The sequence below is a fragment of the Salmo salar genome, chromosome 12 (genome assembly GCF_965601325.2).
Source record: "Salmo salar chromosome 12, fSalSal1, whole genome shotgun sequence".
Classification (NCBI taxonomy): Eukaryota; Metazoa; Chordata; class Actinopteri; order Salmoniformes; family Salmonidae; genus Salmo; species Salmo salar.
The window spans coordinates 56,139,082-56,283,260 of NC_138302.1; the positions used below are offsets into that span (position 1 = coordinate 56,139,082).

Consider the following 144,179-nt stretch of genomic DNA (forward strand, 5'->3'; position numbering starts at 1 on the left):
TCTCCTGATTCCTGCTTACAAGACAAAACTTAAGCAGGAAGTACCAGTGACTCGCTCAATACAGAATTGGCCAGATGACACGGATGCTACACTACAGGATTGTTTTGCTAGCACAGACTGGAATATGTTCCGGGATTCATCCAATGGCATTGAGGAGTATACCACCTCAGTCACCGACTAAATCAATAAGTACCTCGATGACGTCATCCCCACAGTGACCGTACGAATATAAATCCCAACCAGAAGTCATGTGTTACAGGCAACATCCGCACCGAGCTAAAGGGTAGAGCTGCTGCTTTCAAGGGACTCTACCCAGACATTTATTTAAAAAAAAATCCTGCTTTACCCTCAGACGAACCATCAAAACAGGCAAAGCATCAATACAGGACTAAAATTGAATCCTACTACACCGGCTCTGACACTCGGATGTGGCAGGGCTGGCAAACTATTAAAGGACTAACTGGCAAGTGACTTCACTGATATTTTCAACCTCTCCCTGACCGAGTCTGTATTACCTACATTTCAAGCAGACCACCACACTCCCTGTGCCCAAGAAAGTGAAGGTAACCAGCCTAAATGACTACCGCCCCGAAGCGCTCACGTCAGTAGCCATGAAGTGTTTTGAAAGGCTGGTCATGGCTCACCATCATCCTGGAAACCCTAGACCCACTCCAATTCGCATACCACCGCAACAGATCCACAGATGACGCACTCCACACTGCCCTTTCCCACCAGGACAAAAGGAAGAACTGTGAGAATGCTATTCATTCACTACAGCTCAGCGTTCAACACCCTAGTGCTCACAAAGCTCATCATTAAGCTAAAGACCCTGGGACTAAACACCTCCCTCTGCAACTGGATCCTGAACTTCCTGACGGACCGCCCCCCAGGTGGTAAGGGTATGCAACAACACATCTTCCACACTGATCCTCAACACAGGGGCCCCTCAGGGGTGAGTGCTTAGTCCCCTCCTGTACTCCCTGTTCACCCACGACATGGCCAAGCACAACACCAACACCATCATTAAGTTTAATGATAACAATGGTGGTAGGCCTGATCACTGACAACAATGAGACAGTCTATTGGGAGGTCAGAGACCTGGCAGTGTGGTGACAGGACAACAACCTCGCCCTCAAAATAAGCAAAACAAAGGAGATGATCGTGGACTACAAGAAAAGGAGGGTATGACTAAAGAGCTTAACTCTTTAGTCATATCCCAGTTTACCCATTTGCTTATGGTATTGCCTACACCTAGCAACCTGTTTTCTAAATTATATTAGCAAAAAAATATTACATTTTATATGGAACGGCAAGCCAGACAAAATAAAACGGGCCTATTTATATAATGAATTTGGAGGGCAGAAATTAAAATAAACATCTCACTAAAGGCATCAGTGATACAAAAGTTACATTTAATTCCATACTGGTTCTCTAGCAGATTAGTAAGAATGTGTCAACCCATGTTCAAGAATGTCCTTTTTCCCTTTATGCAGATTACAACCTCACTTTCGGTTTTTCGAAAATGAAATCTCCAAAATATCTTTATTTTTAAAACAAGCCATAGAAAGTTAGTTGAAATTTCAGTTTAATCCACCAGAAAAGACAGCACAAACACAATTATTGTGGTTAAAGTCACATAATAAATTGATAAAAATATAAATCGTTGTAAATGATATAAATAGGACTGATGGAGTTGCCCAGGTAGACCCATTGTAGCAGCAATCGACTCTGACATCCAACAATTCTAAATTTGCGGATCACCACATTAAACCGATGGTTGAGAATCTCCCATCTTATGTCAAAGACACTAGTCACATGATCTCATTGATAGAGGGCTTAGGAAGGTTACCAGAGGGCACCCTGCTGGCCACTTTTGATGTGGAGAGCTTGTACACTAACATCCCACACACTGGAGGCTTGCAGGTGCTGCAACACTTCCTTCAGCAGAGAGACTCTACCCTTGCTCCATCTAATGATTGCATCTTACAACTTACTGAACTGGTATTATCCCATAACTACTTTGTCTTTGAGTCAGACTTTTTCCTTCAAATTCAGGGTGTAGCCATGGGCTCCCCTTTTTCCCCCAACTATGCAAACCTGTATGTGGGACAATTTGAAGAAGCATTCCTTTATAAAAAACAGACACACCCCTTACTTTCTAAAATACTTCTATGGAAAAGATACATAGCTGATGTCTTTGTGCTCTGGGAAGGAAGTCAGCAGGAACTAAATGAATTCCAAACTCTACTAAACGAGAGCTCTAAATACCTCAAATTCACCATGCAGACTGATAAGAGAAAAATAAACTACCTGGACTTATGGATTATCAAAGAGAATTATGCATTACACACAAAGCCCACAGACTGCAATACCTTGCTATGTGTGGATAGTATGCATCCCCTTCCCCTCAAGAATGGTCTACACATACAGCCAGTTATGCAGGGTTCAACGAATCTGTGGCCACCAGACAGATTTTGAAAGCAATGCTAAAAAAATGACAGAAATTCAGAATGAGAGGCTACAAGGAAAAAAAACTCTTGCTGCTGCAATCTTAAACCAAGAGAGGAATTACTAAAAACTCAACCAAAGAAGAAAAACAACGCAACCATCTTTTGCACTAAGTACACCAAGGGATTGGAGAAAAATGAAAGGTATCCTGAAAAAGCACTGGATATTCTGCAATCAGACAAAAAAATTGCACATCTCTTCACGAAACCCCCACTGGTGGTCTATAAGCGTGGTCGCAATATTGGAGATAGTTTGAGATCTGACATGCCCCCTGAGCCCACTCAGACACCTATCCCAAATGGGAACTACGAATGTGGCTCATGCACAGTGCAGTAGCACTATAAAAACGTATTTCTTCAGACACCCACATACAGGTTGAAAAATCCCTGTTAGGGGTATCATCTCATGCAAGACCAATAGAGTAATCTCATCACCTGTTCATGTGGAAAAGCCTACGTAGGACAAACGAAAAGACAATTAAAACGCATAGCTGAACAACGTAGCTCAATCAGGTGTAAGAACTTTGACTATCCAGTAGCAGCTCATCTCCTCCCTCAAATACACGGGCATTGAGCATGTTGCTCTACCAAGGAGATGAGGTAACATCGAGATCCTACTACTACAAAGGGAGGCTTACTGGATATCCTATCTAAAAACATTGACCCCTAGTGGTCTGAATATTGACTTTGATCCCAGGCCTTTCTTATGAACAAATTTTCCTTCATGAACAAGTCTTATAAATTGAAAAAATCTTTTTACAGCTTATTAGGTGTACGCTAATATGTTCCCCCTGTTGATGATGTTCATTATATATTAAGGTTGAACCAAAAGATTACATGGAACAAAAATGAAATACAAAATTGTGAAATTGAATGAAATAATGTATGTTGATGCTAATATGATGTACAATATTCCATTATGTTTCTATATGATAACAATAGCGTAATATATTTAATATGCCATGTAGTATTTTGTAACAGTGTCACTAGTTAATGTTAATTAACTTAATCATTATGACACCTCTCACTATTGTCATTGGTTACACTAACTGTTTGTCTACATAACCTGGTTCAAGTATTCATGACATTAGCCTGAAGAAGGCACAGTGATGCCGAAACGTTGGTAAATACCCATTAAATTGCTGGGAGATTATACATGGAGTGTGCGACTTTATTTTTTTTACACATGCAGCTACCCCAAAAAATATGGAAATGTCCACTCTACCCAAAAATACAACCAACTAAATCCAGCATTACCGCAAAAATGGAAGAGGCAAGTGGAAGTGGGAAAAAGTAAGGAACTTGTCTGTTTGCCCTGCATTAAAGACCAACATTGGTTAAAGACAATTCCGATTCAAAAAAAGGTATGTCACTTGTATTTAAGAACCAAAACAAGGGACCATATACAGTCAGAATTGTGCCATATACAGTCAAAAGTTGACATATCTACTCATTCCAGGATTTCTTTATTTTTACTATTTTCTACATTGTAGAATAGTGAAGACACCAAAACTATGAAATAATCATGTAGTAACCAAAAAAAGTTAAACAAATCAAAATGAGATTCTTCAAAGTAGCCACCCATTGCCTTGATGACAGCTTTGCGCACTCTTGACATTCTCTCAACCACCTTCACCTGGAATGCTTTTCAAACAGTCTTGAAGGAGTTCCCACATATGCTGAGCACTTGTTGGCTTCCTTTACTCAGCGGTCCAACTATTCCCAAACCATCTCTATTGGGTTGAGGTCAGGTGATTGTGGAGGCCAGGTCATCTGATGCCGCACTTCATCACTCTCCTTGGTCAAATAGTCCTTACACAGCCTGGTGGTGTGTTTTTGGTAATTGTCCTGTTGAAAAACAAAATGATATTCACATTAAGTGCAAACCAGATGGGATGGCATATCGCTATAGAATGCTGTGGTAGCCATGCTGGTTAAGTGTGCCTTCAAATCTAAATAAATCACTGACTGTCACCAGCAAAGGACCCCACACCATCACACCTCCATGCTTCACTCTCTATCGGCAGGACAGAACAGCAGCCTCTGTTAAGACACGGGGCGAGGGCCTATGCATATCTGTAAACAATAGCTGGTGCATGATATCTAAGGAAGTCTCAAGGTTTTGCTCACCTGAGGTAAAGTATCTCATGATAAACTCTAAGTGTGATCAACAGCTTATCTGTATTTTTCGTAGCTGTCTACAAACCACCACAGACCGAGGCTGGCACTAAAACTGCACTCAATGAGCTGTATTCCGCCATAAGCAAACAGGAAAACGCTCATCCTGAGGTGGTGCTCCTAGTGGCGACACCGGGATGCTGGCCTTCTAGGCAGAGTCCCTCTGTCCAGTGTCTGTTATTTTGCTCATCTTAATCTTTTCTTTTTAATTGGCCAGTCTGAGATATGGCTTTTTCTTTGCAACTCTGCCTAGAAAGCTAGCATCCCGGAGTTGCCTCTTCACTGTTGACGTTGAGACTGGTGTTTTGCGGGTACTATTTAATGAAGCTGCCAGTTGAGGACTTGTGAAGCATCTGTTTCTCAAACTAGACACTAATGTACTTGTCCTCTTGCTCAGTTGTGCACCGGGGCCTCCCACTCCTCTTTCTATTCTGGTTAGAGCCAGTTTGCGCTGTTCTGTGAAGGGAGTAGTACACAGCATTGTACGAGATCTTCAGTTTCTTGCCAATTTCTTGCATGGAATAGCCTTCATTTCTCAGAACAAGAATAGATTGATGAGTTTCAGAAGAAAATGCTTCGTTTCTGGCCATTTTGAGCCTGTAATCAAACCCACAAATGCTGACGCTCCAGATACTCAACTAGTCTAAAGAAGGCCAGTTTTATTGCTTCTTTAATGAGGACAACAGTTTTCAGCTGTGCTAACATAATTGCAAAAGGGTTGTCTAATGATCAATTAGCCTTTTAAAATGATACACTTGGATTAGCTAACACAACGTGCCATTGAAACAGAGGAGTGATGGTTGCTGATAATGGGCCTCTGTACGCCTATGTATTCCATAAAACATAATCTGCCATTTCCAGCTACAATAGTCTTTTAAAACAATAACAATGTCTACACTGTTTCTGATCAATTTTATGTTATTTTAGATGGACAATATTTTTGCTTTTCTTTCAAAAACAAGGACATTTCTAAGTGACCCCAAACTTTTTAACGGTAGTGTAGGTCCCAGAGGCTTCTAAACAGCTTCTACCCCCAAAGCCATAAGACTCCTGAATAGCTAATCAAATGGCTACCCAGACTATTTGTATTGTCCCACCCCCCCCCCCCCCCTTTTGCTGCTACTCTCTGTTATTATCTATGCATAGACACTTTAATAACTCTACCTACATGTACATAATTACCTTGACACCGGTACCCCTGTATACAGTCACGCTATTGTTATTTACTTCTGCTCTTTAATTATTTGTTATTCTTATCTTACTTTTGTTGGGGGGGGGGGGGGGGTGTTTCTTAAAACGGCATTGTTGGTTAAGGGCTTGTAAGTAAACATTTCACTGTAAGGTCTACACCTGTTGTATTCGGCACATGTGACAAATACATGCGCATGTGACAAATATTTGCCTTGATGACACCTCTGCACACTCTTGGCATTCTCTCAACCAGCTTCACCTGGAATGCTTTTCCAACTCATCCCAAACCCTCTCAATTGGGTCCTGTTGAAAAACAAAATGATAGTCCCACTAAGCACAAACCTGGATGGGATGGCATATCGCTGCAGAATGCGGTGGTAGCCATGCTGGTTAAGTGTGCCTTGAATTCTAAATAAATCAGACAGTGTCACCAGCAAAGCACCTCAACACCATCACACCTCCTCATCCATGCTTCACAGTGGGAACCACACATGCAGAGATCATCCGTTAACCTACTCTGCGTCTCACAAAGACACGGCGGTTGGAACCAAAAATCTAAAATTTGGACTCAGACCATAGGACAGATTTCCACCGGTCTAATGTTCATTGCTTGTGTTTCTTGGCTCAAGCAAGTCTCTTCTTATTGGTGTCCTTTAGTAGTGGTTTCTTTGCAGCAATTTGACCATGGAGGCCTGATTCACGCAGTCTTCTCTGAACAGTTGACGTTGAGATGTGTGTTACTTGAACTCTGTGAATCATTTATTTGGGCTGCAATTTCTGAGGCTGATAACTCTAATGAACTTATCCTCTGCAGCAGAGGCAACTCTGGGTCTTCCTTTCCTGTGGCGGTCCTCATGAGAGCCAGTTTCATCATAGCGCTTGATGGTTTTTGCAAATGCATTTGAAGAAACTTTAAAAATTCTAGAAATTTTCCGAATTGACAACACAACGGATTGGCTCAAACGCATTAAGAAGGAAAGAAATTCCACAAATTAACTTAAGACACACCTGTTAATTGAAATCCATTCCAGGTGAATACCTCATGAAGATGGTTGAGTGAATGCCAAGAGTGTGCAAAGCTGTCACAAAGGCAAAGGGTGGCTACTTTGAAGAATCTCAAATATATTTAGATTTGTTTAACACTTGTTTGGCTACTAGATTATTCCATATATGTGTTATTTTATAGTTTTGATGTATTCACCATTATACTACAATGTAAAAAATATTGAAAAACCCTGGAATGAATAGGTGTGTCCAAACGTTTGACTGGTACTGTGTGTGTGTGTGTGTACACATTTACAAAAAATATTATATTGGGGATTGGAAATGATGCAGACAATTACATTGATGGAATCTACTATCTAGCCATACTATTAAATCTGATCTACCCCCCCCAAAAAATGTAATAAAAATCCTATATACTGTGACCCTCAGCCAGCATCACAACTGTATACAACTATTTTACATAATTGTAAAAAATGTATTTGTTCCTCGTGTCACTATTTCTATTTAATTTTTATTTTTTTAACTCTGTATCGTTGAAAAAGGACCCGTAAGCATTTCACTGTTAGTCTATACCTGTTGTTTTAAGAAGCATGTGACAAATAAGATTATTTTGTCTGAAGACATTTACACTACAAGCCCCCTCACCTCTCTTTGCTTTCTCTTTCTTCTTACTCTCTTGGTACTCTGCAATTTTTTGGTGGAAGAATCCTAAAAATAAAAAAAAAACAAGACAGGGGAAAAACAAATGAATCATTGTTGGGTGGGTAAGTGAATATTCATCTATGAAAAATGTTTTTAAAAGTTACCCACACATCCATCTTTGGAAGTACAAAGTCAAATTGTATTCTATTACATTCTATTCTACTCTATCAGGTAGTGATGCGGTCAGACCTTCCTGTGTGGGCCGTCTCTCCACTTCTTGTATGAAGACGTCAAACATCTGTGTCTGGATAAAACGCTTGACAAAATGTTGGCTGGCCTTGTGCTCGGAGGCCTTGCAGAAGCTCTTCTTCTGGAACACTCCGGGCTGCCTACCGCTGCTGCCTTTGACATGGGAGGAGAAGTGACCCACCGTCTTCACAAAGAAGGAGAGGAAGGCCTCCGAGACCACCTTGTTTAACTCCTCTGAGGCTAGATACAAAACACAGAGTGAAGAGAATACAGATGTTTCAGTCAGGATGCTGAGGTGTCGTCTATAAAAACATGTTGGAAGTCCTCCGACAACACCCCTCTACTGTGTTCCGAGGCTGGTCAAAACACGGCGTGAACAGAAGATTCAGTCAGTTTTAAAGTATTGTCTGCTATGAGACATCCTATGATGTTGACACAATCATAGGTTGTAAAGCAAATGACAACTGTATGGCAACCACAAAACATGGTGGAAGTGTGTGTGGGGCTTGGGTCTGTTTGTATGAGGATGTAGGGGTTGAGGAGTAGCATCTGTCTGGATCCAACCTGGTCTCAGAGCATTTCGTTTTATTCATTTTACATTTTAGTCATTTAGCAGACGCTCTTATCCAGAGCGACTTACAGTAGTGAATGCATACATTTCATTTTAAAAAATTCTCGTAAATACCCTATACGCCATTTAGAATGATATGTTACGTTTTGTATGGCATGTATTAATTTGAGGATGTCCATCACCCATTTCGTATGACGTTATCCATTACAATTTGTATTATATGTTACGAATTTATAAAACGTATTATATGTTACGAATTCTAGCTAGGTCGCTAACGTTAGCTAGGCTAGGGTTTAGGGTTAAGTTTAGGAGTTAGTTGAAGGGTTAGCTAACATGCTAAGTAGTTCCAAAGTAGCTAAAAAGTTGTTAAAAAGTTGCTAATTAGCTAAAGTTGTCCATGATGAGATTGAACTCGCAACTTTTGGGTTGCTAGAAGTTCGCCCGACCAACCACCCTCCTTTAATTTTTGCCTTAATTAACCATCCGTCCTCTGAAACCATACTAAATGTAACATTTCATACTAAAGAGTGTCCCGGATTTACATACAGAATAACACGAAATGCTCTGAGACCAGGTTGCTGGATCAACTTAGGCATTGCAGTACCCAGAGTGGAATTTCCAGGGTTGTGCCACGGTCAAGCCCTGGGTATTCATGTTCGTACAGTATGTTGTTTCCCCAACAACACAACCCCCCCCCACCACATACTCAGACTAACAAACTTGGGGATATGCCAGGGTTCACAGTGTGGTATGCGGGAGCATGGTTGGGTAGGTTACTTTTTAAATGTAATCCGTTAGTTACTAGTTACCTGTCCAAAATTGTAATCCGTAACATAACCTTTGGATTACCCAAACTCAGTAACGTATTCTGATTACATTCATTTACTTTTAGATTACTTTCCCCTTAAGAGGCATTAGAAGTCGACAAAAACCTGTGTTACCAATTGAATGACATCTATTGCTGGATAAATCAATGGTAAAGTTGACATAGCTGGCCATATATGGATGTTACATTTTACTTTATGGGTTGGTTGTGTAGGCTTCATCTAACCCATCGCTTTCTACTACATATAATAATAATATATTTACATTAATATTTATGATTTATAAATCCAAAAATGGATATAGTAACTACAGATTGATCCTTTTAAGTCTATCAAAAGTGTTCGAGTTTGAGCATGTGTCCATTAGGCCTACGAATTTATTTTTTACCAGCATGAATTAGATTGAGCAATAAACACCCCACTTTTATTCCATAGGCTGGGATCCGCCCTATGCAGCTGTTGAAAGAGCGCACTGGCTGATTTGAATGTCATTGAGAAAACAGAAGTGTCAAAGATTTTAAAAGGAACCTAGTTTTTCCAAAGTATCTGTAATCTGATTACAATATTATTTCTGGTACCGTAACTGATTAGTTACCTTTTTTGTAATCCCTTACATGTAATCCCTTACATGTAATCCCTGCGCGAGATATGTATATTTCTATTGCAGCAATCATGAAGGTCCATTTCGTTGCACATCCATATTCTTTTTCACTCATTCTTCACAGAGGATCTCAGTTCTATTATTGGGTTTGTATGGACCGTGACGCTAACTTATATGGTCTTCATTCGATTTCAGTCTTAGCTGAAATCGAATGAAAGTCTGAGTCACTCTTTATTTAAGGGCTCGAACACACCAATAGTGTTGCCAGCCGAGAGTACTTGTGAACCAAGTGCAAACTGTTTTTACATGTAGCACGGAAATGTCGGCAGTCAGAGGTCAACAGCGCGCTGAACGATCGGGAGACGAACGGGAGATCCTTATTTGGTGTGACCTGTGAGACGCTCAACTGTTTACTGGATCCTCTTAAAAAGCCATTTCAGCACAATAAACAAGAGTGAAATCCCTGGATGTGTTGATAGTACAAATTCCCTCAGAGATTGTTTGGCCCTAGTCATCAGGTATCTACGCTGTCATAACAAAATGGAGGATGGGTCCACTCACTGGAGTTGTCTTTTCTGCAACACAAGGCCTGGAGAAGCTCCTCCTGTAGTTTCTCTGGTAGGATGGTGCTCTCGTCTCCTATCTGTGCCAGAGAGAGAGGATACACACACAGACAGGAACCTGAGAGGTTGTTGTCAGACCAGCGGTAATGTTTAGGTATTTCTGAGAACACACATTTGGCCAGAGAGAGAAAAACATTGAATAGAACTGGTCTGAACTGCACAGACACACAGACACAGAACACAAAATGAGAATCATGTGAGGAAGAGTGATGCTAGTTTACTAATATGATTGTGTTATGATTATTTCTGTATGTTTGTTTCTGAACCCGAGGGGGAAATACGGCGCATGCAATACTTACACAGGTTATGAAGGTGTTCTCTGCTCCTTCTGTCAGATCCACAATGAGCATCTGTAAGACAGAATAACACACATTAAGACAGATCTCCATGTGTGGGGAGAGAGGACACACACACACTCGCTGGTTTCCATAGACTAATCGTTTTAGTAGTTGCTTAATGAATGTCACTGGATAGCTTCCATCTGCGGCCTGTAACACAGTGTAGAGGCCAGAATGCCTTAACCCAAACACACCAGTAAACAGACAGTAAAACAACTGTTTACAGCACTCAACAACTGCCCTTAAAAGGCATACTTCAGCATCTACTTCCCCAGAGTCAGATGAACCCACGGATACCATTTTTATGTGTCTGCGTGTAGTTTAAAGGAAGTAGCTATGATTGGAAGGTTATGGTAACTGCTAGCATGATAGTAGATACCATAGACTTCCAGTCACTGTGCTAACTTTAGTTAGCATTGGCTCACAAAACAACCTCTAACTTTGTTCATATTGGATGCAGAGACATAAAAATGGTATTAATGAGTTCCTCTGACTCTGGGGAGGTAGATAAAGGGTTTCATTGCTAAAATACCAAAGCATCCCTTAAGACTTATTGGGAAAAATAAAACAATAGCAATTCTGGCTTTTTTCCCCAACAAACAACTCTTCATCACATTGTGTTTTTTTAAGCTGACATATACACAAACACATTATTCTGCTCTGCCAGACACAGAACACACACACACACACTCACATCGCTCTGGTCGATGACATCATCCAGTTTGTTCCTTTGGACACCAAGTAGGTAGGGAGTGGGTGCCATGACGACATCAATCAGCACTGAGGGAACGATGGAGATGAAGGTGTGTTGCCATGTGAATGGGTAGAGCAGCGCCACAACTGCATGCAGCACCTGGGACAGGGTACTGTGGGGGGGGGGGGGGGGGGGAAGCAGGTGCAAACTTTACACCCATTCAACATGCAGACAACAGGCCTGCCCATGTCCCAGACAACCCAGGCTCAGTGATGTCCTTTTTGGGGTTAGGATTAGGGTAGGAGTTAGGGTTGTACCTGAGTTCCTCAGCCATGAAGATGATTCGTCGTTCAAGCACGGTGGATGCAAACACCTTCAGCACCTCCTCATTTGTGAGACAGCGGAACAGTGTCCGGAAATCCACATGCTCCAACCATGAGTCCAACGGCCTCGTCAAACTGATGATCTGGAGACGCACAGGCCAGGGGCAGAGCGACAGCAGGTCTTCAGTGTGTGCATATGTTTGTGTGTCTGTATCTTAGTGCCGTAATCTAGGATAAAGGTCCTGATCCTAACACTTTACCTGAAGCTCTCCCACTCTCTGTTTGTGCCATTGTGTGTGTGCCAGTGTGTGCACATGTGCCAGGGTGTGTGTGTACATGTGCCAGGGTGTGTGTGTGTGTCAAGGTTATTATAGTAAACTAAAACAAATCATGAAAACCAAAATCAGGGGGGTAAAAATCAAATGGGGTTGTGATGGAAAATGTTCTGTTTGTGCTGTTCTAATAACACATTTCTCTGTTCATGCAAGTGACTGACTATCAGTATCTGCAATTTAACGAAAGGATATCTCATTTTCAAGGTCTCAGCTTGGAGAGAAGAAGCCTTGTGAGGTATTGGTCTGTCAAATGCATGAACCTAACTTTAATGATGACTAAGCTAAATCATGCCTTTGCAACATGCCTGTAAGCAGTATATAAGAGATCTAACAAGACTGCGATAGTACACGTCTGTCTAGAGCTCTATGGTGCATCAAGTTTGTTGGAACCTCTCCAGTTAAATTAACAGTTAAGATCTACTTCAAGTGTCCCTGTGTAGATTTTTTTTTCCTAATGGGGTTTTCAAGCTTCTACCTGGCAGGTCACATTGAGATTGATTTTAGATCATTTTAAAAATGGTAGACGGTTGCCATGAGCAACGCCACAGATATTGGGTGTGTTAGGGTGGTAAGGTTAAAGCAGCAGACTGTGTGCAAAAGTCGAGGAGTGAAATTGGGGGAGGTGCATCGGCGATCGCCAAAAGTCGGACACTAACGTGGTTTTCCAACAGCCAGGCTCAGATCAACATGGCAGTGTTGCCATTGTCTTTAGAAATGTCGAAATAAACATGTATCTAACCCCTATATCACACACGCTGTACTGAAATTATGATATAATGTGCATTGTAAAATAAATTAATGAGAGCCTTAAATATCACATTTATTTGTATGCATCCACTTTACACATAAATTGCAGCAAATTGGCTCCTGTTTCAATCATGTCTTTGATCATGTTTGGGTGGGTCAAACAAAAACATCTTAATGATTGGTTGATAATACAGTCTCCCACAATGCAGGCGATGGCTTCAGGATGACATTAGTGAAGAGCAACTGCAGAAACCTATAGTTGACTGCAGTCAAACCTTCATGACCTTCGATCACATGATTTTTGTAAAGTTCATGCAGTCGACATCCCCAGAAAGCAACACTTTGAAAGGCTTGACAAAAGTGATCCGCTCGAACGAGCCCATTGAGATGAGCACGATGCAAGACTTTGCTCTTACAAAGTATGTGCACGGGTGCACTTCACGCCGCTACAACGTGGTAGCTACGGGACCAAAACAGGGGAGGACTTTAGCCTCTCGCTTCAACACACCTGGTTGTTGCGGTATTTGACCTACTACTACTGTTTACTTCGTGCATCTACGTCATCTCGCTGAGTCTACCTTTAAACCTAACCTATGACCTGACCCGTCATTATGTATTACTGCCCCCCAGTGGCAAGAAGTGACATCCCAAAAACCACAAACTACACAACACATAAATGGCTCCCAGCCTCAGGAGGTTGGTGCACCTTAATTGGGGAGGATGGGCTCATGGTAATGGCTGGAGCAAAACCAGTGGAATGGCATCATATGGTTTTGATGCCATTCCATTTGCTCCCTTCCAGCCATTATTATGAGCCGTCCTCCCCTCAACAACATCCACTGCTCCCAGGCATTTTCTACTTTCTGTCACTAACACTAAACAATAGACAAGTTTTTATAAAACTTTAAAATGTATTAAATCTAGTTAAGTGGATCTGAAAATTATCTGAAACTAAACTGAATTTCAAAAGAAAAAGCTTAACTAATAGAAATAAAAACATTTTAACAACCTTGATGTGTGTATCGATACTCCATACCTCTGTTCCAGACTCTGGAATGAAGCTCTTGATCGTGACAGTGTTTCCAGGAGCAGGGAACGGCGCCTCCCTCAGGCTCTGCATGAATGGATAGATCATCGCCATAGAGATCTGCCGGCGCTTCTCCACCTCATCAAAGATCTGAGGTACACATAGATATAGAATTATAGAACTATAAATCACCATTAAAACCGTAGTAGCGCTCTGTTGCGGGAAGACCGGCCTTCATATTAAGCATACCGTTTAGAATGTGTCGTCAGGCCTAAGTGTATTGCAAATCAGACTTTTGATCGATGTTTTATATTACTCATCTAGCTAGATAAGGTTGTCATCTAAGTTTGTGTGTGTGTGTGTGTGTGTGTGTGTAGGAAGATGAGTGGCTCTCAGGTTGTAAACAGTTATAAGTAGTTTATCATAAACAAATTATCAGGTACCTTTGGGGCTTAATAAAGTAGGAAAATCATATCTCCCTGTGTCTGAGCAAAAGGTTTAGAGTGCAAAACTAAAAAACAGCCGGGTTCTCTCACACACACACACACACACACACACACACAGCTGACAACAAATAGAATCCTTACCTGCCTCAGCAAAGACAATTTACTGTAAGGATTAGAAGACACCCTTGCGGAATGAGGACATCAGTTCAACACACTCAGTGTCTATGTGCATGCGTCTGCAAATGCATGCACGTGTGTGTGTGTTACATTGCCCTCCATGCTCACCTTAGAGAAGAGTCCAAAGCAGGCCACCTGGCTGATGATGCAATAGGCCTCCGGAGCCCGTGCCCCTTTGCCATGGGGCTGCAAGAAAACAGTCAGCGACATCATGTCATGAGAAACAAGAAAACCCAATAGCAGAGATGCTTCTCATGTCCTATCATGAGAATCACACCATGGATGATCTATTTACCAGTAACCTCCTGCAGTAGCCATTCCTCCTACTGCCGTCGACCTCCGTCAGAACAAAGGAGAAGGTCTCACTGCAGAAAGAGAGATTAAGAGAGAGTAGAGAGAGAGGAAGGGAGAAACAGATTAGCAAAAGTGAACCTGCATCTACTCTATCAACAGGTGTTATGTCCATCTTCAACCAAAACTGATTTGCAAAAGAAAATGTAGGATAAGGAAAACGAGACCACACAGAACAAAGGTCTCATTTCCCCCCAATCATAGTGGACTGTTCCTGCTTCCCTATCGAACATCCTGCTAGTCAGTGGAAACAGACAGGAGAGCAAGGAAATGGAGAGAGAAGAGAGGTAACAGACTGTGGAGTTAATGACAGTAGGTAACCTGGAGACTGATTTGCATTGGCGTCCAGGTGGAGGAACAGAATCATAGAGGAAGCACTGACTGGCTTAAAGAAGGGATCCATTGTAATGAAAATAATAAGGCCATTTCTTCTGGAAGTACAAAACAGTCTCTCCTCTCTATTCAAACCTGTTCTCTGGCAGAGGAGTATAACAGACAGACAGAGATGCCTCTGCTCTCTGGGTCAAAGTGAAGTTGTTTGCAAGAGATGATGCTTTGCAGTGTGCAAACTTCACACACGAACAACACAGATATATTTCCAGCCAAGTGTGACACTGAACTGAAAAAAATGGGTTGCGTGAGAGAGAAAACAATCAGTGAGGGGGACAAAGAAACGAGCACAGAGAGAGATTAGGACAGTAACAGGTGGAGAGAATGAGAGGTGGCACGTACCTGGGGTATTCAGTGAGGGGGGCCCAGTTGACCCCCTCTGGGAAACAGAAGAGGAGGATGGCTTTCAGGGACTTCTCTTCTTCCTCGCTCTGTGAGCGCCCCATATTAGCAAGCTACAACACACACACACATTTTAGAGAGGTGCTCACTATGTGTGTGTGTGTGTCTATTATGTCAGTGTCGGTCTGACCTTGGGAAACTGATATGTGATCTGGGGTTCATACGTCCCTTGACCCCTCTTCTTCCCTAGGCTGACCACCACCAGGTACTCAAAGAAAGAGGTCGCCGCGAGGGCTGGGGCAGTAGGCTGAGGCAGGGTCAAATCCCTATCACTCCCTAAAACACAGACAGAGAGGGACAGTCAAATAACTGTGGTTTGGAATGGTGGTTCTCATAAATGGTCTAGGAGGACCATGAAATAGTTTTTGTTCCAAACTCCACATGGCTTGGAACTGAATAATTTTATTTTGGTATTCTACCAGTCCAGTAGGCCAAAGTAATTTGATATATATATATATATATATCATGCATTGATGTCCATGGAAGATGTGAGTGAAAATTTAAGTTAGGATTCAGCGCTAGTGGGGGGAAAAAGTATTTAGTCAGCCACCAATTGTGCAAGTTCTCCCACTTAAAAAGATGAGAGAGGCCTGTAATTTTCATCGTAGGTACACTTCAACGATGACAGACAAAATGAGAAAAAAAATCCAGAAAAATGAAATTGTAGGATTTTTAATGAATTCATTTGCAAAATATGGTGGAAAATAAGTATTTGGTCAATAACAAGAGTCTATCTCAATACTTTGTTATATACCCTTTGTTGGCAATGACACTGGTCAAACGTTTTCTGTAAGTCTTCACAAGGTTTTCACACACTGTTGCTGGTATTTTGGCCCATTCCGCCATGCAGATCTCCTCTAGAGCAGTGATGTTTTGGGGCTGTCGCTGGGCAACACTGACTTTCAACTCCCTCCAAAGATTTTCTATGGGGTTGAGATCTGGAGACTGGCTAGGCCACTCCAGGACCTTGAAATGCTTCTTACGAAGCCACTCCTTTGTTGCCCGGGCGGTGTGTTTGGGATCATTGTCATGCTGAAAGACCCAGCCATGTTTCATCTTCAATGCCCTTGCTGATGGAAGGAGGTTTTCACTCAAAATCTCACGATACATGGCCCCATTCATTCTTTCCTTTACACGGATCAGTCGTCCTGGTCCCTTTGCAGGAAAACAGCCACAAAGCATGATGTTTCCACCAGCCATGCTTCACAATAGGTATGGTGTTCTTTGGATGCAACTCAGCATTCTTTGTCCTCCAAACACGACGAGTTGAGTTTTTACCAAAAAGTTATATTTTTGTTTCATCTGACCATATGACATTCTCCCAATCCTCTTCTGGATCATCCAAATGCTCTCTAGCAAACTTCAGATGGGCCTGGACATGTACTGGCTTAAGCAGGGGGACACGTCTGGCACTGCAGGATTTGAGTCCCTGGCGGCGTAGTGTGTTATTGATGGTAGGCTTTGTTACTTTGGTCCCAGCTCTCTGCAGGTCATTCACTAGGTCCCCCCGTGTGGTTCTGGGATTTTTGCTCACCGTTCTTGTGATCATTTTGACCCCACGGGGAGGGATCTTGCGTGGAGCCCCAGATCGAGGGAGATTATCAGTGGTCTTGTATGTCTTCCATTTCATAATAATTGCTCCCACAGTTGATTTCTTCAAACCAACCTGCTTACCTATTGCAGATTCAGTCTTCCCAGCCTGGTGCAGGTCTACAATTTTGTTTCTGGTGTCCTTTGACAGCTCTTTGGTCTTGGCCATAGTAGAGTTTGGAGTGTGACTGTTTGAGGTTGTGGACAGGTGTCTTTTATACTGATAACAAGTTCAAACAGGTGCCATTAATACAGGTAACGAGTGGAGGACAGAGGAGCCTCTTAAAGAAGAAGTTACAGGTCTGGGAGAGCCAGAAATCTTGCTTGTTTGTAGGTGACCAAATACTTATTTTCCACCATAATTTGCAAATAAATTCATAAAAAATCCTACAATGTGATTTTCTGGATTTTTTTCTCTCATTTTGTCTGTCATAGCTGACGTGTACCTATGATGAAAATTACAGGCCTCTCATCTTTTTAAGTGGGAGAACTTGCACAATTGGTGGCTGACTAAATACTTTTTTCCCCCACTGTATACTAGTTTAGGAGGATGCCTATACAATGCTCTATAGATTAAAACAAAATACTCATGGCCTCCCGAGTGGCACAGCAGCCTAAGGCACTGCATAGCAGCATCACTACAGACCCGGATTCAATCCCAGGTTCTGTCATTACCGGCCGTGACCGGGAGTCACATAGGGTGGCGCACAATTGGCCCAGCAACGTCCGGGTTAGGGGAGGCTTTGGCCGGAGGGACTTTACTTGGCTCTTCGCACTCTAGTGACTCCTTGTGGTGGGCCGGGTGCCTGCAGGCTGACTTCGGTCGTCAGCTGAACGGTGTTTCCTTCGACACATTGGTGCAGCTGGCTTCCGGGATTAAACGAGCAGGTGTTAACCTGTTAGGGCTAGATGGGCAGTATTGACACGGCCGGATAAAAAAACGTACCCGATTTAATCTGGTTACTACTCCTGCCCAGTAACTAGAATATGCATATAATTATTGGCTTTGGATAGAAAACACCCTAAAGTTTCTAAAACTGTTTGAATGGTGTCTGTGAGTATAACAGAACTCAAATGGCAGGCCAAAACCTGAGAAGATTCCATGCAGGAAGTGGCCTGTCTGACAAGTTGTGTTCCATCTTGGCTCTTTTTATTGAAGACTGAGGATCTTTGCTCTAACGTGACACTTCCTACGGCTCCCATAGGCTCTCAGCCCGGGAAAAAGCTGAACGATATCGAGGCAGCCTCTGGCTGAAACACATTATCGCTTTTGGCAAGTGGCCAATCAGAGTACTATGGGCTTAGGCGCGTGCCCGAGTCGACCCCATGCTTTATTTTCTTTCGTCTGTTTACCTAAACGCAGATTCCCGGTCGGAATATTATCGCTTTTTTAATGAGAAAAATGGCATAAAAATTGATTTTAAACAGCGGTTGACATGCTTCGAAGTACGGTAATGGAATATTTAGACATTTTTTGTCACAAATTGCGCCATGCTCGTCACCCTTATTTACCCTTTCGGATAGTGTCTTGAACGCACGAACAAAACGCCGCTGTTTGGATATAACTATGGATTATTTTGAACCAAACCAACATTTGTTATTGAAGTAGAAGTCCTGGGAGTGCATGCTGACGAAGAACACCAAAGGTAATAAAAATGTTCTTATAGTAAATCTGACTTTGGCGAGTGCTAAACTTGCTGGGTGTCTAAATAGCTAGCCCTGTGATGCCGGGCTATCTACTGAGAATATTGCAAAATGTGCTTTCACCGAAAAGCTATTTTAAAATCGGACATATCGAGTGCATAGAGGAGTTGTGTATCTATAATTCTTAAAATAATTGTTATGCTTTTTGTGAACGTTTATCGTGAGTAATTTAGTAAATTCACCGGCAGTGTTCGGTGGGAATGCTAGTCACATGCTAATGTAAAAAGCTGGTTTTTGATATAAATATTAACTTGATTGAACAAAACATGCATGTATTGTATAACATAATGTCCTAGGGTTGTCATCTGATGAAGATCATCAAAGGTTAGTGCTGCATTTAGCTGTGGTTTGGGTTTATGTGACATTATATGCTAGCTTGAAAAATGGGTGTCTGATTATTTCTGGCTGGGTACTCTGCTGACATAATCTAATGTTTTGCTTTCGTTGTAAAGCCTTTTTGAAATCGGACAGTGTGGTTAGATTAACGAGAGTCTTGTCTTTAAAATGGTGTAAAATAGTCATATGTTTGCATTTTTTTGGTTTTTGAATAACGCGCCACGGGATTACACTGGCTGTTACGTAGGTGGGACGATTTGGTGCCACCTACCCTAGAGGTTAAGAAACGGAGTTTGGCGGGTCATGTTTCGGAGGATGCATGACTCGATCTTCACCTCTCCCGAGCCCGTTGGGGAGTTGCAGCGATGAAACAAGATCGTATTCACAAAATTGGGAGAAAAAAAAAGGGGGAAAACAGTTTTATATATAATTAATTTAAAAAAATTACAAAATTTTAAAAACACTCCAAAGGAAGCTAAAGAGCTAAGAGGAACAGTGTGTAAACCAACAGAAACCACAAGAGGAGAAACAAACACAGAGAAATGGTAGCAGGAAGTGCCACTGACAACGGCATCGGTCTTACATAAAGGTGGTTTTGGCCTGTGGGGTAGGAGGTGCCAGTGAAAGCCTGAGAATGAGGATTTGTTCAAAAGAAAAATGTGACAATTCCCCTTGTTACTTGTTACCCACCAGTGACAGTTGTGTGACAGTTCAGGTGTGACTGTGCTGCTTTCTGCAAAACAAGCATATACTTCCGCTAGTCTACCATGTGATCACCATGGTAACACCAGTTAAGCCCCAATACAACCAGTAAGCTAGATGGTCACTGACATAACGATCACCCTGATGACTTGCCACAACAGATGATATGCACTGTCAAATACCAGGAGCTGTGTTTAAAAAAAATACTAAACAATGTCTAAAAGTACATGATAGAAAACATCCAGCATGGTCCAGCTTTATCCTGGCTATCTCTCTTAAAAGACAATCTGAATTCCTCCCATATCTCCAGGATTAGTCTAAGTGAATTTCTGGAGGGAGAAAAATTTGTGTTTATAAGGAGGTGTCGTTTTGTGTTTTAGGAATCCAATGTGTTTGCCGGAGTGAGAGCAAACAAAGCAGTCGAGGCTAAATCTTTGGGTCTGCTTGACAGGCGTGTTTAGCTCATGATCACGATGATCCATGCTTGCCTCTTACTGTATGTTTGCATAGAGATCTGTGATGAACCTTTTCCAATGACATCTAATTTATGTTCTATACACCCTTTGGCTCAGTTCCATTTCACCAAAGGCCTAAAACGGAACGGGCCCACTTCTAAAGAAAAACACTCACGGTCTCTGTGGAACTTATCCTGGAGGGTTGAAAACAAGGTACTGAGCCGTTTCATTGGCCCATAGTCCCCCGCATCAACCTCATTTGACATCTTGGCACCTGTTGAGGAAGGAAGAGAGGCGAGTAATAAAGTGAGATAGGAGAGGATATAAAGTAGCATGTTAGTGGAAATCCCCAGGATCTCGCACAAAGCTTCTTACACTTATCCAGATGTTTACTATTAGAAATTGCCTTAATAAAGAAAGTAATAAAATAATTATTCAGAAATAGAAATTAGGTCTTCATGAGTAATTGGGGCGGCAGGGTAGCCTAGCCTAGTGGTTCGAGCGTTGGACTAGCAATCGAAAGGTTGCAAGTTCAAATCCCCGAGCTGACAAGGTACAAATCTGTCGTTCTGCCCCTGAACATGGCAGTTAACCCACTGTTCCTAGGCAGTCGTTGAAAATAAGAATTTGTTCTTAATTAACATGCCTTGTAAAATAAAAATAAATAGTATGAAAAATGACCCTCACTTTCAGTTTTACTTCCCCCCTTGAGCTCAGACAATAGTTGTAGGTTAAGAGGTTGACATGAGGAAAAGTGACCAATCGGTCATTAAGAATGTGTCATCTCCTGTTGATGCCCTCTAGACTGGAGGTTTCACTCCTTGTGAAAGACAAAGGGTGAGAAAGACTGAAGTACTGTACAGTACAAAAAATACGTTGAGATTGAGTAAGAGAGTGAGAGGGGAAAAAAAGGAACTTGAAAACAAGGTAAGAAACACTGGTTGAACTACTGCTTAGACAAGTGTTGAATGATGGTGCACAGCACAACACACTTGCCACTTGTTCAGACTCTAAATGACCTCTAATCAATTAATCCAACACAAATTTATTTCAGAGACTTAAAGGTCCAGTACAGTCATAAACTTGATTTTCCTGTGATACACACACTACCAGTCAAAAGGTTTGGACACACCTACACATTCAAGTTTTTTAAATATTTTAATAGTGAAGACCTCAAGACTATGAAATAACACATATGGAATCATGTAATAACCAAAGGTGTTAAATCAAAATATATTTTATATTTGAGATTCTTCAAAGTAGTCACCCTTTGCCTTGACAGCTTTGCACACTCTTGGCATCCTCTCAACCAGATTCATGAGGTAGTCACCTGAAATGCTTTTCAATTAACAGGTGTGCCTTGTTAAAAGTCAATTTGTGGAATTTCTTTCCTTCTTAATGTGTTTGAGGCAATCAATTGTGTTGTGACAAGGTAGTGTGGTATACAGAAGAAAGCACTATTTGGTAAAAGACCAAGTCCATATTATGGCAAGACCAGCTCAAATAAGCAAAGAGAAACAATCCGTCATTACTTTAAGACACGGTCAGTCAATGGGGAAAATTTCAAGAACTTTGAAAGTTTCTTTAAGTGGAGTCGCAAAAACCATCAAGTGCTATGATAAAACTAGCTCTCATGAGGACCGCCACAGGAAAGGAAGACAAAGTTACCTCTGCTGCAGCGGATAAACACACTAGAGTTCACTGCACCTCAGATTGCAGCCCAAATAAATGCATCAGAGTTCAAGTCACAGACAGATCTCAACATCAACTGTTCAGAGGAGACTGCATGAAATCAGGCCTTCATGGTCGAAGTGCTGCAAAGAAACCACTACTAAAAGGACACCAATAAGAAGACTTGCTTGGGCCAAGAAACACAAGCAATGGAAATCTGTCCTTTGGTCTGATGAGTTCAAATTTTTGATTCCAACCACCGTGTCTTTGTGAGACGTAAAGTAGGTGATCAGAATCTCTGCATGTGTGGTTCCCACCGTGAAGCATGGAGGAAGAGGTGTGGAGGTGCTTTGCTGGTGACACCGTCAGTGATTTATTTAGAATTCAAAAGGCACAGTTAACCAGCATGGCTACCACAGCATTCTGCAGAAATACGCCATCCCCTCCAGGTTTGCGCTTAGCAGGACTATCATTTTGTTTTTCAACAGGACCCAATTGAGAGGGTTTGGGAATAGTTGGACCGCAGAGTGAAGGAAAAGCAGCCAACAAGTGCTCAGCATATGTGGGAACTCCTTCAAGACTGTTGGAAAAGCATCCCTCATGAAGCTGGTTGAGAGATTGACAGCTTTGCACACTCGGCAAAGGGTGGCTACTTTGAAGAATCTAAAATGTATTTTGATTTGTTTAACACTTTATTGGTTACTACATGCTTCCATTTGTTATTTCATAGTTTTAACATCATTATTATTCTGCAATGTAGAAAATAGAAAAGAGAAAAAAAAGAAGTTTGGCGGGTCATGTTTCGGGGGACGCATAACACGACCTTCACCTTGGGGAGATGCAGCGATGAAACAAGATCGTAATCACAAAATTGGGAGAAAACGCTGTGAAACCTACTGTTATTCTTACATTTTTTTATTGACGTGGTCAAATAACACAAGCATAGACAGGCCAAGAGTGTGCAAAGGGTGGCTACTTTGAAGAATCTCAAATATAAAATATATTTTGATTTGTTTAACACTTTTTTGGTTACTACATGTGTTATTTCATAGGTTTGATGTCTTCACTATTATTCTACAATGTAAAAAATAGTCAAAATAAAAACCCTTGAATGAGTAAGTGTCTCCAAACGTTTCAAATCAAATCAAAGTTTGTCACGTGCGCCGACTACAACAGGTGTAGTGGACCTTACAGTGAAATGCTTACTTACAGGCTCTAACCAATAATGCAAAAAAGGTATTAGGTGAACAATAGGTAAGTAAAGAAATAAAAACAACAGTAAAAGACAGTGAAAAATAACAGGAGCGAGGCTATATAAAGACTCCGGTTAGTCGGGCTGATTGAGGTAGTATGTACATGTAGATATGGTTAAAGTGACTATGCATATATGATGAACAGAGAGTAGCAGTAGCGTAAAAGAGGGGTTGGCGGGTGGCGGTACACAATTCAGATAAACCGGTTAGCCAATGTGCGGGAGCACTGGTTGGTCGGGCCAATTGAGGTAGTATGTACATGAATGTATAGGTAAAGTGACTATGCATATATGATAAACAGAGAGCAGCAGCAGCGTAATAGAGGGGTTGGAGGCACACAGTGCAAATAGTCCGGGTAGCCATTTGATTACCTGTTTAGGAGTCTTATGGCTTGGGGGTAAAAACTGTTGAGAAGCCTTTTTGTCCTAGACTTGGCACTCTGGTACCGCTTGCCATGCGGGAGTAGAGAGCACAAAGTTTCCGGCCACTAGGAGCACCGCCTCTGGGTGAGTGGTTTCCTGTTCGCTTATTTCCTTATACAGCTGACTGAGTGCGGTCTTAGTGCCAGCATCTGTCTGTGGTAAATAAACAGGCACAAAAAGTATAGCTGAAAACTCTAGGTAAGTAGTGTGGTCTGCAATTTATCACAATATACTCTACTTCAGGCGAGAAAAATCTAGAGACTTCCTCAGATTTCGTGCACCAGCTGTTTACAAATATGCACTTACTGCCCCCCAACGTGCTGTTCTATCTTGCCGGTGCAGCGTATATCCCTCTAGCTGAATATCCATGTCGTCATTCAGCCACAATTCCGTGAAACATAGGATATTAGTTTTTGATGTCCCGCTGGTAGGATATTCGTGATCGTACCTCGCCTAATTATTGTCCAATGATTGCACGTTGGCGAGTAATATTGACGGTAATGGCAGCTTTCCCACTCGCCGTTGGCGGATCCTAACGAGGTATCCCGCTCGGTGTCCTCTGTGCCAGCGTCTCTTCCTCTTGACAATAACTGGGATGTTGGCCTTGTTGGGTGTTTGGAGAATGTCCTGTGCGTCCTGCTTATTGAAGAAAAAAAATCTTTGTCTAATCCGAGGTGAGTGATCTCTGTCCTGATATCCAGAAGCTCTTTTTTGCCATAAGATACAGTTGCATAAACATTATGTACAAAATAAGTTACAAATAACGCGAAAAACCCCCACAAAAGCACAATTGGTTGGGCGCCCGTAAAGCTGCTGCCATTTCTTCCGGCGCCATTTTAACTGGTACCGTATGTAATGGGGAATTGATATATACTAATGTTAGCAATTTGTTATTCTTCAATACTTTTAGTCTAGGCCTCAGCAATGGATTAGTTCACTGAGATGGGCACAAATATATAGATTCAATTGATTGGACATGATTTGGGAAGGCACACACCTGTCTATATACAGTCCCACAGTTGACAGTGCATGTCAGAGCAAAAACCAAGCCATGAGGTTCAAGGAATTGTCCGTAGAGCTCCGAGACAGGATTGTGTCGAGGCACATATCTGGGGAAGGGTACCAAAACATTTCTGCAGCATTGAAGGTCATCAAGAACACAGTGGCCTCCATCATTCTTAAATGGAAGAAGTTTGGAACCACCGAGACTCTTCCTAGAGCTGGCCGCCCGACCAAACTGAGCAATCGGGTGAGAAGGGCCTTGATCAGGGAAGTGACCAAGAACCCAGAGCTCCTCTGTGGAGATGGGAGAACCTTCCAGAAGGACAACAGTCTCTGCAGCACTCCATCAATCAGAAGAATGGGACAAACTCCCCAAATACAGGTGTACCAAGCTTGTAGCGTCATACCAAAGACTCAAGGTTGTAATCGCTGCCAAAGGTGCTTCAACAAAGTACTGAGTAAAGGGTCTGAATACTTATGTAAAATGTGATTTAAAAAAATAAAATGTGCAAAAATTTCTAAAAACCTGTTTTAGCTTTGTCATTATTGGCTATTGTGTGTAGATTGAAGAGGGAAAAAACTGTTAGAATAAGGCTGTAACGTAACAACATTTGGAAAAAGTCAAGCTGTCTGAGAACTTTCTGAAGGCACTGTATGTTTCCGTTTCCATCTACTTCAGTGTAGTTCAATAACTAAAAGGAGATGTTTTCAAACTCAAGATGTCATAGCTGATACCCCATTCTTTCGGCATACATCTTTGAATCTTAATTCAGAGCAGATATTTAAACAGACTTCTTGGGAAAACATAGTTGCTTCAAAAATGGAGGGAGATTTTACCAAAACTCTGTTACCAAACATGCATCTGCACAGTTCTTCCAGTAAATGTGTTTTTGTAAATGTCTGTGTCAATTGTTAAAAGTAGTCCTTCTGCATGGAGTTACTTGTATGTTAAACTTTGAAATCAATGTTCTTTGGCAAACTTTTTTGTATGCTAGCTAGTGGGCAAAACACAATTAAAATGTTTGTCCATATTTTCTTCCATTTTCTGCAATTTTGAAAACTAGCTAGCATACAGAACAACGTCCTACAAAATGTGTCCTACCTGGTCCGAAAACAGTGACTAACAGAACCACGTACCATCCCCTTCAACAGGCGTGTGGGGGGAGGGTGTTTGAAATGTACCATCCAATCAAATCTTTTAAACTGTTTTTGCAATACAACATTCTCCAGACCTCCAGGCATGACAACGAAGGGATTTTGGCAGTATGGCAACACAAGAGTAGCCCATACGCAATTGCCAACAGTTGGACTATTGTTGAGTACAGAAAATATAGGCCTATATGTAACCGATGTGAAATGGCTAGTTAGTTAGCGGTGGTGCGTGCTAATAGCATTTCAATCAGTGACGTCACTCGCTCTGAGACTTGAAGTTGAGTTTCCCCTTGCGTTGCAAGAACCGCGGCTTTTGTGGCGCGATGGGTAACGATGCTTCGTGGGGTGTCAGTTGTTGATGTGTGCAAGGGTCCCTGGTTCGAGCCCAGGTTGGGGCGAAGAGAGGGACGGAACCTACACTGTTACATATAGAGTACCACAGTATGAGTCATAATACCCATAAAAACTAGCGGTCTTTTCGAATTGAAGCATAAATAGAGCTGAATATATTGATGTCCCCTTTACAAGACAGATTTAAATGGTTGTCAAACGTCACGCCAGGTCAAGCCTACACAGAACAAATCCCCTATGGGAAAATAGATGGTGGAAAAACGATTGGAACCATTTCCCGTTGTATGGCTATTGTGACACATCAACTGTGTAGCCCATTATAACTAATAAGTTGTACTGAAATGGAAAATCCATATAAACTGATGTGAAAAAGTGTAGCCTATCTGTGTTTAAGAATGCTCTTAGCCTTCTGGAATTCATCAGGAAATCAAAAGAAGAAGAAACTTTAAGTATACAACAATTACAGCAAGAAAAACGTAAACAACAGTATATCAATAGCAAATACTCACTTTCGCAGAATCTTTCAATAAGTAACCTAAACTCCCCTAAACGTTTTAGTCGCTCTTCAATTTAGGTCTTCTTCCAAACCAAGCTCACAAGCAATCTCGCAGCCCGTCGTTCAGTTGCCAAGAGAAAGAGCAGTGGCACAAGTAATCGATTTCCTGGAACCGTTTCTATTTCACCTCAGTGGAAGATGTGCCGCACTCTGTGTATGAACCGGAGGGACACTGGTGGAAGACAGCTAGACTCTACTCTCTTTATCTTCCAGAAACTAACTTAGTTACTTTGGTTGCCGGAGTTGCCTGTTAGGTATATTTATTGAAAAAGCAGAACCAAGTGCAGGTTATCTAGGCGACAATAAAATGAATTTAACAGACACCATCACTTACGTCAGGTGTGTGGCCAAAGAGGAGGGGACTAACACGCTCTTTTCCTTTGCTCCTGGAAGCCTATTGGACAGCGTGTTGTCTAATTAATTAAGGGAGAAACAGATTCGTCTGCTTCAGAGAATATGGAAATAATGTATAGTTGTATTTAGCCTATCCATGTTTTCTAGGCTCTCATGTGATGATGCGTTAGGCTGACTACTGTATATTCTCATTCTGCACTAGAGACTGGCAATAATATTTGCCATCCCCTCTTGCAGTCTTTGAATATGATGAGAAGGTATGGGCCTAATATTGATCTTGGTGCCATGACTGATTTCTCATGTATGCTCTCATATTACCTGAAATGCATACAGTCAACAAGTAGCCTAGGCTATGTTTCTCATGTTCCTGGTTGACATTTTTGGGGTTCAGATTCTCCCTCCAACCATCATTTTTCTAGTCATGCTAATGGGTCAAAGACTGTAAATTAATATCATAGCAGCAAGGGCCAATAGGGTCATCTTGAGACTTTTTAGAGCAATTGTTCCCCCTGGTGGAAAATATGAGGATATATGATAGGAATGCAGGTTACTGTGAGCCTGTCCAATTAAACAAATCAGTGGTGTAAAGTACTTTACTTTACCATTTATATTTCTGACAACTTTTACTTGTACTTCACTACATTCTAAATAAAATATTGTACTTTTTACTCCATACATTTTCCCTGACAACCAAAGGTACTTGTTACTCTTTAATGTATCTTCCACTACCATCTGTACTATTGACCAATGTGCAATCACTGGAAAATAAAATGGAAGATCTACAATTATGAATATCCTACCAACGGGACATTAAAAACTGTAATATCTTATGTTTCACTGAATTGTGGCTGAACGACGCCACCTTTACTCCACACACAGAGATGCATACAAAGCTCTTCCTCGCCATCCATTTGGCAAATCTGACCATAATTCTATCCTCCTGATTCCTGCTTACAAGCAAATACTAAAGCAGGGAGTACCAGTGACTCGCTCAATACGGAGGTAGTCAGATGACGCAGGTGCGACGCTATAGGACTGTTTTGCTAGCACAGACGGGAATATGTTCCGGGATTCATCCAATGGCATTGAGGAGTGTACCACCGCAGTTACCGGCTTCATCAATAAGTGCATCGACGACGTCATCCCCACAGTGACCGTACATACATATCCCAACCAGAAGCCATGTATTACAGGGAACATCCGCACCGAGCTAAAGGCTAGAGCTGCCGCTTTCAAGGAGTGGGACACTAATCTGGACGTATTTAAGAAATCCCGCTACGCCCTCAGACGAACCATCAAACAGGCAAAGCGTCAACACAGGACTAAGATTGAATCCTACGACACCGGCTCTGACGCTCGTCGGATGTGGCAGGGCTCGAAAACTATTACAGACTACAAAGGGAAACCCAGGCTCGAGCTGCCCCGTGACGTGAGCCTACCAGACGAGCTAAATGCCTTTTATGCTCGCCTCGAGGCAAGCAACACTGAAGCATGCATGAGAGCACCAGCCATTCTAGATTACTGTGTGATCACGCTCTCGGTAGCCGATGTGAGCAAGACCTTTTAACAGGTCAACATTCACAAAGCCGCAGGGCCATATAGATTACCAGGACGTGTACTCAAAGCATGCGCGGAACAACTGGAAAGTGTCTTCACTGACATTTTTAACCGCTGACTGAGTCTAATACCTACATGTTTCAAGCAGACCACCGTAGCACATCTGCCACACTGATCCTCAACACTCGGGCCCCTCAGGGGTGTGTGCCTAGTCCCCTCATGTACTGCATGTTCACCCACGACTGCGTGGCCAAACATGACTACAACACCATCATGACGACACAACAGTGGTAGGCCTGATCATCGACAACGACGAGACAGCCTATAGGGAAGAGGTCAGAGATCTGGCAGTGTGGTGCCAGGACAACAACCTCTCCCTCAATGTGAGCAAGACAAAGGAGCTGATCATGGACTACAGGAAAAGGCGGGCCGAACAGGTCCCCATTAATTAACATCAACAGGGCTGTAGTGGAGCGGGTCAAGAGTTTCAAGTTCCTTGGTGTCCACATCACCAACAAACTATCATGGTCCAAACACACAAAGACAGTCATGAAGAGGGCATGACAACACCTTTTCCCCCTCAGAAGACTGAAAAGATTTGGGATGGGTCCCCAGATCCTCAAAAAGTTCTACAACTGCACCATCGAGAGCTTCCTGACCGGTTGCATCACCACCTGCTATGGCAAGTGCTCGGCATCTGACCATAAGGCCGTATGGCCCAGTACATCACTGGGGCCAAGCTTCCTATCATCCAGGACCTGTATACTAGGCGGTGTCAGACGAAGGCCCCAAAAAGACTCCAGCCAGTCAAGTCATAGACTGTTCTCTCTGCTACCACACAGCAAGTGAAACCAGAGCGCCAAGTCTAGGACCAAAATACTCCTTAACAGCTTCTACCCCCATAAGACAGCTGAACAATTAATCAAATGGCCACCCGGACTATTTACAATGACACGCCACCCCTCCCTACAAAATAACTTGACTAACCTGTACCATCGCACATTGACTCGGTACTGGTACCCCCTGTATATAGCCTCGTTATTTTTATTGTGTTAATTTTTATTTTACCATTTTTACTTTAGTTTATTTAGTAAATATTTTCTTAACTCTTTCTTGAACTGCATTGTTGGTTAAGGGCTTCTATGTAAGCATTTCACGGTAAGGTCTACACCTGTTGTAATCAGAGCATGTGGCAAATACATTTGATTTGATTTGATATGTGCACCACCATGTCAGAACAGTAAGCTAAGTTATCAGGGGGAAAGGGACCAAATAATTAGGGTGAGGCTCATGGCCTACTAACAGCTTACTACACAACATGCATTTAGGATTACTTTCTTATCTAAAGTATACATATCTCCCTGGCATATTACATCTTTTATGCAGAAGCATACAATACATCTTTGGACTGACCGTTGTGATGTGCTCACTTGAACAGGAAGGTGGCACGGCGGTCCTTCTTGTGGTCAAATCTTGTCATGAAACTTTGTCATCAAAGTCTGGCATTCTCTGGATTTATTGTGCTTTCAAGACAACTGGGAACTGAAATAAACATGGTCAAATCATGATGTCAGTGATCTTCAGGTTCGAGCTCTAGTAAAAGGCCCAAGTTCCCACCTTCGATTTCCGAGTTGGATGACCGTTCAAAACTTATTTTCCCAGTGAGTTCCCAGTTATATTGAACTCACTGAAGTATAAGATTTCCCAGTGCTGAGTTTCCAGTTGTATTGAACACGGCAGAAGTCATACTGGATTGACAGCATGGCCAATGTCTTCAACCTTTTCTGGCCCAATGGTTTTGCATGTGAATGTTTATTCTTTTAAGCTTGGAAAAAATACCCTTAAACCCAGACCTGGACCACACACCCTCTCCACCGAATAGCAGGTAGGGGAAGCAAAATAGTGATTGATTTGCAGCGCTTGCAGCGCTTCCAAACCACTCATTTTTTAATTTGCGATTTCCAATTTGTTGTGTAATGTTTATGTCCAATGTTCATGAGCACCGAAACGTTTTATCTATTATTTCTCTTTATGACAAGGATTTTCTAGTAGATTGTCGACGTGATTCATGATGATGACTGCTTGTCTAGCTTGCTAGCTAAGAATGTGAAGGTATGATGTTGACATGATCAGTCCAATCAAAGCTACGGTAGATATAACGTGATTTGACATCATTTTAACTTTGGCCAATGACCTTGAGCCTTCTTGGATGGGCACTTCTAATGTAAATCTATGGCAGCACCCAAAGGGGTTCCAAAGTTTCAGCTCACCCTGTAGATTTTACATTGACATAGTGTCCCTGTGAGTGACAGAGCACTGAGCCAATCACAGCGCAACTATAGAAGATTGCCAACACCTATGCTCTGTATTTTCCGCTGGCTGCCCCTCCACCACAGAAAGCACTGAGCTAGGCTGAAACACTTGCATTTTGGAGCTGCCTGACTCAAGAAAGCAAAAAAGAGACCCCAGGGCTTTATTAACTCAATATATATATATTTTTTGAATGTTGTTTGCAAACTGATGTGACACATATTAATGCCAAAATAACATGCAAAACAGGCACATACACAATAAATAGGTAAACAATGCATTCGGAAAGTATTCAGACCTGTTGACTTTTTCCACATTTTGGCAGCTTCATTAAATAGTACCCGCAAAATACTAGTCTCAACATCAACAGTGAAGAGGCGACTCCGGGATGCTGGCCTTCTAGGCAGAGTTCCTCTGTCCATTCTCTGTGTTCTTTTGCCCATCTTAATCTTTTATTTTTATTGGCCAGACTGAGATATGGCATATTCTTTGCATCCCGGAGTCGCCTCTTCACTGTTGACGTTGAGACTGGTGTTTTGCTGGTACTATTTAATGAAGCTGCCAGTTGAGGACTTGTGAGGCGTCTGTTTCTCAAACTAGACACTCTAATGTACTTGTCCTCTTGCTCAGTTGTGCACCGGGGCCTCCCACTCCTCTTTCTATTCTGGTTAGTGCCAGTTTGCGCTGTTCTGTGAAGGGAGTAGTACACGAGATCTTCAGTTTCTTGGCAATTTCTCGCATGGAATAACCTTTATTTCTCAGAACAAGAATAGACTGACAAGTTTCAGAAGAAAGTTCTTTGTTTCTGGACATTTTGAGCCTGTAATCAAACCCACAAATGCTGATCAAATCAATCAATCAAATTTATTTTTATATAGCCCTTCGTACATCAGCTGATATCTCAAAGTGCTGTACAGAAACCCAGCCTAAAACCCCAAACAGCAAGCAAAGCATGTGAAAGAAGCACGGTGGCTAGGAAAAACTCCCTAGGAAAAACTCCCTAGAAAGGCCAAAAACCTAGGAAGAAACCTAGAGAGGCACCAGGCTATGAGGGGTGGCCAGTCCTCTTCTGGCTGTGCAGGGTGGATATTATAACAGAACATGGTCAAGATGTTAAAATGTTCATAAATGACCAGCATGGTCAAATAATAATAATCATAGTAGTTGTCGAGGGTGCAACAAGCATGTCCGGTGAACAGGTCAGGGTTCCATAGCCGCAGGCAGAACAGTTGAAACTGGAGCAGCAGCACGGCCAGGTGGACTGGGGACAGCAAGGAGTCATCATACCAGGTAGTCCTGAGGCATGGTCCTAGGGCTCAGGTCCTCCGAGAGAAAGACAGAAAGAGAGAAAGAGAGAATTAGAGAGAGCATATTTAAATTCACACAGGACACCGGATAAGACAAGAGAAATACTCCAGATGTAACAGACTGACCCTAGCCCCCCGACACATAAACTACTGCAGCATAAATACTGGAGGCTGAGACAGGAGGGATCAGAAGACACTGTGGCCCCATCCGATGATACCCCCGGACAGGGCCAAACAGGCAGGATATAACCCCACCCACTTTGCCAAAGCACAGCCCCCACACCACTAGAGGGATGTCTCCAACCACCAACTTACCGTCCTAAGACAAGGCCGAGTATAGCCCACAACGATCTCCGCCATGGCACGACCCAAGGGGGGGCGCCAACCCAGACAGGAAGACCACGTCAGTGACTCAACCCACTCAAGTGACGCACCCCTCCCATGGACGGCATGGAAGAACACCAGTAAGCCAGTGACTCAGCCCCTGTAAAAGGGTTAGAGGCAGAGAATCCCAGTGGAAAGAGGGGAACCGGCAAGGCAGAGACAGCAAGGGCAGGGCCAGACTATACACTCCTGGGCCAGACTATACTTAATCATAGGACCTACTGAAGAGATAAGTCTTCAGTAAAGACTTAAAGGTTGAGACTGAGTCTGCGTCTCTCACATTGGTAGGCAGACCATTCCATAAAAATGGAGCTCTATAGGAGAAAGCCCTACCTCCAGCCGTTTGCTTAGAAATTCTAGGGACAATTAGGAGGCGTGCGTCTTGTGACCGTAGCGTACGTGTAGGTATGTACGGCAGGACCAAATCGGGAAGATAGGTAGGAGCAAGCCCATGTAATGCTTTGTAGGTTAGCAGTAAAACCTTGAAATCAGCCCTTGCCTTAACAGGAAGCCAGTGTAGGGAGGCTAGCACTGGAGTAATATGATCAAATTTTTGGGTTCTAGTCAGGATTCTAGCAGCCGTATTTAGCACTAACTGAAGTTTGTTTAGTGCTTTATCCGGGTAGCCGGAAAGTAGAGCATTGCAGTAGTCCAGCCTAGAAGTAACAAAAGCATGGATTAATTTTTCTGCGTCATTTTTGGACAGAAAATTTCAGATTTTTGCAATGTTACGTAGATGGAAAAAAGCTGTCCTTGAAACAGTCTTGATATGTTCTTCAAAAGAGAGATCAGGGTCCAGAGTAACGCCGAGGTCCTTCACAGTTTTATTTGAGACGACTGTGCAACCATCCAGATTAATTGTCAGATTCAACAGAAGATCTCTTTGTTTCTTGGGACCTAGAACAAGCATCTCTGTTTTGTCCGAGTTTAAAAGTAGAAAGTTTGCAGCCATCCACTTCTTTATGTCTGAAACACAGGCTTCTAGCGAGGGCAATTTTGGGACTTCACCATGTTTCATTGAAATGTACAGCTGTGTGTCGTCCACATAGCAGTGAAATTTAACATTATGTTTTCGAATGACATCCCCAAGAGGTAAAATATATAGTGAAAACAATAGTGGTCCTAAAACGGAACCTTGATGCTCCAGATACTCAACTAGTCTAAAGAAGGCCAGTTTTATTGCTTCTTTAATCAGGACAACAGTTTTCAGCTGTGCTAACATAATTGCAAAAGGGTTTTCTAATGATAAATTAGCCTTTTAAAATGATAAACCTGGATTAGCTAACACAACGTGCCATTGTAACACAGGAGTGATGGTTGCTGATAATGGGCCTCTGTACGCCTATGTAGATATTCCATAAAGAATCAGTCGTTTCCAGCAACAATAGTCATTTACAACATTAACAATGTCTACACTGTATTTCTGATCAATTTGATGTTATTTTAATGGACAAAAAATGTGCTTTTCTTTCAAAAACAAGGACATTTCTAAGTGACTCCAAACTTTTGAACTGTAGTGTATATATAATTTGTATATATTTTTTTACAAATGTTAGAATTTTTCTTCCACTTTGACATTACAGAGTATTTTGTGTAGGTGGTTGACAAAAATACATTTTAATCCCACTTTGTAACACAACAAAATGTGGAAAAGGTAAAGGCGTGTGAATACTTTCTGAAATTGTCCACTTTCTGGAGCACTAGTCATTGTCAAGTCCCATCTCTTTGACCTGCCAAAAATGTTCCCTTTATTCTTTTATAATAATACAGCATTTTTTCTTTGCCACTCTAACCTCTAAAGTCTGTTGGTCTCCTACCTTTTTGGGGGCATTTCCTTATCTATTCTGATAAACATGGCTTTTTATTTAACTTGAAAATAAAGTGCTAGTATTGAACTCTTTTCCTCTACCTCCTCTCCTACAGATATCAATCAAGAGCTTGATTGTCGCTGAGCCTACACACACTGTTGTGTGTTTGCATAAGAAGCCAACCAGATCCAACCAGCTAACACCATGAGCCAACACTGAATCATCCACCTGTTCCAGAAAGGCCTGCGTCTCCATGACAACATGTCCCTGGTGGGGGCCCTGGAGTCATCAGCGTGTGTGTACCCCGTGTTCATCCTGGACATGCGCACTGGGGCCGTGCGCTGGAGATTCCCCCTGCAGATCAGTGGGCTAACTTGGGTATCCTGATACAGGGTTTATAGTAGCACATACAGTTACCTAGCCTGGGTACCAGTCTGTTTTGCTAACATTCCACTCCTTGTACTCTGTGTCATATGCCAAAGATGTTTAGCATGACAGGAGCTGCAAGGAGTGGAATGATGGCAAAACAGACTGGTACCCAGGCTAAATATTGTCAGATATTTTAGAAATTATATGGTTACATGGTAATTACACTGTAATAACCTATGAGTTGATTGTTTGGAATTGTCCTTTGCCTGTACTTGTCTTTTTCTGTAAGAAACTCAATATGTTATGAAAGGGACTAGTTGGTCTCTAGAAACGTTAATAGCAACAAGATGCACCAACAGAACTGGAAAATGAGTGGTCGGTCCTCACAGATTGGTTTGAAATCATATTGATGTGTTCTTCTACCTTCCACCGTAGCCTCCAGGCCCAGGGGCCCTACCAGGGGACAGTGATGCGTCTGGTGGCCCACTGGGGCATCACCCAGCTCAGCATGGACACTGAGATAGAGCCCCACTACACCCAGCTGGACCAGCAGCACCGCATCATGGCCAGGGAGCAGGGACTCAACATACATGCCACCGTGGCACACACACTCTATGATGTCAAGAGGTGGGTCACAGTGGGGAGTGTTTGAAAGCAAAGTACTTCAATGCCTGCTTTCCTTCTTGGTTGAGTTTGTGTGCGTGTTTGTGTGTCATCTGTGTGTGTGTGTCTTTGTGTCTCCAACTGTAAACCCTCCTTGCTTGTCTTCTGACCTCTCTCCCTCCCCCCTCTCCATACCTCCCCCTCTCTATCCCTCTCTCCCACCCTCTCCCCCCACTGTAGGATATTGAAGTCCAACGGAAGGGAAACCACCTCTGACATATAAGAAGTAGAGGTCAACTGATTATAATTTTTCGATGCCGATACCGATACCGATTATTGGAGGGCCAAAAACCCCGCTACCGATTAATCGGTCGTTTTTTTAATTTTATTTATTTATTTGTAATAATGACAATTACAACAATACTGAATGAACACTTTTATTTTAACTTAATATAATACATCAATAAAATCAATTTAGCCTCAAATAAATAATGAAACATGTTCAATCTGGTTTAAATAATGCAAAAACAAAGTGTTGGAGAAGAAAGTAAAAGTGCAATATGTGCCATGTAAAAAAGCTAACGTTTAAGTTCAGAACATGAGAACATATGAAAGCTGGTGGTTCCTTTTAACTTGAATCTTCAATATTCCCAGGTAAGAAGTTTTAGGTTGTAGTTATTATAGGAATTATAGGACTATTTCTCTCCATACCATTTGTATTTCATATACCTTTGACTATTGGATGTTCTTATAGGCACTTTAGCATTGCCAGTGTAACAGTATAGCTTCCGTCCCTCTCCTCGCCCCTACCTGGGCTCGAACCAGGAACACATCGACAACAGCAACCCTTGAAGCATCGTTACCCATCGCTCCACAAAAGCCGCGGTCCTTGCAGAGCAAGGGGAACAACTACTTCAAGGTCTCAGAGCGAGTGACGTCACCCATTGAAACGCTATTAGCGCGCACCCCGCTAACTAGCAAGCCATTTCACATAGGTTACACCAGCCTAATCTCAGGAGTTGATAGGCTTGAAGTCATAAACAGCTCAATGCTTGAAGCACAGCAAAGAGCTGCTGGCAAATGCACGAAAGTGCTGTTTGAATGAATGCTTATGAGCCTGCTGCTGCCTACCACCGCTCAGTCAGACTGCTCTATCAAATATCAAATCATAGACTTAATTATAACATAATAACACACAGAAATACGAGCCTTCGTAATATGGTCAAATCCGGAAACTATCATTTCGAAAACAAAACGTTTATTCTTTCAGTGAAATACGTAACCGTTCCGTATTTTATCTAACGGGTGGCATCCATAAGTCTAAATATTCCTGTTACAATGCACAACCTTCAATGTTATGTCATAATTACGTAAAATGCTGGCAAATTAGTTCGCAACGAGCCAGGCGGCCCAAATTGTTGCATATAACCTGACTCTGCGTGTAATGAACGCAAGAGAAGTGACACAATTTCCCTAGTTTAATATTGCCTGCTAACATGGATTTCTTATAACTAAATATGCAGGTTTAAAAAAATATACTTCTATGTATTGATTTTAAGAAAGGCATTGATGTTTATGGTTAGGTACATTCGTGCAACGATTGTGTTTTTTTCGCAAATGCGCTTTTGTTAAAATCATCCCCCGTTCGGTGGAGTTGGCTGTCTTTGTTAGGAAGAAATGGTCTTCACACAGTTCGCAACGAGCCAGGCGGCCCAAACTGCTGCATATACCCTGACTCTGTTGCACAGAACACAAGAGAAGTGACACAATTTCCCTAGTTAAAAGAAATTAATGTTAGCAGGCAATATTAGCTAAATATGCAGGTTTAAAAATATATACTTGTGTATTGATTTTAAGAAAGGCGTTGATGTTTAGGGTTAGGTACACATTGGTGCAACGACAGTGCAGCGCGCCCCCTGGCTCCGAGCCTCATGAGTGCTGGGCCATTTAGTGACCAGCCTAAGCCACATTAGGCCCACGAGTTCATTGCGTTTATTTAAATGTTTCCAAGAAGTGAAACGAATAGTCTAATAATTTACACATCAAAGAAAAGTGTCACAGCTCAACGAAATCGTCTTTGGATAGGCTCAATTGCATATACATCTTGACAGCTTTACAAATATAAATATTACTTTATAAATATTAAAGCCACACAATACAGGCTTTCAATCCACACCAAAGCCCATAACTATATTGACAATGTCATGTCCTGACCCTAGTAATATGTAATTTTCTATAGTAGAGTAGGTTAGGGCGTGACAGGGGGTGTTTTGTGTTTTTCTATGTTTTCTATTTCTATGTTTGTGTTCTAGGTTTTCTATTTCTATGTTTTTTGGTAGGGGGGGGGGTTGATCTCCAATTTGAGGCAGCTGGTCCTCGTTGCCTCTGATTGGAGGTCATATTTAAGTAGGGGTTTTTCTTCCTGGGTTTTTGTGGGTAGTTGGTTTCCGTTTTGGCAAGTGTCCTGACGGCACTGTTGTCGGTCGTTTTGGTGTTTTGTTGAAGTGTATTCATTAAAAAGTAAATATGAGCACTATACACGCTGTGCCTTGGTCTCCTTTAGACGACCCTCGTTACAGACAAATTATGCATAGTCTAACTATAAAACCTGGGAAAGCATCCACACTGGAGGAAAGTTTATCATACTACATTAGGCCTACATCTGTCAATCAACTGATGGCCCAAATCAGCTCATCAACTCAGCCAGGGAAACATAAACAGTAGGCTAGCCTACTATCGTTTTTCACACCTTTCGTTATGTAATAATGGATAGGCTAACGATGGCCTACAGAATGTAGCCTACTGGAAAATAATCAAATAACAAGGGGCCTATTGAAATCATCAATGGCACAAGATTATCTACAACTGATCGTTAAACTGTGCGTGCTAAATTCACCCGCACAACAATTGCAACCATTATTGTTCACCTCATTACCTCTTCCTAAAAGATGTCAGTGTTACCTTAACGTTAGTCCTGCTTGCAACCAAAGTCTTTCAAGATATGTTCATCTTCTGGTTAGTATTGTAATCGGAACAACTTAGTCCCTTTTGAACAGAATAAGGGCGATTTATCTATATGGCAAGTATTCTGTACAATATAAATTAAGTGTTTCCTCGTTTACCACGTCAAATGTACGGTGGCAATTTATCCGACACTGTATGAATAGAAGCTGTTGGTGTAGCTTATTGTTATTAATTTATTTTGTTTCCTATTTATGTTATACAAAAGTTTCTGGTATGGTCCTTTCTTATCAAGTCCGGGGGTTAAATCCATAAATGTGTAAATGAATCAAGTCAATCAGAGGGGACTGAGTTAATTGTGCCAAAAGGGCGTGGGCCGGAATCAAACCCACGCTGACTCTAACCACTAGACCAACCTAGGCCACGATTGAATTTTGATACACTTGACACTTGTATGTCGTAGACTAGATCTGGCTGCATTTCAGATCCATTTGAGCGAGCGTTTGAGTGAGCGAGAGAGACAATTATTTTGATAGCAAGCCCTGATCCCAATGACTCGACTGCCACTGCATGGAGAGAAAGAGAACTGCTCTTTCAGGGACTCGAGACTCGAGGCTCATTTGAATTTCCTGAAGCAGCAGAAAAATTATCCGCGACAAAGAGCAGTCAAGTTAAGATCAAGTTCTGACCTGATTCTTTTGAGAAATATTGTTGTTAGTTTAGTTTAAAAAACAGACAGATTTTTTTCCGTTTAATTGGTATTATAATGAGAATGTACGTCTTTTTAGGCCTTATCAATAGTCTAGTGAATTTAATCTTGTTTATTGAGTACGTTTTGCATATCCATGTCCAGACTACTATTTACAGAAGGCCTATATCAAGTTGAATACTATAGCCTATGTTTAACAATGTATTTCCATATTGAAGCCATGCAATTAGAACAATGTAGACTGCAAACATGTTCAAAAATATTTAGCGAATATGGGTCAGGCTAGTTAACGAACTAGGCTATAACAGACTAACATTCGAATTGGAGTTGATGACAACACAATACATAAAAGAAACACAACTTGAAGCAACTACATATTTAGCCATGGAGCACGTTTTTAAGGATCGGTGTCCCGCTAGCGGGACAACTTCTGGTGAAACTGGAGGGCGCGCAATTCAAATAAATAATAATAAATATTATGGATTTTAAACATTTATGTACATATAAGTGTCTTACATCGGCTGAAAGCTTAAATTCTTGTTAATCTAACTGCACTGTCTGATTTACAGTAGCTATTACAGCGAAAACATGCCATGCGATTGTTTGAGGACAGCGCCCCACATCAAAATATTTTTCCACCGGCACAGGTTTCATACATTCACAAATAACGATTAAATATTCACTTACTTTTTGAAAATTTTCCTCTGATTTGTCATCCCAAGGGTCCCGGCTATAACATGTAGTGTCGTTGTTATATAAAATCCTTCTTTATATTCCAAAAAGTCCATTTAGTTGGCGCCATCGATTTGAGTAATCTACTCATTCAACATGCAGAGAAAGGAATCCGAAAATCTACCCCTAAACTTTGTTTCAACAAGTCAAAATATGTTTCTATTTACTCCTCGGATACCCTAAAATGTAATCAAACTATAATATGTCTTTCGGAAAGAAGTATGTTCAATAGGAAACTGATTTTAGCAGGTGCATAATGTCTTCATGGCGCACGCAAACACAAATTTACAAGACTGTGTCCCACAACTAAAACTGATATTTCTTATTCGTTTTTGAAGTTACAAGCCTGAAACCTTGAACATAGACTGCTGACACCCTGTGGAATGAGGGAGCAATGACCTTACTCTTGCATTTCTAAGCAGATGGTCTCTCAACAAAAAAAATAATTCAGGTTGTTTTTCTTTGGATTTCTCCTACTATATCTATTGTGTTATATTCCCCTTCATTATTTTAACATTTCTACAAACTTCGAAGTGTTTTCTTTCCAATGGTGCCAATTATATGCATATCCTGGTGTCAGGGCCTGAGCTACAGGCAGTTTACTTTAGGCACGTCATTCAGACAGGAAGTGGAGAAAAAAGGGGCCTAGCCCTAAGATGTTTTAATGAAGGGGCTTAGCCTTGACACACCCACAACTAGTTTATTCATCAAAACCCAGCCCTTTCGTGCCATCACCAGCTACTGCGCCCATAATTCCTGTTGTGAAAATAGCTCAAATATTTCTGACACCCCCGCGAACCTATAACGCTACCGCCAGTGCTAAGATTTACGATTGTGTTAGGTTTGTTAAAGTAGAGCACTTAGTGTCATAAATTACACGCTTATGGAGTATATACCTAGATCAAGCCAGATATGTGGGCTCTACAGGTTACCATACATCTCAGGTAGTCAACATGTAAGCACTTGAGATTTTCTGAGCAGGTACTAAGACAGTAGTCTTAGTAAGTGCAGTTTTCAGTTGTCACCATAAAACCTTCTATATGCCCCACTCAGCACCACCAGGAATGGGATAAAGAAGGATAGGGTACACAGACAGTTTGATGCTATTTTCTATTGGTTAGATGCTGCAGAAGGATTCCTTCTGTTCTGATTGTGGTACAAGACCTTCTGGTCCCTTTGGGAGCTTCAGTCAGCAGCACACAGAGAGCCTGCCTAATTTCTCTCCACTGTCCTCTCCTGTGAACGCAATGTGTGCCAGTTAATTAGTCAGCCTCTACTATAATCAACCAATATTTTGATCTAAGTAGGACAATTTAATCCAAAAGACTATTTGCCATAATAGAGAATTAAAACCTCTCTCCCTGTGCTAATTGTATGCTAATTATGGCATTATAAGATAGTGTTGATTGGGCACAGCTTCTGTTGTTATTTCCGTGTGTGTGCGTGTGTGTGTCATTGAGTCACTGAGGGAACAGAGGCCTCTCTCTGCTGCCAGATTGCTTGTGTTGGGTAAACTCGTCCGCCAAGGAAGGAATGGGTGTGTCCATATATTCTAAAGAGATAGTTGACTGAGAAATAACCTGAGATTGACCCTGCCAGTGCCTTTTGTGCGTGTGCTTCAGTGGGAGCACTCTGTTTGTTCCGTTGGTGCTCTAATCTACAATAAATGCCAGCTGTTCAAACTTCAAAGCAGTGATCTCTGTGTTTTGTTTTGTGTGTGCATGTGTGCTATATATTTGAGGCACTGTGACCCAGTCAAACGCAGATTAACTCTGTGTGAGCCAGCCAGGCCATCAAAAGCACAGCAAAACCCTACTCCCTGCTGTTCTGCTGCTGTTTGATGTGATCTGGGACCAGTGTTCTGGGGAGACATACAGGCTTTTCTCCTGTGATGTGAACAGGTGCCACTGTTCTCTGTACAGTATGAAAGTGAATTGGGATTAGAGCTTTGAGACTGGCTCGAAGCCCACTTCAGACCTACTGGCTGTTGTTAGTGGCTGGAAATGAAGCTTTGGAACATGGAGAGGGCTTGAACATGAACATGAAAGGGTTTGTCGTCCAGGGAGAGGGGGAATACACTAGACATTCGTGATAGGCTGGAGGAAAACAAAAATAAATATTGTGACACTGCAGTCGTGTCCTCCAGGCTGTTCTAAAGACAGATGTTTGAAAAAAGGAAAAGGGAGCAGAATAGAAACAGATCCAATAACACTCACGGCTGGCCAACATTATTTGTACTGGGGCAACATTGTATGGATGTTTCCCTTGTATTGTAGGAAGTGTCCTTCCCTGTTGTATTGTGGTAACGTTATAATTATGTTTCCCTTGCAGGACATGCCCTTCCCCGGTAGCTGAGGAGTACAGTGAAGGGGGGTACAGGGTTCGCTCTGTTGAGGATCTGGGCATTGAAGGGCAGTCAGATGTGTTGTGGCCTGGAGGAGAGAGCCATGCCTTGATGAGGCTACAGAGCACAGGAGGTTAGTGGCACCTTAACTGGGGAGAACAGGCTCATGGTAATGGCTGGAGCGGATTTGTTGGAATGGTATCAAATGCATCAAACACATGGTTAGATGCCATTCCATCCTCTCCGTTCCAGTCATTATTATGAGCTGTCCTCCCCTCAGCAGCCTCCACTGCTACAGAGACACATTGAGAGCCAGGTACTTTATAACAGCTACCAATCTATAGTTAAAGGGACAGTGCAACATTTTGGCAATATTGCCATGCATGCTAGCTGTTCCTATAGACTTCCAGTCATTGTGCTAACACTAGTTAGCAATGGCGCCAGAGACTACCTTCAACTTTCTTCAAACTACACACGGAGACATACAAATGGTATCCACTAGTTAATTTGACTCTGGGTAGTAAATGTTGTACTATCCCTTTAATCATGTAAGTCCACTCCGAAGTAGCCTGACACCAGTGGATGCATTATCAATAGATTCATTGGTTTTAGATGTTGATTTTGAAGACCTGAATTAATTTTTTCCATGCAGAAATGTTCTGTCTCTTCTTATTAGTTGTTTTACCAGAGAATCTCTGGCATTTTATTGCGTTCTACACTCTAACTGTCTCATGTTGTCCCTCCCTACAGGGTTTGGTGGCTAACTTCTCCAAGCCACGCACCATCCCCAACTCCCTGCTACCCAGTACCACGGGTCTCAGTCCCTACCTCAGTTTGGGTTGTCTGTCTGTACGGGCATTCTACCACAGGCTCTCTAAGGTCTATGCACAGGTAAGTTGTGTTCACCAGAAGACCCTGATGTTGAAATTATAGTTAGTTGCAAGGAAGTGCAACCATCATATTGTTGATGTTGGGTTTATTGTTCAGTATAACCTTGCTCTCTCTCCTCATCACTCTCCCTCTTTCTCCCTTACCTCCTCCTCTCCTTCTTTCCCTCTCCACCCCTTTCTCTCCCACTCCGTACCTTGCCTACCTCCCTCCTTCCCTCTCTCCCCCCTCCAGTCAAAGAACCACTCCCTGCCTCTCGTCTCTCTGCAGGGCCAAGGTGCTGTGGAGGGAGTTCTTCTACACCGTCATTTCGGCAATGGCCAAATTTACCAAGATGGAGGGCAACTCTATATGCCTGCAGATTGGCTGGTACGACTAGGAAGAGGAGCTACATAAGTGGAGGACGGTATGACCCAATTTTGAAAAATATATTTGTCCCAAAGTGTCAATGTAATTTGAGCACTAGCACCTGTCCTAAGAGCTGACTAAATCGCACTAAACAAAGCACTAACTCAGAGAAATGAACATTCAGACAACATGTGTGACTGTCAATGACGCCTCTGTCCTTGTCCCCGTCTCCCTCCCTCAGGAACAGACAGGCTTAACCTGGATCGACGCCATCATGACTCAGCTGAGGCAGGAGGGCTGGATCCACCAGTTGGCCAGACACGCCGTGGCCTGCTTTCTGACCAGAGGAGACCTGTGGATCAGTGTGGAGGAGGGCATGAAGCTAGGGAGGGAGGCATGAACGTAGGGAGGGAGGGGTGGGAGACGTGGATCAGCTGGGAGGAGGACATCAAGGTATAGATGGGGGAGGGGAAGGATGGGTAGGGAGGAGTGGGGAGACCTGTGGATCAACAGGGAGGAGGGCATCAAGGTACCAAAAACGAGGAAAAGTGGGGCAGCGTGGCTGCTGGCTCTAAAATCGGTCACTTTGCAAGGTGTCTCCAGTTGTTGGTGTGCTCCTCCAGTAGCTGACTGTGCTTCTCCCTGTGCCCTCTGTGTGTCAAGTGTTTGAGGGGCACCTGTTGGATGCAGACTACAGTTTAAATGCAGGGAACTGGATGTGGCTGTCTGCCAGTGCTTTCTTACACCAGTCCACACGTATCTTCTGCCCTGTACTCTTCGGGTGACGCACAGACGGAGAATATCTCAGGTAGGGCTCCTAAACACACACACACACTTTCTCAAACCCCAGATTTATATTTCAGCCTTGTGATTCATGTCTCTCTCTTTGTGTGTCTTCAGGAAGTATTTCCCCTGTAAGTCTATGAGCCCTAGATGGCCCTAGAGGAAGTGTTGCTGCAGGCTTGCTGCATCATTAGTATGATGCTGCTTCTGTACTTTTTTACCATAACTACTGTTAAAGCTACTAGTCCCCTTTTTCAGACTGCTGCTTGTACTGGGAATTTCCATCTTAAAGGACCCATGAGCACCAAGGTGAAATTCATAGGAACATGTCAAATTGGGTTTCAAATGAAAGCTACAGGTCCACATTTTTGAGAAATTAATGAATACATACATTTTTCAACCATTTTCCATCCTAAAAATGAGTTCGTACTGTGATGTCCAATCTTGTGAAACATAGACTTCTATGATTGGTTCAGATTTTGTCTGGTCCGGACCAACAAAACATGCTCTTGTTTGGGGACGGAGCTATGGATATTGCATATTTCTACATTTTTATACCTGTTTGTGATACATTACAATAATGATATTTTGGTATTTGGTATTTTATTAGGATCCCCATTAGCTGTTGCAAAAGAAGCAGCTACTCTTCCCGGGGTCCACACAGAACATGAAACATAATACAGAATGACATAATACAGAACATCAATAGACAAGAACAGTTCAAGGACAGAACTACATAAAAAAATAAAGGCATACGTAGCCTACGTATCAATGCATACAAACAATATGAGATTGAACGAAGTTCCATACAATAACGGCTCCAAATAATACTGTACGCTTTCTTGAATTTGTTCTGGATTTGGGGACTGTGAAAAGACCCCTGGTGGCATGTCTGGTGGGATAAGTGTGTGTGTCAGAGCTGTGTGTAGGTTGACTATGCAAACAATTTGGGATTTTCAACACATTAATGTTTCTTATAAAAAGAAGAAGTGATGCAGTCAGTCTCTCCTCAACCCTTAGCCAAGAGAGACAATTAAGAGTAAATTAAGAGCAAAATGTTCTGGGCCAGTTGCAGCTTAACTAGGTCTTTCCTTGCAGCACTGGACCACATGACTGGACAATAATCAAGATTAGACAAAACTAGAGCCAGCAGAACTTGCTTTTTGGAGTGTGGTGTCAAAAAAGCAGAGCATCTCTTTATTACGGCTAGACCTCTCCCCATCTTTACAACCACTGAATCAATATGTTTTGACCATGACAGTTTACAATCAAAGGTAATGACAAGTAATTTTGTCTCCTCAACTTGTTCAACAGCCACACCATTCATTACCAGATTCAGCTGAGGTCTAGAACTTAAGGAATGATTTGTACCAAATACAATGCTCTTTGTTTCAGAGATGTTCAGGATCAGTTTATTACTGGCCACCCATTTCAAACCAGACTGCAACTATTTGTTAAGGGTTTCCGTGACTTCATTAGCTGTGGTTGCTGATGTGTATATGGTTGAATAATCAGCATACATGGACACACATGCTTTGTTTAATGCCAGTGGCAGCTCATTGGTAAAAATAAAAAAAGAATAGAGGGCCTAGAGAGCTGCCCTGCGGTAGACCACACTTTACATGTTTGACATTAGGGAAGCTTCCATTAAAGAAAACCCTCTGAGTTATATTAGATAGATAGCTCTGAATCCACGATATGGCAGAGGTTGAAAAGCCATAGCACATATGTTTTTTCAACATCAGGTTATGGTCAATAATATCAAACGCAGCACTGAAATCTAACAGTACAGCTCCCACAATCTTCTTCTTCTTAATTTCTTTCAACCAATCATCAGTCATTTGTGTCAGTACAGTACATGTTGAGTGCCCTTCTCTATAATCATGCTGAAAGTCTGTTGTTAATTTGTTTACAGAGAAATATCATTGTATTTGGTCAAACACCATTTTTTCCAACAGTTTGCTAAGAGCTGGCAGCAAGCTTATAGGTCTGCTGTTAGAACCAGTAAAGGCCGCTTTACCAGTCTTGGGTAACGGAATTCCTTTGGCTCCCCTCCAGCCCTAAGGACAAAGACTTTCTTCTAGGCTCGGATTAAAAACATGACAGATAGGAGTGGCTATAGAGTAAGCTACCATCCTCAGTAGCTTTCCATCTAAGTTAAATTATTGACAGATTACACTTATTTTACCACCTCTTCCACACTAACTTTACAAAGTACAAACTTGCACTGATTTTCTTTCACTATTAGTTTTTTTATGCATGTATACAATTGCTCACTGTTCGTTGTTGGCATTTCCTGCCTAAGTTTGCCTACTTTGCCAATAAAATAATAAGTAAAATAATTGCCAACATCAAATGGTTTTGTGATGAATAACCTATCTGATTAAATGAAAGATGTAGTTGAATTTGTCTTTCTGCCCATAATTTCATTTAAAGTACTCCAAAGTTTTTTTTACATCATTCTTTCTGCCATTGATCTTGGCTTCATAATAAAGTGTCTTCTTTTTGTTGAGTTTAGTGACATAATTTCTCAATTTGCAGTAAGTAAGCCAGTCAGATGTGCAGCCAGACTTATTAGCCACTCCTTTTACCCCATCTCTTTCAACCACACAGTTTTTCAATTCATCATCAATCCATGGAGCCTTAACAGTTCTAACAGTCCGTTTCTTAACAGGTGCATGTTGATCAACAACTGGAAGAAGCAATTTCATAAATTCATCAAGTGCAGTGTCTGGATGCTCCTCATCAATCACATCAGACTTGTTGGTCTGATATTTTTAACATCATCCACATAAGGGTCACAGCAAAATCTTTTGTATGATCTCTTATACACAATTTTAGGCCCAGCTGTTGTAACTTTGGCTTTCCTGGATATAGCCACTATATTGTGATCACTCCATCCAATGGGTACGGATACAGCTTTAGAACAAAGTTCTACAGTATTAGTAAAAATGTGATCGATACATGTGGATGATCTTGTTCCTGTAGTGTTTGTAAACACTCTGGTAGGTTGATTAATAACCTGAACCAGATTACAGGCACTGGTTACAGTGAAAAGCTTCCTCTTGAGTGGACAGCTTGATGAAAATCAGTCAATATACAGGTCCCCAAGAAAGTAGACCTCTCTGTTTATATCACATACACTATCAAGCATTTCACACATATTATTTAGATACTGACTGTTAGCACTTGCTGGCCTATAGCAACACCCCAAAAGTGAAGGCTTTAGATGTGCCAAGTGAACCTGCAACCACAACACTTCAATAACACTTGACATAAGATCTTCTCTAAGCATTACAGGGATATGGCTCTGAATATATACAGAAACACATCCCCCCATAAGTCTCTTTTATAGATGTTATACCCTTGTATTGCTACTGATGTATCATCAAAAGTGAGTCTCAGAAATGGCTAATATATGAATGTTATCTGATGTTAGCAAGTTATTGATTTCATTAACCTTATTTCTGAGGCTACATATATTCATACGGGCTATTTTCTGCCCTTTCCTGGGTAGCTTATGAGAGATAGACATAATACTGAAAAGAGCAAACAAAGCAAGAGAAAAAAATATACATTCTGCAGTCCATTAATCAATTTGTGTGTGTGTGTGTGTGTGTGTGTGTGTGTGTGTGTGTGTGTGTGTGTGTGTGTGTGTGTGTGTGTGTGTGTGTGTGTGTGTGTGTGTGTGTGTGTGTGTGTGCGTGTGCGCTGTGGGGTTGAGGCAATGCGGGGTTGAGGCAATGAACACATAGGCTTGGCTCTCTCATCCCTTCTAGGCTTCTGGGAGGGAGGGTGGACAATGAGTCTGTTGTAGCAGATGTACGCAATGTCCCCACGTGCTCTGGCAGCTTTCATGGCTGGGATCAGTTCTTTCCTCTTCTGGCGCACAGCTTCAGGATAGTCATCGTTGTGGAAGATTAATGTTCCTCTCAAGTTCTTGGCTCTTTCCAGAACAGCTACCTTGTCTTTAAACCTCCAGAACTTGACCACTATCAGCCTGGGGCTATCACCTGGGCCGGTGGTGGGTTTTCCCAGTCCTTTGCGCTCCACCTCAATCTTCATGTGGTCCATCAGGTTACGCTGTTACTCCTCGCAGTTTCAGACAGGGCAGGTCACGGGGAAAATAGAAAACAACAAACAGCAGGGACCTAGACAGCCACAAACCCGGGACAATCCACGGTACCAGCCACAATGGCAAACCGCGTCACGGGCTGCGTTCAAGAAAACCTTGCTAGCTTGATATGTAGCTAGCTAGAAGCTAGGCTAGCTATGACGCCATATAGCTCCTCAGACCTGTCCTTGGTCAGCAGGATCACTGGAAAGAGACAAGCAGTCCCAGCAACTGATGCCAACTACGTTGCGGGATCCAAACTATGAAGCTAGATAGCTACCAAGAACTTTTAAACAACAAACTTTTCAAACAAACAAAACCGAGCTCTTTCTCATTCCGTGTTCAACAGGAAGTGGGACAAAGACACACAGAGCAGAGAGGCACAGTTAAAAACTTCTCAGGACTAGGCCCCTTTTTTCTCAATTTCCGCCTGAATGATGTGCCTAAAGTAAACTGCATGTTTCTCAGGCCCTGAAGCCAGGATATGCATATAATTGGTACCATTGGAAAGAAAACACTTTGAAGTTTGTAGAAATGTTAAAATAATGTAGGAGAATATAACACAATTGATATGGTAGGAGAAAATCCAAAGAAAAACCAACCAGAATGATTTTTTTGTTTTTACTTTCTCTTACAATGGAAAGTATAGGGGCATACTGAATTCTAGCTCCCAGGATGCAATTTATATGGCTTCCACAGGGTGTCAGCAGTCTATATTCAAGGTTTCAGGCTTGTAACTTCCAAAATGAACAAGAAATATCAGTTTTAGTACAGGGACACAGTCTTGGAAATGTGTGTATGTGTGCGCGATGAAGACATTACGCACCTGCTAAAATCGGTTTCCTATTGAACATACTTCTTTCCGTAAGAAATATTATAGTTTGATTACATTTTAGGGTATCTGAGGAGTAATTAGAAATGTATTTTGATTTGTTGAAACAAAGTTTAGGGGTAGATTTTCAGATTCCTTTCTCTGCAAAAATATTTTGATGTGGGGTGCCGTCCTAAACAATCGCATGGCATGCTTTCACTATAATGGCTACTGTAAATTGGACAGTGCAGTTAGATTAACAAGAATTTAAGCTTTCAACCGATATAAGACACTTGTATGTACCGAAATGTTTAATATCCATAATTTTAATGATTATTTATTTGAATTGCGTGTCCTCCAGTTTCACCAGAAGTTGTCCTGCTAGCGGGACGCTTGGCCCTAAGTCCCAGGGCCTTGCCTTACCCGACCGCCCGCCCGCCCGCCTGCCTGCCATATCCATAATGATGCATTTCTGTGTAGTTCAGATCAGGGACACCAGGATGTCATTCTGTTACCCTAATTCCGTTACCGGGTGTAAATCCACTTCACCTACTGTAGTTCAATAAGCAAAATAGTTTTTTTCTAACTCAATGTGCCATGTCATAGCTGACAGCCCTTTCTTTCTGCAGACATTTGGAATCTTAATTTGGAGCAGATATTTAACAGAGTTTTTGGAAAACGTGGTCGCGTAAAAAACTGAGGGCGATTTTACCTTCATTCTGTTATCAAACGTTGCATCGGCACAGTTCTTCCAGTAAATGTGTTTTTGTGAAATTTTCAGTGTAAATTGTTCAAAGTAGTCATTGTGCATAGAGTTGTATGATTTGTTTAACTTTGAAAACAATGTTTTTTTGTTTAGGATATATCTTAAAGTGAAAAATCGGAGTCAGTTTTATTCCGTTAGTGTGGAATTCCCCTACTACATCCTGACCATCTGATGTGTCTAGATAACGACTACCCCCTGCTCATGGTGAGCCACCAAGAGGCCAGCCAGAGGAACCTGGACCTGATGAGACAAATCTGCAATGAACAAGAGAACACAAGTACACACACACACACACACACACACACACACACACACACACACACACACACACACACACACACACACACACACACACTAAACAAGACAACGCAGCCCAACTCAAAAGAGGGAACTCACACTGACTCACTCTCTCTCTGTGCCAGACGTAGCCGATGACCCCATGGAGATACGTCTGAAGAGGGATGGTGTGGTGGCAGACGAGGAACGTGGAGCCAAGAGGTTTAGCTCTGACACCAATGCAATAGGAGGCTATGTGACCGACACACCCCTAACACCCCCCCCCCCCCCCCCCTAAAAACAATGGCAATAACCGTAAAAACACGGACCAAGTTGGTAACAAACGAGACCCTTACCCCCAACAATCTGGACCAGGCTTCTGTCATAGTCTCCCGCCCCCTCTCGAATAATTTATCAATGGCCTCCTCTTCCACCTTCAACATCTGATCTGATCTGAAAGCAGTGGCCATCTTTTCCATGCAGAGTAGTCTTTTTCCCATCAGTGTTTTTGAATCATTGATGAAGGATTTTGAGGCTGATTCCCTGACCTGTCAATGTTTTTAATTTGCTGTTTTATGATTTTGTTATACTCTTGTGAATTCAATGTTTATTTTTTTACTAGATTGCCTGTAGTTTTTCATGTTGTCTGTCTGTAATTGGGTAATGACATGGTTCCGCCTATCTTGGCCAGGACGCTCTTGAAAAAGAGATTTCAAATCTCAATGAGCCCTTCCTGGTTAAATAAAGGTTAAATAAAAAATAAAAAAGTATTTAGGACAATCTCTGGTAGGAAGCATCAACAAAGCATCAACTGTGACTGCTTTCTTCCAAGACCTGTTCTACTGTCGCTGTAAGCCTGGTGAAGAGAGGCAACATGCAGAGGAACCATGTTGGGTACAGAGGCTGGGAACTGACGACCTGTGATCAGGGGAGATAAGAAGAGTCTTAAGAAGAGTCTCCTGTTGGAGTGGCTGTATGTATTCCCAAGCCTTTGCACGGAGACTCCGTCCTTACAATCACAGAGTTGTCAGACAGTCCATTTCACTGTCAGTGTCCACACACACAGTGTCTCTGACACTCAAGACCAGGAGTGAAATATTAGCTACATCACGGAAAAAGCTAGCAAAAGAGCAATGATCATGATGGTGCATACACCGCCATTTCTTTGCACTTCATTGGTCGCCTTGTAGTCTTAGGTAAAGAGACTGGGACACAGACTGTTGCATTGAATTTCACATGCACCTGTTTTGTGGCAGCTTGTTGTGGAAGGCTGGCTCTGTAGCCGAGGCGCAAACATTGCAGAACTGAAAACTCTTAAGACGACGACAGCAGACATGTTCATTCAACCGTCACACTTGATCTGCTCCACAGGCCACGGTAAGGCAGGATGTCAAGGGGCTTGAATCTAGGACGTAACATGGAGAAGTAGGCTGCAGGTGTGACAGGCAGTCCTCACATCTATTATTGGAAGAGCCACAGTTTTCTTCAATACAGCCTATATGGCATGTGACTCACTTCCGTCACAGACCATTCAGCAGTGGAGAGATGTTTTTCTCTGGGCTGGCAGTAGTGCAGCTGTCTGTCTATTCAGAACAACCTTATCGCCATTGGCATGGCAACCAACACTCACTCTTATGATGTTGGTATGGTGTAACATGTTTTTGGTATATCTTTAACATGGACAAATACTTCATAAATAAACCTTATAAATAACTAATCTTTTGTGTTATTTGGGTGAATGAATGTGTTACCAAAAGATAAAAGATGTACTGATCCTTGTGAATTAATCCTACGTCACGATCTTTTTGACCGCTATAGTCCAAAGGGCCACTCAAAATTCGGCAGCATTACATAACATGTTCTCTTTAAGTGAATCCTGAAAAAAGATGTAGTCCGTCTGCCCTGTAGAACACATAAGACATGTAGCACTCATGAATAAAATAGAGAGAGCTGGAGCCTGTTTGAGGTGACGCAAGATCCGGAGAAAACGAGTGCAGTAGTTGAGGCGCCACGTCGGCAGAACCAACAAGATACATCCTATATTTTCTTAAGGAAAGTTTGAAACCGCGAAAGTACGATTTTTACGTGGGTTAAAATACAGGACAACACGCTATCAAAGTATCGCTTTGAATACAGGAGTTTGAACAAAAGTCAAAAAGGCACAGGCTGAAAATTGCAATAATATTTTCAGGAAACAAACGAGCGCACCAATTATTCGTCTCAGGTGCGTAGCAGTCCCTTCTACAAGCGGACATCAGAAATTACTGGAAACATGGTGAAGGTGAGGATATGTCTGGCCTTTTTGTATCGATTTATGTATGTGCTTACGATAACTAAAGTGATGGGCTACTGCATATCATTTGGGGTATGATAAAACAATTGCGCACGAACGAAATAAACGGAATTGATTTGATCCGGACTGAGTGATGCATTGTGCTTCCTTTCAAGCAAACCGTAGGTTAAGGAACATGTAAAATATTGAACTTAATCTATAGCTCAAATGTTTGACCTTGTGTGTTAAATTTCGCTCGCGTTATCATTTCATGAGTGTTTTTCCCTGTGCAGCCTATGTAACCAGCTAATTGGAGCTTTCACAACAGGGTGACTTTTTAAGACTCCTTTAAAAGCCAGTCACCATAGCTTTGTCATCTTTTTGTGATTTTTGGTTGATTTAACAAAAGGCCGTTTTAAATCAACACGAAACAATGATTGTCGTATGGTTTTTGCAACAAGAGTAAGAACTTTGAACATTCAAAACCAGTGGTTGTTGGATTTTGTTTGTGCTTGACGGACTCCGTCAAATTGAACGTTTTGTGCAAGAAATCCCAGAGTATAACCTTACTAATAATATGCCGTTATTTAACCAACTTATGCCGTTGAGCACTGTTTTCATGGCTGCTCAGAATTTGCACCGATCTTTCTATTTAGAAATACATTTCTAAATGTGTTAGATTATACTGTTTTGACTTTTCCAACAGGCTTATAGTGTTGGTGGCTTAACAATTTGCAAGATATGCTACTTGTATGAACTTGATTATGAAATTGAATGTATTCTAGCCTAATCTATATTGTTTTTGCTCTGTAAGAACGTGAACGCCACCCCAGAGCCCCAGCCTGAAGGTTGTCTCGTGGAAGAAGAACCTGAGCTTACTGAAAGCCAGCCCACAGCAGGTAAATAACACATCATTAGTGCCCACTGCGTTGAACAATATCTCTCTGCGCTGTAGCCATCTCTCTTGGTGGGCATATTTTAAAGGCCAGTTTGTCAAGGGACACTTGAACAATCTGGGGATAAGGTGCAATTCAGGGTAAAGGGTTGTGTTGCTATTTTAAGAAACTGTAGCGAGGTATTAAGGGAATATGTTTGTTTGTGATCGGGTAAGGTTGTAGCTCTCAAACTCAAGGTGGCGTTCTACCTTCTCCCAACAGTTTTCAGTCATTAGCTTCGTTCCCGAAGACCTCACGTACTACAATCCCGAAGCTGTTTGTTTAACGTTTAGAAATGCCAATCATCGCTTGCGATATGGTTTTCTATTTGGCCCTTTTATTTTTCATCAGAGAGTAAGAATCCTTCAACAACAACGATATGCACACTAGCAGTTTTTCACATTGATTTCAAGGTTTCATGTACCTAATAAAAAATGGAATGTTTCCATCGCCTGGCCAACTCTACCAACAGTTCGTCACAACTGTTGCGTTAAATAGCAAATGTGCTTACTCTGGATGATCATTCTCGTACCATACCATTTAAACTGCATGGTTTCCCCGCGTTGTAGTGGGACGACCACACGCCATGTCATCTTGTGACTGTTTACGTCGAGATGATGGTTATTATGTCGTACCAAAATGTCCTGTTCCATCACAGATGTTGTGACTTCTCTAAGGTATGCCTTTACTCACATAACTGGATGGAAATGTGGTTACTAAGTAGAATATGTCAATGTATTGACATGCCTCACTATTGTTTAATGATAGGATTCATTGTGTGTAGGTCTATATCCAAGCACAAGCTGTTTTCTCTCTCTGCTGATGGTCTGTTTCACAAACATGATGTGTGGTCCTCTCTCTCTGGTCTTTCGCTATCTGTTATGTCTTTCTAAAATTGTTTTGCGTCTGTTCTAAAACCCATCTCTCTCCCTCTCTCTCTCTCATAGATGAGGGGAAGGATGCAGGTAAGGAGCACCCCGTGGCCCAGCCGGGCATGATCTGGCGGGTTGGGGGTGGCCTGTTCCGTGCCAGTAAAACTGTGGTGGGCGCCACGGTAGGAGGAGTTGCCTGGCTCGGCGGGAAGAGTCTGGAGTACACTAAATCAGCAGTAACTTCAGTCCCCTCAATGAGCGTCGGCCTGGTGAAAGGGGTCGCCGGGGGCGTGTCATCGGTCGCCGGGGGTGTGTCATCAGTGGGTTCCACGGTAGCTGGCAAAGTTCCGTTCAGAGCCAAGACAAAGGACAAGGCAGAGTGAGGACGAGACGATGATGGACACGCAACACGATGCATCGCCCCCACCGACTGAGCCATAAGAGGAAGTGATGAGTTGAAGCTAGTCGCCATGTTTTCAAAGTGGATTTATTTTGTTCGGGTTTTTCTTCGTTTGTACATCATTCACTAAGTTGTACCTGGGGAAACATGTTCAGTAGTGCCTTCTGTAGCCTCCCCCTTCTTTCCCTGTTTTTCTTTTATTTACATTTTTTTTTTTTGTCATTCTTTTCCTATGTTTTTGTTAGTGTTGAAGAGGGAGATTACTATTTATTCAGGCCAGCGGTCACAAATGTCCCTCTCTGCTCCCCCTTACCCTCTATTTCCCCCCCCCCAACACCATTTCACTGAGCAGTGTGTACAGGGGGTCTTCATCCAAACCTACACGGTCCCCCGAAGCCTTAAGACAATGTAAAGCAGTTATATAAGGAGGGAGAGAGATAAACAGGCATGCTAGGTTGGGTTCTTCTCTTCCACCATTTAAAGCCTGGTTTGTGGTTTATAATGTGCTGGAATTTTTGTATGAGCTTTTTTTTGTGACCGCAAACCCAAACTAATGTTCTGTTTCGAAATGCTACAGTGAACCATGTGAAGATAGCTTTTTGGGTCTTCTGAAAAGCGTTTGATAGCATTTCCAAAACCAGAGTTGGAGGTGTTGTTGTTCTGCGAGCCAATGGCTCTGTTTAGGTTGATGTTGTGGCAAAACGATATGATCACTTTAATCATGGTTATTCAGTAGATGCATATATGAAATGGAGACGTCATACATTTTACAGAAAATAAAGTCTATTTATTGATGGACTAGTTTCTCTACTGTCTGTCTTTGGTCCTTTTTTTATAACATTTCTATGGAAACTCAACATTTCAATGCAACAGTTTGGGTTTGTTTCTGTGTTCTGCCGTGACTTGGGCTGTTGCTGGTAGAGAATGCTGATATGACTGTCTGGCATGCTTGTACTTTCCAACATAATAATAAAGTCTCGTGGGAAGTTTGACATTGTGCCTCTGTCTCATTCACAATTTGGGCTGTACCTTGTAGACTCAAGTCAATGCTACCAGGGGTGTACTCACTAGTGAGCAAATGCATTGAAATGGTGAGGGACCTACTTGAATTTGCCCAACACTTTTTGTTAAACGTTTTCCATTTTGGAGTAAATGTTTTTCGTTGCGAAAGGTTTTTAAACTGTTAGTCTAAATGAGGCCTGGGGTGCACCCAGGCATTAAGTGATGAAACCAAAGGAATAGTTGGCAACGGTACTAAATTGGAAGTCCATTGGGACAGCATTTCTTCGATGGCGACACTGTTTGTGTAATGTCTATGTTGCCATGTTGAAGGGCTCTTGAGTGTTGCTGATCCTCAAGTGTCTGAGTGTTTGGATCAATATGGAGCCCTCTATTATTAGCCTCTGTACCAAACTGTTACTGCATTACATATCACTATGGACAACACAACAGGTGGACTATTCTACTGCTAAACCTAAGTGCTAGAGTCAATCCGATCACCTGTTTACTGTTAAGCACCTTCGAGGTTTCCGTGTTAAACGCTGCATGTCGTATCAATCGGAAATTACCGTTTGAATGCCAGTCGTGCTGTAATCTTCTGTATTGAATCTAGGCCTTACTGGCAACCAGCCAGACAAGATATTGAATCCTCTCTTGACGTTCTTTTGTCTGCTCTGCAATGGCGTACTTTGAAACTTCTCCATGTACCAAAAAGATAAAGTACTTGTAAGTGTTAACTTTTGTCAAGTGTATTTAAATAAACTGCTGATAAACCAGTCAAATGTTGTAGATTTCCTGCTCACATCCTTGGAGTCAGTCTGGAACCAACATGGTCTTGCTAAAAGGCAACCTATTCCAAACAGGTTCAACACAGAGGCAGAAGAGGGCCCCAGCTAACTTATTGTACTAACGTTCACGAATTATTACCAAATATCTCTGATGAAATAATTAGCCTAATGAAATGTAACAAATTCATGAACAGAAATGAAATTGGACAAGGAATCACACATTAAAATGTCAGTGTTTCAACTATTTAATTTCAGTTGAAATATAATTGTTTACGTAGCCAAGAACAGAAAGAGGTACATATACTATATCAATTAAGTTATTTAAAAATGTATATATGAAATTTAAAGCTAATAAAAACATGTATTTTTTTTAAACCAGTAATGTACAGCCCCAGAGGGAAAACAAAAAACAATCTGTATAAAAAGCGGCAGATTTATGAAAACATAACCTACATGATACCAGCCAACATAAAATAGATTTGACTTCCTGCTAGTTTTTGAAACTGAAGATTGACTTTCTACTTGCTGGCCACTGATGATGATATGACATTTGAGAAAGTTGACATTACATTTACATTTGACATTTTGGTCATTTAGCAGACGCTCTTATCCAGAGTGACTTACAGTTAGTGCATTACACTATGGAAGACAGTATTAAAGCAATGTCATGGTAATGCATCTTTCATAAGCTAGTGAATCTGGGAAGAACTCCCAATGGCAGTGTCCCCAGCAGAGGCAATGGTAGATGGAACATTACTACTGTGTGTCTAATACAATAGGCCACTTGTTCACCACCAGCAGTAACACTGATCTTCCGTCCAGGCAGTTCACATCCTCTACCCAGAATAACATTCTTCACCCTCCATTTTAGAAAAAATAAGAACCATGGTGGAAGAACAACACAGGATGAACTGCTGAGGCTATTACATATACTTTCCCTACACAGAGCAGGTGATTTGATTTGACCAATCAGCTTGCTGTGATCCTCAGGGTTAGAGGTCAAAGGTAAACCCTAAAGGTCATGGGTAGTCCAGAATATCAGGTCTCCAGTGAAATGGTTTGTCTTCAGGATATATGGCTATGTGTCACACACATACAGTAAGGCACAGTATGGGAAAATGTACAGTCCACAGTCTAACTGACATATTTACATAAATGACATCCTAACATATTATAGACTGTATCTCATATTCAACCCAGGTGGGGTATTTAGGGTCATAATAAGCTCTCAAGATCAGATTACGATAAACCCAAACTGAATTGACCCTTTTGCCTAATTGAAATAGTTCATCTTTGAGATTGCACCTCTTAAAACTAAGACGTCTCAGGGACTTTCGTGTGACATCGCATACGGGAACAAAGAGAGTTTTCTCTTTTTATACAAAAAATAAAAATCTGTCTTTAAACATCTATGTACAGTATATATGATAAATAAGATCTATCTATGACGGCAGCAGCTTATGAAGACACAGCCATCCTCTCATCCTGTCGACCCGTACTCTTCTGAAACACAAACACAGAACAAAGAAAACGTTGTAAAATATTATGACGTCGATTTACCATGTTTATACAGTCATATGTAAATACCAGAGGGGTTTATAGTATCACAAAGCAAGAGCTCTGATGAACTGATCATGTGGAGTCTATTTTACTATGCTCCTAAAAGTCTATATTTATGAACTCAGAAATATGAATATTTCAGACTATTTAATAACTTATCGATCATGCTTTGTGACATCCCCCCCCAGGTACATAACATAGACTTTAGAAAACAGAATGTAAACACACATATTGACCCCTGACTTACATGTTGGTGGTGTCGCTGCACCTTGAAGGCAGGGGCCGGAAAGTCGCTGCCCACTTCCTGTTCCGACTCCCGCCCCCTCTTCCCAGCCCCGCCCCGTGCCAGATGACCTGGATAGTGAGGCACAGCGAACTCATGGGCACATCCTGTCCGACAGAGTTGCTGATTGGACGATCCTGCCTGCTCTGTGTGCGCCATTCCACAGCCTGCAGTGACCAAGAGGCAAACAGAAATAGACCCATAAGAATGTCCTCCTCTACATAACACTGCAAGTGACTGTTGTGACCAGTCTGTGTCCAGACAGATATGAAATACTGTGTCTAGACTTACTCTGAGTGTATGTTGGTCCAGGTCGTGGCCTCACTCCACTGAGTCCCGGCAGCTCCTCACCGTTCACATTTACTCTACTACGGCCTGGAGAGAGGAGAAGAGAGGGAGAGGGGAGGGTAGAGGACAGGTGAAGTGCGGGTTGGAGTGTGCTCACTTTGCAGTCGTAGGGTGATATTATTTGGGATAATGTATGAATGGTATCTAAGGAGGTTTCGGCAAACGAGCCTTGCTCACCATGATGGCCATTGAGCCCACTGTGTTTTCTACCAGTAGAGGGCGATGCCACCACATTCAGATCCTCAATGGGACTGGTTGGCACAGCTGCTAGTAAGCCTATTGGGAGAGAGACACAAGTTATAATGAATTATCAAGTGTGAGAAAGACAGCGATAGAGACAGACAGACAGAAAGAGAAGAGAGAGAGCGAGAGAAAAAGAGAGCGGGCAGGTGATAGGAAGAGAGTGAAAAAGAAAAGCGAGAGAGAGTTCAATACAAAGCGAGGGAGGGAGAAAAATACTTACTGAGTCCTCTGTATTTGGACAGCTGCTGGTACATTTGTCTCATCCTCTCTATGTTGAGTCGGCTGGCCTCTGCATGGTTCACCATGGGTTTGGGGTAGTCCACCCCGACCACACATTTGGCCGCCCGCTGCACCTCTATGGGGGCGTTCCAAGGGTCGTAGATGTACTTGTCTGGCATGTCTTTCAGGACAGGTAAGTAGCGTCTGCAAGCAGAGGGAGAAATTAAATCTCAGCACTTCGTCACAACTGCCAGAGGAGTTGATTCAGCATAACATACAGACGTAGTCAGACAGAACAGCCTTGCTAATGCATGACTTGATAAAGAAGATACTTGTGTGTGTGCGTCATGTGTGTGTGGGTGTTTGTGTGTACGTGCATGTAGCTATACTAACCTAATGAAGTCTCCTTTAGGATCTATTTTTCGTCCGAAGCCCACGGGGCAGTAGCAGTGGAAGAACTGCTGGAAGAAGGAACTGCAGGAGTGACACAACCAGCTGCCTGCGTTCACACTCCAGTCTGCATCCAGCAGCAGCTCCTCAAACACCTGACAGACACATACAGAACAACAACACAGTCATTCACACATAATATGCATCTCTTCTGATTCTTCCCCCCTCCCTCCCCTCTTCCCAGCCCTCTTCTCCTCCACCCCTCCCTCCCTCCACACCACCCTCCATCTTTGTCTACCTTCATGCCCTCCTCCCAGCTGATCCACAGGTCTCCTCTGGTCAGAAAGCAGGCCACGGCGTGTCTGGCCAAGTGGTGGATCCAGCCCTCCTGCCTCAGCTGAGTCATGATGGCGTCGATCCAGGGGAAGCCCGTCTTGGCTTCGGCCCACTTGGCCAGCGCCTCGGCGTTGCGGTCCCAGGGGATGCGGATACAGATGGGGTTCCCATCCATTTTGTCGAAGCGGGGGTTGTTAGTGGCGGCCGTGTAGAAGAACTCACGCCACAGCAGCTTGTCGTAGAGAGATATGGGGGGACTGCCGTTCGTCTTCACCTAAAGGGAGAAGAGAGAGGAGAATGTAATCGTGAGGAAAATAGGGGCAATCTTATGTGATAGTTAGGTAGGGATGGATGTGTGTTGGTGTTAGGTAGGGATGGATGTGTGTTGGTGTTAGGTAGGGATGGATGTGTGTTGGTGTTAGGTAGGGATGGATGTGTGTTGGTGTTAGGTAGGGATGGATGTGTGTTGGTGTTAGGTAGGGATGGATGTGTGTTGGTGTTAGGTAGGGATGGATGTGTGTTGGTGTTAGGTAGGGATGGATGTGTGTTGGTGTTAGGTAGGGATGGATGTGTGTTGGTGTTAGGTAGGGATGGATGTGTGTTGGTGTTAGGTTGGGATGGATGTGTGTTGGTGTTAGGTAGGGATACGTGTGTGTTGGTGTTAGGTAGGGATGGATGTGTGTTGGTGTTAGGTTGGGATGGATGTGTGTTGGTGTTAGGTAGGGATACGTGTGTGTTGGTGTTAGGTAGGGATACGTGTGTGTTGGTGTTAGGTAGGGATGGATGTGTGTTGGTGTTAGGTAGGGATGGATGTGTGTTGGTGTTAGGTAGGGATGGATGTGTGTTGGTGTTAGGTAGGGATGGATGTGTGTTGGTGTTAGGTAGGGATGGATGTGTGTTGGTGTTCGGTAGGGACGGATGTGTGTTGGTGTTCGGTAGGGACGGATGTGTGTTGGTGTTTGGTAGGGACGGATGGATGTGTGTTGGTGTTTGGTAGGGACGGATGGATGGATGGATGTGTGTTGGTGTTTGGTAGGGATGGATGTGTGTGTGTTGGTGTTTGGTAGGGACGGATGGATGTGTGTTGGTGTACGGTAGGGATACGTGTGTGTTGGTGTTAGGTAGGGATACGTGTGTGTTGGTGTTAGGTAGGGATGGATGTGTGTTGGTGTTAGGTAGGGATGGATGTGTGTTGGTGTTAGGTAGGGATGGATGTGTGTTGGTGTTAGGTAGGGATACGTGTGTGTTGGTGTTAGGTAGGGATACGATGTGTGTTGGTGTTAGGTAGGGATGGATGTGTGTTGGTGTTAGGTAGGGATGCGATGTGTGTTGGTGTTAGGTAGGGATACGTGTGTGTTGGTGTTAGGTAGGGATGCGATGTGTGTTGGTGTTAGGTAGGGATACGTGTGTGTTGGTGTTAGGTAGGGATGGATGTGTGTTGGTGTTAGGTAGGGATGCGATGTGTGTTGGTGTTAGGTAGGGATACGTGTGTGTTGGTGTTCGGTAGGGATACGTGTGTGTTGGTGTTAGGTAGGGATGGATGTGTGTTGGTGTTAGGTAGGGATACGTGTGTGTTGGTGTTAGGTAGGGATGCGATGTGTGTTGGTGTTAGGTAGGGATACGTGTGTGTTGGTGTTAGGTAGGGATGGATGTGTGTTGGTGTTAGGTAGGGATACGTGTGTGTTGGTGTTAGGTAGGGATGCGATGTGTGTTGGTGTTAGGTAGGGATACGTGTGTGTTGGTGTTAGGTAGGGATACGTGTGTGTTGGTGTTAGGTAGGGATGCGATGTGTGTTGGTGTTAGGTAGGGATGCGATGTGTGTTGGTGTTAGGTAGGGATACGTGTGTGTTGGTGTTAGGTAGGGATGCGATGTGTGTTGGTGTTAGGTAGGGATACGTGTGTGTTGGTGTTAGGTAGGGATACGTGTGTGTTGGTGTTAGGTAGGGATACGTGTGTGTTGGTGTTAGGTAGGGATGCGATGTGTGTTGGTGTTAGGTAGGGATACGTGTGTGTTGGTGTTAGGTAGGGATACGTGTGTGTTGGTGTTAGGTAGGGATACGTGTGTGTTGGTGTTAGGTAGGGATGGATGTGTGTGTGATAGTATTTAGTAGGTGTAGTTATGTGTGTGAGGTACTGTACCTTCTTGTAGAGCTCTGCCAGTTTGCTGTAGAAAAGTCGACAGGATAGACATCCAAAGCGGAGGTAGGGGCTGAGACCTAGAGGACTGGGCAGCAGGGGGCTGGCGGTCTTCCTGGTACTCTCAAAATTCACCTGCCACGCCTGGAGAGAGAGAAAGGTGGAGGTTTAATATATGATACATCTATGATATAATTGGACAGGAAAATCTGCAACACTCTCTCACCGTTAAAAAAAATTCACATCTATGATATAAAACATAATTACTAATGAGTCGTGTGTGTGTGTGTGTGTGTGTGTGTGTGTGTGTGTGTGTGTGTGTGTGTGTGTGTGTGTGTGTGTGTGTGTGTGTGTGTGTGTGTGGTTACGTACAGTGGAGAGGTCAGGTCCCAGTTGTCTCTCTATCCTGGTGAGAGCTTCACTCTCTCCTCCGGGCCACACGGCTGGAGCTAAGCCCTCTGTATCAAAGCCTGGGGAGAGAAACACAGAGCATATTTAGACACTTCAGGTAAATTATCTCCAAAACTAGTTTTTTCCGCTCCTAAGAATCATTATGGACAGACTTGAAAGAATTGCTAAAACAATTTAATGTTCAACTCCATGAAGCAAGTATGGACACCCATTCCAATCGAAAAGGTGTCTTACCCAGCTCCTCCAATAGGGGTACTCCGTACTTGTCCCTGTGGTTGTCTGAGACAGGGGTGACACATCGACCCATGCTGGCCCGGGACAGAGCCTCTACTGGGGCATCGGGGGGCGGCATGGAGTCCACCAATGTCTGGAAATGCTTGAAGGTGAGAGGAGGATGACCCCCGTTCAGCTCTATGATCCTACAGAGATGAGAGGGTTTTCAGTTAGGGCTCTGTCCAAACCTCTAAGTGATGTCATCCGGGTGTCCCACTCACTTGTCCAGGTCGTAGAGAGTGTGTGAGATCCTGCTCACGACCTCCACTCCAGCCTCTGTGGCCAGTTTCTTAATGGCTGCATCCCGCTCCTTACCGAACGGCTCAGAGTCACACTCAAACGTCAGCTGGGAGATGTTCCAGTCCTGAGAGGACAGGACACAGCAGACACACAGTGGGGTTAAAACAATATGTACTGATCGGCTTTGAAATGGTCAGCAAACAGTGATACGGTGTGGTCAATATTTGCTGTCCCTGGGGGTGAGGGAGGCTGGGGAGAGGGGGAGGGGAAACGTTGTCTCACCTTAAAGAGTCGGGGGAAGATGTTGGCCGGCTGACCTCGGATCACAAACAGACGGGAGTTGAGCTTCCGAAGGCTTGAGTCTAGATCTTCCAGACACTGCAGCAGGAACCTGAAACACAGGAGAGGGGCGACGACCGTCACTACATGGCCATGCTGGAGAGGACACTGCTTCCGGGGCATTCTCAGAGCGTGAAGAGACTCATGTTTACTACTTAGACCTGACACCATGTTTGATTGAATAAAACCCTCATAAGTCCCACTAAATAATACATTATAAGTAAATGAATAAGAACATGTTTGTTGGATCAGGATATAAATACATCAACTCTGAATCGCTTTCCAAGAAGCAGACCGACGCCCTTTGACCACATGTCCATCATTTACTATTATTTGACCCTGCTGGTCATCTATGAACATTTGAACATCTTGGCCATGCTCTGTTATAATCTCCACCCGGCACAGTCAGAAGAGGACTGGCCACCCCTCATAGCCTGGTTCCTCTCTACGTTTCTTCCTAGGTTCTGGCCTTTCTAGGGAGTTTTTCCTAGCCACCGTGCTTCTATACCTGCATTGCTTGCTGTTTGGGGTTTTAGGCTGGGTTTCTGTACAGCACTTTGAGATATCAGCTGATGTAAGAAGGGCTATAGAAATCAAGTTGATTTGATTTGATCATTTATGTTATGATGGTGACGCAATGATCATGTTATAATTGTTACATCACCGCATGTATAACGATGCAGGTTTCAACAACTAGTATTTCACACAAACTTTCTGAAGCTCACATTTGCCTTTTCGCATTTATGACACCCTTTACGGCGTTTATGCAGTGAATCATGTCATTGGGGCACAGACTCCGTCCTCACTGTTGCATATGTAATATCTGGCATGAAACTGTGCCATGGTTGAGTTAGCGGCATCACAGCATAGTATCCCAGGTGACTGAATGGCTGACTGAACGTAGTCATCAGAAAATGCTGTGATCCTTCTGCGAAGCGTAAGAACAGGCCCCTGAGAGAAGAGCAGCAGGAGATAGATGGTGTGTTTGTCTGGTGTTTGAGTCAACACCTGAACACCTTTTGAAGACAACGATAAACACACACACTGCCTGTGGAGCGAGACCAGATAAGCTGATAGGCCTGCTATCTGTCTGTTGCTTCACACTAGCAATTCTCCAGATCAAATAACAAAGAAAGTATAGGTGTTACAGTTGAAAAAGGTGGCTAATCCAGCTGCGGATCTGAGGGCCACTACCACCTCCTGCTGCTTGAGCAGTTAAGAGATCAAGCTAGGCCGCTCTGCCACGGCTGCCACCTGCTGGAAAGTAGGTCATCCCAATAGCAACCACTGACTCGGGAAATGTAACTCTCTTTAGGCACACTAAACCGGCTCCCTGCCTGAACGACGCCATTTTACAGGCCTTGGCTCTACGCTCTCTAGTTTTTGAAAGATGCCAGAAAGAATGCCCCAGAGAGGATTTATTAAATTGTACAGAAAGTGAAAAGAACATTTGTCTGGCCGAGGCAACGGTACGTACTTGGAGGGAAATATTTATATTACACTATTAATGCTCTCTTAACTGTCACTAGAAAAGAGAAGCTGTTGCCTTTGCCTGCTATTCATTCCATTAGTATTCCTGGTCTAAGTTAAAAGGACCACGGAATAAGCGCCACTGCACTATTTCACATGCTCGCCATCAACCAATGTTTAAAAGGGAATGGCCTAGTAGATACCCAAAAGAAGACTCAAACATAGGATCCACAAACTTTCAGAACGTACCATAATAGCTACATACAGAAGTCACTATTTGTATCTTGAAAGCAGACATAATTACAATATAGGCCTACTGCTGCAATCCTTACTCTGCTGGGCCCAAACAACAACATGATGATGTCAGGATCCAGGCTTTCCGCTGGCACATCTGATCACTCCATACTACCGTCCTCTTTAGCAAGGCCAGATATTGGCAACTGTGTGACGGGTGCTGTTCTGAGAAGCACCACAAAACTATAACCACTAGAACAGCTGGGTCTGGGCCAATTCAGTGTCATTGATTTTCAATAAAGATTTGTACAAAATCTTGAATCGGACTTTCAATTCACTTCTTGAATTCAAATGGAACAGAGTCCAACCCAACCTACCTCACCCACTCTGTAATAACACTGTAACAACACTGTAATAACCATTGAGTTGTATTATGGTAATAACACATAAGCATTCCGAGAATGGACAATTCATTTAAATCTACTGGGACAATAGAATGGTATTGACTGGTTGGTTGATGGGTGAATAGATATGGTTGTTGTTCCTCACCTCCACCGGTTGACCCCCAGGTTGGAGGAGCCAGCGAACCAGGGGTCTAGGAAGTAGACACAGCGCACCGTGTCTGAATCACGCACAGCCTCCAGCAGGGCCGGGTTGTCGTGGAGACGCAGTCCCTTACGGAACCAGTGGATGGAGTTCTTGGTCATGTTCAAAAACAGGGCCTGGAAAAAAAGACAGGAAATAATGTTTAGAAGCACAGTATGTACTTTAGGGAATGGGTCACTTTTTTTTAAATGGAAAGAGTTAAAGACTCTAAAAGGATTTAGCAGAGAACTGATTATTAAATACACTGGAAGTTAGAAGCATAATATTAATATTACACAATTTTTGTTAGAAACAATGTACAAAAAAAGTATAAAATTGATTATGTATTTCTGTTACAGACTATATGATGTATAGAGCTGAGAGTCAAATGGGACTAACACAGTTCAACTAGCCTAAACCAAGCAAAGCACTGCTTCAAATCTCTCGTCTTCCAATTAGTTTGATTTATTAAAACTCATTATTTGCGTTTTTCTAACAAGAAAATAATGATCTCATCTAAAGCAATTTGCGGACAAATCAGAAAAATATAATAATGCACGAAAGCAATAGAAATAAATATTGCCATTATATTTTTTTATCAACTTGCAAAAAAAGACAATACCCTTAGTTTCTCAACTTTTGAATAAAGTTATGTCACACTCAGATAGTACAGCTTGTGGCAGGCACATTTATGACACAATGTAGGTGATTTGGTCACCGTAACATCAGAAATGTTAGACCACAAGCATCATCAACATAATATACATTGCATAACTGCACACAAATTGTTCAGAAAGCTCTGACAGACACACCTACATACAAATGTTATACCGTACCAATGGTCAGACAACTTTGTTTTTGATAACATGGAATTATTATGTTCTATACGCATCTTTTCCAATTTTAGTTACTGACAGCCTTGTCCTGTACAATGGTCTCTACCTACATAGTAGTATACTCTAAACACCCCAATTCATAAAATATATATATATATATATATATATGCTCACACCATTCAAACCAATGAGGGTTGTGAATTGTAAATCCAATTATCTCAGAATAAGGTCACGATTTGCCAATGCACAGCCTCAGAATCAGGTCAGTTTATGTACCTTATGTAAGTATAATACATGTGCATGGAAGAAGAAAGACCTACATTCTGATAAGTAATAATCTCCATCGCTTACCTGTAATGTGTTGTCAAGGATGTGTCTCTTATGTCACTACCGTTGACAGGATCGTTTAATTCCACCGGTGGTCTCTCAAAATGTGAATCAAACAGTCGAAGTTTTCTTGTTGGGTACGGTTCGTTCTCCCGGTGCAAGAACAAGACAGTTGCATAACTGTTCTAGCTACTGCGCAAGGCCAATGTTCCAGCACAACACGTGATATAGAAATATAAATGAATAAATATGATGTCTGTTTCAAAGCACAGTGACTTTACTGTCTAGTTATAAAGTTCTATGCTCCCAGCAACACGCCCCAACAAGCAATAAAGAAGCGACCTAGAAATCCAATTGGTTGACGCAGTAGGCATTTACTCAAGTTTTTGCTGCATGGAACGATCGGGAGTACTTTTTTGAGATGCATCCAGCTGCAGCCTCGCAGAATAGCCTGTGACTAAAACTAGCCCGTCACTAAAACCAATACTATCTACTGGCAGTGGTTAATCTCTACCACATACACGTGAATTTATTTTCTTTCCTAGATTCCTTTCCTCCTTTCCTTGCCCCCTTTCCTTTCCTAGTTTCCTTTCCTAGCTTCCTTTCCTTTCCTCTCTACTGTCCGTGTTAATCCCTACCACATACATGTGAACTCCTTTTCTTTCCTTGATTCCTTTCCTCCTTTCCTCGCTCCCTTTCTTTTCCTGTTTTCCTAGCTCCATTTATTTTCCTCCTTTCCTTGCCTTCTTTCTTTTCGTCCTTTTCTAACTTCCTTTGCTAGCTTCCTTGTCTTTCCTCCTCTTCTTTCATAGATTCCCATTCTCATTTCCTAGCTCCCATTCCTCTCCTCCTTCCCTTTCCTAGCTCCTTTCTTCCTTTCCTAACTCCTTTTCCTAACTTAATTTCCTTCTTCCTTTCCTTTCCTACTTTTCTTTCCTAGATGCAGAATGTCGGCCCAGTTTCACCTAGTTTCATCCTCTCCACTACTCGCGACATGACTTCCTCTCACTACCATATTTGGTGGTGAGAAAATGTGTAAATGGCTGCTTCAAATTTATAGCCCCCTGTGACATCTCTGGGGTTCCCCTTCTGTCTGTGAGGGTAATTTTAGTGACTGGCAGCTGCCGGGGTATTGACTTTCTAGTATTTAGAGGTGGACTTTTGGTGGACTAGATATGATTTCTTATGTAGTTTTCGTGCCATTTATGTTTTCATTGTAGGTTGAAAATATGTATTTTATATGGAATAACTTAATTTCTATAACCTGAAACCCCGCCCTGTTTTTCCGTGTATTTTGTGATTGGTTACATTGGGAAAGACCCGGATGTTCACGGGTGGTAGGATTTTAGAGTCCTGTGCGTAGTGCAGTTGCCTGCTAAAACATTGACACAAGCGCAACTGTGTCGGCCTGGATGGAGGACGTTATGAATTAAATAACGTACACGTTCATATATTCTGATTTTGAATAAGTATCTGAAATCATACAAACATCAAAAACATAATTGCAAATTGTTTACTTTGAACATACGATAAAATGAATGAAATCCGTATAGATTTTTATTTGGGCAGTTTCAGCGTCACTTTGTTTGGGGTCCTTCGATAGCTAGGCGCCAGTCACTCTCTTGTTAGCAACAGAGCTACCTAGCTAAACGTCTGTGTTTTGGATAAATCGACTTGAATACTGTTTATTTAGATATTCGTGGTCTCAGAATTGGTCAGCGATGAATTTAGAGTTGCTCGGTAAGGATCATTTAGAATTATTCGATAATTCTTTGGGTGCAGGACTTCACGTAAAGGAGGATATCGTATCTTGGCAGCACTAGCATGCTAATTAACGAACGCTAAACGCTATACAAAGCAGTCTGAGTATATGTAACGTTAGTGATAAATACAATCTATATATTTCCAGAGTGTTAATCTTACCTTTTAACTACAAGGTGAAATCACACCGCAAAATAGCAGGCAACTACTACTATTAGACGTTAGCCATTACATTAGCCAATGAACGATCTTCGTATGTATGGCACTGTCGTTTGGCCACAGAGGATGTAAACAGTCAGTAACGTTAGCTAGTCTGGATTGTGTGCTCTTCCAGCTGTTATATGACCTAAGTCAGTCTATATGTACTAGAGACCTAACCACATGATTTGTTATTTTTCTATAGAGTCGTTCGGGCAGAACTATCCAGAGGTAAGCCATTCCAATCTTGTTCTACATGTTACTTGTCATTTACATTTTGTTAATTTAGCAGACGCTCTTATCTAGAGCGACTTCCTGTAGTGAGTGCATACGTTTTCGTACTTTTTTCATACTTTCATACTTGTCAACACATCTCTCTCACACACCCCTCTCCCACGCAGACAGTGGATGGTTATGCCTAAATGCTCACCGAAGTCCTTAGAATAGAACATTGATTAATACATCCGTGTCTATGTGAGTGTCTTCACATATAGTTGTGATCTCATTGACAGGAAGCCGATGGCACTCTGGACTGTATCAGTATGGCTCTCACATGCACCTTTAACCGCTGGGGCACGCTTCTGGCGGTGGGCTGCAACGACGGACGCATCGTCATCTGGGACTTCCTGACACGGGGCATTGCCAAGATCATCAGCGCTCACATTCATCCAGTCTGCTCACTGTGGTGAGAAAGCAAACCACGGTCACGAGAAAGGGAAACCACCAGGGTTGGTGTCAATTCCATTTCAATTGCAGTCAATTCGGGAAGTACACTGAAATTCCATTTATCTTCAATACTTTTCATTTAGGAAGAATTGGAATTGCAATTTGGTTTACCTTATGAATTGATTGCAAATGGAATGAACCCCAACACTGGAGCACAAACACTTTTCAGAATCAGCAAACTATGCTTACATTTATAGATGCTAGATTGTTCTTGATTTATTTACTCATAAACCCATAATTTGGTCCTGGAGACCTTGTCAAAAGGTGTTTTGACTGCGGTTCTGAATTGTTTTTAAGTGTGGTTCTGAATCTTAACTGTCCTTAACCTTGTGCCTCTGCAGTTGGAGTCGAGACGGTCACAAGCTGGTGAGTGCCTCTACAGATAACATAGTGTCGCTATGGGACGTCCTTACGGGAGACTGTGACCAGAGGTTCCGCTTTCCCTCGCCCATCCTCAAACTGCAGTACCACCCCAGAGATCTGTGAGTTTATAGATATATATATATATATCTAACTCATCTTATACCTCAGCCTAGTCTTGTCCTTTCTAACTCATAACTCCTAACCCCATCCATTAAACTACAGTTAGTACCACCGACTCCACCCAGCTGGGAATATATATCTATACTTTGACCTTAGCTCAGCCTACACCTCAGGCCTCTTATGATTCCTCATTTTTTGTTACTCCTAACCTCAACCCTTACACACCCAAAGGTCTGTGAAGTGGTAGTTTATCTAATACTGGATAAGGGAATAACGGTATGGAACAATATGTAAATCCCAACCTGTCCTGTGTTTCAGTGACAAAGTCCTAGTGTGTCCTATGAAGTCAGCTCCGGTGCTGCTGACCCTGTCCGACTCTAAACACGTGGTTCTGCCCGTGGACGACGACTCTGACCTGAATGTGGTGGCGGCCTTCGACCGGCGGGGGGAGTACATCTACACTGGCAATGCCAAGGGAAAGGTCAGAGGTCACTGGGGCCTGGGTTTATTTATTTGTGGATCAGACATTTTGCCATATTCTTTTTCAATTTAGCACTTTATAGGTTGTGTGTGTGAGCTTATTGTTCTCACTGATGTGATCCTGCAGATTCTGGTGCTGAACACGGACACACAGGATCTGGTGGCATCGTTTCGGGTGACGACAGGGACCAGTAACACCACAGCCATCAAGTCCATAGAGTTTGCGCGCAAGGGCAGGTGAGAGGACTGAGACGAAACCAATTAGTGTGTGTTGGTGAATGCTGAAAGGCAATGGGACTGTGTTTGTGTGGGAAATCATTCTGGTACTTAGAAGGTAGTTGTGTGCCTCTTACGAGAATATTTCATAGTTCCGTCAAAGGACTGATCGTGATCCGCTCTCTTCCTCTCCAGTTGTTTCCTCATCAACACAGCAGACAGAATCATCAGGGTGTATGATGGGAGGGAGATTCTCACCTGTGGGAGAGACGGGGAGCCAGAGCCCATGCAGAAACTACAGGACCTGGTCAACAGGTGAACACACACACACGCCTTCGCGGTGCATACAAACCACACACATGCTCACTTTGATACATCTCTTTCCTTCTCTCCCTCCCCGCTTGTCACTCCTTCCCTTCTCTCTGTAGGACTCCCTGGAAGCGGTGTTGTTTCTCTGGGGATGGGGAGTACATTGTGGCTGGTTCAGCCCGGCAGCATGCTCTGTACATCTGGGAGAAGAGCATTGGCAACTTGGTGAAGATCCTCCATGGAACCAGAGGAGAACTACTGCTGGACGTGGCTGTAAGGAACCACCCAAAACCTTTATTTTTCTAGTCCTCTTCTTCTCACTAGATAATTTTCTTGAGTTATTCTCTCTTTTTTTGCCTCGTTTCTGGAGGATGTGCTGCCTCTGTTTTGAATTGTCTGTACTGGAGATACACAGAATTGACAGTAACTCATGGTGCTGATGGACTTTGTCCTGACCTATGAACCCTGACCTCTCTGCAGTGGCACCCTGTGCGGCCAATCATCGCCTCCATATCCAGCGGCGTGGTGTCCATCTGGGCTCAGAACCAAGTGGTGAGTGACACACAATACAGGTTGGACCTGAGTTCTACACCCCGGAACTGGTCTGGGTGCTGGACTGGTCTCTTTCTGCGACTTGGCTACCTAGGTTTTGATTTCAGAGAGTGATTCCTCTGCCTTTGCAAGTGAATCTGATGGAGTGGGTTAGTTAACTCAACGCTATGTGTTTTTGTGTTCAGGAAAACTGGAGTGCGTTCGCCCCAGACTTCAAGGAGCTGGATGAGAACGTGGAATACGAGGAGAGAGAGTCTGAGTTTGACATAGAGGATGAGGATAAGAGTGAACCTGAACAGACAGGTAGATGTGCGCGCGCACACACACAGGCACACACACGCACACCCTTGCATTGCGACTAGTCAGGGCCTGATTTGTGTGTGTGTGTGTCAGGTGCTGACGCTGCGGAGGATGAGGAGGTGGATGTGACCTCTGTTGACCCCATCGTAGCATTCTGCAGCAGGTAAGTGTGTTCGATGAAGGTAGACAGGTGTTTCAATGGTGACAGCCTTACAGCTTTAAATAGGCATTGCAATTGAATAGAAGTCTAATAGTAATACAATGATGAATATGGATTGTGGTCTCTGATCTCCCCCCTGTGTTAGTGATGAGGAGCTGGAGGACTTCAAGGCCCTGCTCTACCTGCCCATCGCTCCAGAGGTAGAAGACCCTGAGGAGAATCCATTTGGTCCCCCTCCGGATGCAGCCGGCCAAACCACCCCTGTAGAAGATGGTTCAGCCCACACAGGGAGCGGGGACAAGAAGCGCCAGCCGTCCTCAGAGGGAGTTCCGCCCAAAAAGAAGGCTCGTACCACCACCATCGAACTACAGGGGGTGCCTAGTGATGGTGAGAGTAACACACACACACACAATATGAATACTTTTGCTTTTTAATCATGAACTAGTACCCTGACCTGTGTATTCTCCCACTATCGTAGAGGTGCACCCCTTACTGGGGGTAAAGGGAGACAGCAAGTCCAAGAAGAAGACGGCAGGGCGGCCAAAAGGCTCCAAAGGTAAAGAGAAAGACTTTCCCTTCAGGCCCAAACCCTACAGGGGGGACAGGGTCTACCCTGACGGAGCGGTAGCGGGAGGAGGAGCAGGAGGAGGAGGAGGAGGAGGGATGAAGGGCAGAGCGGAGGGGGGCCTGACTGCAGCAGGTAAGGATGCAATATGATATGAAGCCACCATGAGGAGCCATGCTAATCCTGCTAGCTACGACGCTTCACCAGCCCTCTGCTCCCCCCCCTCCCAACTGATCCCCAAACCGCCCCCCAGACCGTCAACCCCTGCACACCACAGCCTCACAACCCGCCTCTAACTACTGATTGGGAACTGATTCTGGGCCAGATTAATAACCACAAAATCCCATCAAGAGAGATTCTCCCCTTTTGTGAGGCGAGGGGGTTAGTTTCGATTCTGGTTATTGGGTTTGTTTGGTTTCCAACATGACCGCCGGCCGGCTAGCTGGCTCTCTCCTGATCTGCGGCTGGTTTGTCTACTTGCTGCTTGCCCTTTGACCCTCCTGCTCCGCTCCTGCCTCGCTCTCACCAGGGCTTGTGTGTCTATGTTGGTTGTGTGTCTCTGTGTTTGTTGTGTATATTTGTGGAATCAAGTTGTCTGCTCAAAGATTGGTGATGTTTGCTGTGCTTTGTTTTTAACAACTGTCAAATCATCCAGCCGGACCACAATGCAAGACACTGAGAGAGGAGCAAAACTGAGCCGCCATAGGCTGTGCTCGAAGGTCTACTCGTTTTTTATTGGTTAAACACCTAATGCATTGCTGTCCATCATGACCTTGACACCAGGGCTGTTCCACCATTTTGAAGCACACCATCTGATTGCCTTGAAATAATTGGTCATGTTAGAAACAGATTTGATTAGTGTTTTTGCAACATTATTTTGAAATATAATATCGAAATCTGAGAAATTAAGCTAATTGATTGCATCCAAATTGGCCACAGTTTATAGGATTCATATAATATTCAATAACTATATTACGTAACATCTGATTTGGACCAAAAGTTTTACTAACAATGAGTCAGACATGAGAAATCCAAAGGGTTGGTCAAAAGCCACCCAAACCCCCCCCCCCCCACCCCCCACTCCAATCCCACCACAACGACGAGTATATAGTATCAGTTTTCTGTGTCTGACAAGTAGTATGGAGCTGCGGCTCAGAGTATTGTTTCTTCATCTTATGCAATGTATTCCCAGTAAATTTGGTCATAGTTTTTTTTTCCCCCCTCTGTTCATAGAAATTACTAATTGAAGTTGTTAGGTTTATGTCCCCTCCTACATCCAGATATTATCAGATTCTGACCACTATATGGTGCTGTTCCTACGATTTCCCCCCCCCCCCCCCAATGTTTAATGAATAGTTCACCCAAATTACAAAGTGACATGGGCTTCCTTAGCCTGTAAGCAGTCTTTTTACAAGGTATGAAAGCAACCCATGTATTGCTTTTGTTGGCCAGTTTTTCAAACGCTAACTGTTTAGTCAACGGAATATATATTAGCATTTTTACGCTTCATGTTTAAATCATTCTGAAGTATCTAAAAATGGATTTTGTAACTCAAAACTGTTACTTATATATTTGGGAATGAAATGCTAATATAGGTACCATTGACTTACATTGGATTTGTACCACAAATGCTAAAACTTTAGCATTTGAAACAGTGGCCAGATAAACAGAACCAAAGTATGTGTTCTTTGGTTGCTGCCATACCTTGTCCATAAACTGCCGACTCTTCAGCTCCACTATACACGTTGCGTTTCTTTGCCTTGGTGATGTATGTAATGCTAGAGCGCATTGGCCGAGACCAGAGTTGGCACATTTGCTATTTAACCCAACAGTTTTTGTGACAAAACTATTGGTAGAGTTGAAAATGCGATGGAGAAACGGTGAACTTTATATTTTTATTCGGTACATGAAAGCTTAAGCGGAAAAGTACATTTTTGTGTGCACTACATCATCGCGCACTGCTTTTTCTGCAACAAGTCTGTTTAGTGGAAACGCATCACTGGTGGGAAAATGCGCATATTTTCTATATTCTAGAATATTTGCATGAAAATATGTCGTCAATTGGATAGAAACCTAGCTATTGTTAGAAAAAAGTTTGGTCCAAATCAGATGTAAGGTACTATATTTTATGAATGCTATAAATAAAAATGGCCAATTTGGGTGCAATCAATTAGCTTAATTTCTCAGATCAAACTATATTTCAACAAAATAAGGTTGCAGGAATTCTAATCTTATCTGTTTCTAACTACAGAAGCAATTTTCATAACAATCTGAGATGGTGGGTGTCATGATTTTCTGAAATGACATGGAACGACCCACCAGGCTATGCATCTGCGGTTTAAAAAGCGAAATTGACTTTTTAAATTTGATTTAACCTTTTATTTATCTAGGCAAGTCAGTTAAGAACAAATTCTTATTTACAATGACGGCCTATAGGGAAACAGTGGGTTAACTGCCTTGTTCATGGGCAGAATTACATATTTTTACCTTGTCAGCTCTGGGATTCGATCCAGCAACCTTTCGGTTCCTGGCCCAAAGCCCTAACCACTAGGCTACCTGCCGCCCCTGTTGGAGAGTGAGGGAATTTCTTCTTTTGAATCACATTTTATTTTCCAATACACATCTAAAAAGCATCTCTTTTTCAAGTTGCTTTATTGTTTCAATGCTAACTTTTGCTGTTGCAAAGTGAAGGAATTTCTTATTTTGAATCCCATTTTACTTTCTAATGCACTGCCCACCACTCCAAGTTGCATTGTTGAGAAACTCATTATGCTAAGAGCCATGATATACCTGAAATGCCTCTGTATTGAATTCAGTGTTTAGTTCACGTTGACCGACCATACTGTCTGCTCTGGGAAACGTTTGAAATTCATCTTGACGCACTATAATTTCTGGACCTGGGAAGAAGGTCAAATGGGCAACATTTTAATCTGTTCAAGGACATCATCTCTGACTGTTTCTCAGACAAGAAGGTATGTTGTGAGCTATAATATATTTATTTTATATAGCGCTTTTCATTACAAAGACAATCTCAATGAACAAAACAAATGCAGAGATCTGGATGGTCTTGGGCAACGGTCTTCCACAGCTTCAGGTGTTCTGATGTTGTTCAGAACGGCTGTGCAGTAGCCGAGGGAGCATCGACGGCACAGAGAGGGCATCGTCGGTCAGTTACTTAGACAGCTCTTCATCAGACACCTCGTTCCTTTTTTTCTTCCCCCCCCCCCTCGTCTGTAGGTAGGCTGGACAGTCCGCTACTGAAGTACTGGGTGATGCTTCGGCAGCTATTAGCACCGGGAAAGAGCACTGCACCTCGGCAGTAGTCAGGAAACAGTCCCCTATCAGGCGGGCCTCTCTCAACCCCTCGCGCCGCTGTCCACATCAGTCATGCAACCAGGGCGGGTGGAAAAAGCTGGTGCTGATGCGTCCTTCAAATGCCTAGCCAAGCCAAACAAACTGACTCGCCATTAGTCGAGCAACTCCATGGGTCAAAACCACCAGATATTACAGCTTAGAAACACTCAAAGAAGTCATAGGAAACAGAAAGTTGGTATAAAAAAAAAAATACTTGAAACAACATATTTTAGAAATGTGTAGAAGCTCTCTACCTATGCTTCCTCGTGGTGCCATGGCAACCATGTGAGTATTCTATTCATGGGGTTCTCTATTCTGTGTGATATTCTTGGTGTCTTTCCTACAGGGAGCCTGGTTTCACAGTCCTACAAGCAGCATGATATCGGGGGACTGGACTGAGCCAGCACCATAATCATCATCGCCCCCAGTGGTTCTGGAGGGGGAAGGACAGGCACCTAAATTTCGGGCCTGTTTTTACACTCTCCTAAAATCAAGACTCTTTGTGATATCACTCAAGACTGTCATTATGGTATCACCCCACCACAACCCCAAAAGACTCATTATGACATCACAGCCTTCTATTGCTCAGGCTGTGACTTTCCCCACCGGCTGTCTCTCTGTCCTCTCTCTGTGCTGGCTGCTATGGTTACCTGGATTATCTCCCTCCTGTCAAAGACTGATGTATGTGACCTGATGATGTCACAAGTTTTAGATGAGAGTTCTGACTAGGAACTGCTGCAGCATAGCAGATTCACACGTTCTCATTTTCACCATTTTTATTTTTTTTATTTTTTGGATGAGTAACAGAAACAAACCAAGAGAAGAGGGAAGCAACAGTCTGCAATAGTATAGGGTCAACTCTCTTCTCCCCTCTTGTCTGTCTTTTTTTTCTTCTGTAGGATGACTGATGTACAGATACAATACAGGAGTTATTACATGGAATGTGTCCCAACTGGTCTGCTTTTTGTGTGTTTGTTTCTTTTTATACATGTTATTAAACCATTTAGATTGTTTTTGACTCGACCACTGTGTTATTGAGTCATCCCGACTAGAGCTTCTTGTCTGTGGAAGAACAATCTCTCACTCTGCTTACCCCCCCGCAAACCAAACGCAACGTCTCACTACAGTTACAACGCATACAGTAGTATCCTCTCCACCAATCATAGCGAAAGCAAGCCATGCACCATTTTGTAACCGTCAGAATGTTATGACAGGTTTGTGGCACAAGATGGCGCTGCTACAACACCAATCTCCCCCCCCCCCCCCCCCCCCCCCCCCCCAGCAGGACGGAGCCTGGTGAGACACAGCCTCACTCACTGCCTGGCAGAGCTAGGTAGTGATAATGAAGAGCTTTTCCCTGTCATTTGGATTCCATTTTGTGCTTCTGCACAGTTGGGTTCCATTTTGCCTTTATTTTGTAAGACCCGATTAGGAACGAGAGGATTCACACAGGTGAATAAAACAGAGTATGGAGCTGATTGCTGCCATCCAGTAGATTAATATATGGTCCTATACCCACTGCAAAAGTAGTTTATTTATTTTTTAAATTTGAAGAAGGAAAAAAACAGAAATTGAGAGAAAAGAAAAGACACAACAGCCAATGGGCTAGTTAAAACTTCCCGGTCCCTGTGTGTCCATTGCTTATCTGGTCGAGTGGACCAGTGTTGCAGATGGAAATGTCATAGGCCTATAGGAAAAGATTACAGTTGGGTCTGACTGTCTATGTGTGGACAGCTGTTCACCCTCTTAGGCTGTCAGGGTAATAAAGGAATGTGTGTATGGGCAGAAGGTGCATCTCCTCAGCATGGCTGACTGGCTCATCATTCACGCTGGTTATATAAGACCGAGCTCATTAGATAATTGGCCAGGCGTGGTGTCGCATATTGCCGTTGTGATGGGTGGGTGGGTGGTGCTGACTACATGAGTTTGGAGTCGGACCAGACAGGATAGAAGTATTTGAACCAGGAAGAAGTCACATTCCGATCGATGTCGGAGTCTTGAATGACGACAGATGCTGCCGTGGCCCATAGAATGTCGATTTTGAGCGGAGTGTGTTTAGTGTTCTGTAGTGCACTGTATGTGAAATAGGGTGTTATTTGAGGTTTGTTTAAAGAATCTGTTTGCCAAGGGTGTCAAGTATTTACTGTAAATCCTTCCACATATCAGATCATCATGGTCAGTCCTCACTAAGTTAGAATAATCAAAACTGGTTCATTAGCCTGTTGTCAACATGACATGAACTTTGGAGGATCAACAATGACCCTATTGATGTGGTGGAATGGGTCAGTTTAGAGGAGTGGCTTGTCCCTCTACTTGTGTCCTTTTAGTTATGCACACACTGATGGGAAAGAAGTTGACAGGTGGAACCAAATTCCTGGGAGGCCATATTGCGTTGTGGTCTGTTCAGATCAGTTAGGTCCAGGTAGGACAGCTCAGAGTGGAGGACCGCATGTAAATGGACGGGGGAAACGTCTTCATAATAAAACAGGTTTACAAAATGGCTGGAGGAAAATCTGAAGGAACGGAATAGGTAAGGAGGCTCTATGGAAGGCAAGGTGGAGCTAAATGTACTCATCTGATCCCATTGTAGAATCAACATTCAAACACATGGACGGCTTTTAGTAGCTAATTAAAATCTCTTTATTACAACCACATGTACATCATCATCCTACCCCAAAAAGAGTCTTCTGAAAAGTGAAAACAAGCAGAACCGGAGAGTTGCACAGACGTTAAGGTGTGGGAGACGTTTGGAGCCCTGTCCGTGGGGAAACGGTACAGTGGGAGTAGGGAGAGGAACCAGAGGTGTGCAGAGCTTTAAGTCAAAAGTCCGTCCGCCCACCCCACCACCCCAAGCGTCTCTCCTGTGTGATTTCACTTCTCACAGGAAAAGAAGGCTATTTTCAGCCTTAATAATCCTCACCATACAGTATATATATAGAGAGAAATAGAAGACGGGATGGAGGGAATAAATCCTGTCGTTTTCCATCCATTATTCCGAGCATTTGAGTCATGCCGAGTGTGACGTGGAACACCTCGAGGAGAGAGCGACGAATCCATCACGCTCTCTTTCTCCCTCTCTCCATCCATCCCTCCCTCCCATTCTCTCTCTTCTCAGTATTTATTTCCCTCTGTCTCTCCCAGTCTCTGTCTTCCATTTCTCTCTGCCTCTCTCAGCTCACGCATCAGGCAGGTGTGAGTCTTTCTTGCTGTGTGTGTGTGTGTGTGTGTGTGTGTGTGTGTGTGTGTGTGTGTGTGTGTAAGAACCACACGCGGTGTGAGAGTGTGAGAAACACACTCAGTGCATTAAGGTGTGTGATCCTGTAGCGCCATGTGCCACTAATGACGAGTGCCGACAACACTAATCACAAAGCAAATCACACCTATTATCATTATTACTACATGAAGTTATCAATGACAGTGTGAGTAGTACCTACCACAGTGAACCTTGAGTTAACAGGGCTGCATAGCTCTGACATAATCCTGCATAGCCCTGACATAAGTCTGCATAACCCTGACATAAGCCTTTAAAAAAAAAAAATTATACATCTGACCCCCATCTGTCTGATCAATCAAGGGAGAAATACAATTTTTTTACAGACATTGTGGCCCTCGGCAACTAGAGCGTAACACTCCGTTGTCGACCCTGTGCCCTAGCCTTGTACGGTACGTCCCATAATGAATATGTACAGAAGAAAATAACACAGAAGGAACAAGGCTATACATAGCCAGCTAAGACCAATATACAGATTCCTGGTCCGCTCCTTTCAAACCATAAATAAAGCCAGACACAGCTCTCTTTACAAATGATTTTTTAAAAACACTGTTTTTTTTGTTTGTTGTTGTTTACATGGATTGTGAGTGTTATATCTGGAAAGGCTCTACACCACTACGACAAACAAATTTATTCGTAACCTTCCATAAAAGCTTTGTGAGCTAACAACAACACCAATAGATCATTCTACAGTCATTCCACTTGCCAGAGTCCCTTCCCTGTACAGTCAATGTTCTGTGGGTTAATTGTAAAAACACCAGCCTCTTTCCTGGGCCTAATTGACTCCTAACCTGCAGAGGCCTCCAGTACCACAACTATTTACCATTAACCTCTGGCCAGCCTCAGGGTCAGCCTACTCCATCTATCTACTCAACAGTATCTACCCCTGGAAACAGGTCATGTAAACGTCAAGCCAACGATAGGGTGGAGAGGGTTGGGTTGGTTGTTGCGGCATCAAGGGTACCAGGCGGGTCGAGCACAATCACATCAGGCACCGTACAAACATCTCCCACTGCAACACCCTCCCCCTATAAGACTGTAAACTGGATCTCGGTGATTGAGCGGGGTGGTTATCAATGAACACACAGTGCTACGCTTGCTGTGCTGTGGCATCGGTGTAAGACTACGATCTTATCTCATGTCCAGCGAGCTGTGTTCTGGCAGATTCTCTTACAGTGCTGTATTGCTTTTAGAAATCTCAGTCACGTTTTTAGTTGAGGCGTAAAAGTCAATGTTTCATCAATGTCAGTGTTTTTTTTTTTTTACATAAAAAAAAATTACCCAAAGATAAGAGCAACAAAATGACATGATACTGTATAGAGCTCGCCAGCTTGTAGTCTTAAAACCCAGAAATAAGTTACCATCCATCCCTATGGGAAAAGTGAATGGGGAAAGAGTTTTTGGAACAAATACCGAAAATAAGGTCTGAGGTTGACACGTGCTTATGACAGCTTCTACATTTTGTTCTATGAGATAATAGCAGTCAGTTAACATGACCCTTACGGATAATGAAGCTTTTATGTGATTTATGTGTTTTTTATAACAACATAAATTCTTCAAAATTCACAAAAAGTGGCGTTAGCTGATGAAGATTCTCATAGAACAAAATGTATAAGATCTCCTAAGCCAGTGTTTCCACACAGACCTTATTTTCGGCATTTATCCAAAACCCCTACAAAAACGCCATTCATTTTCCTCATCGGCTTTGTCCAACGAACCATGGTGGAGTTAGTGCCTACAAAAAGACGCCATTACTATTTCTCTCTATTGTGTTTTAGAAAACTGTTTTTCAAACCCCATGAGCATGAGGCAGCCAGACATGGTGCAGACACACACACACACACACACACACACATACCGCTCCTCTCTCACACAGACTCACAGATTGTAACAGACACACACTTGCAGTGTGTTACAGTATTCAGTTAGTAAGAAGGTCATGCACTGACACACACACACACACACACACACACACACACACACACACACACACACACACACACACACACACACACACACACACACACACACACACACACACAAAGCTATTGTCCGTGGTGCTTTATAGTGGAAAACACGCATGTACACACACACACACACAGACCCTATACAGTAGTGACAGTCAGTAGTGAGCTGGGACAGAGGGACATCTCGTCTCGGGTACCCAGCCTCGTCCCGTGAGTCAGCAGCTCCTCCACCGTCGTCCAATCATCTAACAGCTTCCTGTTCTGCAGACGACTCAACTTCCTTTGGCTGAGCTCCAGCACCGTGTTGCACCGGCCATCTCCCAAAGACCCTCCCCCTCCAGACATAGCCTCTTCCTCTTGAATAACTCCTCTCCCTCCTCCTCCCATAGCTCCTCCTCTTGTGTTGACGCCTGCCTCTCTCAGAGAACCTGACCCTCCATTGGTTCCTGGCCTTGTGTAAGCCTGTTGCCCGCGGGCCTGCTGTTGCTGCTGTTTCTGCTCGCGGGCCAGTAGGAGGTGCTCCCGTCTCTCTGTGCGGCTCCAGTACCTCCCTCTCATCACCTCCTGACTCTCCTCATCCGTACTCATCCCACTACGCTCGTCCGCTAGCTGCGACGCCCGGTCGCGAAGAATCTGGTTCCTCACAGCTCTCGGGTTAGGATGGTTGGAGTTAGTGTTGGGGTTAGGATTGGGGCACTTCCTAGACCCTCCACCGACCCCAGCCCCGACCCCAGTGTGGCCCTCCAGGGTGCTGTAGAGGCCCCCACCACCCCCTGACCCCTGGTGGGACAGCCGATTGGCCGGTTTAGGCCATGTCTCATGGATGTCCATGGATGTCTGGGGAGGGTGGGTGAGGGTGCTGAAGCGGTGCACCTCTCTTCCTCTTTCTCTTTGTCTTTCCCGCTCTCTTTCTTTCTCTCGTTCTCTTTCTCGCTCCCTTTCTCTTTCTCGCTCTCTTTCTCTTTCTCGCTCTCTTTCACGCTCCCTTTCACGCTCCCTTTCTCTCTCTCTCTCTTGCTCCCTCTCCCGCACTGGTATCTCTGACATAAAGCTCCTCTCCTGCTGCTGCCTCCTGTCGTTAACCAGCTGATCATGACCTCCACTATTGTCCCAGTAATGTCCCCTTGGTAAGGGCACAGCTCCTCTGTGTTCCCCCAGCGAGGTTGCATGTTGCTGGGGTGAGAGGGCCAATCCCGCTGGGTGTGTGAGGACCAGTTCTGATTCTCCCTCTTCAGGCAGGCCCAGCTCCAGGCCTCTAGGTGGCGCTACCCCACAATGCTGCAGGGTGGCATAGGAGGGGGATGACGGGTGACTGGCCCGTCTGACACGCTCCTGGGGTGGGCCACGGTGGTGCAGGGTTCTGCTTCTCCGCAGCTGCCCCATTGAGCTGGAGCCCTGGTGCTGCAGTGGAGGTGGCGGCCTGCGGTGGCCGGAGGGGGTACTGCAGGTGGAGAGGACAGGCGCATGGGCAGAGAGGGGCGCAGGGGCGTGGTGAGGGTTGAATAGGGACCCGCTGCTTGAGCTGTGTCTGCTCAGACAGGGACGATCCGCCTTCCGGAACTGGACGGACGACACCCTGAAGATACAGAGGGCAACAGGAGTTCTAAATGCGATGAAACAGTGGTGAACAACATGCATTATCATCGTTCAACACTGGACTGAGGATACTCTGAAGATGGATGGATATGGATCACGTTATAATGGAGAACTATGACAATCATAATGATCATTGTCTGGTGATAAACCCCTACCTGAAGAGTCCGTGGGGTGGAGGGCCCATGGATGGAGCGGCCAGGCCAGGCATGGAGCACGAGGGCTGGGGCTGCATGGTCAGTGCCTCAGGGATGGCTTCAAGCAGCTCTCTGTGGTTCTTCTGGCAGCTGTCGCGGCGCTCCCGCTCGCACACCTCCCTCTGGTGGTGGAGACGAGCTTTGTACAGGCACATGCGCTTCTCTAACAGCCTCTGGAAGCGGCGGAACTCTCCCGTACTCACGCTGTAGAACCCTGAGTCACTCAGCTCAGACGAGATGAAGGACTCAGAGGATGGAGACCCTCCTCCTCCACCCCCTCCTCCACTGACCGCCAGGCCCCCTCCCCTGGGGTGACATTCCTCCAGACCCCCCTCCTCTGTCTCCAGGCCAGAAAGGTCTCCCTGGTGCAGGCTACCGTCGGTCCAGCCCAGGCCGCTGTCCAGCTCATGGTGGAGTGGCAGGTAGCCCAGAGGTTTCTCCAACATATAGTCCTCATCCTCAGTCTGAAGGAGGGCGAGAGAGAGAAAGGTTAGCAATAACCCACAGTCACACACACAGTATGCAGCTATACAGCACATACACACAGACATGAACACCCACCCACACACACCACACACACACACACACACACACACACACACACGCACACACACACACACGCACACACACACACACACACACACACACACACACACATACACACACACATACACATACACATACACACACACACACCTGGCTGTGGTAACTGCTGGGCTCTTCTAGGTTGTTGCAGCAGCCAATCAGACAGCTCTGATCCCTCGGAACACGACTGGCCAGCTCCAGGTCCTTAGAGAGAGAGAGGTCCCCAGAGAGGGAGAGAGGGAATGAGAGAGTGAGAGAGCGAGCGGTTAATCAATGTTGAACTAACTATGAATAATGTGTGCTTACGTGAATAAACAAGCATCTGATTTTTGGAAAATGCTAATTAGAGAACTTTGGTTATGTAATTTCCATTTTCAAATATAATTGTATTGGAGCGAACAACCCTCTCAAAAATATCCCCCTAAATATCCCTTTGTTATCAAAAGTCCTGATTATTAAGTATGGGCGTTAATGCAAGTCAGTTACATGCTGTAGGTTTGCAATACAGATTTACTGCACTGAACTGCAGGTTGTGTCTGGCAGCAGTATCTGCATCAGTGTGTGCTGTAGACAGTAAACGAGTATGTTTGTAGATGGGAGAGAGGAGTGTGTTTTTCCCCTCTGTATCCTAAGCTGAGCATCCTTCCATTCTCCAACGGGATTTCATTAGGCGCAGCTCACATTCCGCCCTCTGAACACGTGAGCGCTGTTTATGATTGTGTGAGCGTGTGCACATGGGTGTGTGTGTGTGTGTGTGTGTGTGTGTGTGTGTGTGTGTGTTTCGCTGAGTGTGTTTGGGTATATACTGTAAGTGGTGTGTTTGTATGTGCTTGACGACAAACGTGTCGATGATTCAGATGTAAATAGGATCAGGCTTTTTGATTTGGTTATTCTTCTATTTATGCAGCGGCAAAGCACACTGACTGTTTGTGCCTGAGCAATCCTGCTTGTGTGTGTGTGTGTGTGCGTGCACGTGTGTCTATAGTTCCATCTCAGGTCCCTAATGCTTGTCGGCAGCATGAATAATTCCAGACTGGGTTGGCTGAGGGAAGCTGCTCCATTTTGAAAAGAATGCAGCGTTGTACAGCCCTGCTCTACACTACAGTACACAGTCAGCCACTCTGGAAAATAAAAGGGCCTTTATTAAAAAAAAACTCTAAGGGTACGTTTCCTTCAAGAGGGATGCGATACGGACTAGACGGCTGGAATTGCTCTTTTGCACGTTGGCCCTGATTCAGACGCAACTCATTGGAAGAGCTGGGGCCCTATTCAAACAAAAAGGCTATCCCGATTTACGGTTTCATCCCCCCCCCCCCACACACACACCCTGGAGAAGTAAGCTCTGAACCTCCTCCTCTCGTTCAGTATCTGTTTTTCCCTATATGTATCCCCAAGTGCGGTCCCCTGTTCAAAGAGCGCTGTGTACACTCTCACCTCCAGATCCATACAACCCACTACTATACCCACGAGCTTCCCACTAGTCCCGGGGTCGTTTGCTTCAATAGATAGTATCCTCTCAATGGACTTGCAGAACAACACAGACACAGACAGTATTCTGTAGGTCTAGCTCATTTCATCACATGTACCGCACCATACAGTACAATGGGCTAATTATCTTGGCTAATTATCATCGCCTGTCTACAACACAGGAAGTTATACCAGTCACAATAATGAGTGGGGGTGCAGGATTTAACACCGTTGATTGATTGCCTCTGCTACAGGTACTGAGTGATGAATGGTGGTCCAATCACAGACAGAGTACCCACGTGCCGTAGACTTAATTACAGGGTATGGCATTGGCTGACAACATCAAGGGATTATTGTTCATACAAAACCAAAGGAAAAGCTTTATGACGTTACGCGTGGCATCCTACTACTAGGTGACAGTTTGTCAAAGTGCCTGTGTGAGTGTGTGTGAACATGTGTCTTTGTTTTGTCTCACCTGGTAACCCAGTGGCTCCAACTCCTCTATGTCTTGTGGAGCGGTAGGTAGGTACTCATATCTCCCGTTGTCACGGTGATCACGAGGCAGACTCATGTGGCTGCAGTAGTGTCTGAGAGAGAAAGAAAGAAAGAAAGAAAGAAAGAAAGAGAAGAGAAAGAAAGAAAGAAAGAAAGAAAGAAAGAAAGAAAGAAAGAAAGAAAGAAAGAAAGAAAGAAAGAAAGAAAGAAAGAAAGAAAGAAAGAAGAGAGAGAATAAGAGAAGAGAGGAAAAGAGATATGGAGTCATCAAATCTAACAATTAGTGGAGCAAGATATTAGTGAATTTTTATAGACATTTGAAGTGTGTGTCTCTCTCTCTATCTGTGACTCTACCTGTCCTGGTAGGCAGGGTTGACCCTGGGCATGGTTCCGGCTGCGGTGACACCCAGACTGCGCAGGGCCAGGTGGGGGGGCAGGGTGAGAGGCTCCCAGTGTCTCTCAGTCTGCGTGCTGCAGTCCTGTAGGCCGTAACCCCTCCCACGCTGGCTCTTGATCTGCAATGTGATTGGCTGCTCATAGGCAGCCAGGATTCTAAGAGCATCCTGTTTGCTCAGGTGGGAAAGATCCTGTTTGGTCAGGTGACTCAGATCCCGCCCACTGACCTGTGAGGAAACACAGAGACACATGACCCCCTATTCCCCATATAGTGCACTAGGCTACATATTGTGGGGGTTCAGATTTCACTCATCTACTCTGTAGAGCACTTCATCACTACTTGTATTTCTGAGAGGTATTGACACGTTGAATGCACCGAGCTGTCTGTTTGAACTCCTGGCACACAGCTCGGACACCCATGAATACCCCACAAGACATGCCACCAGAGGTCTCTTCACAGACCCCAAGTCCAGAACAGACTATGGGAGGCGCACAGTACTACATAGAGCCATGACTACATGGAACTGTATTCCACATAAAGTAACTCATGCAAGCAGTCAAAAAAAAAAAAAAGATAAAAATACGCCTTATGGAACAGCAGGGACTGTGAAGCAACACAAACACAGGCACAGACACATGCTTACAAACACACGATAACATATGCACTATACACACGTGTACACGTTGATTTTGTGTTTTAGATATGTGGTAAGGGAGTAGGGGCCTGAGGGCACACACTTAGTGTGTAGTGAAATCTGTTGTGAATGTATTGTAAGGTTTAAAAAAAAATGTATAACTGCCTTAATTTTGCCGGACCCCAGGAAGTGTAGTTGCTGCCTTGGCAGGAAGTAATGGGGAACCATAATAAATACAAACACAAATACAAATCAAGGGAGGGGAGGCAAGGATGAGGACTAAGAGCATATCAGTGTTCCAACCCAAGAGGACAAACAAAACCTTTGGAATTCAATATCTGGCTTCTGCAATGAAGCACTTCTGATGCCAAGCATAGCACCAGAGCCATGACACTAGAGTCGCGAGCCAACAACACCCTAACCCACCCAGAGTAACACAGTTGTACACAGCATCTCTTAACTACAGTACATCACTAGCACGACTCACCACCTACTACAGTACACACAGCTACAGAGACAGAGAGAGAGAGAGAGTAAAGAGAGGGAGAAAAGAGAAATAGAATGAGAGAGAGTGCAATAAATTGATTTACTGTGAAGGCTGCAGAGAAAGCACTGTGTGTGAGCGTGTCGTCTATCTCTGTGAGTGTAACGGCAAAATGTGTTGCATTTACAATTGAAGCGTGTGTGTTTGTGATTGTGTATATGAGTTAGAGCTTGTTTTTGCGTCTGTGTGTCGACATGATCTGGAGAGATTTTCCTGACATGCTAACCCCATGAGGAGACACCCAGCCAAGCACACATCCAGCCTTATCTGAGGCATGCTGTAACACACACACACACGCATACACACGAACACACACAAACACACACAAACATACACATTTCACAAAGCTAGAGAGATATAATTTAATGGTTTTATCCATGCAGTCCACTGTCCACACACACTCTCACACACAATGGCAGGATTATGGTGGCCTTTTACTGCGGGCCATGTGCACTGATACAAAATGCCATCTGTACAGAGAAGCTCTGTGGGTGAAGAGTCAGGAGACTGCACTGCAAAACAATCTTGTTGTTTTTACAGTACTATACAATACCATATTCATTATTTACAGTAAATTGCTGTAAATGGCAATGCACTCTGGGTGATGTTAGGCGTAAACAGTTAATGATCATGTAAATTCCGAAGAAACTTTGGTTTATCAGTAGATTACTGTAACCACACAGCATTGTGGTATTAGCAATTGGTAACTCTGAGTGATCGGATTGAGCGACATCAAGGTCTGAAGTGAATCGACCAAACAACATTTATATGATTTACAAAATGAATTATACTGAATATTACACTTTAATGGAAAACTGTGATTTAGACGGTAAAGTTGTACATTTATTAACAATAAAATACTATCAAGCGTTATACAGCAGCATGTTGTAAATTATGGTGCATTGTGGGAAAATGTTGTGGGCAGATAAAGAATTGCTTTATTTCGAATTCCACCCCACAGAATACATTAGCGTACTGTATTTTTGGAGCGCCAAAGGCCTTTTGATCACTAGTTGTTGCATGGTATTGTTTTTTATGTCTCATTCACATATTTTGAGGCGTGCCTTGTAAGAGCCTACGTTTGTGCTACCCGTTAGTGAGAGTGCTGTACCAATTTGAACTTGTAATATGTAACTTTTTGAGTGACTTGACCAAATTCACATACAGTTGTGAGTTATAGATCTGTCATTCCCATTGATAGCAAGTCTAAGAAGCAGTAGATCTATTCTATATGTGCTATTTCCATGCGCCCCATTCTTAAGTTTTGAGTCTTTTACTTTGGTTTTGTACACTAGCTAAAAAAGTTAAAAATACAATATTTTGGGTTATGGAAAATATATTTCACAGCTGTTTAAATGGTACAATGATTCTCTATACTATACTTGTCTGTTTTGTCACATAAACTGAAATTAGGCGACCTATTAGAATTTTAGCAAACAGGAAATGGTGGAGCGATTTCTGCATAGTGCACCTTTAACTGCTATGTGGTACAGTAGTAGTGCCCCAACAATTAAATGTGTATAGGGGACAGACTGGAGTGGCAGCAAGTCTCTAACATTTAATGGTTGAGTATTTTACATGTCCTTTCGTCTATTTTGCCCTCTAGCCCCAATTTATTGAAAACATTACCTAGCAACCAATCTGCTTGCACCAATCCCAAACATTACGGTAAAATACTGTAAAATACAAACCCCTTCTCCCCTCAATTAATGAATTCATCCATTAATTCATTACAATTATTGCAAAAATGTTACAGGGACGCACTGTACTGTTGTTTTACAGTAACGTACAGGCAGCCAGTTGTCTGTAAATTACAGTAAAAACAACAGTACAAAATATTACAGTAGCAGTATTGGATACTGTAAAATACAGTACGGTAACATAGTACCTTTTTTACGGTAACTTACAGGCAACTGACTGCCTGTATGTTACTGTAAAAGCAACAGGAAATGTTGTAGAATGTAGGCATCACCCCACAGCAGAGAGAGGGGGTGGAGAGGAGAGGAGAGGAGAGGAGAGGAGAGGAGAGGAGAGGAGAGGGATAAATGTAAGTTAAATAGGATAAGTGAAGAGAGAGAACGTATGAGACAGGAGGGGAGAGAGGGGAGAGGATTGAGAAAAAGAGGAGGGGAAGAGTGAAAGAGAGGAAGGAGGAGAGGGGCGAGAGAAAGCGAGAGAGATAGAGAGAGAGACTATAATACATAGAGCCTCACTATAATACACAGAGCCTCACTATAATACACAGAGCCTCACTATAATACACAGAGCCTCACTATAATACACAGAGCCTCACTATAATACATAGAACCTCACTATAATACATAGAGCCTCACTATAATACACAGAGCCTCACTATAATACACAGAGCCTCACTATAATACATAGAACCTCACTATAATACATAGAGCCTCACTATAATACACAGAGCCTCACTATAATACACAGAGCCTCACTATAATACACAGAGCCTCACTATAATACACAGAGCCTCACTATAATACATAGAGCCTCACTATAATACACAGAGCCTCACTATAATACACAGAGCCTCACTATAATACATAGAGCCTCACTGTAATACACAGAGCCTCACTATAATACACAGAGCCTCACTATAATACATAGAGCCTCACTATAATACACAGAGCCTCACTATAATACATAGAGCCTCACTATAATACATAGAGCCTCACTATAATACATAGAGCCTCACTATAATACACAGAGCCTCACTATAATACACAGAGCCTCACTATAATACATAGAGCCTCACTATAATACACAGAGCCTCACTATAATACATAGAGCTGAATGTTGCTAGAACAGAGACAGCAGAACAGACACAATAGACACAATCTTTCTAGAATATAGAATAACTCTTTCACACATATGGCATTTCTCTTATAATAAAATACATGCCCATCTAACTCTTATTCTGTATTCTCACACACCCACATGCTCACATACGCACGCACGCACGCACGCACGCACGCACGCACGCACGCACGCACACACACACACACACACACACACACACACACACACACACACACACACACACACACACACACACACACACACACAGCAGGCAGCAGGCATCATGTCATGGTGTGTATTCTGTGTATTCTGTATTCTGTTCCGTTATTCCCCATCTCCTTGATCATGTACATGACACCCACACATCACCACAACCCACAACCCACAACCCATAAATCCCATCTACACAGATGCGCCACACACCCACATAGATACACATACAGTACGCACGCACGAAAGCATGCACACACACTCACACACAGATTTAGAAGGGTGCACACTAACCCCCAATCCATCGCCGAACAACGGCCCTGAGAGCCGACAGCCCATTGCCACGGCAACGGATGAGCGCCGAGTCTGAGGTTTCCCTCTGTTCTAAAGACGAGTCCGGCGAACGAGAGGAAGAGGAGGAGAAAGAGTGACGAAGTATCCAGCATAGATCCTTGTGCTTCAGCAGAGATCGAGAGAAAGATCTCCACGCTCTCGCTCCCGCTCTATTGCTCTCTCCCTCCTTCCTTCACACCCTCTGTTTCTTCCTTGTTCTCTCTTTCTACTTCTCTCTCCCTCTCCCTACCAGATGCAGCCTCTGCTAAAATCCAGAGAGACAGAAGCAGCTTCCACTGACACACAGAGGATCTCAGCACTCTCTTCTTCTCAGCTCTCTTTCCGCTCTCTCTCTCTCTTTCTCACGCCCGCACACACACACACAATCTCGCATCCCTCTCTCAGCTGTCATTCTACCCCCCCTCCCTCTATCTATTACACTCTCTCTCCTTCCTTCTCTCTCCCTCCCTCTCGCTCTCCCTCCCTCCTTCTGTGCCAGCCTTGTGTTGAGGCTCCACCCCCTCTTGCATAGTAACCCGGCTGGACTGTGAATGTATGCACGCACTCTCTCTCTCGCACGCACGCACGCACCCCCCACGCGCACACACACACACACACACACACACACACACACACACACACACACACACACACACACACACACACACACACACACACACACACACACACTGTGATTGGTCACCTCTCACATGGTGAGACTAGGGGGTAGAGGACAGGAGAGGAGGGGTACCCTGCCCCATCCCCCTGCAAAGTTTTCCTCGGTTGGAGGGAGATTCTTCTCTGTCTAATAGAGGTTCTCATATCCTCCCTCCCTCCCTCCCTCTCCATCTCTCTCCTGTTCTTATGCTCTTATTTTGTCTCTCTCTCCATCTCCCTCCTTTCCTGCATAATTCTCTCCTTCATCTCCCCCCATCTCTTTCTCTCTGCTGTATCTCCCACCCTCTCTTTCTCTCTCTCCTGTATCTCCCACCCTCTCTCTTTCTCTCTCTCCTGTATCTCCCACCCTCTCTTTCTCGCTCTCCTGTATCTCCCCCTCTCTCTTTCTCTCTCCTGTATCTCCCCCTCTCTCTTTCTCTCTCTCCTGTATCTCCCCCTCTCTCTTTCTCTCTCCTGTATCTCCCACCCTCTCTCTTTCTCTCTCTCCTGTATCTCTCACCCTCTCTCTTTTTCTCTCTCCTGTATCTCCCCCTCTCTTTCTCTCTCTCCTGTATCTCCCCCTTCTCGCTTTCTCTCTCTCCTGTATCTCCCACCTCTCTTTCTCTCTCTCCTGTATCTCCCCCCTCTCTCTTTCTCTCTCTCCTGTATCTCCCCCCTCTCTCTTTCTCTCTCTCCTGAATCTCCCACCCTCTCTCTTTCTCTCTCTCCTGAATCTCCCCACCTCTCTCTTTCTTCTCTCTCCTGTATCTCCCACTCTCTCTCATTCTCTCTCCCTCTGCTTCTAAAATACAGTTATCCTCCTCGTTATCCCTCCCTCACCACGCTCCCTCCCTCCTGCTCTCCCTCCCTCTTTCCCTCAGGTGCAGGGGTATGGCTGCAGAAGCAGTTTATTCTGTACAAGCAACATGAGCTGCAGGGGGGGGGGGGACCCTTTTCTCCCCAATTGAACATAGGAAGCAGCTCACATATGAACAACAATATTGTATGCAGTACCAGGACAGATATTGTATACATTATGTTGCTCCCGGACGTGTGCACGCCCCCCCCCCCCCCCCCCCCCCCACACACCACACACACACACACACACACACACCACACACACACACACACACACACACACACACCACACACACACACACACACACACCACACCACACACACACACACACACACCACACACACACACACACACACACACACACACACCCACACACACACACACACACACACCACACACACACACACACACACACACACACACACACACCACACACACACCCACACACACACACACACACACACACACACACACACACACACACACACACACACACACACACACACACACACACACACACACACACACACACACACACACACACACACACACACACACACACACACACACACACACACACACACACACACACACACACACACCACACACACACACACACACACACACACACACACACACACACACCACACACACACACACACACACACACACACACACACACACACACACACACACACACACACACACACACACACACACACACACACACACACACACACACACACACACACACACACACACACACACACACACACACACACACACACACACACACACACACACACACACACACACACACACACACACACACACACACACACACACACACACACACACACACACACACACACACACACACACACACACACACACACACACACACACACACACACACACACACACACACACACACACACACACTCTGAATAACCAGTTCACTGTAGCAGTGCTGTATGCTAATATGAACAGGCAGGCATGGAGATGACGGATGGATGAGAGAAGGAGAGATGATATAAATATGGAGAGATTGATAGATGAGAGATGGATGTAGGCTTGACTACATCTGACTCATCCTTTGTGGCCCCTCACTGACTGTGCGTTGCCCTGGATACCAATGTCTGCTCGATGACTAAATGTAAACCTTAACTGTAAGGAAAGCGTGTGCTTATATGCACGTGAGTCTATGAATAGGTGGGTGTCCAAACATGTATTTTGAATTTGAGTGTGTATGTCCTCCAGAAATGTCAGTGTTTAAGGTGCTGGCATTCTTGTTAATGAGTGTTTTTGTGTGTGTGTTTGTGTGTAGGTGTGTGTGTGCGTGGTGAAGATTCATGCAATTGATGCATGTCTTGTAAATTCTGCCATTTATATGTTGATTTGCGGGGGTGTTAGGATGAGGAAAACAGAGAGAGAGATAGCACCCCCACACACATTGTAAAACCTAACAGGTTCTGCTAACTCAAATTGTTTGTGGAAATCATTGCCTGGAACCATTCGAGTAACCCAAATCAAAGCATTCCAGTGTTCAATACTTAAAGTAATAAAGTGAGTTCACCACCCATACGGTTATCTTTTTTAAGTTGTAAATACTTAACTGTTTTGTTTTTTTTATGAACTTTTTGACACTCATTCGTATTATGTATTCTGAGTTATAGCGACTGAAGTTACTTAAACATGAATAATTGTTGTAGTAAAGGGTCCCTTTCACTTAAATTAAATCATTTTGGTGTAAGTAGTAGTTCTGATTAGTAATTTTCTGTGGTCATGTCTTAATGTTTAATACTGTTTTATGTGTTCAACGATTTGTCGTTATAACCCACCTAAGCAGTCATTGCAGGATTCTGCATTAGTCTCTGTCGTTAAGAGTGGTGCACACGACCTTGTTCTTCTTCTTCTTTAAATTTGTAATGGCATATCACAACCAACTGAAAGGTTCATACACCGTCACTTACTGTTCTGGAGTGTGAGGCTGGTCACGGCCTCCCTATTCATCTGTTTCTCTAATCCAGCCCTGTGTTTCCACCTGCTGTTCTGGAGTGGGAATTCATTACACTTTGTGACACAAAAAGGGAAGGGAAAAAGGGAAGAAATATTGCCCTGCCTAATAACCCCACATCCATTAAAATCTTACTGAAGCACATGTTATTCCTATCACTCTCTATTGGCCTCGGCCTATTCACAGGGAGCCTCTTAGGATCCCTCGCCCTGGACCCATCTTCCTCTACTACTCTCTTCACTGCCTCAGTATATGACACCTTCTATACTACTCTGATCCGGGCAACCTCAACCTGCCTTTCTCTTACCGAACACTTCTGATCTCCAGCACCATGGGTATCCCTACAGTTAACACACACAACTTTTTCCTCCGATACTACACATTCCTTTGTCTCATATCCTCCTGCACACTTCACACATCTAGGAATCTCCCTCCTACACACTGCTGCAATAGCTTAGCACCTAAAACACTGTAATGATTTCGGGACAAAAGCTCTCACGGGATAACTGACAAATCCTGACTTGACTTTGTCGGGTAAAGACTCTGCATCAAAACTCAGCTGGACATACAGTGTCTTCTCTGTCTCACCCCACTGGGCACCCACTGGTTGAATCAGTGTTGTTTCCATGTCATTTAAACAAAATTAATTTGAACTAGACATTGAATTGACATCTATGCCCAGTGGGACCACGCTCTCCACCGGGTCTGCATGGCACCAAATGGCAGGCGTCACAGATGCACGACCTTGTTGATGGTGGGAATTGGTTGTCTCATTATTGTCAATTTGCTCCATGTATTTATATGCGTTCATCATGATCCATTTGACCTCATGGCACAGCAAACTGCTTAATACTATTTTAGAAATATACTTTTTGTTTCTTCAAACATGTATAAAAGTATCATAAAGTAAAAACAAATTGAATTACCCACAATCCTTTAAAAACAGTGGCAAGTTGTTGAGAAATTGAGAAGTTGAGAGAAATTGCAACAATGTAATTGTTCTATATCAGCACAAATCATATATATATATATATATATATATATATATATATATATATACACTGCTCAAAAAAATAAAGGGAACACTTAAACAACACAATGTAACTCCAAGTCAATCACACTTCTGTGAAATCAAACTGTCCACTTAGAAAGCAACACTGATTGACAATACATTTCACATGCTGTTGTGCAAATGGAATAGACAACAGGTGGAAATTATAGGCAATTAGCAAGACACCCCCAATAAAGGAGTGGTTCTGCAGGTGGTAACCACAGACCACTTCTCAGTTCCTATGCTTCCTGGCTGATGTTTTGGTCACTTTTGAATGCTGGCGGTGCTTTCACTCTAGTGGTAGCATGAGACGGAGTCTACAACCCACACAAGTGGCTCAGGTAGTGCAGCTCATCCAGGATGGCACATCAATGCGAGCTGTGGCAAGAAGGTTTGCTGTGTCTGTCAGCGTAGTGTCCAGAGCATGGAGGCGCTACCAGGAGACAGGCCAGTACATCAGGAGACGTGGAGGAGGCCGTAGGAGGGCAACAACCCAGCAGCAGGACCGCTACCTCCGCCTTTGTGCAAGGAGGAGCAGGAGGAGCACTGCCAGAGCCCTGCAAAATGACCTCCAGCAGGCCACAAATGTGCATGTGTCTGCTCAAACAGTCTGAAACAGACTCCATGAGGGTGGTATGAGGGCCTGACGTCCACAGGTGGGGGTTGTGCTTACAGCCCAACACCGTGCAGGACGTTTGGCATTTGCCAGAGAACACCAAGATTGGCAAATTCGCCACTGGCGCCCTGTGCTCTTCACAGATGAAAGCAGGTTCACACTGAGCACGTAACAGACGTGACAGAGTCTGGAGATGCCGTGGAGAACGTTCTGCTGCCTGCAACATCCTCCAGCATGACCGGTTTGGCGGTGGGTCAGTCATGGTGTGGGGTGGCATTTCTTTGGGGGGCCACACAGCCCTCCATGTGCTCGCCAGAGGTAGCCTGACTGCCATTAGGTACCGAGATGAGATCCCCAGACCCCTTGTGAGACCATATACTGGTGCGGTTGTCCCTGGGTTCCTCCTAATGCAAGACAATGCTAGACCTCATGTGGCTGGAGTATGTCAGCAGTTCCTGCAAGAGGAAGGCATTGATGCTATGGACTGGCCCGCCCGTTCCCCAGACCTAAATCCAATTGAGCACATCTGGGACATCATGTCTCGCTCCATCCACCAACGCCACGTTGCACCACAGACTGTCCAGGAGTTGGCGGATGCTTTAGTCCAGGTCTGGGAGGAGGTCCCTCAGGAGACCATCCGCCACCTCATCAGGAGCATGCCCAGGCGTTGTAGGGAGGTCATACAGGCACGTAGAGGCCACACACTGCTGAGCCTAATTTTGACTTGTTTTAAGGACATTACATCAAAGTTGGATCAGCCTGTAGTGTGGTTTTCCACTTTAATTTTGAGTGTGACTCCAAATCCAGACCTCCATGGGTTGATAAATTGGATTTCCATTGATTATTTTTGTGTGATTTTGTTGTCAGCACATTCAACTATGTAAAGAAAAAAGTATTTAATAAGATTATTTCTTTCATTCAGATCTAGGATGTGTTGTTTAAGTGTTCCCTTTATTTTTTTGAGCAGATTCCCTTTATTTTTTTGTCAGCACATTCAACTATGTAAAGAAAAAAGTATTTAATAAGATTATTTCTTTCATTCAGATCTAGGATGTGTTGTTTAAGTGTTCCCTTTATTATTTTAAGTAGATGCAAAATATAATAAAATCTACTAAGAATTACTAAATCATTTTTACTTGTAAAAACTCAATAATTTGATATTAGCCAAACACAAATAAATAAAGTTGTGTTTACTCAACAACCTTATATTTGTTAACATTACTCAAAAACATTTAAGTGATAAGAAATACTATTGACTGAGTAGCACATATTATTTGAGTTCTACTGACCGTCGGGGATGCTTGAGTAGCCACTAATCAATTTCTTTAATGAGTTAGGCAGTTAGGCATGTTTTACAGTGCCACACACACACACACACACACACACACACACACACACACACACACACACACACACACACACACACACACACACATCACACATCACACATCACACTCATTACACTCATTCGTGTCTGATCACTAAGTATAGTCTACCACGATATGAGTCAAAATACCCATAAAACCTAGCGGTCAAACATGGAAATGGTTCCAATTATTTTTCCTCTATTCATATAATCCATTGTGGATTTTAGAAACACTACAAATCCAGGCTGTGTTTCGTGTAGGCTTACCCTGCCTTGATGTTTTGATAACAGAGTAAATGTCTCTCGGACAAGTTGACTTTTATCAATATACTTGCCTGTATTTACCCCCCCAAAATGAAATGCTAATTAGCTGCTAATGTGGCTATCATAAAGAACTACAAATGCCAGGATGATCTGGACGAAACTGCCGAATTGAGGCAAAGGTAAGGATCTCTGGATTAACTATCTAATGTTTGCTAAATGTAGTAATTAATAAATTAGCTAAAAGTTTCCTAAATTGACACATTTTTTAACTGTCTTAGGCAAGTTTAAACTTGAATGCATGCTAGATAGCTAGCTCATGGTTAGCTAGTTAGCAACATTAGCCTGGCTAGATGGCTTCATTAGATGTCTATATTTCTAGCCATTTAAACGCATGAGAAATTCATAAAAACAAGTGCATCTTTCTTTGGATTTTATAAACCAAGAGTCTAGTTTAGATGCTGAAGCTATGGCTAGGATTCTTGATAATGTTTGTTTGTGTCTGTGGTTGAGGGGTGGGTAGCCTACTTCAAGTACTTCATGATACGTAGCTACCCTAGGTAGCTTATTATTTTAGTCTGGCTTTTTGAGAGGTTTTAGAGATGGACTGATTAGCATCCTCTAAAAATCTAATTTTATTGGTCACATACACATGTTTAGCATATTTTATTGCGGGTGTAGCGAAATGCTTGTGTTTCTAGCTCAAACAGTGCAATAATATCTAACAAGTAATATCTAACAATTGCACAACAATACACACACATTTTAAGTAAAGGAATGGAATTAAGAATATATCAATATTTGTACGAGCAATGTTGGAGCGGCATTGACTAAAATACAGTAGAATAGAATACATAATATACATATGAGATGAAAAATGCAAAATATGTAAACATTATTAAAGTGACTAGTGTTCCAATTATTCAAGTGGCCAGTGATTTCAAGTCTATGTACAGTTGAAGTCAAAAGTTCACATACACTTTGGTTGGAGTCATTAAAACTTGTTTTCAACCACTCCACAAATTTCTTGTTAACAAACTATAGTTTTGGCAAGTCGGTTAGGACATCTACTTTGTGCATGACACAAGTCATTTTTCCAACAATTGTTTACAGACAGATAATTTCACTTATAATTCACTGTATCACAATTCCAGTGGGTCAAAAGTTTACATACACTAAGTTGACTGTGCCTTTAAAAACTTGGAAAATTCCAGAAAATTATGTCATGGCTTTAGAAGCTTCTAATAGGCTAATTGACATAATTTGAGTCAATTGGAGATGTACCTGTAGATGTATTTCAAGGCCTACATTCAAACTCAGTGCCTCTTTGCTTGACCTCATGGGAAAATCAAACGAAATCAGCCAAGACCTCAGAAAAATAATTGTAGACCTCCACAAGTCTGGTTCGTCCTTGGGAGCAATTTCCAAATGACTGAAGGTACCACGTTCATCTGTACAAACAATAGTACGCAAGTATAAACACCATGGGACCACGCAGCCGTCATACCGCTCAGGAAGGAAACGCGTTCTGTCTTCTTGAGATGAATGTACTTTGGTGCGAAAAGTGAAAATCAATCCCAGAACAACAGCAAAGGACCCTGTGAAGATGCTGGAGGAAACAGGTACAAAAATATCTATATCCACAGTAAAACGAGTCCTATATCGACACAACCTGAAAGTCCGCTCCGCAAGGAAGAAGCCACTGCTCCAAAACCATAAAAAAAGCCAGACTATGGTTTGCAACGGCACATGGGGACAAAGATCGTACTTTTTTGAGAAATGTCCTCTGGTCTGATGAAACAAAAATAGAACTGTTTGGCCATAATGACCGTCGTTATGTTTTGAGGAAAAAGGGGGAGGCTTGCAAGCCGAAGAATACCATCCCAACCGTGAAGCACGGGGGTGGCAGCATCATATTGTGGGGGTGCTTTGCTGCAGGAGGGACTGGTGCATTTCACAAAATAGATGGCATCATGAGGATGGAAAATTATGTGGATATATTGAAGCAACATCTCAAGACATCAGTCATTTTGTGGCAAAATGGCAACAAAGTCAAGGTATTGGAGTGGCCATCACAAAGCCCTGACCTCAATCCTATAGAACATTTGTGGGCAGAACTGAAAAAGTGTGTGCGAGCAAGGAGGCCTACAAACCTGACTCAGTTACACCAGCTCTGTCAGGAGGAATGGGCTGAAATTCCCCCAACATATTGTGGGAAGCTTGTGGAAGGCTACCCAAAATGTTTGACCAAAGTTAAACAATTTAAAGGCAATGCTACCAAATACTATTTGAGTGTATGTAAACTTCTGACCCACTGGGAATGTGATGAAAGAAATAAAAGCTGAAATAAATCATTCTCTCTAGTATTATTCTGACATTTCACATTCTTAAAATAAAGTGGTGATCCTAACTGACCTAAGACATGGAATTTTTACTAGGATTAAATGTCAGGTATTGTGAAAAACTGAGTTTAAACGTATTTGGCTAAGGTGTATGTAAACTTCCAACTTCAACTGTATATAGGGCAGCAGCCTCTAAGGTGCTAGTGACGTCTATTTAACATTCTGATGGCTTTGAGGTAGAAGATGTTTTTCAGTCTTGTCAATGTGGATGGGGGGGTGCTCCCTCTTCTGTTTCCTTAAGTCCATGATCAGCTCCTTTGTTTTGTTGATGTTGAGTGAGAGGTTATTTTCCTGGCACCACACTCCCAGGGTCTTCACCTCCTCCCTCCATCTCATCATTGTTGGTAATCAGGCCTACTACTGTTGTGTCGTCTGCAAACTTGATGATTGAGTTGGAGGCTTGCATGGCCATGCAGTCATGGGTGAACAGGGTGTACAGGAGGGGGCTGAGCACGCACCCTTGTGGGGCCCCTGTGTTGAGGTTCAGCGAAGTGGAGGTGTTGGGCGGCCCGTCAGGAAGTCCAGGACCCAGTTGCACAGGGTGGGGTTCAGGTCCAGGGCCCCAAACTTAATGATGAGCTTGGAGGGTACTATGGTGTTGAATGCTGAGCTATAGTCAATGAACAGCATTCTTACATAGGTATTCAAATGGGATAGGGCAGTGTGCAGTGCGATCGCGATTGCATCGTCTGTGGATCTATTGGGGAGGTAAGCAAATTGAAGTGGCTCTAGGGTGTCAGGTGAGGTAGAGGTGATATGATCCTTGACTAGTTTCCCAAAGCACTTCATCATGACAGAAGTGAGTGCTACGGGGCGATAGTTATTTAGTTCTGTTACCTTTGCTTTCTTGGGTACAGTAACAATGGTGGTCATCTTGAAGCATGTGGGGACAGCAGACTGGGATAGGGAGAGATTGAATATGTCTGTAAACACTCCAGCCTGCTGGTCTGCGCATGCTCTGAGGACACGGCTAGGGATGCCATCTGGGCCGGCAGCCTTGCGAGGGTTAACACGCTTAAATGTCTTACACACGTCGGCCACAGAGACCAAGAGCCCACAGTCCTTGGTAGCTGGCCCTGTGTTATCCTCAAAGCGGGGGAACAAGGTGTTTAGCTTATCCGGAAGCAAGACGCCGGAGTCCGCGTCGTGGTTGGTTTTCCTTTTGTAGTCCGTGATTGTCTGTAGACCCTGCCACATACGTCTAGTCTCTGAGCCGTTGAATTGCGACTCCACTTTTTCTCTGTACTGATGTTTTGCCTGTTTGTTTGCCTTACGGAGGGAATAACTACACTGTTTGTATTCGGCCATATTCCCAGTCACCTTGCCATGGTTAAATGCGATGCTTCGCGCTTTCAGTTTTGCGTCAACAGTGTGTTACTTTACTGGGGGAAAACATTGATATGTTTGCTGTTACCCTCTGAACAGCAGATCATTAGTATAACTAGTAGGCCTACATGCTATGGTGGGGTTCCAATTAATTGATATTCATACGTTTGTTTTTGAGGTAGAATTACTGTCATGTTACTGATGCCAAATTGCTAACCTCATTTGCACCTCCTCTGTTCCAGAACCAATGGGTGTGCCTGTGTCTTATCACCTGTCAACTAGGTCAGCTGTTTCAACCTGGAATGCTGTTCTCCTGCTTTGCTATGTTTCAGTCAGCGCAGGGTCCTGAAGAGCAGGAGGGTGTGCAGGGTTTTGTCCCAGCCCAGCTCTAACACCTGACTTAAATAATCAACATACTGAATCATGGTGATAGGCTACGATTTGTAATCAGGATATAGGCTGGAAACAAAGCTTATGCAGGTATTGATATATAATGCATGCTCCACTCTCAAGTTGAAGTTGAACTTGTTGACTGATGCCATGGTGGTGGCTATTAAGAAGAAGGAAGCAGCTGTGAACCAGAAGACTGCAGCCAAAGCAGCACTGGTCCACACCTGCCCTGTCTGTCGGGTGAGTAGTATTGGTTGGTACTCTATGTGCCTTTAGGTACCTCTCCATGTGTAGGCTATTGTACTGGCCTGTGTGGTACAGTCTTTCAAATGTGTAGTAGTTTGTTGCATCGTATTGCTTAGTTGATCATTTGTGCCAACTTTGAATTCAACCTATGCCACAGATTGTTAACTTCCTCCATTTTGTACTGGACTTTTATAGATGCAGACCCGAAGACATTCAAGCAGCATTTTGAGAGAAAGTATCCCAAGTCTCCGATGGTCCCAGTAACGGTTAACGTGCAGGTCTAAGCGACCACACACTCAAATGGAGCTACAGCTGGTGTTAAGATTCTTCCATCATTTACAAACAGTAGACATAGTGTAAACTACCATGTTCACCAAATGCTGTCCTCAATGCTTAAGTTGTGTTGTCTATGGCTCAATTTGTGGAAATGCTGTGATCGCTCGTCGTCTTTAATGTTGTGATTCCCAGACACGCGATGACCACGATTTGAATGCTGCAACTGAGATGGAATGACGTCGAGGGACCCACGCTGAGACCCCGAGTACGACTGGACATGGGACGGATATTTGTGACATCGACCTAAAAGGGGTGCATGAGCACACCAGCACACCATTTTATGGTTATTCCATGGCAAACTCTCCAGCTACCCTTTACTCCACACTATGCCTTTTATGCCCCATGGTCCCTCAACTTCGGACACTTTGGAACTCTCTATCTTGTTTTTATTTGTATTCTTTTTTTTAAATTTCACCTTTGTTTAACCAGGTAGGCTAGTTGAGAACAAGTTCTCATTTACAACTGCGACCTGGCCAAGATAAAGCAAAGCAGTGCGACACAAACAGCAACACAGAGTTACGCATGGAATAAACAAATAATAAGATGCTCTCTATAAGATGCTCTCTATAATGCTCTCTATAATCTCACCCTACCTTCACCTATTTTCCCTATGCTGCTTCCTTCACTTGTTCTTCTCCTGATTTGATAACAGCTAGACTCAGTCACACGTTTAAAAGTGTACTGTTTTTGCTACCTTTCTTTCACTTGTGTAATGCTGTCCTCCTTTTTTTTATTCTGGGGTTCAAACTGAATGCAGTGGTAAATGTGCTGCTCACAATTGACATCAGCAACATGGACATTGACAAGAAGGGTGATAATATACCTTAGCTGCGTTTAGGCATGGCTTCCTTGTTTTATGTGTGTTTCTCATTCTACTGGAGTTGACATAGTATTGACATAGTATTATATATAGGAATAATCGTTTATATGGTGCTCTAAGATGTCCCAGGTTTGTGGCATTGATGAATAAATAATTTAATATTTGCTTAAATTCAGCTGCTTATATGCTATGTGTAAAATGCATTAGTATGCATTACTATTTTGATTTGTACAAAATAAAAAATGTTAGTTCAGGTGTTTGATGTAATTGATGGGAGACTAGGTGCATTCTTGTCAAAGAAATATACTTATTCATTCATGATTATGGATACATTCTGCACTGCGTTAATCTGTCAACAAGTTAGTTCTGAATAGCTTTAATACAGCAGTGCGTTCTGACACCATGAATTGAAATAGATTTCACTTTGTTCATATAGTTGGCAGAAATAAAGACCTCCACCAGCTGAAGGAGAACAAGATCTGATAAAATAAGGGTGTTGCTAATATCATCAAGGTAGGTAGCTCGCTAGCTATATAGCTTCTTTGAAAAAAAAAAAACGATCCTTATATTCATGGCACATTATAAATATCTGACTGCTTTTAGGATAGTATTCTGTACAAGACACAAGACCAAATGCATAAATAAGAAGAAATATTAGTTACATAAAATGTTCAATCTTTTTTTTTTTCGATCAAGGTAGTTAGTAACTAGCTAGCTGACAGCAAAGGTGACGTGCAGGAGCTTGCAGGGATTTGTAGTCTTGCATGATGTCCACTTTAAAGCGAATTAGCATTTTTTTATTTGAGAGTAAACAGAGCCGAATATATTTATAAAAATCACCTTGTCCGAGAGAGATTTACATGGATATCAAAACATCATGCCAGGGTAAGCCTACACAAAACACATCCCTTATTTGAAGTGTTTCTAAAATCCGCAATTTAGTTAATGAATTGTGAAAAAACGATTGGAACCATTTCCGTGTTTGACCGCCAGGTTTTATGGGTATTGTGATGTGTCCACTGTGGGGCTCAAGTAGTATGTGTAACGGCTGTCTGTAAGAGGGAACCAAGGTGCAGCAGAGGATGTGTTCATCATTAGAATTTTAATACAAAAAAACAAGAGAACACTACAAAATGAACAAAAACGACAGCAAACAGTCCTGTTAGGAAAATACTCTAAACAGAAACAATTACCCACAAAACCCAAAGGAAAAACATGCTCCTTATGTGTGACTCCCAATCAGCAGCAACGAGCTTCAGCTGTGCCTGATTGGGAGCCACACACATGGCCCAAAACAAAGAAATACCAAAACATAGAAAAAGGAACATAGAACGCCCACCCAATGTAACACCCTGGCCTAACCAAAATAAAGAACAAAAAACCCCTCTCTATGGCCAGGGCGTTACAGTATGCAATTGAACTTCTTGCCTCTTCCTGCTGGAATTCATTTAGTTAAGTATAGGACTCCAAATGTTACTACAGAGAAAAAGCATACAGATCTGTTATGTTAGTTCATGTTATAGCATGCAATCTTTTAAAATAATTATTCCCCTAAAATAAATTGTATCGTAAATATTGACCAAAGCTGTCCCAAAGTGAAATAATGAAATTATAACCAAGCAAGCCGACATTATAAACAAGCAAGCCCTGCTAAGGCTAAGAGGACTGGACGCTTGCTGAATCCCTTCAGCATGACCTCCTAAATCTGTTTTCTGCTTTGCTTTGCCGCTGGTTAGGCTGAAACAACACTGCCTGGTCTGGCCTCTCCTCTATCTGCACAGGGACGCCACACTGAGCAACTCCTAATGAGGTTGGTGTGTATAATCAGGGTCAGCACCCAGCCTCATCCCTCTCTTTTCGACTAGGGAGGTAGAGGGAGGATGAGGGGGGCCGGGGAGGATGAGAGAGGGCAGGGGACGGATGAAGAAGGATATGAAGGATGAGGGAGGAAGAGGATGAGGAGGAATGAGGAAGGAGGTAGAGGGAGGAAGGACAGGGAGGATGAGGAAGAGAGAGTCTGAGGGAGGGAGAGGATGATGAAGATGGACAAGGGCCTGGGTTCACCCTGAGGCTGAGGAAAGGAGTCACACAGAGACGAGGCGGCACAATAAAAAACAAGCCACGCCAAGCAAAGATAGCGCGACTGAAGATGAGAGATGAGAGGCATTCCCTTAAATATCACTTGCATAGCCATATCATCTCTCACTCTGTTTCCGTCCAAGGAATTTGAATAGTTTTTTCTGAAGAGATAATTATCAGCAAATGACAAACAAAAGGTCTTCCATCATACATGGAATACACTGATTGTTTCATTTTCTTTACTTTTCTACATGTCTTGTCATGTGTCCCTGTTGTAACTGCATAATGTGTGCAGTAAACATTTCAGTACTCAGCTCTGAACAGGTATAGCCTAGCGTTTAAGAGCATTGGGCCAGTAACTGAAAGATCGCTGGTTCAAATCCCTGTGGTGGAAAAAGTTGCCCTTCTGCCCTTCAGCAAGGTAGTTAACCCCCAACAACAACTGCTACTTGGGTGCTGATGATGTTAATTAAGGCAGCCCCCTGCACCTCTCTGACTTCGAGGGGTTGGGTCAAATGCGGAAGACACGTTTCAGTTGAAGACATTCAGTTTTGCAACTGACTATGTATCCCCTTTCATGTCTACCAACTCCCCCTTGTCGCTACAATATGCTATTCACATTACTGTACCCACAATCTCTTGGGCATTATCACTCTATTGTGCTGAACATAACCACCCTCAGCAACCTCAATGCACCCCTGGTTTCACTGTCTGTTTGATTAAGTGAGAGTTTAGCGGTGATATTATTATGCTAATAAGAATCACCTTCACCTGCAACCAATGACGTGAGAATCAGCCGTTGACGCAGTGAAACTTCCTCCAATCAACAGCCACCTCTCATCTGAAGCATCGTCAATGGTCACTAACGATCATTCCAGTTTTCTGCCAGGCTACAATTAATCAAGTCAAATAGGCATTAGGATTCAGCATGACAATTGATTAAATGTCTCTCCATGAAGAAGGGGCTTTGCGTATGCAAATCTGAGACAACTGGGTCTGTGTAAGCAGCATCTCAACAGTTTCGGCCATATTGCTTTCACATATCCAGTCTCATGTGTAGGGGACAACTGTTCTGACTGAAATGGTCATTTAGGCAACGTCTTGACCAGAGCAGAATACGTTTGTTTATCTACGCTTCACATCGACACAGGGAACCTGCCTGCTCATCTCTCAACCTTAAGGTTTCATGGCCCCATTCCCTGGTCTAGAAGAATTCTTACCATTAGTAAGGAGCCATGAGGAAGGAGAGGAGAGCATTGTAAACACGCCACCTCAGAAAAGGCTCATGTCATTTATTTATTCACTCCCTTTTCCCAGAACTCTCCACTCACTAACGAGAGCAACACAGATCTGCACTTTCCTGGAGCTTGTCTGAAATATTCTTACTAGACACACACACACACACACACACACACACACACACACACACACACACACACACACACACACACACACACACACACACACACACACACACACACACACACACACACACACACACTGTTTGAAAAGCTCTCTTGCATTTATTTTCCTCATCACTGTCAATTGGTGTTACATGCACATTGTCCTCCACTTCACCCACAGTTACAGAGAGCCCAGTCTGTGGTTTGAATCACTGTACTGGTGGCACAATACCTGGAAACACGCTGCCATCTTCTCCTGTTCCGCCCTTTAGTTTTTTTTTATCACTTTGGTACTATTTTCACAAGGATGTGGTAAAATTTCACAACTCTTAGTACAAAAACTCAAAACAGATCATCAAAAAGGCTGTTTTTTTTAAAACTCTAAGCATATTTTCAATTGACTAAGTACAACACACAAAATCACACAGTAACCTTTTCACAAAACCTAATCAGTGTTTCATCTAGAAATACCTTTCATATAAAGTAATTGCCTTTCACAATGCAATGCTCACAATAGTTTTCCTATGATTCTCTTCTCATTTGTTTAAATACATTTGACCATCACTTAATCCAACTGCGCTTAATTGTATTTGTCACATTCGCTGAATACGACAGGTGTAGACCTTACAGTGAAATGCTTACTTACAAGCCCATAACAAACAATGCTTTAAGAAGTTAAGAAGAAAAACGTTTTAAGTAAAAAATGGATAAGTAAAAAAAATTGAAGATAAGAGTAACAAATAATTAAACAGCAGCAGTAAAATAACAATAGCGAGGCTATATACAGGGGGTACCGGTACATAGTCAATGTGCGGGGGCACCGTTTAGTCGAGGTAATTGAGGTAATATGTACATGTAGGTGGAGTTAAAGTGACTATGCATAGATAGTAAACAGAGTAACAGCAGCATAAAATAGGGGTCTGGGTAGCACTCTGATTAGCTGTTCAGGAGTCTTATGGCTTGTGGGTAGAAGCTGTTAAGAAACCTTTTGGACCTAGACTTGGCACTCTGGTACCGCTTGCCGTACGGTAGCAGAGAGAACAGTCTATGACTAGGGTGGCTGGGGTCTTTGACAATTTTTAGGGCCTTCCTCTGACACCACCTGGTATAGAGGTCCTGGAATGGCGGAAAGCTTGGCCCCAGTGATGTACTGGGCCGTACGCGTTACCCTCTGTAGTGCCTTGCGGTCGGAGGCCGAACAGTTGCCATACCAGGCAGTGATGTAACCAGTCAGGATGCTCTTGATGGTGCATCTGTAGAACCTTTTGAGGATCTGAGGACCCATGCCAAATCCTTTCAGTCTTCTGAGGGGGAATAGGCTTTGTCATGCCCTCTTCAAGACTGTCTTAGTGTGTTTGGACCATGATAGTTTGTTGGTGATGTGGACACCAAGGAACTTGAAGTTCTCAACCTGCTCTACTGCAACCCCATTGATGAGAATGGGTGCATGCTCGGTCCTCCTTTTCCTGTAGTCCACAATCATCTCCTTTGTCTTGATCACGTTGAGGGAGAGGTTGTTGTCCTGGCACCACACAGACAGGTCTCTGACCTTCCTATAGGCTGTCTCATTGTTGTTGGTGATCAAGCCTACCCCTGTTATGTCATCGGCAAACTTGATGATGGTGTTGGAGTCGTGCCTGGCCATGGAGTCATGAGTGAACAGAGAGTACAGGAGGCAACTGAGCACGCACCCCTGAGGGGCCCCTGTGTTGAGGATCAGCGTGGCGGGTGTGTTGTTACCTACCCTTACCATCTGGGGGAGGCTTGTCAAGAAGTTCAGGATCCAGTTGCAGAGGGAGGTGTTTAGTCCAAGAGTTGCAGAGGGAGGTGTAACTGTTTGGTAGACCTATAGATTTTAAACTGGTTTGTGTACTATATATGGATTTTGAGAACTACAGAAAAAAATGTGTGTTTGTAAAGTAGAAACATCTCAATTACATGTATGGTACATGATAACCATACATAATGACTACTCATCATTGCTAATTGATTTCACATGGTGGTAACTACAATTGGTCACCATATAAAAGGGTGTGTGCTGGATAAACAGCAAGGGAGACGAAGAAATCAAAGAGCCTGTGGCAAATGGGCCCGTCAGAGAGGTGAGCATGGGCCCCATCAAAGAGGTGAAAGAGATGGACATCAGACTGAGGGAGGCAGATGGCAGGGAACTGTTGTGTTTTATGAAGTCTGGGCCATCATTGTTGACCATGTGGTAAACAGAGGACTTACCATGGCAGCGGCTGCCAGATTAGTTCACCTAAATCTGAAAAGATCAACTGTCAATTTGATCATGAGAACATTTCGTCAAGAAAACCGGTAAGTCTGCAAGATATGTACTATGCTTTACCATTACATTTACAGTAAATTACATTATAATGCATGTAAATTCACAAAACATGTTACAGTATTCTTACAGTATGATCTATTGACAGTATACTCTGTTCCACCCTCAGAATTGACAGACGACCCCATGGTGGTGACCGTGGCCATGTGCTGACCGTGGCCTGACCGTGGCCGTGTACTTGTGAACCATCACAAGTACATCTTTGTTGATGAAGTGGGCTTCAACCTGGCCAAAACTGGACACTGTGAGCGGAACATCATCGGCCCATACTCTCCTTTCCTCAACCCTATTGAGGAATGTTTTTCAGCATAGAGTTGAGTATGATCGCCATCCCAATGAGCGTGCCACCCTTCATCTGGCCATGGATGAGGCATGCGACGACTTCAATGCAGACCAATGTCAAGCTTGGATTCGCTATGCCAAAAGTTTTTTCCCGCAGTGCATGAACAATGAGGCCAAATACTCAAGACAGGCTTGATGCAAATTAACGCGTGCTAAACGTTGTTTTATTTTCATTCATTAAATTTGTTACATCTGATTACAGACAGTACACCTATGTTGCAATTATATCTGAAAATGTAATGTTTTTTGTTTTGCATGAGGATGTCTTCATTGATCAGACCTTTGATTACACATTGGATAGATATTATGGAAATTATAGGTTTTCTGTCAATTTTATTGGGTAATGTAAGTCTATTGCCTAATGTGAAAACTGTGTAATCGACTGTAATTTACAGTACTGTAGCATATTACTTTCAGCACTTCTAAGGGCGATTTGAAACACCTATCTTGCATTGTTTGCTATTGGATTAACTGGTAGTTAAAACGACTAAATTTAAAATATATCATTATGTTGTGTTTTGGTGATTAAACCAATGTTCTCATTACATTTCACAATAAACTTAGATTTTGAATCAATGGTTGTGTGGTGAGAGATGTTTACAATCCAAATTAATGCACAATGACAGGTTTTGAATGAAAGACTGGCTGCATTACAAGTGTGACCAGTTTGGCGTTTTGTACTAACATTTGTGAAAATGTATCACTGCGAAAATAGTAGCAAAGCAATACATTTTTTTTATAATAATCATTTCAAATCAGACTGCATCCTACTGTACAGTATAGTACACAATTGCGCACTTCCTGACGACACTCAACTTGATACTCAACTACATTAAACACATGCATATGAGCTTTTTTTTGTAGTGGTCATGGTAATAAAAAACAATGCAACACACATTTGGAGCTAAGGTACTCCTTGGTTAGAGAAAGCAAAACATGATCTAAACCAGGGATGGGCAACTTTGATGGGGGTTGGGCCACAAAAAATCTGAACTCATCATGGAGGTCTGCAGTGGCTCACGGGTCTGTGTACGCACATCCATACCTACACATGCAGTCAGAGCCAGCTGTAGCCTTTTGTGGGCCTTCAGTGAAATTCTACGTTTTAGAGCAAATTTCCTGCAATGGTGTATAGAGAAAAATTTGCCATTTTAAAGCAAGTTTGCTGCAAATCTACACATTTTGCTCAATATGCAGAACATTTAAAAAACAATAAAAATTAAATATGCAATTCTACTCGTTTTGCCATGGGGCGAAGAGAAAATGTGGCAGTTTTACATCAAATTTCCTGCAATTCTACAAATGTTGCCATAGGGTGGAGAGAAATGTTTGCAGTTTCTAATATGATATCTGATATCTGTCGGTAATTCAACCATGATTACTACAAGTTAGATAGCTGGCTGCATTGAACCTGTAGAGCAAGTTTTCTGCAATTCTACACATTTTGCCATGGGGCAGAGAGACAACTTTGCAATTTTAAAACAAATTTCATGCAATTCTACTAATTTTGCCATGGGGTGGAGAGAAAAAAATGCATATACAGGTCATTTCCTGCAATTCTACCCATTTCGCCTTGGGGTGGAGAGGAATGTTTACTGTTTTAAAGCTAATTTCCTGCAATTCTACACATTTAGCCGACATGGATAATTGAGTGACTGTCAGTGACTGACATCACAAGAGAAAAACTGCTGATGCAGAACCACATTTCGAAATTGCACCTTGTATATTGTTCCATTCTGGCTCTCAACAAATAGTAAGTAATTTTTATTTTTAAATGTCTTTGGAAATTGATCCACAGGTCTACAAAAGGGGGGGCTACCAGTTGCCCATCCGTGATCTAAACTCACAGGATCAGAAATGTAAATATTAAGCCTGTGGGGTTGAACTCTTCAATTTGCAATGGACCAGAAACCAGCCATGTGCTTATCCTGCGAGAAGACCAATAGAATTTTGATTGAAAACCTGAGCTTCTCTCACATGGCTGAGCTTCTCTCACATGGCTGAGCTTCTCTCTCATGGCTGAGTGCAACACATATTTTTTTGAGAAATACACACATAGAGGTGGGAGGGAGGGGGATAGTGTGTGTGTGTGTGAGAGAGAGAAGTAGAGAGAGTGGCAGAGAAAGAGTGAAGAGAGGGAGAGAGAAAAAGAAGCTGAGAGGGAAGAAGAGCGGGAGAGAGAGGAGAGAAAAAGAGGCAGAGAGAATGAGAAAGAGAGATATGTCGTGGGTGGCAAACACGACGGGGCTTGAGGGAGATGTCAGCTCTCATCAGATGAGCTAGGAGAAATGCTAAGGGGTGTGTGAGTATGCTTTCATGTGTGGGTGTGTATGTGAATGCTTACGTCCATGCATTTGTGCATGTGTGTATGTGAGTGCTTATATGTTGTTATAGTGCGTGGCCGTGGCTCTGTGAATGTATGTGTGAGTAAGTGTATATGTGTGTGCATTTGTGAGTGCGTGTCAATGTGCATGTGTGTATATGTGTGGGTAGAGCCCATGACCATGCCATAATGTGTGAGAACAGACATCACCTGAGGCTCCAGAGTACGGAGTCAGCCTCCGCCTGTAGGTGGCTCCATGCTGCCCACACAGCGCAGGTATCAAAGGTCACTCAATCAGAACAGGAAGTGGCCCTGAGGCAGCAGGAACTCATGCATAGTACACAACACCTGGGTAGCATGAGTTCCTGAATTATAGGCAATACAAGCACAAACACACCTGATTCAACTAATCAGACAGGGATGATCCTAAATCTGTAGCTACAGGCTACTTCTACCTGCAGCTGTGTTCCACTTCCAATAGACCAACATGCAAGGCAAGAGAAAAGTCCCATTAGCATGGTTGGTTCCATTAGTTCATTTTGCATCAAACAGGACACGTTTTTGTCTCTCTCTGTGGAGTTCAGAACTGAGTCTGGGTGGGGAGAGTGGGGTCCTGAGGGCCAGATGGCTTGCTAGGAGTCAGTCCGATGTGATGACTCTGACTCTATCCATCTGTCCATCACACTCCAACACAGCCTCTCTCTCCTCAGGCATCTATCACTACAGGCCTACATGTACTGTACAATATGAACAGTATTTTTTCCTTTTCCTTTCCATTTTCATTCGTAAAGTGTGTGGAGATCCTTTCAATACTTTTTGAATACGGTAGGATTTGATTTCAAATGCCATTGGTGATTGGAATGCACTGTTTTCACAAGCCATCCAGCCAACGTCCGAGTCTGTCAGATTTATTTAATATTATCTCTGCTCTTGGCTTGTTGAGTGCAGCAGCTGCAGTCGAAGACCATCACCTGTCTGTCCTGCACCGGAGAGCAGATCCTCAGCTCCAGGAACATTCCCAGGCAGCCCATTTATTAGAGACTGATTAATACAGTAATAAGATGGTTAGGACGTGTGTGACTAGCTCGAGGCAGGAGAGACTTTTCACAGCTTTCATACACTTGACAAGTGATACAGTACCTTTCATGCATAAAGTAATCAAATCAAAAATCAAAGCAAAACTGCTTAAACTTAGGAGATACAGACTGGAGTCATACAAGATATGTGGCATGGACTTATTATAACATGCTGGAGTTATCATATACTGCTCTGAATAAAAGAAATAGAAGGATATTCAGATTTCCTATTTCACACAAAAAAAGGCAATCATACAGGCAGCCGTTTGCATTCACACACCCAGCTACAAACACACACAAAATGAGAGGAATAAACTACACATATGGAGTGAAAAGTTGCAAGAAAACCAACAGCAGATCACATCAAAAAGGGAAAAAAAGAAAAAAAACTTTTGGCTGAAAATCATTCTGGTGTTGCCATGGTGAGGGGGTTCTGTGCTTGAAGCCTTCCATTACTGCGACAGTGACATCATCCCATCCAAATATAGCATAACATTTAGGAAGGGTGTCATAATACCCTCAGGAAACATCATGGGCTTCTGCTGAAACACTAACTGACGATCCCTTCTAGATGGACCATAGAGAGTGGCTGGAGTCTAGCCAGGCCAGGGGTCACTCTGTTATGGTATCTATGGTCATTGTCTTGTCGAGACAGGCGACAACATCAGAGGTGTCATAACCATTGAAACTGAGCAACCAATTACCTCCCTCACTTTCATACAAGTTTTAAGACAAATTGCACCTTGTATACTCTTCTATTCTGGCTCTCAACAAACAATAAGTACATTGATCCGTGGGTCTACAAAAGGGGGGCTACCAGTTGCCCATCCCTGATCTAAACTCACAGGATCAGAAATGTAAATATTAAGCCTGTGGGGTTGAACTCTTCAATTTGCAATGGACCAGAAACCAGCCATGTGCTTATCCTGCGAGAAGACCAATCACATACACACAACCTCAGGAGCTGCTGTGGCCTTTGCTGTGTGAGCATAAATGCTAAAGTTCATTTGCTATTCAGACAAGCAGGTCAAGCATGTGGTTGTGGCATTTAAGCAACAGGCAGTCGGCCACAAGAGAAAATAAATCTCAGTGGCTCTGGAGAACTAGATATGGATCTTATCCCCCCAACCCCCCACCCCACCAAAAAAAATCTAACCTGAACACCATGATACTAATGGCCAGGTCAAAAGGCCTAGGAGGACAAAGAGCAAACCAGATGGCAAATAACAGAAAGTGTTTGATCTGAGGCCTACTGCTCCTGTTGAGAATGGATTTCTTATATAGCCAACATGTTCACATTGTGATGTGTTTTCTAAAATCGGTCTACACTGACTACAGTTCACTGATGGGCAAAACTGCACAGTTCTATTTTAATTTCTAACCACCAGATGTCACTGAAGTAGCACCAGCGGAACGGAATCCACAACGCCACACACTTGAACGCTGTGATTTAACAGTTTGTCCCCCGCAGCCGAGAAAGTATTTCACCACATAAAATTGTGTTGGCATTGATTAAATTAAATATGTTGTGTTTAATACTTGGATGCATACTCGGGATTAATGTTTTTGTCAATAACAGTGTGTTCATTTCACTTGGCTGAAGGTGATCGAATAATTTCTCTCGCAGCTTTTCTTCCTGGTGTAGCGTGTTTACTGTATCTGCAAAGTTTAAACAATAACTATTTAGTCATCAAACCTATTTTGAGTTGATGTCAATGGTTGTTAAAGACGGTAGTTAGTGTAGTGGAAAATCCATAGACGAGAAAAACATAAATGTTCTCGTTTGAAATTTACGGTAAGGGATGTTTTTTTATCGTACTGTCGTCACAAATACTTTTCGAGCAGGGTTTGACGTCAGTTTCTATATTTGGTGTTGGACGGAACCCTATTTGCATGTTAATCCCACCACGCTCTCGGATTGTTTTCCACGGTGTGAACCAATCACATCGCACAGTGTGTGCGCTTTTTCTGTGAATTCCATTGGTTAAAATGCCAATCACTCAAAAATGACACTTAAGTGACGTCATCCATTCTCGTCCCTTGATAAAAAGAGGCCACAAACCGTGATGTAGGCACAAAGAGAACTTGGAAGTGCAATTTCAGAGGCCACAACATCAAGCGAACCATTATTTTGGCTGAAGAATGCTGATTGTTACGTTGGCCAGAGCCAACTTGTTGCGTTGATATTACTGCTTCTGACTAGAAAATTCCATTTACTGAAGGATTCGCCCTGGACTGGAGTGAAGCCCGCATAGCTTTTTCAGCTAGCTAGCCAACGTTAGTTTACTGTACCTCAGCTTCACACTGCATTCCTGTCGGGAAAAAACGTCTTATTTTCCACGAGCTGAAATAACTATTTTGCGGGCAAAATGAACCAAGTATACTCATCTAGAAGTGAAATAGGCCCTGAAGTAACGGCCGCAGCGACCTTTGTTTCCAGGCTATTGAGAACAAGAGGCTTCCTGAGCGAACATCAACTCCACGATTTCAGAGATTGTCTCCAACAGTCATTATCAGGTAATTTGGTTAGCCATTTCCTATTAAACTAATTTGCCCGGTAATGAAGTTCATGTCGAAATGGCTTCCTATACAAACTGGTTGCTTGTTTACTAGCGTCAACCTAGCTAACGTTAGCTAGCCTTTGTCTGTTCAACTGACGTTAGCTAGCGAACATTCGCTTTCTATCTTGTTTTATCGACTGACTTGATACTTAATGTCAGCCAAGTTCTCTACCTATATTAGATAATGTTTAAATACAAAGCGAACCTGTTTAAGTGTCGTTTTTTACGATGTTTTGTCGAATGGCTTTGCTGTTTTTGCAAGGCAGCAAATTCTCGTTAGCCTAGGTAAGCTTGTCTCGAGACTATACTAGTAACTAGGCCCAATCGAAGGATCGACCAACTGTCTATTCTCGAGCATAGCTATATTTGGGTCTGCGAGCGATGTCGGCAAAAGTTGGTAGGTAGTAGTATCCCATTTCAGTAATTCAAACTCTTATGAGGTTCACTTGTCTATTGCTAGCATCAACTGTCAAGTTTTGTTGTCTGGGGCTTTGTTTTCAAAGCCGCACGTTGACTTCTAATTTCGTGACCCTGTCTGAACATTTTCTCTTCAGAGCACTACCAAAACCACTGGTTCCCAGACAGACCACAGAAGGGCTCCGGCTACCGCTGCATCAGAATGAATCATGAAATGGACCCAATCATTGGCAGGGCTGCTGGTCGGATTGGACTTACTAGCGATCAGCTCTTTGCCCTCCTTCCCCGGGAGCTGACACTCTGGGTGGACCCTTTTGAAGTCTCTTACCGCATTGGGGAGGATGGCTCCATCTGTGTCCTCTATGAGGCAGAGTCCCTAGCGCCCGCAGCAGCCCCTAGCCCAGACCCCACACACAACTGCAAGAATCAGTTTCTGATCGGTGGCCGCACTAGCCCGCCGAAGAACTACCTGATGACTGTCTCGAGCTAGTGGGGTTCAGGCACTACCGTGACGCCGAACAGCGTCGGTGTGAAGGCCATTGACCACCCACAGTGATCCTTTTTGTATCTTCATTTCATAGTGTTTCCCCCCCTATTAAATTAACTTGATTGCTTATTTAATTGAATTTGCGTATTCTAAAAGCACCTGGTATTTGTTAGAGCGTTGGGTAGCACTTTTGAATGTTTGACTACCAGCCCTATAGGCTCTAATTGCACTGCTGGGACTCTCAGTATGTAGTGTGCTTATATCCTGTGGTATTAGCACACTACATGCAAGCATGGGCTTTATTAAGTGTAAACACAACATCTCTGGGATTCTGACGCTAGTTTCTCATGGTGTAATAATACTTCACGCCACTTCCCACAAATGTAAACTAAAGCAATTGTATAACTGGAGTTAAGTATTTGTTCAGTAACCTATACATTTACAAAAATGTTGTTTTATAATTCAGTTCACTGCTGGTTTGTAATCATACGGGACCACGTCACCTATCTGTGCCCTGAAATCAGACTCATGACAAAATGGCTGACTTCCCAGTTGCAAAAAGAGCTGCCTCTAAGGTTTTACTGCCTTAATGTGACGTCTTCTGCCCAAACACCTTTGAGGAATACTGCCTAACTTTCATAGATCCTTTTTTCGCAATAGTCGGTGTTCAGAGAAAGTGGAGTATGTCAATCTCTCAACAAACGGCATACTAATTTCACACCTCTTGCATCCCAGTAGACTTAACATTAAAAATCTAAAATGGCTTATACTGTCAACATGTTCAAAAAGGGGTTAGGATTTTAATATTTCACTATTGTGAATTTTTTTGTTGGGGGAAGTCTTCTGTTATTCCCCCCCAGGTAGACTAAGCTGTGAGGTGGTTGTTGGCGTCATTTTAACGTCTCGCACCGCCAGGTAGTGTGGTGCTCTCAGCCCTCTGTAGCATCCTCTTCTTCCTACCGAGCTGTTGAGCAGCTCACCATTGCTTACTGTTCTAGACAGGGGAAGGATATAGTTTGTAAGCTATTTGAAGCACAGTAAGCGTTTAAAGTAACTATTTTAAATGACTTTTGTGCATCTATAAATATTTGTACAGTTTGTCACAATTTTATTACAATAAACCTTTATGAATTCAGATTGTCTCTTGCTGTGGTCGGTTCAATTTACATTTGAGTGTTCCTAATCAACACAGCTTTGCACCTGTAGCACATTGTAAGTGATCTATTACTTTTGTGACCCAAGGGAACCTGTCAACACTACACTTTTAATTTAACCAGTTAAGAACAGTCTTTACAATGAAGGCAAAACCTGAATCACGCTGGGCCAATTGTGTGCCGCAATATGGGGCTCCCAACCACGGCTGGCTGTGATACAGCCTGGATTTGAACCAGAGACTGTAGTGAGACCTTTTGCACTGAGATGCTGTGCCACTCAGGATGCACCCCGCCTCTACAAGTCCGTGTGTTGATCTGAAAGGCTTGGATAGTATTTGGCAAAAAACAGCGCCTAACCATAGGGCAGGACCATTACACCCTTTTGATCCTTTCAGGTCTAGTTGGCATAAGTGGCCTAGGGGTTTGTATGAGTGGCGCGTTTATCACTTTCTGTTGTGTTCACTCTCAGGACCAGGCTTGTCTGTGCCTCCAGCATTGGCTTGGCTTAAGGGCACACCTCTGTCTGGACATGCTCTACACCAGCCACAGAGGGATCTATCAGCACTTTCCTGGATGTAATCATTATGTGGAATGTCTTTTTAATACGCATTTATATTGGACAAATTTGGGTATGTCCCTCTGTTTTAAGAAACCTGCAACTGAATCTGCATATTGACTACACCTCTGTGTCCTGGGAGAATGTGTCAAGTTACATTACGAACCCAGCCTCCCTGCATGTGTTTGTGCAGCCTTAATTTCTGTCAAACCCTTCAGAGGGTGTTTGTGTGAACATGCACATTTGTTAGGGGAAAGCGGCAGTCTTGAATCAACAATCCTACCTTCTAGGAATGGAGAGGCCTGTTTGACCCTAAACACCAGGCTAAACAGTGTTGGAAATCACAACACAGCCAATAGATCTACAGACTGAAGTAATGTTTTCTAAACCTGTATTGGCAAAGGTGCCCTCAGGTTGGTTGTGTGGGGGTAAGTACTATAAAATAAAGGACTATGAGGGTATGTCCTGGTTCTCTATGGCTTATTTTTGGTCACGCTGGCACTCCCTTGTCTGAAATGCTTTTACCTTTTGATTTCAAACTTTTTAGCAAAAAAAATCATTTTTAGTTGACCTGCCCAGACAACAAAAAACTTCATTTATGTATTCTGCCACTTGTTTATGTAACAATGTGAGTCATACAACACAATGAAGGCCAACACTCAGGGACATTTTACCTCAAGTAATTATGAACAGAATACACACACAGATGGAACAGGAAGGGGCTGGTATCAGAGGGGCAGGGCTCTGTTGTGATCTCCAGTACCATGTCTATCACACACAGAGAGAAAGAAGCCCTGCAGTGGTTCCATTTCCATAAGAAATAAGAAACCCCTGAACCTTCCTCTCTGAGGGGCAGTCAGTGTCACCTGGCCCTCCTCGCTCTCCTCCTCTGTGCCCCTAAAACCCAGCAGCCGAGAGGGGGAGAAAATACCAGAATGCAGCTCTCTTAAGCCTTGCTCACATTGGCAGTTGGAAGTGACTCAAATCCCAATTGTTTGCATATCTGATTCGAATCTATTCTTTTTCCTGTATTCTGAACAGCCAAAAAGCACATGGAATAGGATATTTCAAACCACCGTCATAGATGGTTTGAAGTCAGATACAAATCTGATTCCTGGCCAAGTGACTTGTGTCTGAATGGTCATATATGATTTATTTGCCCTCGAGTGGTTTTTAGACTTATTTGGCATAGCTTGTTGCTCGCTAGCTACTCTGTTGATAGTTTGACAAGAACATGTGGTAGATAACTAGCTTGTTAATTGTTTACAAACAAATGAGTGAATGCGCTAGAAAGCTAACTAGCTAGCTAGTTGACAGCTGTGGCTAGCCCAAAAAATACTTGTTTTGAAAGTTGGATTATCTTATCCTGTGAGGCTTTAAAAGTGTTCTTACACTATCATTTTGAACATTTAAAAGTAATTGGGAAATGTCCATTGCAGGCATTGTTGTCACCTTAGCTTGCTACAACTTCTGAGTGATAGGAATCACAAGCACCACCACCAATCAGTCTACACAACTGCGCATACACCTATGACAACTAGCGTAGCCATGTCAGCAAATGACTGCTGTCTGAACACACACAAATCTGATTTGGTCACTTGTAACTTGCTGTTTGGACAGTGAGTATTCCAAAACGGATTTGAAAAACAAAACTGATTTGAGAATTAAGGCCTGCAGTGTGAACAAGGCTTAAAAGACTGGAAAGGAGGTTGGTCTACCCCCTTCCTCATCCATCCCTGTTACCGCTTTCTTCTCCCTCTGCTGAACCAGGAGGGGTGAGGGATGGACCCCTTGCAGCACGCTAGCAAGACAATTTGAGACCTTAGAACCATCTGCGCATGGCATTGTTCTGAGATATTGAGCATTCATTTTCACATCCCAGATCTCAGAACTGTTATGTAGTGAATTCTTCTTTCATAACCTTAACCTAAAGTGTAGAGTATCAAAAGTTATTTGAAAAAAGAAAAAAAAAATGGAGGGGTGCAATAGCAGAAATCTGGGCTCAGTCAAAAGTTTCTATCTGGCATAGAATGTTACAATTATTTCAATTTCAATGGAATAGTACAGACATTTAATGATTAAATAAAGAGAATAACCTTCCTTCTTTCTAATCACATCATCAAATATATTAATTCATGTTCATCACAGATTTGTTAAAGTGATAGTTCCCTAAAATTACAAATGGACTATATCCTATGGATAACTAACAAAATTGCTGAAGCCTAGTTCTGGATGAGTAAAGGCTAGCTTTGGATGAGTAAACTGATATATTTGTCTGGTCTCTGACACCCAAAGTCAATAAAGTACTTGCTAGTTATCAACAAAATGTGGTAAGTTTGTAATTTTAGTGACATACCCCTTCCATGGAGGTTTTTGTAGGCAAAAACAGCAATGCTTCTCCTAAGGGCCTCAAATATGCACTAAGGTACCTGTATTTATTTGTTTTTACCATAAAGAGCTTATGTTATTCCCTTTCTTCTGAGCAGAACCTATGATATGAATAATCAAGGATTTGGGACAGCAAGGTTCTCTCAGCGAAATGTATAGTTTTGAGATAATGAGTATTTTTTAAGTCCCAGATCTCAGAACTGTCTTGTGATCTCTTCCTCGTCAGGACTCAGTAAGACCTTATATAGTATTATTTGGGATTGGATTGCATGTAGAACCTTATAGCACCAAGTTAAAAGGTGTTTACACAGATATAACTTTCAGATTTGTCATTTATTTTCATCATATATTTTATTTTTCAAAACTCTGACATATCGCACATGTAAAGGACCACCTAAATAGCAACTCTATCATTTTTGACTAACATGTCAGATAGAACCTTACAGGTCCAAAATTGGCATCGCATCGCTGGGCCTTTCAGGAGAGGGTGTTTATGAAACCTGGGGTAGATGGGGGGGGGGGGGGGGGGGACGACGACAATAAAAGAGGCATGCCTCGCTCCCCAGCTCTATCCCTGGCTCCCCCCTCTCACAGTAGCCATAGCACCATCTGTCCACAACCCCCCCCCCCCACCCCCACCCCACCCTCCTCACCCCTCCAGCACTAAACAGACAGCAAAAGGCCTCTTTCAGCTCAGCAGACCCCCTCAGCCCTCCTGTCTTCCTCTCACTGTTACAGAGGCCCGTGAGGTCGACAGAACTTTTCATGCAGCGACATGTACCTGTGGTGGATTACTCTGCTTTGACTGAGGGGGAGAGAGAGAGAAAGAGGGTGAGGAAGGGGAGTAGTTGAGCAGAGAAACAGAGGAGTGGAATCGGTGCAATTTATGCCTTTGAAGGAATCCTACTGATGTGTAGATGTCTGAGAGCAGACGTTTCGAGAAGTTTGCCCGCTGCTTTTATGTTGGTCTGAGCCTCTGCAGCTACAAAGTAAATCGCTAACTGTCAAAGTGCTTCAGTTTTCTTTTATTGAGTTAACTCTTAAGCTGTCAATCAGTACAACAGTCACATTTGTAACTATGTCAATCTCTAATTTCAGCTACAAAAGACATACTACAACATACGCATCATAACTCTCAGAAAATATGGACAATCAGATACTTTCTAAGAGTTGATCTCTACCTTATTATTTACAGCGTATTGGTTGTGTGTGGGGGAAGGGAGCATTTATGTACGTGTGGGAGAGAGAGAGGGGATATGTGTGGGTGCATACAAAACAGTGAGTGAAATGGTGTGAAGAGGGATATAACTGGAAGTGGGTAAACAAGATGTAGGTGTTAGGGTGGAGCACAGAGGGGGTAGTTTATTACCCAGAGTTTGTCTGTTTCTGTCGCTCTGTCTGTCTTTTGGTGTCTGACTAGTACCTGTGTGCTTGCTTCAGGATTGTGTCACTGTAGACCAATGTGTGTATGTTGTTATTTACCGAGTTGTGTCTTTGTGTCTGTTTAGAGGACACCACTGAGTGTCTGTGTTTGTGTCTGCTCCCGGTTGTGTGTGTGTGATCCAGTTAGAGTCTCATCATAAAGTAGGGTGTGAAGGAGGATATAATGGGAGGTGAGGTGATGTGTGTAAACACGGTGTGGGTGCGAGGCTCAACATGGGGCCACTTTATTGACATCACAGTGTGATTGGCGGGGCATAGATAAAGCAGAGGGATATGTCAGAGACATAAATGGAGGGATTCTCTGTCTGTTGAAACAGTATGGATTCCACCTCAATTCAGACCTATCACATGCACGCACGTACGCACGCACACACACACACGATTCACATTTCTCCCTTGATCTAGATTGTAGAGGAAAGGAGACCCTCCAATCCTACGTACATGTAGATCATTGTGCTTCGTCTTAGGTCACGTCTCGCAAACCACACTCCTCACTGTTGTCTCTTCTCTTCGTCACCCAATCAAGACTGTGTAAAGCTGCCACTCCGTGTCTTAGGAGCACACAGGCAAAGCACACTCTAAATGAGACCCAGTTAAGATAGCAGTATGCAAAGCTAACTATGGTAACTATCCAGGGAAATTCTGCTTCCCTGACGCAGGATCCTCTTTGGCCCTTGGGAGGTAGACAGGTGGTTAAGAGTGACACAGTGACCCAAAAATGTACTTCATATAACACTTGCCATAATGGACATTTTGCTCCTATAATAGTGCTTATGCCAGCCTAACAACATGTTCCCTGTCTAAAGTAGCCTGAGGATTTGGCCTGCTGTGTTGTAAAACTGGCCCATAAACTGAACAAACACCGTCGCAGTCTCTCTTTTGCCAGGTGCTGAGTTTGCAGATTGAGGTTCACCATGGTTCCCTTTGTCTGCATTCGCCCTGAAGTACAAGGTAAAGGTTAAAGATAGGCGGAATAGTTTGTGACGTTGTACTCCTGGTTGCTACAGAGAGACAGACAGAGTAGACGTCAGTGGGGGCCCTCTGTCTGCAACACACCGGACAGAGTCAAAAGGGCACTGCGTGTGCGTGTGTGGATGTGTGTGGATGCTTGAGTGTGTGTGAAAGAGACAGAGAGAGAATAGTCTGCCTGTCACATTTGGGCCAGAGTGATACTGTGTCCTCATGGGAATAAGTGTGTGTGTTTGTGTGTGTGTGTGGCGTTGACAGAGTCTCTCAGGGCAGACTGATAAGTACAGTCTCCCGGAACACACACCAGAAAGGAGAGACCATAAAAAGATAAATGTGGAGCATCAATGTTCAAACTGACAGCCAGTCTAATATCTATTCATATGACAACTGAACTCTCACATTTTGAAAAGTAAACACAAATTGGAATCGTGTACTAGTGCAGTATGTGTGTGCTCATTTGATAATTCTAGTCAGTTTGTTGTTTGTGTTAGGCCATAGTTGGGACAAGATGGGTGGAGTCACATCTCTCTCTCTCTTCTCTCCCACCCTCTCTTTCTTCCACCCTCTTATCTAACTTTGTTAGGACATTCTATTGAGGAAACTGCATCTCAAGTTACCCGCGAACCACACGCGAACCACACGTAAAAAATAAATAAATAAAGGTTTCGGGGGTGAACGGCCAAGAATATGACACTGTTTCCTATTGTATGTTGGCCAGAATGATTCAGATTCACATTCAGAGTGTTTAACCGTCACATGTACAGGGTTGCAGGTGTGATTGCAGGGTACAGTAGAAATCTTAGCGTTCGCGTTCCACCACGCAGGACTAGTGAAATAAAATAATGAAAATGGTAATTAAACAATAGAATTAGCAGTATATACATAATATACATGATAACATGATTATGAGTGTGTACATTTGAGGTTATTCCCTAAACAAAACCCCCAGTCTCCCCTGTCATGTGTATAATGGATCCGTGCCCTCCTTTCCCCTCTCGTTCCCCCAGCCTGTGTCTCACTCTCTCAGGGCCCAATGACAAAGAATGGATGATCTCTGACCTGTAGGGGCTGCTGGGGCCAGTCAAACGCAGAACTCTATTCAATCTGATTCCTCGATAGAAACTTTCTGATCGAGCGTTTGAGCCTTTACGTGAGTGCAGTCTCTGCTAAAGCGGGAACATTGCCTTTACATTTCAATCACACTGTAAAGCTGAACATTCACAATGCGGACTGAATAGAGCCCTAAGTTTATAGACCTGTCTGCTTTCTCATTGGTCGATGGTGGTATCCTGGCAGGTTTCTTGCGTCTTTCTCTAATTGCTTCTCTATCTGTCTCTGTCTCTATTTCTATCTCCCTGTCTATGTCTTTGTCTCTATTTCTATCTCCCTGTCTCTGTCTCTGTTTCTCTGTGAGACTCACTTCATTCCCACAACAAAGTGAAACTGCTTCTTCATGCTACAGTGCTGCTGAAAGTCACTTATAGAAGTAGAGAGATGGTAAACAGTAATGCTAGTGTGTCTCTTCTTACCCCAGTGAAATAGAGATTCAATAGGTTCTTTGACAGAGGAGTCCCCACATGTAGTTAGGTTCCCCCATGAAAAAAATATTCATTTAGAATCCCTAAGCTATAGGATCTCAAAGCTTTTTTCTCTCTCTCTCTCTTTCTCATTCATCTCCCCCATTCACCTCCATGCTACCCTTCCCTGTCCTGAGGCTGCCAGTGTCTCAGCTCAGGCTTCATTCCCCATTCTGCACACAAAACACACACACCCACATCCCATTGCCTTGGCCTTGCCCCCCCCCCCCCCCCAGACCATCACAACAGAAACTGTAAGGAGGCCATTGGCTGAAGTGGAAGATAGAGCATGAGAGATTATGAGAGTCGTATGACCACGGTTGACTGTAATGACAACCAAAGATCCTTCCTCGGTGACCCATCTCCTCAGAGACCATTTGATGTCAGTGTGAAAGATGATTCTCGAACACAGTGTAAATTTACTGGTTTACCTCCCGGCCCAATACGTTACAATAGACCATGTCTATTCTGCTACGTGTGAGAGAAACATACTAGAGGTGCCGCTCAATAACCTTCTCATTTTCATTCACTATTCTCCTATCCTCTCCCACTCACTCATTACATCTTATGTGAAACCATACTGCCTCTGTTTGTGTGTTCTTTCTTTCGCCCACCTGTCTCATTTCTCCTGCAGTGCTGGAAAAAGTACCCAATTGTCATACTTGAGTAAAAGTTAAAGATAGCTTTATAGAAAAATTACTCAAATAAAAGTGAGTCACCCTGTAAAATAATATTTGAGAAAAAGTCTAAAAGTATTTGGTTTTTAAATATACTTAAGTGTCAAAAGTAAAAGTAAGTGCTATAAATCATTTCAAATTCTTTATATTAAGCAAACCAGACAGCACGATTTTACATGTATTTTTATTTACGCATAGCCATGGGGCACACTCCAACTCTCAGACAGAATTTACAAACAAAGCATTTTTGTTTAATGAGTCCGCCAGATCAGAGGCAGTAGGGATGACCGACCAGGGATGTTGTCTTGACAAGTGCGTGAATTGGATCATTTTCCTGTCCTACTAAGCATTCAAAATGTAAAGAGTACTTTTGGGTGTCAGGGAAAATGTATGGAGTAAAACGTACATTCTTTTCTTTAAGATTGTGGTGGAGTAAAAGTAAAAGTTGTCAAAAACATAAATAGTAAAGTACAGATACCCTGAAAAACTACTTAAATAATACTTCAAAAAGTTTTTACTTTACACCACTGTTGTCATGTAGCCCATTATCAAAATGGGGAAGGGAACAGAGACGTAGCTGTGCTGCTAACTGGGGGAAGTCCCTATGGAGGGAAGCTGGGGGTTGTTAACTGTAAAAAATGCCGGTTTGAACTTTTATGGAAGTTTTTTATTGTTTCTACTGGAGTTTTACTGTAAAGAACCAAACACTTGTAGGACACAAAGCCACAGTATCTCCACAACTCTCTCCTATCTGTCTAGTGATGACCCATGTTTTTTTTTATCTTTGTGCTGTAATTTTACCTCAGACTAAAGAACAAAAGTGTAGGAGCATAACTCGATTGTTTGTTGTTTTCTCTAAACCTCTATATGTTTCTTCTCTATCAGAGAATTGATGTTATATCACTCATCTCACAAAACCCAACCCAGACTACAAACATACAAACAACTGCAGATTAGATCAGACATTTGCTTCGTCTTTGATTCTCTAAGTGATGATAATGAGTAACGATTTAGTGAGTTGGTTTGAATATGAATCAAAATACATTACCGTTAGCTCTGTCCCTGTTAGTTCTGATTGTTGATTCTCTATGAGTCTCAGTGGTAAACATGTTGGACTGTTCCTCTCATATTGCAGAACGTTCATATAGAAATGTATTGTGTAGAAGAGATATGAACAGAACGTTTCACCTCACTGAACACACCCGTGGTCTCTTGTTAGTTTCATGGTCCTGAGTCACCCTAGCAGCTACCCGTGGCTTTAAAGTCAATCCCACTAGAACAGGGAAACACTAGTCAAACAGCAGTAAACTCCAGTAAATAGGTCACAGTAAAGCTGCAAAGGTGAGAATTTAAAAGGACAGGGTGAGTTTTATGGGTACCGTGAGTCTTTTAGCAGCTGTTTACCAACTCTCCCTCTGACCGTGTCCCCCTCTTCTTTCTCAACCCCTGAATTCCCCACCATCCACTCCCCCCAGCCCCCTCACCTCACAAAGCCTAAATTGTTCCCTGTGGATGCCGTGAACTCGACCCAATCCAGGGGCAGCTGTCTGAATAAATCCGCACGCACGCCCGCATGCACGCACACACACACAGGGGCTTGTGGCCCACCCCCTCCCAGACCGCAGCCATATCCTCTCCAGCCCCTCCCCCGGTCTTCCCCCATAACAACCTCCCAGGTCCCCCCTGATCTCCCCATCCCAAAACAACCCCCACTTGATACACATGGGAAACTGTTGAGCGTGAAAAACCCAACAGTGTTGCTGTTCTAGACACACTCAAATCCCTGCACCTGGCACCTACTAGCATACCCCATTCAAAGGTACTTCAATATTTTGTCTTGTCCATTCACCCTCTGAATGGCACACATACACAATCCATGTCTCAATTGTCTCAAGGCTTAAAAATCCTTCTTGAACCTGTTTCCTCTCCTTCATCTACACTGATTGAAGTGGATTCAACAAGTGACACCAATAAGGGATCATAGATTTCACCTGGATTCACCGGGTCAGTCTATGTCATGGAAAGAGCAGGTGTTCCTAATGTTTTGTACACTTAGTGTACACAGTGCATTCTGAAAAATATTCAGACACCTTCACTTGTATTTTTCAGATGCCAAAAATACATATTTTCCGGACATTGAAAATATGTCCTTTACCGACATTGAAAATACATATTTTTTTGTTATTGATTCTATGGCTAAATTTCAATTGCACATACATTTTCATTATATCACATTCATCATTTTTCAAGGAAAGAGGAGCCAATTTAAGATTGCAACAGAATATATTATTGCTCCCATCTTGCACATGCACTTATGTTAGCTTTTTCAAAAGCTTTAAACCTGTCAGCAAAGTAGTCAAACCTATAGAATAAACCAACAGATCACTTCAAATACAATAATATTCTCAGTCAAGGTTACAGATTTTTATTTTCTTGCTATGACTGTGATATGTTGTTGTTTATCGACCTTAGTTGAACGCATAAGTCGCTCTGGACAAGAGTGTCTGCTGAATGATCAAAATGGAAATGTTAAAACAAACACTTGCAAAGCATGCTGGGTACCTTGACCATTCAATGATGGGTCAGACCACTGCTGATGTGTGTCTGTGTGTTTTGAGTCTGTGCGTGTATGCATGTGGCCGCACTTGTGTGTGGTGGACAGATTGTCTCAGTGTTGATAGGGAGGACAGGGGGATGGGGAACCTAAAACATTTATAGGAACCTTATGGAAAACAGGCATGTTGAGTGTTTGAAAAACAAACACTACTCCACTTAAAAGTGGGCCTTACCACTGGCCCTGCCACCACACCCACGCCCTCCTCTCCTCACTGGCCCTGATAAGCCTGATAACAGCCCCAGCGTTGGGAGCAACCGCCTAGGTTTAGACCCACCGCTAAACTATAATAAGCCAGCAGAATGGAGACAAGATGTGTGCCAACACACAGTACTTGGCAGGGCCTTGGATTTAGATTTAAAGTGAATAGAATGGTCTACGGATAAATTCCCCCAGGTTGTGTTGATTTTCTCCCTCCTCTCTGACGACTAAAACTGAAGAATTACGCTGCTCTATGTTCGCTACATACTTCAGTCTGAGACTGCCATCGTTGAAGTCGTTTGTGGAGACGTGTTGTACAAATCAAAGTCATCAGCAATGGGAACATCTGTAACCCATCAGAGTATCAAAGTATTACGCATTTTCAAAATGGCACTTTACCCACGTGTGTTCTGGCTCTGGCCCTACCCATCGGTTTCTGGGACCAGTCAGAACAGTCAGAATGTGTTTGCGTTCTAGAAATCTTCGGGGAGGTACTCGGATCCAGACACTAACGTCTGCGGGCGAGATGTAGCGTTTGGGTAGCCAGGCAAACCCCCCCCCCCCCCGAGCTGTTCTCAGCTAAACGGGTCTGGGTGATAGGATCAAAACCAGACCTCTGGGATGACCCAAAACAACAGTAAAACTACTCTTAAGAGTATGTGTGTGTTAACATCCTGAGGACAAGGCACCGTTCACAGACAATAGAGGTCATGATGTGGGGTAAATGAGGTAGCATGATGAACCATCAGCTTGACCAACAGTAGTTTATTAGGACCCATGTTTTGCATTGATTTGTCTTGACTAGTCAGTCATAAAGAAGTAGCCCCTAAGGACTAGGTTGTCCTTTCCATACTATCACAAAAATGCATGGGTGTGTGAATAAGCCTACAGGACTAGGGGATAGGTGTAAGGGTTGTGAAACTGGTGGCAGTGAAGTCAAACGCAGGAGAGCAGAAATAGGTAATAGCCGGAGCAGTTTAATACAAAACCCACGGCAATACAAAAATAACCTATATGGGTACAAAACCCGACTCGCACCAGTAACATAGAGTACAAGCACTTACAAACAAACAATTCCACACAAGGACATGGGGGGAGCAGAGGGTTGAATACACAACAATTCATGAGGGAAATGGAAACCAGGTGTGTAAGAAAACAAGACAAAACAAATGGAAAATGAAAAGTGTATCGACGATGGCTAGAAGACCGGTGACGCCGACCGCCGAACACCGCCCGAACAAGGAGAGGAAACGACTTCGGTGGAAGTCGTGACGATAGGCCTTTTCTAAAATGAATTGTGTGTGTGTGTGTGTGTGTTTGTGTGTGTCAGCATGCGTGTGCGTGAGTAAATGAGAGATCTTGCACGTGTTAGTGTGTGTCATTCCAACACACAGATTCCTATCCAGGGCTGGATTAAAAAATCATAGCCCCTGGAGATTAGTTTTTTTCAGGCTGTTGGTTGTGGGCTGTGGTATTGTGTGCAGATCCTTGCAACATGGGGCCGTGCCTGATCATGTTGAAACATGAGGTGATGGCGGCGGATGAATTGCACGACAATGGGCTTCAGGATCTCACCACGGTATCTCTGTGCATTCAAATTGCCATTGATAAAATGCAACTGTGTACGTTGTCAGTGGCTTATGCCTGTCCATACCATAACTCCACCGCCACCATGGGGCACTCTGTTCACAACCTACAGTTGAAACCGGGATTCGCCCGTGAAGAGCACACTTCTCCAGCATGCCGGTGGCCATCAAAGGTGAGCATTTGCCCAATGAAGTCCGGTTACAACACCAAACTGCAGTCATGTCAAGGCCATGGTGAGGACGACGAGCATGCAGATGAGCTTCCCTGTGATGGTTTCTGACAGTTTGTGCAGAAATTCTTCGGTTGTCCGAGTGGCTGGTCTCAGATGATCCCGCGGGTAAAGAAGACGGATGTGGAGGTCCTGGGCTGGCGTGGTTACACGTGGTCTGCGGTTGTGAGGACGGTTGGACGTACTGCCAAATTCTCTAAAGCACATTGGAAGCGGCTTATAGTAGAAAAATTAACATGCAAGTCTCTGGCAATTCCTGCAGTCAGCATGCCAATTGCACTCTCCCTCAAAACAGAGACATCTGTGGCATTGTGTTGTGTGACAAAACTGAAGATTTTAGAGTGGCCTTTTATTGTCCTTGGCACAAGGTCACTTGTGTAATGATCATGCTGTTTAATTAAATTCTTGATGTACCACACCTGTCAGGTGGATGGATTATCTTGGCAAATGAGAAATGCTCAATAACAGGGATGTAAACAAATTATATATTTTTTAAATTGACAAATACTCTTTTTGTGCATTTGGAACATTTCTGTGATCTTTTATTTCAGCTCATGAAACATCGGACCAATACCTTACATGTTGTTTTTATATTTTTGCTCAGTATATGTCTACGGCCACAACGCCACAAGCTGTATGTTTGCCACGCATGATGCCCAAATTGCAGCCTTCCAGACTGTAAGCAACCGGTTACTGCCAAAATAAAGGAAACACTTGAGTAAATGAGGGACACAAAGTTTATTTTATTGTGTGTGGGTGTATTTTCCTGGCATGGTTTAGGTCCGCTTGTAGAATCTATGCCAAGGCACACTAAAGCTGTTCTGGCAGCTTTGGCCCAACACCCTTTTAAGACACTTTATGTTGGTGTTTCCTTTATTTTGGCAGTTACCTGTTAGCGCTTGTGACATTTTTTTATCCAGTTAATTTAAACTGTTGGTCCTCCATGGCTAAATTATGCTCTCTGGTGTATTTTGAACATTGAGAGTATGTATTTTCTCTAAATGTTTTGCCTCTTGGGCCCCTGACTCACAATTGACCTGTCACATGTATTTATTTTGCAGTTTATTTACTTTATTTTGATTTATCAGTTACCCAATCACAGTTACCTATGTGGGCTCCTTACCTCCTCTCCTCCCCCATCTGACGATTAGCAGAGCGGTGGCAGGAAGCTATCTGCACTCATTGAGAGCAGGCTCCTGAATCCTCCTGTGGTTTGCTATTGCAGTAAAAAAAATAAAAAATATATACTTCATATCTAATACAGTATATACTGTATTTTTGTATTACTTTTCTTGCTGCCTCTTGGGCCCCCCACAGGCCTGGGCCCAGGGGCTTCAGCCTCGCTAAGCTCCTGCATTAAACCGGCCCTGTTCATATTATTCAGATCAACATCAGAGGGCCACTCCTGTGTTACAGGTTGTAACTTGACCTCCTTCCCAGGGTGCATTGCATTGTGATTACCTGTGGCAGGAAGCCAGTTCCTGAGAATGTCTCTGTTCATCAGATTAGTAAACCAAGATAACGGCTGATTATACCACAGGAGAGATCTGTTGTTTTAAGTTATGGCTAGAGCCAGCCACCCTATCGGCCCCCAGCAAGACAGATAAGAGGTCTTCTAACTCCACCCAGCTCAATGGAGAGCACATTGTTCTGTGCTGAGACCCATCTAAAGCTTTTGGGACACCAAGTCAACAAAACCAATGTTTAGTCAGGTCTAAAAGTAGTCTGAAATTGTAACCCAAAGGGAATCCTCCCCAACCCACCAGTGAGTCTTTAGGAAACAGTGGTCTGGCATCATTTAGCTGAAGAGGATATGATTACAGGCTATGAGGGGGGTTTGCTGAGTGCTAGGTTTCAGGGAGTTTGTGTGTGGGAAAGTGTGTGACTGAGACTTGAGTATGTGTTGGTGCTAGGCTTCAGGGTTAGTATGTGTGTGTTGGTGCTAGGCGTAGGCTCTAGTCTCCTCTCTCCGAGACAGGATGTAGCCAAGGCCGCTCTAACACGTGTCTCAGTAAACACAATAAACACGGAAATCGAGGGAGCACGGAGAGCTGGGTGGACCACAATAGAGAGGAAACGCAGGTTGTCCAAAGCTCTCATCTCTCTGGCCTCGCTCTATATTTCTCCTATCCTCCTCTTACGTCTTTCTTTGTTCCTCTCCTGTTGTTCTTTCTCAAATCTCTATAGTTACTCTGTTTCTCACTCCTCTTTCACTCTCGCTTCACTTCCACTCCTTCTCCACTGCTCTCTCGACCTCCTCCGTCTCTTCCTTGCTGCAGCTGTTGGTCTCGATGAGGCGTGATGTCACAGCCGACCAGCCAATCAGGTGCTGTTGCCGAGGGAGAACAGAGCGACTAAGCAGAGGAAAGAAAGAAGGGGTGGAGGAAGGGTTTCCTGTGAAGTGTTCTGCCTGGTGGGAGCTGGTGTAGATAAAGGCCCTCCTTGTGAACAGCGATGAGAGCCAGATCACCATACCTCTGTGTTTAGTTCTTCTCTTTAATGGCCTGGACAATCAACTCTTCAAGGAGCCCAGCCTCCAGCCCCAGTGTTTATTATCATATTCCCCTGGACTTCTTTCATTAGATGTAAACACAGGTCCTTGACTGTGAGTCTTATCTGGAATAGGTGAAGCCACACCCACCGTACGCCACAACTACTACCACCAGTGATAAAGAGGGGACTGGTTGGTACGTGGCTGGGCTGGAATGCACTGATCCTGGGGAGGGGAGAGAGGGCTGGGGTGTTGCTTGGCCATCCCCCTTTGTGTGAGGCAGGCAGGATGCAGGGTGGGTGTGGCTACAACATTGGCAACCCATAACAAATGAAAGGTGGAGACAGCTGGCGGTGGAATGCAAAGATTCAATGGAGACCTCATGTTTTGTCTTCTCTCTTTATCTATTTTGATCCCAAAGTAGATTTTTCCAGCCACTTTTTTTTTTGTCGTGATTGGAGTTGTTTCATTACAACATGAATGATCATTGAATAGAGTCACAGACTCTATTCAAAGACTCATGTCTCTGGTTTCCTTTACCCATACCCCTTAACAGTAGGATCAGTAGAAGGCTAGATTTACATACATTTAAGATGCAGTTTGTACTGTGACGTTTTACGTTGCATTACTGCTTTTGTCTTGTGTTTAACATGTACACGATGCCGCAAACAAAACTTCACATTAGGGGAGACTCAAATCAGTCAAGATAATCAAAGACAAGAATCTTATCTTTCTGAAAGGACAGCTCCATAACAATCTATTCCCCAAAGGAAAGTGTAACATTTAGGAAAGAATTAGCAGCAATTAGCCCTTTTCCTGTACTTTTTTCCTACAGTTTATGAAGTCAAGAAACTTTTCGATTCAGCAATTGTCTGAATCAAGGACTTCCTCCAAAACATGGTAATTGTTCAGGGTATTCTAGGTGCGAGTCTGACCCCTGGTGGTGAAAAGACAATGCCCAGATAAATTGTCTGGTAGAACCACAAACACACGCACACACAAAAAAATACTATTTATTAACAAATTTACACCTCAGCACAGGTCCAGATATACAGCACAGCATGACATCATATTGGACTCTGTGATTTTGTTCATTTCTTCAACGATTTAGACCGACATCATCACTCACAGCAGATTCATCAGTGAAAGAATACATTTGTTTAAGAGTGTTCTCCAAAGCAAAACTTCCAAGTTTTAGAGCTTGATGAGTAGACACAGAAGTACACAGTACTGGTCCTGGAAAAATCATTGCAGTCAGTGTTGCAAAACCACACCAAAAGTTATTGTATAATGATTATTGTATTGTGATTACAAAGATTGGCGGTGAAATCTAAACTCCAGCTAGCTTCAGTGGAGCTGCAGCTTCTCAGAAGCATGAGTATACTACTGTATTGTGGTTAAACAAACAAAGATTGATCTGCTCATGCTCACATCTGAACATTCTAACCCAGTCTCCATGACAACGGGCCCTCGGATTCTCTCTCTCTGATTAGTTCTGAGATCCGCACACTGTGTTTGTGGCAGGAGGCTGGGCTCCAGGAGTGCTCTGGAGCTGGTTGGAGCGGGCTCCGTGTCGTACCCAGGGAAAGGTGCTGTTTGGGGGTAGGTGTGTCTCAGCAGCCCCCCTCTGAGGTGTCCTCGTCCTGAACCAGCCCTCCCTGCTGGATGGCAGCTGTCGCCATGCTGACGGCCTCCTCCGATGTCTGCTGCTCCTCCAGCCACACACACATTATAATGCTAAGAGTGCAACTCGACAAGTTCTTAACCTCGGTGTGCATGAACTGACCTGAAAGGCAATCGGTGTGCCGTTATCCGTGGCCAGCAGCACCACCTGCTGGTAGGGCCAGAGCCCTGCGAGCCACCTGTCATAACACCATCCGACGTCACTATGGCAACCTGGAGATGAAAGACAAACCACCAGAAACATGATGATCCACTTTACAGCACAAACATTGACATGCAAGAGCAAATACTGCTTCATACATATAGCCTAGTGTGGGCTAAGGAGTACGCGCGTGTAACCTACCTGCTGCAGCTCCTTGCCCTCCCCTGTAACCATGGTAATGTGGCAGTGTCCCATGGCGGGCATGTCCGTCTGCTGGGTCGGCAGGGAGAAGGTTGTGCCGTCCCACATTACCATGGTAGGGGCCGTGCCAAGCGCCCGTAGGTCCTCTTCCGACAGACCCACCTGCCAGAAGAGAACCAACTGTTTTTATAATACACGCAAGTTCTGAGAAACAGAACAGCTTGGGACTGTGGTGACAGCGTGTACTAGAACTGAGCACGCGGCTATCAAAAGAATGGGAATGGAAAATGTATGCCCTTTTCCCATATCACACAAGTGGAAATCACTAGATAGGAAAGTAGAACTACCTGAGAGCCAATGACGTCCTGGGAATCTGACCCATCCTCTTTCTGCTCCACCCCTTCCAGGAAGGAGGCCTGTGAATGGTCATTCATCGCTTTTGCAAAAGAGAAAACGGAGAGGCGGGTCATTAACGAATGAGGGGATTCGGGCCCGGGTTACTCCGGTGAGAGGAGTTAGCACCGTGTTAAAAGTGATTGCATTTGTTTTGGAAACGGGCAGCCTCCCGCTCATGAGCCAGGTGCCCCGTTCAAAGTCGGCTTAAAACGAAAGTGACGTAGCCTAGGCTAGATGGAGCACATGAAGTAATGAGTAGGATTCTGTGTTCTCACATTATAGATTGTATGTTTCTGGATGATGCACCATGCTGCCTTGTTGACAACATGACCGAGCGGCGCAGGTTATTGTTCAATTTGAGAAGGGCGCTCCTCCCTCACCGCTTTTGTCCGTTCACGTCACTGGCCATGGACCGTTGCACCGCGGTTCAGGTTAACAGAACTCCCTCAACGAATTGAATACTGTTAAGATCTTCAAGAGGAAATTAGTCCACAGCTGGTGTTTGTTATAAGAGTGTGTGTCTCTCTACATACCTTCCCTGTCCCCTGTGGCCTCAAAGTCTCTGTGCATGGCCAGTGTGGAGGGCTGTCTGTAGGTCTTGCCACAGTGGATGCAGGTGTAAGGTTTGCAGTGTGTGTGAACCACATGGCGCTTGTACAGGCTGGAGTACTCTGTAAATCGCTTCCCACAGCCGGGTACTGTGTACACAGGTAGGGCTTTTCTCCTAAAGGAGAGAGGGGGAGATAGAAAGAGGGAGGGAGCAGGGGAGAGAGAGAAAGAGGAGTACTTATTTAATGTGAAGTATCTAACTAAACAGTCATGTAATCGCTCACCTGTGTGTATTCTCATGTGGTATTAGTAGTGTGCGTTTTATCTTGGGGTGCGTCCTACCTGTGTGAATTCTCGTGTTGTTCTTGTAGTTGGTGCCACTGGCAAAGCTTCGTCCGCAGGAGGGTTCAGGGCACATGTAGGGGCGCTCTCCCGTGTGTGTTCTGATGTGGACCTTCCTGATGTTCGAGGTGGTGAAGGAACGACCACACCCCTCAAATGGACACTTAAATGGCTTCTCACCGGACAGAGAGAAAGACAAAATGTCAGGGAAAGAGATTGAGAGAAGGAAAGAAAGAGATATGGGGGAGAGCACGTACAGCCCTTGAATGGGCACTTTAACAGTGTCCCATCTAACAAAAGGAGGGAAGGAAACAAGGAGGGAGAGAAAGTGCGAGGGAGCATAAGAGGTCTACACTGAGCTGTACAAAATATTAGGAAGACCTTCCTAATATTGAGTTGCAACCCCCCTTTTACCCTCTGAACAGCCACAATTCATCAGGGGCATGGACTCTACAAGGTATCAAAATCTTTCTATAGGGATGCTGGCCCATGTTGACTGCAATGCTTCCCACAGTTGTGTCAAGTTGGCTGGTAATGGATTTCTACTCAGAATAGCTCGTTCCATCTCATCCCATAGATGCTCAATTGGATTGAGATCTGGTAACTGGGCAGGCCACTGCAGTAAGCTGAATACACTGTCATGTTCGTTGAACCATTCCTGGATAATCCTAGCCCTGTGGCATGGGGCATTATCCTGCTGAAAAACTCAATTCGCAGATGGATACACTGCCGCCATGAAGGGATGCACCTGATTGGCAACGGTGTTCAGATATGCTGTGGCATTCAAACGCTGCTTCACATTTATCAAGGGGCCCAACGTGTGCCTTGAAAACACACCCCACAACTTACCACCAGCCTGCAATGATGACACGCGGCATAACAGATATGCAAGGACTCGTGGTGTTCTCCATACCCTAGTCCTCCCATCAGCATGAAACAGCAGCAACCGGGATTAATCAGACCAGGCAATGTTTTTCTAATTCTTCAGTGTCCAGTGTTTTCGTTCCTTAGCCCACTGCAGCAGCATTTTCTTGTTTTTTTTGCTGAAGGAAGTGAAACTCAGGTCATCGACTGCCATACCCCATTCGTGTCAAGGTACAACGAGTTGTGCATTATTTGATGGGTCTTTGGGCACTAATGTTGTACTGGACTGTCAGTTGACTAACTGTAGCCTGTCTGTTGCTCTGCACAATTCGTGTCAGCCTCCTTTTTCCTCTTTCATCAATGACCCGTTTTCGATCACTGGCCTGTTGTTGGCTGGATGTCCTTTGGGTGGGTGGTGGACCATTCTTGATACACACGGTAAACTGTTGAGCGTGAAAAACCCAGCAGCGCTGCAGTTCTTGACACGCTCAAACCGGTGCGCCTGGCACCTACTACCATACCCTGTTCAAAGGCACTTACATATATTGTCTTGCTCTGAATGGCACACATACACAATCCATGTCTCAAAGCTTAAAAATCATTCTTTAACCTGTCTCCTCTCCTTCATCTACACTGATTGAAGTGGATATAACAGGTGACATCAATAAGAGATCATAGCTTTCACCTGGTCAGTCTGTGTTACCGAAAGAGCAGTCATTCCTAATGTTTTCTACACACAGTGGAGAAGTACAGAGATATGAGGAGACTGAGGGAAAGAGAAAGTGACTGAAAAAGAGGAGGGGGGGAAAACGAAGGAAAGAAGTGGTGGGGGAAAGATGCAGTGTGTGTGTGTCCTGCTACCTGTGTGTGTGCGGACGTGTTTCTGGAGGTCTCGGGAGGTTTTGAAGGCCTTGAAGCATATGTCTTCAGGACACTTGTATGGTTTCTCTCCAGTGTGTGTTCGCAGGTGACTCTTCACCCCGTAACCTGTGGTGAACGCCTTTCCACACGTCACACCTGTATGGCCGGACATCTGTGTGAGCCTGCTTATGCACCTGACAAGACAGGGGGCAACGTTAGTATAACATTCACATCTTGTCACGTGGTAACAAGTGTGTGGTGTTTGGTATCTTGAGGTGGCGACGCATGTGGGAAAGGACTACACACGATTGCGGCTTATAAAGCCAGCTGTGTGGCAAACACTGATTCCCCTCTCCCAGACCAGCTAAAACACTTTTTCTGCTGACTCGGAGGTAAAAAAAAAATACCAATCTTCCTACGAGGGGCCCCGGTGTTCAAAGGGACTGTATGCTGTCGATCTCTATGGCCAACGTGAGTAAGACTTAAGCGTGTGAATACTCGTAAGGCAGCCGGCCCAGACGATATCCCAGGCCGCGTCCTCAGAGCATGCCGCAGACCAGCGGGCTGGAGTGTTTACGGACATACTCAACCTCTTCCCATCCCAGTCTGTAATCCCCACATGCTTCATGATGTCCGCCACTGTTCCGGTCTCCAAGCAAACAAAGGTAACTTGCCTAAATGACTATCGCCCTGTAGCACTGACTTCTGTCATCGTGAAGTGCTTTGAGAGGCTAGTCAAGGACCACATCAGCTCCACCTTAACTGACACACTGGACCCACTACAATATGCATATCACTCCAATAGCTCCACGGACAAAGCAATCGTCATTGCGCTGCACTCGGCTCTATCCCACTTGAACAAGAGGAATACCTATGTGAGAATGCTGTTCATTGACTACAGCATCGTTTTCAACACCATAGTCCCCTTCAAGCTCATTAAGCTCAGGCCCGGGGTCTGAACAACTTCCTCTGCAACTGGATCCTGGACCTCCTGATGGGCAGACCCCAGCTGGTGAGGGAAGGCAACAACACCGCTGCCACGCTGACCCTCACACGGGGAGCCCCCAGGGATGTGTGCTCAGCCCCCTCCTGTACTCACTGTACACCCACGATGACACGAAAGTGGTGGGCCTGATTGCTGACGATGAGACAGACTACAGGGAGGAGGTTAGAGCCCTGGAAGAATGGGGCCAGGACAACAGCCTCTACCTCAAAGTCAGCAAAACCAAGGAGGCGATTGTGGACCACAGTAAACGTGGCGGAGCACGTCCCCATCTGCATCAGCGGGGCTGCAGTGGAGAGGGTCAAAAGCTTCAGCGCCTCTTCAACCTCAGGCAACTAAAGAAATTTGGCATAGCCCCTCAGATCCTCAAGATGTTATACAGCTGCACCATCAAGAGCATCTTGACCGGCTGCATCACCACCAAGCTCCCTGTCCTCCAGGGGAAGCACAGGAAGATCATCAAGGACTCCAGTCACATGAGTCACGGACTGTTCACTTAGTTACCATCTGGCAAACGGCATCGGAGCATCGGGTCTCGGACCAACAGGCTTCGAAATAGTTTCTACCACCAGGCAATCAGACAAACTTGCGCCTTAGATACTATTTGACTCCCCACACATCCAACCCTTACACACAAGCACATACATACCCATTTTATACCTGCAGTAAACTGTGTACGTGACAAAAAATAGTTTATTTGATTTGACTGTGGTGAAGGGTGTGTGTGATGTAATGTAGAACAGTGGTTCCCAACCAGGGGTACTAGGACAACTAGGGGACATTGGCCTATCCACAGGGGGTACTTGAGAAGACTCATGACACCACTGGTAAAATGCACGAGGGGGTACACTAACTGAAAAGGGTTGGGCGGAGAGTGTGTGTGGTGTAGAGGCGTCCAAAGCCCTCGTAGTCACAGCTGAAAGTCTCCTCAGATGTCTGCTCACCCTTAGGGGAACCCCTGTACGATGGGCTCTATATCCTGGAGTCCATTGGTACAGTTCATGATCTCATCCACCTCCACCTTTGACCCAGTCATCTAGGGAGAAAATGGGAGAGTGGAGAGTTGGAGTTATAATGAATCAAAGTCCTACACTGTTTATGTCACCACAACAAGTACAACCCCTTATTATGAGAGCGAGAGCAAGAAAAAAAGAGACAGGGGAAGAAAAACAGAGCTTGCAAGAGAAATAACTGAAAAAGAGACAGAACGAATGCACACAAAGCAGGGACATGTGAAATGAGAGAGTGATAGAACAGACTGAAAGAGAGAGACCTTGGCATAGTTCTCCAGCGTGGTGATGGTGTCCACGTCCACGGTGTCGTCCGCAGCCAGCTCCGCCAGGGTGCCTCCTGGCTGCAGAGTCAGGATGGTGCTGCCAACCTGCAAGCCCAAGGGGTGGTGGATGTACGCTGCGCTGCCATCGTCCAGCTGCACTGCCTCCACAGCATTGGGGTCATACCCTTCTGCAGGGGTTAGAGGTTAGGGGCTCGGTTTGTGGATGTTCGAGATCCCTTTCCTTCCATCTTTTTGAGAAGTAATACTAACTGATGTGTGAGGGACTGGACCAAAGAAAACAAGGTGACAACTCTATTGCTTTCACCAAGCCAACCTTTCCAAGAGTGGTGAACGCAGTATCTGGCCCAGGTTTGATGTTAATATACCTTTGGGTGTGTGGTGGATGTATGCGGTGGTCCTGTCCTCGAGCTGAACTGCCTGGCCGTCCTCAAAGGCCAGGGGCTCTGAAGAGAGGACAGGAGAACAGCCAGCATCAGGAGCGACATGGTCTCACAGAACACAGACAAGGTTATTCACAAACCCTCCAGCAGAGATGTGGTTCTGAGGGTGTAGAATGACCTTTCGGCTGTACAGTGACCTGGTGGATGTAGGCTGTAGTACCGTCTTCCAACTGAATAGTATCACTTTCCAGCAGGTTACCATCTGAGGGTGAGAAATGTGGATTGTCGTTAACCTCTCTGGGCCAGTGGGACGTTTGCGTCCCACCCTAATCATCAGCCAGTGGAATCGCGTGGCGCGAAATACAAATAACAAAAAAATGCTATAACTTCAATTTCTCAAACATATGACTATTTTACACCATTTGAAAGATAAGACTCTCGTTAACCTCTTACATCTAGACGTTCCGCTAGCGGAACACCTGCTCCAATATCCAATGATAGGCGTGGCGCGAATTACAAATTCCTCAAAAATACAAAAACTTCCATTTTTCAAACATATGACTATTTTACAGCATTTTAAAGACAAGACTCTCCTTTATCTAACCACACTGTCCGATTTCAAAAAGGCTTTACAGCGAAAGCAAAACATTAGATTATGTCAGCAGAGTACCCAGCCAGAAATAATCAGACACCCATTTTTCAAGCTAGCATATAATGTCACAATAAACAAAACCACAACTAAATGCAGCACTAACCTTTGATGATCTTCATCAGATGACACACCTAGGACATTATGTTATACAATACATGCATGTTTTGTTCAATCAAGTTCATATTTATATCAAAAACCAGCTTTTTACATTAGCATGTGACGTTCAGAACTAGCATACTAGCAAACCTCCGGTGAATTTACTAAATTACTCACGATAAACGTTCACAAAAAGCATAACAATTATTTTAAGAATTATAGATACAGAACTCCTTTGTGCAATCGAGGTGTCCGATTTTAAAATAGCTTTTCGGTGAAAGCACATTTTGCAATATTCTGAGTAGATAGCCCAGCCATCACGGCTAGCTATTTAGACACCCACCAAGTTTAGCCCTGACCAAACTCCGATTTACTATTAGAAAAGTTTGATTACCTTTGGTGTTCTTCGTCAGAATGCACTCCCAGGACTGCTACTTGAATAACAAATGTTGGTTTGGTTCAAAATAATCCATTGTTATATCCAAATAGCGGCGTTTTGTTCGTGCGTTCAAGACACTATCCCAAGTGTAAATAAGGGTCACGAGCATGGCGCATTTCGGGACAAAAGATTTCTAAATATTCCATTACCGTACTTCGAAGCATGTCAACCGCTGTTTAAAATCAATTTTTATGCAATTTTTCTCGTAAAAAAGCGATAATATACAGACCGGGAAAGCGTGTATACGTACAAAGAGAGAGAAAATAAAAGCATGGGATCCCCTCGTGCACGAGCCTGAGTCTCACAGTACTGTGACCAGTCACTATCCAAACGCGCTACTTTTTTTTCAGCCAGAGCCTGCAAAGCCACGATTCAGCTTTTTGCCTCCTTCTGAGAGCCCATGGGAGCCGTAGGAAGTGTCACGTAACAGCAGAGATCCCCTGTAATGGATAGAGATAATCAAGAAGGGCAAGAAATGGTCAGACAGGGCACTTCCTGTAAGGAATCTTCTCAGGTTTTGGCCTGCCAAATGAGTTCTGTTATACTCACAGACACCATTCAAACAGTTTTAGAAACTTTGGAGTGTTTTCTATCCAAAGCTAATAATTATATGCATTTTCTAGTTTCTGGGCAGGAGTAATAATCAGATTAAATCGGGTACGTTTTTATCCGGCCGTGAAAATACTGCCCCCTAGCCATAACAGGTTAACATTGTTCATATTTATGTAGCCATTGTCCTAACATCTTGCTCTGTAACAAGGATAGATAATGTCACATCAGCTGACCTAGGTTATTGCACTGATGATGACCTAGGGGTTGTGTGTGGTGGCTTGATACATCAGAGAAGAGAAAAGGCGGTGAGTGACGGGTATTAACAACCTGTGGCTGTCCTGGACCCACAACCACTGAATATACCATATTCTATAATATTTGTATTATATGAATGCACCTAGGTTAGGTTCAAGATGAGTCTATGGGGAGAGTAACCTGGAGATCCGACATTGAACTGCATTGGATTCAACGTCGGGTAGAAATGAGCGTTTGGACCTCTACAAGCCAGAATGTTGAATAAAACTTCGCTGGTAGTCCGTGCGGATAGTCCTTCTGCAGGTAGGAATGTGAGACAACATAACCACGGGAAAGTATAATTAAGGCAACTTTTCAAAGTGCTGTTAGCGCCTTCAGATCTCTAGCACCTGAAGCACGAGCTCAACATGTACGCGTATATGTACAGTGCATTCAGAAAGTATACAGACCCCTTTACTTTTTCCACATTTTGTTACGTTACAGCCTTATTCTAAAATGTATTAAAATTGTCCCCCCCCCCCTCATCTACACACAATACCCCATAATGACAAAGCAAAAACAGGATTATACATTTTTGCAAATGTATTAAAATTAAAAAGGAATTATTCAGACCCTTTACTCAGTACTATGTTGAAGTACCTTCGGCAGCAATTACAACCCCAAGTCTTCTTGGGTATGACGCTACAAGCTTGGCACACGTGTATTTGGGGAGTTTCTCCCATTCTTCTCAGCAGATCCTCTCAAGCTCTTTCAGGTTGGATGGGGAGTGGTCGCTGCACAGCTATTTTCAGGTCTTTCCAGAGATGTTCGATCGGGTTCATGTCCGGGACTTGTCCCGAAGCCACTCCTATATTGTCTTGGCTGTGTGCTTAGGGTCATTGTCCTGTTGGAAGGTGAACCTTCACCCAAGTCTGAGGTCCTGAGCACTCTAGAGCAGGTTTTCATCAAAGATCTCTCTGTACTTTGCTCTGTTCATCTTTTGATCGATCCTGACTAGTCTCCCAATCCCTGCAAAACATCCCCACAGCATGATGCTGCCACCACGCGTCACCTTAAGGATGGTGCCAGGTTTCCTCCAGACGTGACGCTTGGCATTTAGGCCAAAGAGTTCATCCTTGGTTTCATCAGACCAGAGAATCTTGTTTCTCATGGTCAGAGTCCTTTAGGTGCCTTTTAGCAAACTCCAACCGGGCTGTCATGGGTCTTTTACTGAGGAGTGGCTTCCGTCTGGCCACTCTACCACAAAAGCCTGATTGGTGGAGTGCTTCAGAGATGGTTGTCCTTTTTGAAGGTTCTCTAATCTCCACAGAGGAACTCTGGAGCTCTGTCAAAGTGACCATCGGGTTCTTGGTCACCTCCCTGACCAATGCTCTCCCCCAATTGCTCAGTTTGGCCAGGCAGCCAGCTCTAGGAAGAGTGTTGGTGGTTCCAGACTTCTTCCATTTAAGAATGATGGAGGCCACTGTGTTCTTGGGAACCTTCAATGCTTCAGAAATGTTTTGGTACCCTTCCCCAGATCTGTGCCTCGACACAATTCCCTTGACCTCATGGCTTGTTTTTGTTTGCTGACATGCACTGTCAACTGTGGGACGTTATATAGACAGGTGTGTGCCTTTCCAAATCATGTCCAATCAAATGAATTTACCTCAGCTGGACTCCAATCAAGTTGTAGAAACATCAAGGATGATCAATGGAAACAAGATGCACCTGAGCTCAATTTCGAGTCTCATAGCAAAGGGTCTGAATACTATAGAAATAAGGTAGTTCTGTTTTTATTTTTATAAATTTGCAAAAAAATTGAAAAACTTGTTTTTGCTTTGTCATTATGGGGTAATGTGTGGAGATTGATGAGAATAACAATTAATTGAATCCATTTTAGAATAAGGCTGTAACGTAACAAAATGTGGAAAAAGTGAAGAGGTCTACTTTGAATGTACTGTATGATATACTTTATGTATAGTTGTGGCCAAAAATTTTGAGAATGACACAAATATTAATTTTCACAGTCTGCTGTCTCAGTTTGTATGATGGCAATTTGCATATACTCCAGAATGTTATGAAGAGTGATCAGATGAATTGCAAAGTCCCTCTTTGCCATGCAAACGAACTGAATCCCCCCAAAAACATTTCCACTGCATTTCAGCCCTGCCACAAAAGGACCAGCTGACATCATGTCAGTGATTCTCTCATTTACACAGGTGTGAGTGTTGACGAGGACAAGGCTGGAGATCACTCTGTCATGCTGATTGAGTTTGAATAACAGACTGGAAGCTTCAAAAGGAGGGTGGTGCTTGGAATCATTGTTCTTCCTCTGTCAATCATGGTTACCTGCAAGGAAACACGTGCCGTCATCATTGCTTTGCACAAAAGGGCTTCACAGGCAAGGATATTGTTGCCAGGAAGATTGCACCTAAATCAACCATTTATCGGATCATCAAGAACTTCAAGGAGAGCAGTCCAATTGTTGTGAATAAGGCTTCAGGGCACCCAAGAAAGTCCAGCAAGCGCCAGGACTGTCTCCTAAAGTTGATTCAGCTGCGGGATCGGGGCACCACCAGTACAGAGCTTGCTCAGGAATGGCAGCAGGCAGGTGTGAGTGCATCTGCATGCACAGTGAGGCGAAGACTTTTGGAGGATAGCCTGGTGTCAAGAAGGGCAGCAAAGAAGCCACTTCTCTCCAGGAAAAACATCAGGGACAGACTGATATTCTGCAAAAGGTACAGGGATGGACTGCTGAGGACTGGGGTAAAGTCATTTTCTCTGATGAATCCCCTTTCGAATTGTTTGGGGCATCCGGAAAAAAGCTTGTCCGGAGAAGACAAGGTGAGCGCTACCATCAGTCCTGTGTCA

General features: G+C 43.5%; 6 protein-coding genes and 2 pseudogenes across 14 annotated transcripts; 4 read left to right on the top strand and 4 right to left on the bottom strand.

The window, feature by feature from the left end:
• Positions 1 to 1,568: 1,568 nt before the first annotated feature.
• On the bottom strand, positions 1,569 to 27,147 carry LOC106565115 (DENN domain-containing protein 2D). Of its 7 annotated transcripts, none has more exons than XM_082959127.1 (16): positions 26,769 to 27,147; positions 24,203 to 24,390; positions 23,704 to 23,907; positions 20,584 to 20,682; positions 15,752 to 15,897; positions 15,562 to 15,674; positions 14,774 to 14,843; positions 14,587 to 14,664; positions 13,865 to 14,005; positions 11,741 to 11,889; positions 11,424 to 11,595; positions 10,691 to 10,741; positions 10,330 to 10,411; positions 7,773 to 8,012; positions 7,527 to 7,589; positions 1,569 to 4,355 (listed from the first exon to the last, which is right to left on the bottom strand). In XM_082959127.1, the coding sequence occupies exons 4-16, from the start codon at positions 20,672 to 20,674 to the stop codon at positions 4,321 to 4,323; spliced, it is 1,431 nt and encodes a 476-aa protein (XP_082815253.1). In that variant the 5' UTR covers positions 20,675 to 20,682; positions 23,704 to 23,907; positions 24,203 to 24,390; positions 26,769 to 27,147; the 3' UTR covers positions 1,569 to 4,320. The 7 variants fall into 7 exon arrangements, with proteins under 7 accessions (XP_082815253.1, XP_082815252.1, XP_013987334.1 ...); XM_082959126.1 differs by having other exon boundaries at positions 24,203 to 24,393; XM_014131859.3 differs by lacking the exon at positions 24,203 to 24,390.
• A 7,607-nt stretch (positions 27,148 to 34,754) lies between these two features.
• LOC106565293 (cryptochrome-1-like) lies at positions 34,755 to 50,537 on the top strand (annotated as a pseudogene).
• A 1,695-nt stretch (positions 50,538 to 52,232) lies between these two features.
• Positions 52,233 to 55,010, top strand: LOC106565114 (transmembrane protein 263). The gene is made up of 3 exons (XM_014131854.3): positions 52,233 to 52,520; positions 53,326 to 53,410; positions 54,394 to 55,010. Exons 1-3 carry the CDS (start codon positions 52,512 to 52,514, stop codon positions 54,699 to 54,701), a joined length of 402 nt encoding a protein of 133 aa, XP_013987329.3. The 5' UTR covers positions 52,233 to 52,511; the 3' UTR covers positions 54,702 to 55,010.
• A 1,724-nt stretch (positions 55,011 to 56,734) lies between these two features.
• Positions 56,735 to 67,707, bottom strand: LOC106565112 (cryptochrome-1). Its single transcript, XM_014131850.3, has 14 exons — positions 66,760 to 67,707; positions 65,537 to 65,709; positions 63,227 to 63,335; positions 62,926 to 63,068; positions 62,666 to 62,850; positions 62,393 to 62,490; positions 62,024 to 62,164; positions 59,847 to 60,158; positions 59,552 to 59,703; positions 59,160 to 59,362; positions 58,874 to 58,972; positions 58,640 to 58,723; positions 58,313 to 58,515; positions 56,735 to 58,008 (listed from the first exon to the last, which is right to left on the bottom strand). The coding sequence occupies exons 2-14, from the start codon at positions 65,692 to 65,694 to the stop codon at positions 57,964 to 57,966; spliced, it is 1,932 nt and encodes a 643-aa protein (XP_013987325.1). The 5' UTR covers positions 65,695 to 65,709; positions 66,760 to 67,707; the 3' UTR covers positions 56,735 to 57,963.
• A 412-nt stretch (positions 67,708 to 68,119) lies between these two features.
• LOC106565113 (retinoblastoma binding protein 5) lies at positions 68,120 to 76,857 on the top strand. Of its 2 annotated transcripts, none has more exons than XM_045691502.2 (14): positions 68,120 to 68,475; positions 68,900 to 68,925; positions 69,207 to 69,379; positions 69,762 to 69,902; positions 70,222 to 70,384; positions 70,511 to 70,620; positions 70,795 to 70,914; positions 71,028 to 71,181; positions 71,389 to 71,460; positions 71,646 to 71,763; positions 71,854 to 71,923; positions 72,066 to 72,307; positions 72,399 to 72,620; positions 76,186 to 76,857. In XM_045691502.2, the coding sequence occupies exons 1-14, from the start codon at positions 68,457 to 68,459 to the stop codon at positions 76,236 to 76,238; spliced, it is 1,683 nt and encodes a 560-aa protein (XP_045547458.2). In that variant the 5' UTR covers positions 68,120 to 68,456; the 3' UTR covers positions 76,239 to 76,857. The 2 variants fall into 2 exon arrangements, with proteins under 2 accessions (XP_045547458.2, XP_082815259.1); XM_082959133.1 differs by having other exon boundaries at positions 68,121 to 68,475; positions 72,399 to 72,476.
• Positions 76,858 to 78,455: 1,598 nt separating this feature from the next.
• LOC106565111 (uncharacterized) lies at positions 78,456 to 90,824 on the bottom strand. The gene is made up of 6 exons (XM_014131849.3): positions 90,311 to 90,824; positions 85,769 to 86,037; positions 85,395 to 85,506; positions 83,564 to 83,656; positions 82,829 to 83,331; positions 78,456 to 82,653 (listed from the first exon to the last, which is right to left on the bottom strand). Exons 1-6 carry the CDS (start codon positions 90,353 to 90,355, stop codon positions 81,216 to 81,218), a joined length of 2,460 nt encoding a protein of 819 aa, XP_013987324.1. The 5' UTR covers positions 90,356 to 90,824; the 3' UTR covers positions 78,456 to 81,215.
• A 23,526-nt stretch (positions 90,825 to 114,350) lies between these two features.
• btg2 (BTG2 protein) lies at positions 114,351 to 116,866 on the top strand. Its single transcript, NM_001279016.1, is given in 2 exon segments — positions 114,351 to 114,783; positions 115,382 to 116,866. Coding segments are annotated over 2 exon segments (501 nt in total). The 5' UTR covers positions 114,351 to 114,635; the 3' UTR covers positions 115,735 to 116,866.
• Positions 116,867 to 132,614: 15,748 nt separating this feature from the next.
• On the bottom strand, positions 132,615 to 141,524 carry LOC106565110 (zinc finger protein 76-like; annotated as a pseudogene). The gene is made up of 11 exons (XR_014379831.1): positions 141,510 to 141,524; positions 139,514 to 139,661; positions 139,321 to 139,398; positions 138,932 to 139,122; positions 138,623 to 138,694; positions 136,659 to 136,849; positions 134,931 to 135,113; positions 134,573 to 134,763; positions 133,991 to 134,079; positions 133,644 to 133,805; positions 132,615 to 133,422 (listed from the first exon to the last, which is right to left on the bottom strand). The product of XR_014379831.1 is annotated as a zinc finger protein 76-like (transcript).
• Between the last annotated feature and the right edge of the window lie 2,655 nt (positions 141,525 to 144,179).

Excerpts from the sequence above, each read along its gene's own strand:
- LOC106565113 (XM_045691502.2), top strand. Across the intron at positions 71,924-72,065 it reads ATCGTAGCATTCTGCAGCAG|TGATGAGGAGCTGGAGGACT; the intron begins GTAAGTGTGTTC and ends CCCCTGTGTTAG. Across the intron at positions 72,308-72,398 it reads ACAGGGGGTGCCTAGTGATG|AGGTGCACCCCTTACTGGGG; the intron begins GTGAGAGTAACA and ends CCACTATCGTAG.
- LOC106565112 (XM_014131850.3), bottom strand. The coding sequence starts at position 65,694 with ATGACCAAGAACTCCATCCACTGGTTCCGTAAGGGACTGCGTCTCCAC. Across the intron at positions 62,851-62,925 it reads ACTCTCTACGACCTGGACAA|GATCATAGAGCTGAACGGGG; the intron begins GTGAGTGGGACA and ends TCATCTCTGTAG. Across the intron at positions 58,973-59,159 it reads GTCCAAATACAGAGGACTCA|GCTTACTAGCAGCTGTGCCA; the intron begins GTAAGTATTTTT and ends CTCTCCCAATAG.
- LOC106565111 (XM_014131849.3), bottom strand. The coding sequence starts at position 90,355 with ATGGGCTGTCGGCTCTCAGGGCCGTTGTTCGGCGATGGATTGGGG. Across the intron at positions 85,507-85,768 it reads AACCCTGCCTACCAGGACAG|ACACTACTGCAGCCACATGA; the intron begins GTAGAGTCACAG and ends TTTCTCTCTCAG. Across the intron at positions 83,657-85,394 it reads TGGAGCCACTGGGTTACCAG|GACCTGGAGCTGGCCAGTCG; the intron begins GTGAGACAAAAC and ends TCTCTCTCTAAG.
- LOC106565114 (XM_014131854.3), top strand. Across the intron at positions 53,411-54,393 it reads TGAAAGCCAGCCCACAGCAG|ATGAGGGGAAGGATGCAGGT; the intron begins GTAAATAACACA and ends TCTCTCTCATAG.
- LOC106565115 (XM_082959130.1), bottom strand. The coding sequence starts at position 20,674 with ATGTCAAATGAGGTTGATGCGGGGGACTATGGGCCAATGAAACGGCTC. Across the intron at positions 10,742-11,423 it reads ATGTCATCGACCAGAGCGAT|ATGCTCATTGTGGATCTGAC; the intron begins GTGAGTGTGTGT and ends TCTGTCTTACAG. Across the intron at positions 7,590-7,772 it reads GAGACGGCCCACACAGGAAG|GATTCTTCCACCAAAAAATT; the intron begins GTCTGACCGCAT and ends TTTTATTTTTAG.